This window comes from Lycium ferocissimum, chromosome 11 (genome assembly GCF_029784015.1).
Source record: "Lycium ferocissimum isolate CSIRO_LF1 chromosome 11, AGI_CSIRO_Lferr_CH_V1, whole genome shotgun sequence".
Lineage (NCBI taxonomy): Eukaryota > Viridiplantae > Streptophyta > Magnoliopsida > Solanales > Solanaceae > Lycium > Lycium ferocissimum.
Genome location: NC_081352.1, coordinates 39,223,454 through 39,367,632, shown reverse-complemented (window position 1 = coordinate 39,367,632; position 144,179 = coordinate 39,223,454). Strand labels below are relative to the sequence as shown.

The following is a 144,179-nucleotide window of genomic DNA, read 5'->3' as shown; positions in this document are numbered from 1 at the left end:
TCTTATCACATAGGAAAGATGCAGTTTACTGAGGAAACAAAAAGAAAGGTTCAGTTATAAAACGTGAAACAATGGACAGTTATAGACTTGAAAAGTCATAACAGCCAATGAAATGTTGTGATTAAATACATTAAACAGATTATGAATGTGATTTTTTCAAAATAAGATAAATGGGAAAAATGAAAGGAAAATATCAAAAAAAGGAGAAAAAAGATAAATAGGTTTCTTGGCCATAGAGAGGTGTCACATCACCTTATCTATGCCTTGCTTTATATTATATATAGATGTGTATTGAATTCATGTTTCAATCCCGTAAGGGACTTGGAAATTTATATTTGTATTTTATTGAGTCAAATAAGTAAGCTCCTTACTTTATAAGAATTCAAATCTTATTCGTGAATAGGTGATGTTCAGGGGAAAAAGAAATAAATCATTTTTTCGTGCTCATTGTTCTTATTTATCAATGCACTGCATATAGAAGTAACCTGTAGAAATTTAATGCCTCGCTTGACTTGCGGGAGGCTTGTTTATTACTTCTCGAGAAAAATAATATAATGCTTGTGTAGTGAAAAAATTTCTAAGGATTATGAACTCACAAGTATCTCTGGGTATTTGGTTTAGTGGATTGATGCAAAAGTCGGATGATGAATGTAATACTTGGGATAGCATGAAGGAAATCGAGATCAATGATTTTCCTTGAAAATGGAATTTTCATATTTTAACTGGAAGACAAAGATGACTCAAAAGTGCAAGGAAAAAAAAATGACAAAATCAGGTTCTTCTTCCTTTGAACTCTACTCCTATTTATTTATAAATCTACTCTTGTGTTTCTTATGAAATATTAGTGATATAAATGTTTGAGTAGATGATTCATTATTTGATGACCTTAAAATGTGTAACTATATGATATGCTTATGGTGATTTGCAATTTCATTATATTTTAGCCTGAATTGGTTGCATAAAAGATCATGTGGAGTTTAACTACAAGTTATAGACTGATATGAAAACATTCTATGAAACATTTAAATTGGAAGGATCATATCTATTCTTGATCATTGTTCTACAATTTGTGATCGTGTATGTGAATAAATAATGTTTACACTTAAACATTAGCTAAAGATTGGTGAACTATGATAATTTTAATGTCTCTTGTGAGAAGACTGAAATATTTGTGAGTGATGGGATGTCTTGCTACAGTTATGTTATCTGTTCCGAGGGGAGCAAATAGCTTCTAAAACATAGGTGTAACACCTCGTACCTTTAAACCAAGTTACGTTCATGATTCGAGACTTAGAACCTAAGACAGAAAGTGTTGGAATTTGAAATTTTGCCTGGAACGGTAAAAGTACGTTGTACGTCAAATGTACGGGCCGTACTTCGGGGATGTATCTCACAAAGGAAAATCAGAAGACACTAGAATTTAACATTCTAGGTACGGGTAAGTTATATGGCCATACTCTTAAGGTGTACAATTTATACGGGCCGTACTTTTCATCTCGTACATCACTAGCGAAAAATCATGATTTCTGGAATTTAAAACATGAGGTATGCCCAGATTGTACGGGACGTACAATATTGTACGGGCATACATGTAGCACGTACATTTGCCCTACTTAGCAAAAGTATAAATACGTGACTTGAGTTCTTTTTCTTATTTTTCTTATTACCAAGCCCTAGCACGGAGTTCTTCTCCTCCTACCGTTAGAATATATCAACGTAAGCCTTTTCCAACCATTCCAAGTGAATTCTAACAAGAATCCATGATTGCTAAATAAGAATTCATTATTCCTAACTTAGGGTTTTCAAGAAAACCCATCACAAGTATTCAAGATTAAGGCTTTTGGGATTCTTCTCAAGTTGAGACCTTTTTATAAGTTTTGGAGAGATAAGGTATGTAGGGTTTATATATATGTGTGGGAACATCATTGTTCTTCCCCACGCCACGTTCTTCCATGATTATATGAAAGTTTATCAAAACTAGGGTTCTAGACATGTTCATGATAACTGTTATACCCTATTTCAACCTAAGTCAAAATAGTTTACAACATCCGGGTAATTCCGGGGTTATTTAAAGTTAAGGAGTCGCCACCTAATTATTTACGGTGAATTAGGGCACCTAAGGTTAATTAAAGTAATTATCTAAAGTTAATTTTAAAGTCTACGAAACCAAAAAGATCTAGGTAAGGGCTCAACTAACCTAGAGGGAAGGTATTAGGCATCCTCTAAGATCCATTAACAATGGTTAACCGACCGAACTTAAAGTTAATTAGGCTAAGTGTAAATATAATACTCTAAGTGTTTGAAAGATAACTTATAAATATTGCTAAAGTTTTAAAGTAAAATATAATGATGTAATAATGTAAAAAATAAGACTTGCACAATATAATAATTTGGATGGAAAAGACTTTAAGTATCATTGAAAGCGTGTTTGAAAATGTAATGGTTTGCATATAGGCAATAGGTTTAACGAATTTGAAACTTAGATAAATTGTATAACCATGACAACGCCAACCAAAATCTAGTTTTATTATAAGTATGATATAAAGGACATAAGTCTCTTGTATTGACTTCATCTGATTATATTAGACTAAAAGTGTGCATAATTGAATAAATCTTAAAGTAATATTTATAAAATATACTTGGATTAGTATTTATATATTAGTGACGTCTTGAAAGTTTCTTAAGAGAATAAAAATGAATCATGACTCTTTTAACTCAAACATATATAGTCATGCTATTTTGGAAATTAATTGTTCTAATGAAAATACATATTGTAAATACCATAAGTAGTTTAAACATAAACAGAAGAAATGAAATTTGTGGTAATAGTTATTGGTTTCCTCTTAAATTAGCTACCCATCATTTTTAAAACTAATCACACTAAGTCCCTATGAATTCTCCTATGATTCATCTAAATTAAGAGGCAACATAAGATAAAGTAGTAGACAAAATAACACAAGTTGAATGCAATAAAATGAAATAGTGGCGCAAGAAATATAAATGAATGGATTCAGCCCATTTGGACTACTATGTCATGCACTTATTTGATGGTGGCCGTCTTAAATCGTCTTTTAATAGGCGCAGAATCGTTTTCGCCATTGGGCTTGGCTTGAGAATTTGTTTTCCTCTTTTCTTTCTTTGCGGACAGAGGAGGGCTGACACGGAGGAGGTCATGTTGGGCTTTTAGCCCAACGCCAAGTGCGGAAGGAGATGACGAGTCGCTTGGACTCGTATACGATAGTCATGCACAAAATGAGAGAAAAGGATTAGTATACGATCCATAAATAAGCATATACAATGTAAATTCGAAGAGGGAATAGATTTGTATTGTTACGACCAATTCCCTTAATGAAAGAGATCAAGTGAAAACACACCGCAATTTAGGAAACCGAACATACATACGGGCAGAATAGACGTTATGGCAAAGTCAAGACAAGATGATACTTTAATATTTGGTTGATACTAATTCCTACTAAAAATATCGAAAGGGTTGAGGGTGCTCTTATTCACACTAAAGAAGGCAATCAAGAACAGCACACTTGCATATATAACAACATGACAAGCGGGAATTATATCTTGACCAGCCTATTATGAGACTAGAAAAGGGGCAGCAACACACTTTCCAGAACCTCGCAACAAAGAAAGAAAACTGGTTGGATTCAACAAGTTCCTATTTGAACTAACCAATGACACTATTTAAAGAAATATAGGCAAATCAAAACCAAGTGACGGAAGGAAAAGTAAATAACCAACTCCTCATGTCCTTAATTGAAACTTAAATCAACCCTGAAAAGTGGAAGGAACTTACTATTAAGCTAGTGAAGACGACAAATTCAAACTAGGCTTTACTAGACAAAATAAGAACATAAACTGACTTCCAAGTTCAACTTATCTTCCAACCTTTACTAAATCAAAGAAGTATATGTTGTCGCTCTTCTAGGTGAACAAAATTAAACATGTGAGCAGCTAAGCGGATTCAGGTCATACTAACCACCGTTAATCAACAGATAAACAGAATACAGGCCGAACATATAACTAAACTAAAAATGAGCTATGCTAGCATTTCCACTACTTAACGACACCCCAGAATAGATAAGCCTGCCTACATGAACAGATGACTCAAATCAACTAATTTTAGACCAAGATGACAATCAATCAGGTACAAGCTGTTATAAACTAAACACAAACAGGCCCATGAACTGGATTAAGAAGCAGGAAAGAGAATTTGGATGTTATATGTTATTGATTAAAATAGGTTCAGTTTAGGCATCTATTCTAACACTCGATGGCCTTTACACAGAAACACACAAACAGCAACTGAACACACCAACATTCAAACTAATCTATGTCTTTGCCTTAATTCTACAACATGACAGTTAGGGGGAAAACCATAAAGTCGAAATATTCTTATTCCTTACTAAATAAACTGCCTTGACCTGTTTTATGCTAAAGTGATAAAAGAACCGATTAGTTTCTCAAACCAATAATCACAGACTCAGACCAAGATACCAACGTCTCATATTGAAACAAACCAAAATCCAAGAATGATGTGATTACAGGATCCTGAAAAAAGCAGCAAAGCCACATAGAGACTATCGAATGGGCAAGAGGTGAATGAATGCAGGGTTATTCTATGGCTCCTCAAACTAACCACATAATTATCTAAACTGATTTATACTACACCAGATTAACTAACTAAACTATGATAGATTAAGCTAAACTAAATTTAACACGAATACAGATATTAACTAACACTTGAGCATACATTAAACTGAATACAAACATCAATAACTCATTAAAAATAAGAGGGGGGGAAGAAGGTTTACCTTTCTCGTGTACAGTGAACTGGGGTCGTCGGCGTCGAATCCACACTCGATCTTAAAGTAACAGCCGAGTAGAATTGCTTAGTAAAAATGGGTATCCGGATATAGTGATTGAAAGTATAAGTATTTCAAATGGGTTTTAGGCGACTGGCTGAACTCTAGCAGAACAGAGTCCGAACAAATCTAGATTTAGAACAATAACAGAAAAATAAAAAATGTTCCATGCCCCAAATGGGTAATGAAAATGAATATTTATAGTTGACGTCTAGGGTTTCTCTCGGGTTTAAAATGGGCGGGATTTTTGGGTTTAAAAGTTTCAAAATCTGGCTAAAATTGTTGGAAATCGATCGTTGAAGGAATTTTGGAAGGAATTTTGGACGAACTTGTAACCCATCCACGTGAATCGGTCAGATTTATAATGGTGAGATTTTGTTTGAATACAGGTCTTCTCTATTTCGCTTTACTGGGTTCTGATGCGTACGGGCTAAATGTGGGCAAACTTGCACGAAAATGGGGTGTCACGGGTCTGCCATGGCTGAAAGAGCACTGGGGTTTGGTTTTAAAAAAAAGGAAGGGATGATGACGAGGAGAGAGCAGAGAGAGTGATATTGTTTCTTGCACAGAAATAGCAAGGCAGGATCTGCCATCGCTAAGGAGGAGCGTAGGGTTTGTTAAAGTGGGGATGAGAGGAGAGAGCGTAGGGAGAGAGAGAGAAAGAAGAGAGGAGGCGGCTGAAGGCTTAGGGAAAGGGAGAGAGATAGGTTTAATACAGTGAGCCGGGTCGGGTAGAGAGGTGTGGGCTGGAGCGGGTGAGTTGTGAGATGTGGGCTGGTCCGTTTGGGCCATTCATTTACATCTGGGCTTCAAATGTTGGTCCGAAAATATGGCCCTTTTCTTCCTTCAATTAATTATTCTTGGGCTTTTAACTTAATAACTAGTACAATATATACTAGGTGAATACGATTAATAATTAGTATGTAGAAAATAAAGGATTTAATAAAGTAAAATTAATTTAACGAGTACGAATCTTAAAAAAATGAAACGATGACGAATCATTTAAAATTTGTGATAAAGTAACGAAAGTAATATTGATAGAAAATAGTGAAGAATGAAAGTAATGATATTAATAGCAGTAAAATAGTAGCGAAAATAAAATATTTAGGTTTAATTAATTTAAAAGCCCAAGGAAATAAATTGGAATAAAGGAGGGACAAAATTGGGTGTCAACAATAACCCTAAGTACATGTACCATGATATACCATGTTTGTATGATAAATTCGTTATTGTGTTCTTAATATTCCATTCTAATTATTGAGAATCTGTTCGTAATCCATGAAAACTCATACTTTACATTCCATGTGTTCTTATATGCAAGATATGAACTTTTATGTATATTTCATGAAATTCTACATGCATCCATGTTTTCGTACAAGTTATACTATATACTAGTATCTATGCTATACTATACTCATGAATCATGTTTGCAAGCCATGTTTATGAATCAAGTTTACAAGTCATGCTTACAAGCCATGTTATACAGACCATTAGTCCAGATGCCAAATATATCCATGTTCATGTTTTTGGGAGTAGCATAGATTTACCGAGAATGCTCAGATAGCCTGAAACTACGTATGTCAATATAGGGAAGGGTCGATCCGCACGGATTAGGATGACACCTTCAGACAATTGAATTGGATCCATTTTCATGTCATGATTATGTCTCATACCCTGGCAGGGTGTGGGGTTGCTCTACTGGTTGTGCCAAGTATCAGACTCCACGTACTCACGTGGTGATTCCATGTTGTCGGTTATACTCACGTGGTTATACTCCCGATATATATATATATATAATATATATATATATATATATATATATATATATATATATATATATATATATATATACAAACACACACACACACACACACACACACACTTAAAATGTTTTACTCATGTTGCACGTATATATTCATATCAGATGATATTCATATTCATGTTCAGTTTCAGTTCTATTACTTCATGTGCCATGTTTATTTCATTCAGTTTCTTTACATACCAGTACAATCCGAATGTCGACGTCCCCTTTTATTTGGCTGGGGGCCTGCACTTCACGATGCAGATTTACAGGATGACGGATCAATTCGTTAGGACTTTGCACATATTAGCTATTGGTGAGCCCCGTCTCATTCGGGGTTTTATCTTTATTTATTTCATGTCATTTATGCAGTTAAGGTATGCCGGGGGCCTTGTCCAGGTAAATAGTTTAGCAGTCAGACTCATGTATCGAGATTTCATAGACTAGACTAGTTCAATTATGCCATGTCAGACGCTCAGAGTCGTGTGATATTGGCTCAGCATTTATTATATATATATATATATATATTCAGACTTATAATTATTTAATCTCATGTTTTACTCTCGCCGCTCATGTTTATATTATATTCTGCATCAGTACATGCTCCATGTTGATTCAGCAAGCCATGTGGTTCGCTTGGTCACATGCAGTAAGGCACCGAGTGTCGTGTTATGCCCAGGCCATGGTTCGGGGCATGGCAATATGATTATATGTTTATTGGATATATTGAAAATAGTGATGCATAGAAATATCTTGTTGGTAGTAGTGATGTAATTGAGCACACCACTATAGTTGAAATAAAGGATTAATGCTAGGTTATCAAAAATATTTATCCTTTAAAGAGTGATAGTTTTTTCAATGTCTCTTGTGAAGGGTGTGTAATAACTGAAAATATGAATTTCTCTACACTTTAAGAGATCATTAATGACAAAGGTAGTCTCAAATCTGCTTATATTGCTGAGCCTATTGATTTGTGACAGATTAGACAAGGTTATGTTAATATTGCTTGTTAAAAGACTTAGAATTATGTGCTTAATCCCCGCGATGAATGTTGATGAATTTTCTAAGTGCCCAATTTGTGTAAAAGCAAAACATAGCAATAGGTCTTTTGAGACTGTCACTAGTAGAAAAGCAGAATTGGTTGAACTAGTGCATCGGCCTTAGTTGGTTTCAAGAACACAATTAGTAGAGGTGAAAAGATATACAATTAGTAGAGGTGAAAAGATATACTCCCTCTATTTCAATTTATGTGAACCCATTTGACTGAGCACGGAGTTTTAGAAAGAAGAACTTGTGGTGCTAAATGATTCACTTATATTTTGTGTGAGTATAAATCATTGCATAAAAGTAAATTATTTCCAAATATGGAAAGGGGTCATTCTTTTTAGATTCACATAAATAGAAACGAAGGGAGTATTACATCTCTTTTGTGGATGTCAAGGTGATGAAAAGTTGAAACATCAACGAATATTAAGGTAGAAGTTCTCTACAAGCTCTGTTGTGAGTTGAAAAGGTAAAACACAATGTTTCTACCTATCAAACTCAAGAAATGAATATTGCCAGAAAACACAAGAAATAAAAAGGTAAAATTATATTTTTACCTAAAATCTCTTCATTAATGTCCTCTATTTTCATGAGTATAACATTTTATAAATTCTCAAAATAGTGGGGATTAATCAAATGGGGAAAAAAATCATTATGAAAATGTGGTTTGCATATTTGAGAATGCTTTAAGAAGAGTGTTGCAAGTACATATATTAATCTTGAAAGAACTCACATGTTATTATTTGTATGTGATGATTTTTATCTCCAATATTGGCATATGTCCCATTGTGGGCGAACAAGCTACACTAGTTTCTTTACATTGTGACTCACAAGAAGCAATTGAAATTGCTAAGAGAGTGTGTAAAATGTGTGTGTGTGTGTGTGGGGGGGGGGGGGGGGGCCCGGAAACATATGCGTTAGACATGATGTTTTCAAGAAATTTTTGAAGCTTAGAATTTGTAAGGCCCGAGAGAAATTAAAATAGGGCGAATACTTTAACCAAAAGTTTGGCAAAGAGAATAATTCTTGAAACATCGAGGGGGATAGGGCTAAAGCTCATGGATTGAGGTAATATGGTGGATACCCGTTTGTGGCCAAACGAAGTCATATGTTTCATCAATATGCACTACATATCTTATCCCTATGACGTATGGCAGTGTTTTGTAAGGTTGAGCTTTACTCTGAATCCATAGCCCGTTGTGGGGGTGCATTTGAGACACACTTGATGGATTTACTTGAGTTTTACTCTTAATGTTTTCATTACCCATTGTGGTGGTGCTATCGAGAAGCACTTAATGGATTCACCACTTGATATGAGAAAGGTTGAGCTTATATTTGCTCTTAATGGTTCCATAGCTTTATGGTAGTCTATGTTGAAGATAGACTTGATGGAATCACCTACATGAATGTAAAGATTTGGCCGCCTTTTATGAAAAACTTGGGCTATTTTTCTAGAGCATTCATGAGTCCCGAGGTTTGGTGCATAGCCGTAAAAGCACTTTGTTAGTATCGCGGAGGTTGCACGAAATTACGGATATGATATGTGTTGTGGGGGTCTCAACTTATGTCCATTCAGTTCAAGATTACTTCACTTTGTGAATACTAGTTATTGCCTCATTCACTACGTGTTAATTCAAATCGAAAGATATTAACACTTAAGTACATGTTCCTCCTTTTGCCCAGAATTTGTTCTTACTCTTTATCTTTGCATTAGTGGGGGATTGTATGAATTAATCTTACATTTTGTCCATTTATGTAATGCAAAGAATATAGATACATCACAAGGATATGAACTTACTAATTCTTCCAAATCAATTATGTAACATATGGAGTACTGGTCCTTCAATTCTCTTTAATGGTGATTCTTGGCTGATTAAATGGCGAGGTTAAGGGCAATTAAGGTCTCTTTATGGTTGAGTTAATGGCTAATAAATCTTCTTTGAATCCTTCAGATTTTCAGCCTGTATAAATCTGCCTTTTTGGTGAATTACTTGCACATAGAAAAATCATCTCTTCTTTTTCTTAAAAGTTATATTTTTTTTTCCCTTCCAATTACTGGGCAATTCAGTTTGTGCAGACTCCAAACTTTTAGTCATTAGTGCAAGTGTTTGGAAGTACTATTGAACCTTGGGGAGCAACCGGGCTAAACGATTTGCATCGTACCCGATCCGGAATCGCTTTTAAGACAGTGGCTTGCCACGACGCAGCGTTTATCCGATAAGTTGATTCTATTGTTTTGTTCATTTTTCTGATTAATATTATTAATATTTCCAACAACTTTAATAACAATAGGAATAAGATCGAGACACTTTCTAAACCAAGAGCAAAATTATTTAAATCCACATGTCAAAGCGTATTTTTTACCCGTAACTCTTTGCAAAGACAAATAGGTTCTTCTTTGATATATAAATATTTTCGAAATATTCTAGGATTTTAGCTATCGAATTTATGTCGTATTTCACATGTTGTATACTTTTTTAAATAAGTAAACGTCATTTTTCATTATCCAAAGTTGCACTAGACGTTAATACTTTAGCGTTATTGATATTTTTCTTGAACAAAAGTACGAAACACATATTGTAGAGAGATCAAGCTAGGTATTCATAATCCAACTAGGTTTTTTTTTTTTTTTTTAAAAAAAAAAATTAAATAGCGTACCAAGGTCAAGGGCGCATCCACCCTTCAGGGTGGGGGTGGCATCGCACCCGCTAGATTGATAAATTTTTTATATATCTATGTTGCAATTTGCTTAAACTAGGTTAAATATTTGATCCTGCCACCCCCCAGTCGCAAATTAGAAAAAGTGTCATGGCTGGTAGACACAAGTTTGAATCTATCTTAGACATTTCCAACTCCCATTTTTCTTGTACTTTTTAGTACCTTTGTACCAATAATTCCCTTTTCGGCTCTCCCAATTTTCTATTTATCTTTTTATTATTTATATTGTCTTTCCTCGATTCTATTATTTTATCTGTGATCACTAGCGAGAACACACAAATAGAAACTTCAAAATCCCTTAAATTAAGCATTTTTCTTAATCTCAAATATGTGAGTATTAAATCGAAAAACTTGGGTCTCAATGGAAATTTTGGATTGAGATCAAATTTAAATTTATTTATTTTTTTATAATTTTTTTTGTTTATTACTCCCTCTGTCCATGTTTACTTGTCTATATTTGACTTGTGACACTCCTCATAAGCAATAAATAAAACGAGAAATGAATTGGAGTACTTAATAATAAGGGTAAAATAGGTATAAAATGGTAAATTATGTCTTGGTTTTTCAAACTATACAACTTACAAGTAAAAGTGGACATATATTTTTAGTATAATGGACAAATAAAAATAGACGGAGGGAGTGTATTATAAAAAATTGTGCAATTCTATAATTGTTAAATTCAATATAAATCACTTTACTACTTAAATTGTGATGGAAATTTCACAAGCATTGCTTAGAAAAAACATGAAATTTATGATTTATTTTTGAGAACTTATAGTTTATCTAATTCTACATTTATTTATGGGGTGTAATTACCTATTGAAGAGTTTTTCTATTATTTTCTTATTTTGATTGGTGTAATTCCCTTATTGAAGTTGTTATTTTACTTGTGCTAATTCATTTTTTAATATACATAAAAGATGCAAGTCCCTTGGTGAAAATGTTGATTTTACCTTGTCGTTAATGGGTCTGATTTCCTTGTTTAAGATGTTAATTATGTTCGTTTCTTGATTTTTGAGATGTATTTTACATATTTACAAGTAAAAAAAGGTTTATTAAGTTGTAAAATAATAAAAAGAAGCCCGACGCGACCAACACATTCCTAACAAGATGTACGTTGAAAAAAAAATTATGGCATCCCGCACCTTCAAATCCTAGATCCACCTCTGACCAAGGTGTATAAATCAAGTGAAATGATAGGACCCACCTAATAGTTTCCGTAAATGGACCACCAAAGAATATCGTCTAGTGGATAAAACTGCTTCTCCATTTAATAAGATGTCTCGATTCGAATTTTGTGTATGGACAAAATTCTTAATAGGAAGCGCTTCTTCAAAAATAGATTCTACCCGAAGGAATCCGAATATAGTGGGACACCGAGTGGGAAACAAAAGAAGAAAAAGTTTAGTAAATTGGAAAAAAATAAATTAAAGGAAAGACACAACGATAAGCTGAGATGAATGCCAACGTTGAAGTGTTGGTCAAACTCAAACGCCTCCGAAATTACGGCGTGTTTGGTAGGAAAGTAATCAATCAATTTCATCACACGTGTCAAGAAACGGGCACCGCCATGTGACTGTAGAAGACCACACACTTGGCACGTGGTAGAACTTTTAGTTTTGCACGTTTTATGTCCAAAAATATTACTTACTGCCTATAAAACTGATTTCACAACCAAATAGCATCAGATTATTTCATTACTACATGTAACTACTGTAATTGAGAAAAAATTATTTAGTAAGTTATTATGATTAAATGGTAAATTATATGTACAAATACATAATCTTGTTTAGTGTGCAGTACACACTGCCTAAAAAATCCCGTTGATAATCTTCACAAGTGATCCATCCATCCCCCTATAGTCGAAACTCCCGAACTTTGCGGCGTGCTTACAATGATGTTAATACAAAGTATCTTATTCTTTATTTATTTTTTTGAAAAAATGAAGTACAACATCTATTTCTTAATTCTCCTATATTAGCAGAAAATGACAAAAAGTAAAAAATGGTCCCTTATTTTTTTATAGTAGATTAAGGAGCCGTTTGGCCATGTGAAATCATGATATGAAATTAGTGATTTGAAGTTGAAGTTTTATTTGGACATACAATTTGAATTTCTTAAGTTGTATTTTTTTCTCGTAGAGATAAAAATCCCACAAATTATGAAAACCATCAAACTTTCCCAAAATTGGTATAAAATCTTACAAAATGAGCAAATCATAGTTCATAACGAAATTATACACTACTAGAACGCTTTTTTGAAAAATACAACATCTATTGATCGAACTTTAGTTCAATAAAAAAGAAAATTGAACATGAGTTATAGTGTTACTACTCTTTCATATAATCCCCCACCCCACCCCCACCACATGGTATGGACAGTTAGTAAGAATAAATTTGTAATAAATATATTATCAGCTTGCAGATCTTTTAATATTTGATATAAATGGATGGTAAATAGATCTACCAACTAGGATCTTTTTTTACAAAATATAAACTTATGGGTCCAGTTTTACATTTAAAAAAATTAGAATCCCAAGTCATGTCTTTTTGGAGAATTTGGGATTTGGAATCATGATATAAGTTGAAGTTGAAATTTTGTGCAAATTGCATAAACAAACGCTAATTTGAAATTAAAATATGATATCATAATTTCATATCGCATGGCCAAACATCTACTTAAATTAGTTTTTCAATTATTACTTGAGCAGTTTTGATGTTTAAATATATAAAAAATTATTTAAATCCACAGGTCAAAGCGTATTTTTTACCCGTAACTCTTTGCAAAGACAAATAGGTTCTTCTTTAATATATAAATATTTTCAAAATATTCTAGGATTTTAATTATCCAATTTATGTCGTATTTCACATGTTGTATACTTTTTAAATAAGTAAACGTCATTTTTAATCATCCAAAGTTGCACTAGACATTAATACTTTAGCGTTATTGATATTTTTCTTGAACAAAAGCACGAAATATATACTGTAGAGAGATCAAGCTAGGTATTCATAATCCAACTAGTTTTTTTAAAAAAAAAAAAAAAAATTAAATAGCGTACCAAGGTGTATAAATCAAGTGAAATGATAGGACCCACCTAAGAGTTTCCGTAAATGGACCACCAAAGAATATCGTCTAGTGGATAAAACTACTTCTCCATTTAATAAGATGTCTCGATTCGAGTTTTGTGTATGGACAAAATTCTTAATAGGAAGCGCTTCTTCAAAAATAAATTCTACCCGAATGAATCCGAATATAATCGGACATCGAATGGGAAACAAAAGAAGAAAAAGTTTAGTAAATTGGAAAAAGATAAATTAAAGGAAAGACACAACGATAAGCGGAGATGAATGCCGACGTTGAAGTGTCGGTCAAACTCAAACGCCTCCGAAATTACGGCGTGTTTGGTAGGAAAGTAATCAATCAATTTCATCACACGTGTCAAGAAACGGGCACCGCCATTTGACTGTAGAAGACCACACACTTGGCACGTGGTAGAACTTTTAGTTTTGCACGTTTTATGTCCAAAAATATTACTTACTGCCTATAAAACTGATTTCACAACCAAATAGCATTAGATTATTTCATTACTACATGTAACTACTGTAATTGAGAAAAAATTATTTAGTAAGTCATTATGATTAAATGGTAAATTATATGTACAAATACATAAGTCATCCATCCATCCATCCATCCCCCTATTGTCGAAACTCCCGAACTTTGCCGCGTGCTTACAATGATGTTAATACAAAGTATCTTATTCTTTATCTATTTTTTTGAAAATGAGGTACAACATCTATTTCTTAATTCTCCTATATTAGCAGAAAATGACAAAAAGTAAAAAATGGTCCCTTATTTTTTTATAGTAGATTAAGGAGCCGTTTGGCCATGTGAAATCATGATATGAAATTAGTGATTTGAAGTTGAAGTTTTATTTGGACATGCAATTTGGATTTCTTAAGTTATATTTTTTTCTCGTAGAGATAAAAACCCCACAAGTTGTGAAAACCATCAAAACTTTCCCAAAATCCTTATACAATCTTACAAAATGAGCAAATCATAGTTCATAACAAAATTAATTTACTACTACAACGCCTTTTTGAAAAATACAACATCTATTGATAGAATTTTAGTTCAATAAAAAGGAAAATTGAACATGAGTTGTAGTTTTACTACTCCTTAATATAATCCTCCCCACCCCACCGCATCACATGGTATAGACAGTTGGTAAGAATAAATTTTTTATAAATATATCACCGACTGCAAATCTTTTAATAGTTGATATAAATAGTTGGTAAATATATCTACCAACTAGGATCTTTTTTTACAAAATATAAACTTATGAGTTTAGTTTTACATTTAAAAAAATTGAAATCCCAAATCATGCCTTTTGGAGAATTTGGGATTTGGAATCATGATATGAAGTTGAAGTTGAAATTTTGTGCAAATTGCATAAACAAATGCTGATTTGAAATTAAAATATGATATCATCATTTCATATCGCATCGCCAAACGTCTACTTAAATTAGTTTTTTAATTATTACTTGAGCAGTTTTGATGTTTAAATTTATCAAAAATGAGCACTTTTAATCTCGGTTAAATATTTATCAAACTCTAACCGTTAAATCTAATAGGAAAATGGATTTAATACCCATTTGTTCACAATCCATCATAGCTTCGCAATCGAAGGAAAAGGGGACTAAGGAAGGACAGTCAATTGGATCTAAGATGTCAATTTTTATTCTTTTAGCTGCATTCTGTTCGACCAAAGTTTTATTACTTTATATATATAAAGCGGGAATCTTCCGGCCGTAATACTAGATCTACTTATTTTTCAAACACTTGCATTACATTATTGCCTACATATGCGGAGAAAAAGCATATTATAGCAGTATTTAATGATAGCTTTATTCCTTAGAGAATGGAAAAGATGCACACGTTGTCCCTGAGATTCATGACTTTTCGTGAAGATCATGATTCATGCTCTCTCCATGCAAAGCCATGTTCATATATATAATCACAGTTGTTCTAGCTGATATTTCTGAATGAAAAACAGTGCCGGATTTATAATTTTGAATTCAATAGGTTTAAAAGGAGTACATACGATTTATTATACATATAAGTAATTTATTTTTGTGTGTGTGTGAGAGAGAGAGAGAGAGTCTAGCTAATCTAGAAAATGAAATTATATATACAAGAAAATTTAACTTGAACAACTTGCTTGAATATTCAACTCCCTTAACTAGCTTTCTTTCTTTTTCTGGCCGTTAATTCTTGTCAACTTTCATTAATTTATTTATACGCACAGTTGAACTTCATTTTAATAGTATCTATTATTAGTGGTACAAAGCTAAAGTTCATATGGAACTTACAAGTTGCAAACAGGTGCGGAACCAGAACATTTGATAAGGGGGTTCAAGAAAAAGGGACCGGATGAAAAAGGATTAAAAAGTGTTGTTACAAAGAATCAAACCCACAACCATGAGATCAATAATAGACACTTCAGCCGCTGGGCTGAGTTCTCCAATATGTTAAGGGGATGCAACATTAATATTTATACATAAATCAAAAAATTAACCCCATATATATAGTGCAATTTTCCGACGAAGGGGGTTCGATTGACACCCCTTGCACCCCTATAATTCCGCCCCTGGTTGCAAAGGATGGTATATAACTAACGCGATATTTAATTAACCTATTAAAAGAACATATGTTGGGGGGGAAAGGAAAAGAAAAGAAAAACAAGTACTGCTGCAAGAAAAAGAAATATTATGTAGTATAAACGTTTAAGGCCGCAATATAAAAAGAATAATTAAGAGACGTCGACAAAAAAGAAACGAACACGATCAAGATCAAGAAACACGCAGCTGGGATTGAACTGGTGAAATATAGTTGTAAACTGTACTCGTAATGAGTGGTCTCCGTGGTATTCAAACAAGCAATGATCATGAGGAAAATGATTGGGCTAAAACAGTTCAAAAATAATCTTAACAGAGTGTGATATTATCCGACTTAGGTCAACCCCGTGTGGTTTTCTCCAAAAAAATCTCACTTCATTAAGATCATTCTACACCTTATATATAGCTTTTTAATCTTTTCAACTATTAATGTAAGGCTTTGTTTGCACAATAGAAAATAGTTTTTTCTTTGTAAGTTTTCATCAAGTATTACCAACTAAGCAAACATACCAGGCCCTTGTCCCATGTTACTATTGATTTTGGGTGGTGGAATCGCAAGTCTTCCGCAAGAACAATCTCCAAAATCTCTAACAAATACCGGCGTTTACACCAAGAGGGAGGATGAAACCTTTTGACGCTAAGTCAAACACTATCATATTTAAAACAGATTTAAGTCATATAAACTGACAGCGTAAAGATATTTTAAAATTAATATAGTTTAACCTCTTATAGTAAGTAAGTTACCACGTTTACTGATAAATGTTTATCATAAGGAAAATTATTTATAATTACCTCACTTAAACGACCTTATTGTTACAGTACATAAAACTTAAAGTCTCAAACTCATATATAAAAATTAAATCGCGAGGATGTAACTCTTGTTGTGGTTATAAGAATTCCTTATTACGTATCATTAACCGGAACATTATTAGTTGTGAAAGAAATAAAGTAGCAGTAACTCTTTAATACGTCTTACGGAAGTTACGGTAATTAAAGTAGCATATATGGAGAAATTGTCACACCATCGTATATTTGTGAAATTAATGCAGCAATTTGGGAAAATTGTATACATTTAATTTCGACTCTGAATCGAGTACAACAATAAGCACTACACAAGTGCAACACTAGATAACAGGCCAGGGCATTGAAGAGAAGATAAAGTGCTTACAACTTACAAGAAGTCAATCTCAATTTTTCTATATACTCTTCTTTAATTTTATGTCTATATGTCTTCGGAAGTGCAAATTCCCCTCACCAGATAACATTAAATTCTTCCAATTTTCATCTGAGGCATCACCACCATGGAAAGCAGGAATTGTTATAATAGTAAGGATCTCTAATTTCAAACATCTCAACCATAGGAAGTACTTGATTATTATTATTATTATTATAACCATTGATAACAGGAGGCTGTGGCTGTGGCTGTGGCTGTGTTGTTTCTTCTGTGTTTTCATTCTGTGTCACAATAGTAGCAAATCCAACTTTCTTCCTAAGTATGTTCACCAGCTCCACTGTATCTATTCCCTCTCCTATTATTGTCAACAAGTCTGCTTCTATACTTACTCTCTCCACCCTTGCAATGTTTAAACATGAATAAATAGATAAATATGTCTTATCAACCATCAGGTAAATTATTTCGCCCTAGGGTCACTGAGTTTTAATTACTATAATAGTAAGATCACAAAATTATTTGTTACGTTTAAGAAACCTGATTCTTTACTCACTATAATAGTAAAGTCACTAATAAAACTTTACCCTAGCTATTAATTATAAATCACAAGGCGATTTTCCTTGTCATGTTAAAACAGTTGAATTTTGCCAACTATAACAATAAAGTCACTAAGCTTTATTCACGCTAACAAGAAACCTACTTATCAAGGTGAATTTATCGTTATAGAGGATAAAGCTTTACGATTTTACTGCTATGTAATATGCATATATAAGGTCGTTAATTCAATGTGACCGAAAAAAAAAAAAAAAAACAAAGGAGTTCTAGTTCTTTAACTTTACTGTAACAGTAGATGGATAAAGTTAAATGACACGTTAATATTGATCCATCTTTTTTTTTTTGGTTGAAATTATTAATCCATCTAAATCTAAGAACTTATTAGATGATCAGGTGGGTTACACCTTCAACAATACAAAGCCAATATATAGTACATTAGGCGTACTTATTAGCTAACTAAATGTTCAACATATCTATGTGAAGGTTTCCCTTTGCTTTTGATACTAAAGATGTCGATAGTGTAATTAATGTTGCTACCTGGTAAAGTTGCTGCAATTTTCATGACTTTATATTTGCAAGTAGTGTCTTGAACCAGGCAACCGAAAATCCGCTTCTTCAAACTTGGACGAAGTTGTCCATTCACTGATACATTAACAACCACCTTTGTCTGCATTTGAGGACACCACCCAAGAAAAATAACAATAACCTTTTTATTAGTAATTGTAGTAATTAAATATGCTACGATTTTGTTGTGCCTTTTAGCCTATTTGCCAAGTTTTTAACAAGTCAAACGTGTTTATTTATTTTTTCAAAAATGATTATTTTAGAAAATGGAGATGTTTGGTCAAGTTTTGTACGTGCCAGAAGTTATTTTTCAGAAGCTAAAAAAAAATAACTTTACCTCGAAAATAAGTTTGAAACCTTGGCCAAACGCAAATTGCTATTCTAATATTGGTAAAATATTTTGCAAATTGATGAACCAAACACAAATTACTACTCTCCAAAAGTATTTTCCGAAACACTTTTCAAAATAAACATATTTTGAAAGCTGACCACCCAAATTCGTCGTTGGATGCTAAAAAAATAAAAATAAAAGATTATAAATGTATAGTACCTTAGGCATTATATTGTTCCTCTCTTCTTAAAACTTCTCCTTTGGACTGTCTTCGACACTTACAAGGTTGTGACTTGTGAGGTTACAATTTTGATTATTTCTTGTCCTTGTATTTATACTTAAATCATTTGGAGAAATATCACACTAACTGTTTCTAAGAGTATTCAGACAGCCGACACGGCATTACATCGTACATGATCGAAATCAACTCTTGTATTTTTCTCTCTCGACTTTTTCTAAGTTTTCTCATGTCCACGACTTTTTCCCTTGGTGATTGGCTAAGTGTAGAAGATATAATCAGTTTCTAACCATTAATTATTGCGTCTGGACATGTAAATTGGTTGAGTGTTTTTACATTTAATTTTTGCACAAGAAAAGCTGTGCACTGACCCTACAAATTGATCATCGTTAATTAGCCACTTACTTTTAAAGAGCTGCATAGATCACCCTTGCAACCCAAGGGGACTGGACATAGGATTCACATTGGATTCGAACCAGTATAAACATTGGGTGTCAATTACTTTCTGCAATTTTAGTTTCTACAGTTATTCTGTCTAACGGTCGACTACTGAGTCTGAGCAGTCGACTAATAAATCAAAAAATTATAATTCACCCCCCCCCCCCCCCCACAACCCTCCCCTCTTGCACTTTCAATTGGTGTCAGAGCAAGGCCTCACTTTCAAGTTGCTTAACATCACATGAGGAAAAATCTAATGGCTGGATATCATATTCCTGGAGCAATCGTGTAAGGTGGGCATTCCTCTGCTAGGCCACCTTATTTTAGCGGTGATCATTACACTCACTAGAAGGAAAGGTTCAAGATCTTTGTCATGTCAACTGATTATCAAGCTTGGCTGGTGATCAAAAAGGGACCAAAATTTATCCCCCTTTGATAAGGATGCTAATGCCAAAGTAGACATGAAATCCTTTGATATTACTAAGGAACAACAAGAAGTTATTGAAACTAATGCTAGAGCCATTGCTCTACTCTACTATGCAATGAGTGGAGAAGAATATGGCAAAATATCAACTTGTGAAACAACTAAGGAAATGTAGGACAAGCTAGAAGTAACTTATGAAGGAACTTCCACAGTGAGAGAAAACAAGATTGATGTGCTATGACATGATTATGAAACTTCCATGATGAAGGACGATGAGAACATTGAGTCAATGTTTACCAAATTCAGCAAAATTATTTGTGAACTCAAATCTCTTGGAGTTGTGTACTCAAATTCTCAACAGGTGAGAAAACTTGTCAGGTGTTTACCAAAAACTTGGGAAACCAAAGCTATTGTACTAGAGGATGAAAATCTGGACAAAATGACCTATGATGAACTCAGAGGAAACTTAATGACTTTTGAAAAGAATCATATCAACAGGCATCAAAGAGAAGAAAAGTAAAAGGTTGTAGCATTTAAAACTCAAGTTAAAGAAATTAATGATGATTTTATAGAAGAGGAAGTTGCAATGATATCTAGATCCGTGGTTGAACCAACGAGAAGATCAAGAAACAACAGGAGAGGAAACTCAAATTTTTGAAAAGGAAAAACTTCCACTGATCAACCAAGGAATGATGGTAAGTGCTACGAATGTGGAAAGTATGGACACATTGCATCTGAATGTTCTGAGACAAAAAGAAGACCATTCAGAAATTATCAGAAGCAACGGGCATTCAACAGCTGGAGTGAAGATGAACTATTAGAGACGAAGATGAAGGAATGGAAAATGTCTGTTTCATGGCCTTGGGTGAATCAAGTGAGGAACACCACAAGGAGAAACCAAAGGGAAAATGGTATTTAGATAGTATGTGTTCTAGTAACATGACAAGCAACAAAAGCTTGTTTAAATCAGTCGCAGATTTTGATGGAGGATTAGTAACCTTTGGAGACAACTCCAAAGGAACAGTAACTGATATAGGAACTATTTCCTTCAATAATTCTTGTGATATTACTAATGTTTATCTAGTAAAGGGACTCAGTTATAATCTCTTGAGCATCAGTCAACTATGTGACTCTGATCTTGAGGTAAGATTTAGAAAGATAGGTTGTGTTATAGAGGACTATACTGGTAAGGAAATTCTTTCCGGAAGCAGAAAAAAAAAAACGTGTATGTGCTAGACTCTGTTAAAAATCTTGTTGGTCACATCTGTTTAGCTTCAATGGGAGAAAATCCTTGGATATGGCATAAGAAGCTTGGTCATGCTAGTATGCGACTAATTGAGAAACTCGCCAAACATGATTTAGCCCGAGGGCTGCCAAAATTGAATTACTCAAAGGATCATATCTGTGATGCATGTTAAAAAGGTAAACAAACTAGAAATTCTTGCAATTCCAAGGATATTGTATCTACTGTTAAACCCTTGCAGCTATTACACATGGACCTTATGGGCCCTACTAGAACTGCTAGTATTAGAGGTAAAAGGTACATTTTTGTTATCATTGATGACTTCTCTCATTTTACATAGGTTATATTCATTGCTCATAAGGATGATAATATAAAGAATTTCAAGTTTTTTTTGTGAGAAAGTACAGCGTGAGAAAGGATACTACATCACCTTACAAGAAGTGATCATAGAGGAGAATTCGAAAATAAAGTTTTTAAAGACTTTTGCAGGATTTACTCACAACTTCTCCACACCACGATATCCTCAACAAAATGGAGTTGTTGAAAGGAAAAATAGAACACTACACGATATGGCAAGAATCATGATGGTAGAACAGGACCTGCCACATCATTTCTAGGCAGAAGCAGTAAGTTCAGCATGCTATGTTTTAAACAAGTGTTTAATTAGGCCCATTTTGAAAAAGACTCCTTATGAATTGTAGAAAGGAAAGAAACCTCACATCAGTTATTTCCATCCATTTGGATGTAAATGCTTTGTCCACAATAATGGTAAAGACAACCTTGATAAATTTGATCCTCGAAGCGATGAAGGTATTTTTCTTGGATACTCTAACAATAATGGATCTTATAGAGTTTTTAACAAGCGTACTCTATCAATTGAATAATCAATTCATGTTATATTTGATGATACTAATCGCTTGGTCGAGAAAGGTAAACTTGCAGATGAAGAAGAAAATCACTCATCAATCACCAAAGTCACCCACTCTTCAGACTCAATAAGTCCCTCAACAGCTGATATATCAAAAGAAGAATCGACTAATTTAACTGTGGGACCAGTGCCAAATGAATGGAGAAGTGAAACTTGTTGATACCCAATTTTGTCCCTCCTTTATTTCAATTTATTTCTTGGAGTTTCTAAATTTATTAACGAGCTAAGTACTTTATTCCTGCTGCTATTAATATCCTTACTTTCATTTTTTATTAGTTTTACTATCAATGTTACGAGTATTACTTTATCACGGTTTTAAACGGCTCATCATCATTTCGTTTTTTAGGATTCGTACCCGTTAAATTAATTTTACCTATATGCACTAATTACTATTTGTCCTCGCATAATATATATTGTACTAGTTATTGAGTTAAAAGCCCAGGGATAATTAAATAGAGGAGGGAGGACCAATATTTTTCAGCTAAATTAATGGCCCAAAATACTAGCACAATATTCATTAATTCAACCGGCCCATACTTTAATTAACAAGACCAGCCCAATTTTCGGCCAGCCCACTATCAATACCCGACCCGATCCGGCCCAACCTCTCCTCTTCACCCCTAAAACCTAATGAACCAAAAGAAAAAAAAAGCAGTCGCACTCTTCTCTTTCGTCTCTCTCTACTCTCTCTCCTCACATCATCTTCTTCACTTTCCTTTTCCCTTCATCTCTCTCTCTCTCTCTCATCCATTTTTAGGCGAAAATCAGTCCCCTTTCAACTATGGCAGATTTGCCACTCCATTTACGTACAAGTTTTTCCTCTCTCCTACCTTGAACGATCGAGTCAACACAAGACGACGAAGATTTTTTTTCTTTATCTGAAAAGCTGTGGATACGAAACAGAGGGTTTCAGATTCAACGGCTCGTTCGTGATTCGTTTTCAAAATTCAACTCAAGATCCCATTTCAAATCCCGCCCAAAACGAGAGAAAAAACCTTAATTTTCTACTCCTATAAATGCCTCTTGAAACATTCAGCTGGAAAAAAAAAAGTTTTTGGGGTCAGCCGCCTGAGCATTTTCCTGAAAATATTTACGTTCTTACTCAGTTTGAAAGAGTAAATCGATTATCCCTTCTGTTATTACTTTAAAATCGAGGGTAGATCGGACTTGAAGCCCTGTTCACTGCACCTACAAAAGGTCAGTGTGTTCTTTTTTTTTATTTTCGAATCAAAGTTTCTGATGTGTTCGTGTATGTTGTTGTTTCAGTCAGTTTGATTTCAGTTTAGCAGCTTAGTGGTATTATGCATGTTCATGTTTAATGAATCTAGTTTTCGATTTAGTAATTAATGATGTTTATATGTCAGTGTCTTAATTCAGTTTAGTTTCAGATCAGTAGTTCACATCATCTGTATGTTTATGTCCTACTTTAGTTTAATTCTCAGTTTTACTTAGTTATGGTACTTTGGTTTAGAATAAATGTCGGTTGATAGTTATGCCTCTTCGATCCGATCTCAGGGTTAGCTTTAGCTTAGTTTCTTAGTACAAGTTGGTTTAGTCGATCTGCGTGTGTGCAAACATTGCTGGTTATAACAGATATATACGAGCCCTGTCCCTTTGTTCAAACATGAATGATCACATGCCTAATTTGAAAATGGAGGATTGTTTTGATTCAGTCTGTTTAGCATATGTCTGTTCTAGAATTGTGTGTGCACATTGAATTGAATATGAATACTGTTTTACTTGTTTAGTTGAAACCATAAGTTTGTGCTTGTTGAATGTGTACATGGTGCTTTTTTTTTATTTCAAAAGGGTAACTGTATGCCTGAAAATCTGAATTTTCGATCTTTGAAGCCATAATGGCTTTATGTTTATAAGGATAATTAGTGAACTAGCAGTGAGGCTTGATTAATTTCTTTTGAAGTCCTCTTCTCTTTTCTTCCAACTGATTCGGCTCAAACTAATGCATGGTTCAGTTACATAATTTCCTGATATTTAATCAGTAGTTAGACAACTTTGCTCGATTGTTTTGCCTTGGAAAGTAGGCACCTATAAGCACCTTTGATGTCGTTGCATTAGCTAATCCCTTTTATTTTAAAGTGAACAATTTGAATTAACCTCAAAGTCTCGAATACATCATGCCATCCCTTAGGATCTGTTTTACCCAGAAATAATGGTATGGTTAAGCTTCATTTTTTAAACGATCACAATTTAGTTCAACTAATCATTATGTTTGTTGGCTGTCGATCTTTTATGATGTTGTCTCAAACCCATTTTTAAGCCTCAGATATCTCTTTTGAATAAAAGAAAAGTGGTGAGTTGGCGGGATAAAGATCTGACCTGAGTTAGGAAATTATTTCTGTATCACTAATGCTTAGCATGATGTATGAACCTGTGATTGGTGTAAGGTTAAAGGATGTCATTTATAGTTTTAGTTGAGTAGAATTACAAGCTATTGCCATTTGTGATCTTTTGCTATAGTCATTATTGTTTTTCCTTGTTGATATAAAAAATGTTGAACTGAAAATGTACTTGATGTGTTTTTTTTTTTGGGAGCTAGCTAAAAACTTCAGACATCAAATGCTACTTGTTTTCCTTTCTTTGTGGCTGTAAAATCCACTGGATGTTGCTTGAGTCTCAAAAATCCAAAAGGGTTTACTACAATGTTACCTTCGTTACTTAATAAACATGTATAAAATCAGTGGCTTGTCCTCTGTTCCCATAATCCTCATCTTCCTTTTGGGTTCTTCTTGTTTTACTATTTCCTCACGTATGTTTCAACTCTGGTTTGTTTGTTTCTTGTTTAGTACAGAGGTTAGTATGATCTTACGTTAGCTGTTAGTGGTTTGCCTTTATGTTGGGTCATGTTTAAGGTAGTTTGAAGTGTTAGTTTCATGTATGTTTGGGTGCTGTCCGTAAAAAAAAATACAGTCTATTGACAACCGAGCATTAAAGGTGATTTAGCTAAAAATGTTGACTTATCTACACTTAAGGCAGTTCTATTTATGATGACTGTATTCCAAACGAAAATCAGAATATGTTCTTTGGCATATAAGGTCCGATAATGCATATGTGAGCACCATATGCTATTCGGTTTACGAAATATATATATGTATACACGAGATATACCTAGATATACATAATGTATACATGATCTATTGGTTTGTCTCGAACTTATATTATATATGTTTAACCTTATTTATTGATATTCGCATACTAATCTTTTTCTTTCATTTTTATGCATGACTATCGTATACGAGTCCCTGGGACTTGTCTCTTCCCGCATTTCGGCGTTGGGCCAAAAGCCCAACATGATCTCCTACATACCAGCCCTGTCCGCAGCCACATAAGAAAGCAAAATCTGGGTCGAAGCCCAACAAACAAAGCAGTCACAGCAGCCCAAAATGGGCTGGGTCTATCTCATTACATTTTACACCTCCATTTTTACTTTATTGCCTTTAACTTGTATTGCTTTTGACTAACATTTCATCTTACTCTTGTTTCTACTTAGCTTAGACGGATTATAGAAGAATTAGCATAGATAGTGTTAGAAATAACAAATAGTTAATTTAAGAGGAAACTAATAATTAATGCTACAAGTTTCATTCTCTTCTATTTATGTTTAAACTATTTATAGTATTTACAATATGTATCTTCATTAGAATAATTAATTTCCAAAACAGCATGACTATATATTTTGAGTAAAAGAATCAAGATTCACTCTTACTATTTTATATATTCAAAACGTTACATATTTTACATTAACGTCAACTTATCTGAGAAATAAAAAAAGCAAACTAATTCTGTGGATAACTTCTCCATTTTAGCTCTTTTCGACATTTGAAACATATTTCTTGTTAAAACAATCTTTACATAATCTATATTAAACTAGTAGCTTTTTTTTATAAAAACTTTAAACTTTGCCGGCGTTAATCTTATGATCACGCTTTTTAAATTGGTTAGTCAGCATAATCTACCACACGTAAACGTGATAGATCTCACTTCTTTCAGTTTATTTATAACTAAGCTTTACGCACACCATTTTTACAAGTTTTATTTAAAATAGCATGTTTATATTATAACCTTAGCGATACTTATAAAATATTTCCTTAAATATTATAAAAACGTTACCCTTACACTTAGCCTAATTAGATTTAAGTCCGGTCGGTCAACCGTTGTTAATGGAAATTAGAGGATGCCTAATACCTTCCCTCTAGATTAGTTTGAACCCGTACCTAGAATTTTGGTTTCGTAGACTTTAATAAAATCAACTTTAGATAATAACTTTAATGAACTTTAGGTGTCCTAATTCACCATAAATAATTAGGTGGCGACTCTTTAACTTTAAATAACCCCGGAATTACCGGGATGTTGTAAACTATTTTGACTTAGGTTAAAATGGGGTATGACAAAACTGATTATCCAAAGAAATTCGTAATTGGACATTTGAATGAAGGAATGAAAACAAGGGCCTCTAGCAAGAACAGTGATAACTTGGCTCTTATATCACAACTTGAGCCAAAGAAGGTTGATAAAGCTCTCAAGGACGATCACTGGATTAAAGCTATGAAAGAAGAACTTGATCAATTTGAGAAAAATAAAGTGTAGAATCTTGTTCTCAGACCTGAGAATGCCTCAGTCATTGGGACTAAATGGGTGTTTAGAAACAAACTAAATAAATCAGGTGAAGTGGTAAGAAACAAAGCTCGACTAGTTGCTCAAGGATATTCTCAACAAGAAGGAGTCGACTATGATGAAACCTTCACACCTGTTGCTCGGTTAGAATCTATTCAAATTTTACTTGCATATGCCACTTTTAAAGGATTTAAATTGTTTCAAATGGATGTAAAAGTGCTTTTCTAAATGGATTCATTGATGAAGAAGTTTTTGCAAAACAGCCACCTGGTTTTGAGAACCCTAAATACCCCTTTCATGTCTTTAAATTATCTAAGGCCTTATATGGTCTTAAACAAGCTCCTAGAGCCTGGTACGACCATTTAAGCTCTTTTTTAATTGAAAATGAATTTATCAGAGGAAAAACTGATACTACTTTCTTTATTAAAAGAAAATCCTCTGGTAATCTGATTATTCAGATTTATGTAGATGATATTATTTTTGGAAGTTCTAACACATCGTTGTGTAAGGAATTCTCTGATCTTATGCAAAGGGAATTTGAAATGAGTATGATGGACGAACTAACATTTTTCTTGGGACTAAAAATTCGTCAATCCGTCAAAAGAATTTTCATATGTCAAAGCAAGTATACAAAGAAATTCATCCACAAGTTTGGAATGAATGATGCTAGAGTTATGGGAACACCAATGAGTCCTACTTGCTCAATTGACAAGGATCTTTGAAGGTAAGTCAGTTGATGAGACCAAATAGAGAGGAATGATTGGGTCTCTACTATATCTTATAGCTAGTCGACATATATCATGTTTTGTGTGTGCGCAGTGTGCACGCTTTCAAGCTGCTTCTAAAGAATCTCATCTTAGTGCTATTAAACGAATTATTCAATATTTTCTTTGGTACTATCTCACATGGTTTATGGTATCCCAAAACTAACTTCTTCAGATTAGAAGGTTTTTCTAATGCTGATTTTGCAGGCGATAAGGGTGATCGTAAAAGCACCAGTGGCACATGTCAACTTCTTAGAAGTCCTTAATTTCTTGGAATAACAAAAAAACAAAGAAGTGTATCTCTTTCCACTACTGAAGCTGAATACATTGCTATCGGACAATGTTGTGCTCAATTACTATGGATGGTTCACCTACTCAGTGATTATGATCTGCTATTTAAACCTGTTAAAATTTTCTGTGATAACTCTAGTGCTATTCGCTTATCTAAAAATCATGTGCATCATTCTAGGGCAAAGCATATAGATATTAAGCATCATTTTATTAGAGATCATGTTCTTAAGGGAGCCATAGAATTACAATTTGTGTGCACAAAGAATCAACTTGCTGATATTTTTACTAAGCCCTTACTAGAAGAAAGATTTTGCATGCTTAGACATTCACTAAGAATGGTTCCGTATCCCATATAATGTCTTATATTTTTTTAATCATATATTTGTTAAAAATATTCTGCATAAGGAACGTTTGTGTACAACTTTGGGTTAATTGATTTGATTTGCACACTTGACATAATTACTTTTTCCACTATGTATTTATTACCCTCTCTTGGGTCATGTCTTTCCATCCTTCACTTCCTTTCATCTGACACTTCGGCCGTTCTATTTTCCCATGCGACTCTTCATCTAACTCTTCATGCTACTTATTCTCCTTTCACCTTTCACTTTCCCAAATATTCATCCCTCTTCCTTCATCACCATGGCCAAAAACCACAAAACCTCTCCAATCTCCACTCGCAAAAGCACCAGAACCAAAAGTAAAGGAAAACCCTTATCTCCTGTTAGGATAGATTCTGATGGGTCTGTTGATTCTTCCCCTAAACACTCTTAAAATTCTTCTTCCCTTAAAAGAGGTACTATTGATGGCAACTGTGTAAAATCCTCCAAATGGTTCAAATTCGACTATGAGAATGCCTTCATTGAGCGTCGTAACTTTTGGACCACTCCAAACCAGGATTTCTTTCATTCTCGCAAAGGAAAACCTCACGCACATGGTAGAATTGTTGATTTTGATGTTCTTTCATCCTAGCATTGTCTCATCCAGCGGTTCTTCGACCATCAAGAATGGATAAATATCTTTTCTTACCCTCCTACTAGAATCTATGAGCACCATATTCGCATGTTTTACGCCAATCTTAGACCTACTAAGGATGATAAAGTTGAAACTCTTGTGTTTGGCACTCGCATTCTCTTTGACTGTAAAGGCTTTGACAAAATGTTCAATATCAAAAGCTCTGATTTTTCTACTATACCCAAAACTCTTGGCCCTCTGATTTTGAAGTGACTTATGAACAAGCAAAACAAGCTATCTATCTTGAAAACTCTGGTCTTCTCCCATCACAGTTAGGCCCCAATCTGTCTTTTGAAACTCTTATCTTGGCCCATATCATTGCTATCACCATCATGCCTCGTATAGGATCTCTCTCCACTGTGACTCAGTATGACACCTTACTCACTTATTGTTTAGTCAAGAAACGCAAACTCCATTTGTCCTCTCTGGTTATTAATCGCATGCTTGAATCTACCTCTGATCCTACCACTCTTCCCTATGGCATGCTAATTACTCGTATCATAGAGGCCCACAATGTGAATCTTGATGACCATCCACCTACTCTTGTTAAGCAGTGTTGCGATTCTCGTGATTTTTTCAATATGGGGTCTGTTTGCATAGATGATGTGTGGGTTCTTAAAAAAGACAAAGATCCTGAAATTCCTGTCCTCCAGTCTCTGATCAGTTCAGACCCTCCACTTCTTCAAACCCTCCTTCAGTCGACCATTCTGGTGATGTTCTTGCTAAGTTGACTGCCATTGATGTAAAACTCGAAACCTTCAAAGATCTCCTAGTGTCCAACTAGTTTCAATTCGAAAAGTACGAGACATCATAAAGGAAGCTGGAGCAGACGTAGCTCGATAGATCAAGGTTTAAAAGAGGCAGGCAAGTTTCCTACCAAACTGCAAGCAAGTGTGAATGCTCTTCCCACAAAGATGACAGGACATTGGACGCTATGAAGGATGCTATGGTCAACACTCTAGCATACTTTTTTCGTCTATTTGCCCAACAATAGCAGGAGGAGCAGGCGCGGAAGGAAGACCAAGACTCTTAAGTTGACTTCATATGTTTTTCATGTGTTTGTGCACCACCTGTGTTGGGTGTCTTTTTTAGATGTTTGGTCAATCTGTTTTGTGGGATCTAGTCCACTTTGTTTGTTTTTGTGGCTGGCTATCCAGCATAACTGTGTTTTCGACTCTATTATGTTTTAATTATGCTATGTTACTACATGTTAAGTGTTTTTTTCACTGATGCCAAAAGGGGGAGAAAGGTTTATAGTCAACTATACAAGAGGAGTTAACTACTCAGGGGATCCACTACTCAGGGGGAGCTCCCTGATCAACTGCAAAAATGAAACACTAAGTCAATAGAAGCACATTATACAGGGAAGTTGGCTACATTTATTTTGAGTATTGTTTGTCATCATCAAAAAGGGGGAGATTGTTAGTGTTAAGATTTTAATGATGACATGTTTGCTATGTAGGTACAATACTCAAAGATGCGGATAGGCCCAATGAAATGGTCTAAAACTATGGTGAAGCCCAGCTTGCTGCATAAGGGAAGATACAATACTCAAAGATGCGGATAGGCCCAATGAAATGGTCCAAAACTATGGTGAAGCCCAGCTTGCTGCACAAGGGAAGGTCAATAAAATGATCGAGATAGACGATAATGTCTATTTATGGAAGAAAGTTAATAATGGAAGTTCCAGGTCAAGCGAAATCTGCATCAAGTACCACACAAGATATTCACTTGTATCAAAAGAAAGATGATCACTCAACGATGGAAGATATCAATCAAGACATAATCAAGATCAATCAAATCTGCATCAACAAGGAAAGCAAGTACCAAGACAAGCCATCTCAAGCAAGTAGAAGATTGACAGTGTGGAAACTAAGGAAGGAAATTATCTTTGCACGAAAAGCTCTGCCCTTATTCTTGTAAAATAGGATCTTATATTCCTTTTTTCAAGGATCAACACTCTTAGGTTGCCATCTCTGTCAAAGAGCCTATACTGACTTCAGCAAGTATTTAAAGGCTCCATTGTAGACGAAGAAAAATATACTTTCGTCTCAACTTCTCAAAGCTCTCTGCTTTACTTTTCATAAGCATTGTAATACTGAGTGTTTTATAGTGTAAACAAAAAAGAGAGAAGAGATATAGTATAGTTGGTGAGGCATTGTATCAAAAGAAGAAGAGAGTTTGAGTGTAGACGTAGGAGCTCCATTGAAACAAAACATTGTAGCAAACTTACTTTTAAAGAGCTGCGTAGATCACCCTTGCAACCCAAGGGGACTGGACGTAGGATTCACATTGGATCCGAACCAGTATAAACATTGTGCGTCAGTTACTTTCTGCAATTTTAGTTTCTACATTTATTCTGTCTAACGGTCGACTACTGAGTCTAAGCAGTCGACTAATAAATCGAAAAATTACAATTCAAACCAAACCCTCCCCCCCCCCCCCCCCCCCCCCCCGGCCCCTCCCCTTCTCCCTCTCTCGCACTTTCAAAGTTGCGAAGTTGGACTTTCTGATTTGAAGTCTTAGCGCATGAATCATATGATTGTAAAGAGTGAAAATATATGTAGCTTGCATTTAAAACACACCAATTCGGAATTAGCCAGAAGAATTGCCAATTTTCTAATAATTTTGTACTATCGTAGTAGTAGATTATTTCCTAGCAACTCTTTTTTTATATTTTAAAATTCGAAAGAATCTAGTGACAGCTCAAAATATAATAATCTTGCAACATCATGTCCTTTCTTGCCCCTAAAGATGTTCGAAATTGATTTTGCCCATTGGACCCGTTTCTTTCCAATTCTTGGACTTTTGAAGCGCAAAATTACATTCGGGGCGGCTCAAAACTGTTGGGGACCTAAAGTCAAACCTCAATGAGGGGCCTTAACTTTTTTATCACAAAAACGAGAATAGAAAAAAGAATTCATTATTATTTTTCATTGAAGTGTACTTTTTGAGGATCTATGTCAGATGTCTCACTTACTTCCTCAAGAGCTCCTTTTTTAGATTGTATCAAAAATTCAATTCTTCTTTCTTGAGTTTTGAACAACCGGATTCAAATTTTCTAGTTGACATATTTTATATTCTAATAAATAATTAAAGAGACAATATATATTACATAGTAAGATATCAAAACAAGCAAGTTGTAGATGAAAAAAATACTAAAAATTTGAAATAATAAAACCTGATTCAAGAAGTTGATAACTTGATTTGAGAACACTTATTTGATGCTTCAATATGCCTCTTGCAATATTTGGTGCCCGAGAAAAAACAAAAATAGAAAATTCATACACTGTATCTTTCATAGCAATATAAGTCAAAGACTCTCTTGGAGAAACAAAGAAGAACATAAAAGCGTAGAAGTATATTAAAATTTAGAGAAAGGTTAAAAGTAGATTGAGCATTGTAGAGAAACCAATCAGGGGCCTTCTTTTTTGTCAATATACTCCTAGAGATTGTAGTATTTATATACTATATATTACTTACTGATTTAGGGGCCTTATTTTCTATTTCCTTTTAATGACAAAATGTACTTAGAATACTTTATAATTTTTCAAAAATAAACTATATTGATGAAAAATGGAGCCCCCAAAATTGAGAGGAGAAAGCGCAGGGCATGCTCACCCAGCTTTGGGAGAACTTACCCAAAACCACCCCTGATTACATTCAGGTCAGGGATTCCTGGCCTGGAATTAATAGCTAACAAATGAACTTGCTAACCAGTCAAAAGATGGCTTTTCATATTTGACCCCAGATTTTGTATAAAATGAGAATGAGCCTCGTGATAGACGTATCAAAGTGAAGTCCTATTGCATACAGTCCTGATCAAGGCCAGAGGGGGCCAGCTCAATACTTTAAGATTGTGGAAATAGCGCTCACTGGTTATTTTTCAGCCTGTCTTTAAAAAATAATCATTGGAATGGGAGTTTCGAATGTCGAAATTGAAACTCCATGACAATATCCTGAAATTTCACCTGTAAATTTTGAAACTTCATAACAATAGTTAATTTTTAATTAGATGGCTGAATGAAAAGTGACTACTTTGAATTTTACCTAATTCCACACTGCCTATTTGGGTGATGGAAAACTATTTGGCATACACCAGAATAGTACTACTATAGTATGCTTAAAGATTTGGCATTTGCTCTATCCTTAGAGAAGTGTCCCACAACCACAAGGACAAATGCTGCAAGGCATGCTAAAGAATACAATCAGCTACATGTGCCAACTCTCTCTCTCTCTCTCAATCATTGTGAATCAAAGATATTTGTGGATACAAGTTAAAGAAATTTTTCTGCCAGCGACTTGATGGACTTTCCCAAAGAGGGGACCGCAATTGTGAAAAACAAACTCCAGCTTCACTTGTACAAAAGACCATCTCTCTTTAATGTATTACAACAGGGATATGATGATAATAGCAATTAAAGTTGGTTTCCTCAGTACAATGAGAATAATTAACCATATGTAATGATGTGGTCAATATGGCAGAAAATGTCCTTGATGAAATCATTTTAGATTACCTTGAATTGTTACCAAAAAAGATCATAACTTCCACTAATCGGGGACAAACAACCTTTTTATTTTATTTTTTATAATGATGGTGTTTGAGCCAACTTGCACGCACCTTAACTAACTAATTCTAGTGGGTACTTACTACCTTCTACCAAGGGTACTTGGACAGATGGAAAGAAATCGTCTAGTGATTTTTGCCTTGTTGGGACTTGAGCTTGACACTTCAAATCTTGGAGAAAGACTAACAGGCTTCTGCAGCAATCAAGCTCCTGAAGAAGAGGTGCACGTGATACTTTAGTCGAATCCTAAATCAAAAAGGAAGAAGAAAGTGAAAAATTTTATAAGACATAGCATAATTCACATGGTACACACACTTTTGGACTTGATGGCGCATAGCCTCTAGGGACTAAAACGCAAGGCCCATTAGACCAAAGCGGACAATACGTGTTATTGGCTTAGACCGTGAGAGTTACCCTCCACTTCATTGACCACAATGTTATACCCATGGACGCTAGTTGCATATATTTCAACTTTTATTAAACATTATGTAGCACTCAAACGAACCGGAAAATTAAGCAGTAAAACATTTTTTCACAACAGCATTTTCCAAGAACACCACATAGTAGATTTTTTTTGTCAAAGAAAGTGTACTCAAATGTAAGAGGCATGCCCTTTTAAATACCTACTCGAGTAGAACCACACAGAAGAGACAAGAATGATGATCAAAATGTATTTAGAAAGAACAATAACACATAATACTCAAAACATATCTGTACATAAATAATCTCTCTCTACTCTCTCTCTCTCTCTCTCTCTCTCTCTCTCTCTCTCTACTAGTATGACATGGCAAGAGTCCTCATTTTCATGCAGCTAGCTGCCAACAGAAGCAGCACTGAAAGAAGAGCCAATGCTTCAAATACCAAGTGGGGGCCGACCTGTCATAAATTCAATTACTACCATTCTGTCATTCAGAGGAATCTTTCCAGAAAACCAACTTGGAAAATCCTTCATTGGGTTACTGAAAGCTTTTAAATCTCAATGGGGATGGTTTTTGTTGGGGGGGTAATAAAATGCAATTATACATTCCACTTAGAAGAGTCATGTGCATGTGTGTCAGAGTCCCTATCCATGAATTGTATCAGATGTACTGCTATCTGCTCTCCCCACCTTGCTTTCCACATCAGCTGAACTGCTGCAACTCTCCTTTACTGATTCTATTTCCATGCTGGCTGTTCTACTTCTTCTGTTTCGTCGGTCCTGTTCAAACATCAAACAACCGTTTCATATTAAATAGGCGACGGGATATTGTAACTAGCCACCATCCACTGAGACTCTGTCACTCCGATTAGTAAAAAAAAGGGAAGAAAAAGAGCTATTTCTTTAATCTTGATCAAGAACCCCTTTCTAAGACTACCCCATGGAGAAATTAATCATATAGTCACCTGACCCCATTAAAAATGAGCTTAAAAGAGTGGCATAGACATGCGAATTCATATATCGGATCTCAACTTGCTTGTGTTGAGGTATAGTTGTTTTTGGATATGAAAGTACTAGAACATCTGCTCTACCCTAAACAAAAATGTTCCTATGCCTAGTGATTCTAACCAAAAGATAAAATTTGGACATAGTGCAGAGTGAGAGAGGTAATATGCAACTTTATTGAGGTTATGTCAGCAGTTCACATGGACCAAATACAAGAGCAGTACTATTCACCATAAAAAACCACAACTTCCACGTTACCCAATATTCCTTTATGCAGGCTTAAAGCTCTTTCCTATGAACAAATGTTTGGAATGCTAAATGTTAACTTGAAAACATAGAAGGGGTTTGGTTGATATCTCAGGTTGTTTCAAAGGAAGCTTTATTTGTAGCCAAAATGAAGAAGGACGAAAACAAGAAATCATATGGAGTGGAGCTATGAATGTCAGGAATGGACTGTACCTCGCGATACGGAACTTCTTCAGTTTCAAGCATTCGAACTACTTGGCTCATTCTGGGTCGTTTTTCTGAGTCAGGATCAACACATCTAAGTGCAACCAGTAGCGCCCGTTTCAAAGCACGAGTACTAGGCCTAACTTCAAGGTTAGGATCCACAACTTCCTCAGCCCTCCGATTTCCAACCATCATTTTGAGCCATTCAACAAGATTAACCTGCCCAACATGAACCATAAAAATGCTTGTTTCTAAATGCAAGAAGTGAACACAATTTTACATTTATATGCATCATATCACTAACTCTCGGTACCTCATTAGCAGGACGGCTGTAGTCCACAGGATCTCTACCGGTCACTGCTTCTAGCAGTAGAACACCAAAACTGTAAATATCGCTCTTCTCATTTAACAATCCAGTATTAGCATATTCTGGAGCCACATATCTGGAATTCAAATGAGAAAGAAATTTGAGTATTTCATTATGGAAACACCTCAACAAGAGCCAAGGTGGACAGAGTAGGAATAAAACATCTTCAGATAGAGAAGTTTCGTACCCAAATGTGCCCATGACTCTGGTGGTGATGTGGCTCTCTCCTGAGTCCAAGAGTTTTGCCAATCCAAAATCAGAGACCTTGGCATTGAATTCGTCATCAATCAAGATATTACTAGACTTTATGTCTCGGTGGATAACTTTAGGTTCTATGGCTTCATGCAAGTACGCAAGCCTGCAAATAAAACAAGTTTCATATTACTGTATAATAATAGAAAGCGCATTAAGGAATAGTGAGAAATGCAAAGGCTTATAGCACTAAGTGACTACTACTTAGGAATTAAAATGTTTCTAACTTTCTATAAGGTCATGGCTTAACCTTAAATGAGTTAAAAGAGTGCGCACAGCAGAAATAAGTTATCAAGGAAAATGGAATGTCAAGGGAAATAACAAAAATGAAGCTGTCAATCGGTTTTTAACAGGGAAACTTACGCTTTTGCAGTACCAAGGAGAACCTTAACGCGGGCTTCCCATGTAAGTGTGCCATGGTGTCTCATAGCTCCATGCAGCCACTGCTCCAAATTTCCGTTATTGACATACTCATAAACCAGCATCCTTTGTAGCCAAAACAAAGTAAATGTTAATGAAAGTACAACTAAATTGAAATCAGATGGACTTTACCGAGGCTGAGAATGGACCAAGTATTAAATATTTGGCGAAAATTTATTTACATATTTCTCTAGGTAATATATTATTGACAACTTCGTATGGTGGTTGACATTGCGATATAAAGAGTCATAGCACAGAAAACTTAACATGCACAGAAAACTTAACATACTTAAAGAAGGGCATGATTTGATCTGAAAAAAGAGAATACCTGTGAACACCTTCAATGCAATAACCAAGAAGACGCACTAGATTCTTGTGTCTAACATGACCAATTGCCTCTACTTCAACCCGAAATTCTTTCTCCGCTTGGCCACTGTGGAGCAATTCATTGTTAGATCATAAATAATAGTCACTGTACAGAACCTGTAGAAGTACTTCAAAGTCATACTCACAGATTATTTAGGAGCTTCTTCACTGCGACTTCTGTCCCATTGATCAACCTGCCTTTATAAACTACACCATATCCACCTTCACCAAGCACATTCTCTGCAGAGAAACGGCTTGTTGCAAGTTCAAGATCTCTAAGCGTGAACCAGTGGCCCCACCCGAGCTGTGAGATTTCTGGCAAGCCAATCAAAGGAGAAGGCATTGCAATTCCATACGACGGTTGTTTCCTCACTGTCCCTGAACTACCCTCTTCCCCTGACTGTGAACTAAACCCCCTTTCGTGATGATATATCGAACTGCATTGACTAATGTTATCAGCATCGCTCGATTTGCTCCTATTTAAGTGGACAAACATCTTCTCTGATGTCATTTCATTTGATTTATCATTATTAATGGTCAGAACTAAGCTTTGAGGATGATCGTGGACATTCTCAGCGCCAACTCTGTCAACCTTGATATCCTTGGAAATATTGGGTATTTGGCAATGTGAATACCCGTCAAGCGTTCTTCTAGATTTTCTCCTACATGTTACCCATAGTGACAGCATACAGAGTATCCCGACGATAAATACAACAACACATAAGCCCATTACAACCCATAGTTTGAGACCCAAAAATGATGTCTTCTTAGACAATTCACTATGTAATTCCCCAGAAGACATTTGAGAAACAAATTGCTTTTTCCTCCAAATTCAAGACTCAGATTTACTCCATTGCCTCCTGTTATCCCACAAACAATTTAAGTCACAACACACATATCTACAATTGTGGCTAGTAATTGCACTAGCTTCATTTATGATTTTACTAAAACAAAGTAGTTGGTCAAGTCAAAATTATTAAATTTTCAAGTACAATTAGTAAAAGTTTAGACATTGACAAAGTAACTAAATTGGAGGCAGCTGACATCACAATACAACTATTCCAAGTAAAACACATGGCAGTTAGATTTACAACAGTGACCATAAAAAATAAAAATAAAAACACTTTCCCTTCCTGATGAAGCAAATCAAGAATTCACAAAAAATAAAAATCACAACTTTACAAGAAAAACTAGTTTAAATCTGTTCAAAATGGGAACAAAATCAAGAAAAGAATGACTTCATACCAAAGTTAAGATGTGAATCCAAGAGAAAAAAGTTGTTACCTTTGAACCAGTGATCTATAGAACAAGACTTAACCCCCTTGATCTTCTTCTTTGAGAACCCAAAGAAGCAAAAAAAGTCTCTTTTTTTGCACCAAAAGAGACACAAAAAGCATAGATAAGCCAATGCAGAAGTGAAAACCAAAGAAACACACAAAAGCCAACAGTTGCAAAAAAACCACTAGTTTTGAAGGGTGTAGTGAGCTAAAAGGAACTGTTCCAAGTTAAGGCCAGACAAAAAATCTAATCTTTGTAAGACTTAATGCAACTTTATTTTAATGGTGTTGGTAAAAAAATGGTTGGTAGGTAATGTGAATGTGGAGGGAATAGAGACCTTAGATTAGAAAGCTGTAAAGGTGGAAGCTTGGTTTGCAATGGAGGAAATCTATTGCTAAAAAAGAGAGAAAGAGAAAGATAAAGAGGTGAGGTTCTTGATTTGGGGTGGATGGTGTTGAGAGAGAAGGGAAAAAGAGAAACAGTAAAGGAAAAGCAAAAATGAGAGGAATACAACACAAATGCATTTATGGGATGGATGGGAAAGAATTTTATGAAAAAAAGTTAAAAACCCCAACAAAAAACAAAAAAAGTTATATAGCAACAGCATACACAGTGTAATCTCACGGTGAGATCTGGAGATGGTAGGGTGTGAGGAGGGTAGAGTGTAAGCAGACCTTATTCCTATGTTAAAAGATAGGGACGTTGTTTTCGAAAGACTCTCGGCTCATATTTATAATCATCGTCAGTATAAATAAATTTTTACTATCATGTCATCCAAATAACATTTAGAGTTAATGGTCAAAAATACATACTATATAAACTATCACTTTTTCATAAGTTTCATAACTCAACTATCCATTATTACATTTAGCTATTTAAACTATCACTTTCTTTGTATTAAAATACACCTCGATAATGAGTTGTCCTCCACGCGCTTATGTAACTGAAAAAATATTTGTGTTTTAATACAAAAAGAGTGATAGATTAGATAGATAAAAGGACGAATGAGGTATGAAACTCGCATAAAAATAATGGTGTAGGAGTGCTTTTTGCCATTAACTATAGTATTTACGGGTAATTCTCTAGAAGTACAAAACTTAAAATCTTAAAAGTAAAATATGTTATCTATAACAATAAATATATAAAAATAATATGATAGTGTAGTTATATTAATTAAACTCACAAAGAAAAGAGGAAAACAGATGAATGTGAAGGAGAGAAGATGAGGAGGCTTTTTCTTTTGGGGAAGCGAGTCAACTCTACAGAAAGAAGTGGCAACTGGCAAGTCCAAATCTAATATTAAGCCTTAACGTAATGATCAAGATTGATTTTACTCTATTGCCCTTGGCCTAAAATAACAATTCTCTTTTCTGTCATTAATGATACATACACATAAAATTTGACCTTTTCACAGCTGATGGTGCTATGGAAAAACTGGATTTTTTTTAGGCAGCAAATGAGATGATGACCCTATAAACACCTCACTGAAATTGACTAACTTTACAAGGTGTCACACGGCTGGCAATCACTGACTGTACTTAAGCAACCTACATAAGCTACTATACTGCTGCCTACTGTTATGCCTGGCAGCTCCATTTTTTATTTTTCTTCAAGAAAATTTTTGCTCCCAGAGGTCACTTTAAAGGTTATGAAGTCATCTTAATTAAATTTTTACAGCAAATATGCCAACAAATAAAAAATAATTGAACATGATTCATGAGATTGAACATGATTCATGAGATAAATTGACTAACCATTTTTGTTTCTTTTAGGTTACCGTTACGGTTAGTAGAGTCATATTAACATTTAATTACGTGTTCTGATATTTTAAAGTCTTTTGTAATAATTAAGACACGTGTACTCGTGCATGCTTATCTCGAGAAAAAAACAATGACCGAATAGATTACGTAAACTTAATTTTTTACGTCATCTCAACATTAAAACCGTGACTCATAAAAAAAAATTCAAAAGAAAAAAATATATCGTGTCTTTTAGTTTTTGGTCAAGAGATAATGTTCAAGACAACATATTCTAAACTAGCTCATTTTTACAATCATGGTAATAAAATTACAAGTTGCAAATACAATAATGTAAACAAAACAGCTTGTTCTATTTTTATTGTGGTTTTTAGAATATTTCTCTGCCATTTTACTGGATTTGATATTTTCATGTGATCGTCTTTCCCAAAGAAAAACCACTCCTATTTTTGCCACTGATATTCCGTTGTCAATTTCAAAATCTTTCTAGATCTTTTTCCTTTCTTTTCGAGTATAATATACTATGGTGACTGTATTTTGTAAGAATGAGAACGATTTGTCAAACTTATTATTTGTGCCATGAGTATTCCTTTTGACCAAAACCTACCATATTTATAATATTTGTTGCAACGGCTCACAAGGGGTAAGTTAGTAAATGCAAGTCATTAAATCACATTAGATTAACCTCCCTCTCCCCTAAAAGAATAAACCCCAGGAGTCAGAAATATAAAACAACCCCACCCCCATATCCCCACCCCCCTGCCCCTCAAAAAAAAAAAAAAAAAAAAAAAAAAAAAAACAAACCTCAAGACGGTAGAAACATAAAGAACACCCACCCATATGCAAACGTATGCTCCCTCAATCTACGAGGTTATTCTTTGACCATATTTTTTTCACCTTTTTTCTAAATTACTTGAATTATAAATTATCACGATTTAAAGTATTTTTTATGTAGTTTCTAAATATATAAATTTTATTTTTACAAACTTAAAAAATGCCTGCCAAAACTTAGGTCAAAGTTATAGAGTTTGACCCTCGTACTCCGAAAAGGTTCACATAAATTGAAACGGATGGAGTATATTGCTATTTGGTATTTGTGCTAAATTATATTAATTTGTCACATTTAATATTTAATATATTAAATAAAGTGAGAATATATATATTTTTTTTATTAATTAATTAATTATATTTGACTGATAAAAGGATAGTTTCTTAATTCGTACCCTCCAAGTGTTAATGCAGGGTGTGGAGAAGAGCTGCACCTCAAATGGGGTATAATGCAGGCCAATTTTATGTAGATTTTACAATTAGATTCATAACTTATACGGCGCTCTAAGGATCCCTCCGATTATATTCAAGTAATAAAAGATATATATAAAAGAACATGTCATGCATCCGGTGAATTACATAGTTGGCCTCTCGTCCAAAAATATTATAACCTCTAATTTTTACAAAATATAATGTATATATATATATATATATATATATTAATTTCTCTTTTAAAAAATTATCTAAGACCCTCTTGGGCAGCCCCAATCCCTGGCGGGGAGAGAGGGGGATATGGGGAGAAAAAAAGGCTATGCTTAGTGAATAATTGTGACTTTCTTAAATATGATTATTATGGCATTGGACTTGGGAGGAGAGATAAAAAGAAAATGCCACTATTAGAGGAGGAACAAAAGCTTTGATTTGAAGCATATACTTTTTCTGTCTGCGACAAATCCTTTCTAATCTATCTCTTCATACTTTAACCTAAGATTAATTAAGTGAACGGGGTATGTGTTTATACCCCTGTGTCGCAATTTATGAGGCACTATTTTTTTTTTAGTTTGTTCCCAAAAAAAGGTCATATTTCTATATTTATAAATAATTCAATTTTATGAGATGATTTATAGCCACACATTTATATAAAGCTTATTTTAGACCACACATTTCAAAAGTATTCCTTTCTTTCTTAAACTCCGTGCTAAGTCAAATGGCGTCACATAAATTGGACGGAGGGGTTACTAATTAAACTGGCACAGGTGGGCCCACTTGTTCATTGGCCCACTTTGGTCCTATAGTTTCTAGGTTTCTAACTAATGTAGCTATTGTTTTGTAATTACAATTCCTGGCTATGTTTTACCTGTTTCACGTGTATTCAAATACACAGTTTTAAAAATACAGCCAACCAATACATATGTATATAGATCAATCAAACAACACATAAAATCAAATACTCCACTTTGTCAAACAGTCAGTCAAATAAATTTAGTTTGCCCAAAAATATAATCAGTCAAATACATACAGCCAAATTTTGAAACTGTACATTTGAATACACGCTATACAGGTAAAACATAACTACGAATTGTAATTACAAATACCTTCTAACTATGATTTGTAATAAAATTAAAGTGTAGTTATTGTGCTTAAATAATTCTTATATTTTAGTTACATCTCGTAAAAATTCATATATTCTTAAGCCTGAATTTGACCCGAATGGATGATCCTCACTCCTTAGCCGTCCAATCTAGGGGTGGGCATGGTACGGTATATACCGAATACCATACCGAAATCGAATTTTTTAATACTGCAGTTTCGATATTACGGTATTTAGTATGCATTTTAATATTATTTGGTATTCGGTATTTATAAAAAGAATATAGAGATACCGTATACCGTACCGAAGTTTATACTAAATATACAATCCATATATATTATACTTAATACTATTAAATATATACACTAGTTTTTGTACAAAAAAATACATCTCATTCAAGTTAGATTTTGGATGTCATTAAATGAAATTTTTGGTGTAAAATTGTACAGGACTAAGGATTATGCTTAATTTTCGTTAATCTTTGTCTAGACTTTGTAACTTCGACTACTCTATCATGATTCAAATGTCATTTTTGTATAATTGAATAATGAAGAAAATTGCTTGTACTTTCTTTTGAATATGTATACATGTGTAAGGTGCTAGTTTAAAATAATTGAGACGTTCCTTGAAAAGTCAAAGTCATAATCCTTTATTAAATGAGTAGATACGCAAGTTAAAGTCAAACAAACTATGGTTACCGAATTACCGTATTGAAAAATATAAAACCAAACTTAAAAGTACCAAATTATTTTGTTATGGTAATGGTATAGTATTTTTAAAAATCGAAAACTGAAATTATCGAACTGAAATTTCAAATATCGTACCATACCATACCACGCCTAACCGTAGTCCAATCTATTGCATCTCACATGGGAAAGTAGGATACCCTCGTAAGCTTGTTTCACATTAACAAAACCTTGCACGTGCACCACATATATGGCACGCGGAAGTATCTTAACTTTTTAAATCTTTTCCATTTTATTTTTGGGGTGTATTGGCTTATGAAAAAAAATTAAGTAACAATATTAACGGAAAGGCCTTTGTGCCACACTAATTTTGGCTAAAATGACTCAAATGAGGATAGTTCAATAAATTCACATGAATATCTAGGTTAAATTGAATAACTTATGCTTGGTCTATGTCATTTTTACTTCTATTTATTTCTCCTTGAAATTTTCAAATTGAAATCCACAAAATATTTAGACTTGAATAAGCATAAGTTAGTGTATTTAATAGTGTGTTTTGGAGGGAAAATTATTGGTGGGAAATTACTGGTAGCAAAAATTCTACAAGTAAAGGTTATGGTGGTTTTTTTATAGATATGGCCAAATTTGGGCCAAATTAGTGTGGTAGTTTAGCAGTTATCAAAAATTAAGTCTTATTATCTCAATTAAGTTAATTTATGAAGACGTCTAGAATTTTGGGCTTTTAAATGTTCCGTTGTTCTTCCAAATTGTGTTTAATTGTTGTAAGTAGACATTCTTTTACAACTAATTACTTATTTGTTCATATATGTATATGTATATATATATATATATATAGTGAAGTTTTCGATAAATCAATATGGTATATATAACTACTTCTATAGCAAAGTCTTTGCACTACTAATGCGAGATAAAGAAGAAGAAACATGGAGCGAGTCTCCCTCTAATAAGTTTACGCGACATGAGATAATATTAATCGGGGTCTTAAAACTGGTACCGGACACCACGTATGAAATCAAAGGAGGAAAAAAAATACTTTGGTTGATATCAAAATCGATTTTTATGAGTTGGCATTCCATTTAACCAGTACTAATTCCACAAAGGAGCAATTAGCATTACTGATATCGTGTATCACTGGCTTTAAAGTTCTAGACAATTTTTTCCTTTTCTCTGGTTTTCTTTTTACAGATCTAAACTTAGTTTAACGAAATCTGTGGACTAGTTTAATTTTAGTAATAAAATAATTGACAAGTAATGGTTCTTTACTTCTTTATCAGATAGTCAGTTTAAAAATATTAGTCAGTTGCATCTGACTCTGTGATTTGCAATTGGATAAAGAAGCATCAGAGGAAAAGGCAATTTCAGTGACATACTCTTTGTTTAATTAAATTAATAACAACTTCAACTCAAATTATTCTGAATACTGAGAGCTAATCTAACGCAGAAACGCTATGCAAATTGCATAAATGTAACAAGTTACGAGTAATATTCTCACAAATGGCAGCCCACGATATACTAATAAATAGAACTATCATTGAGATTTTAAACTTTATTGCACATCAATTTTCTTTTTATGTGGTCAATTAACTATTGATTAGAAAAAGTCAAATAAGTTTGAGCAGAGAAAATAAATAAAAACATTAATAGTAGAAGAGTACTACGGCAGGAAATTTATTTAATTTAAATACATAAAGAGCACTTAGCAAAATAGGACGTGTGTAACGGTTATGTTGACAAATTGAGACGCTTCAATAAAGTTTAGGCACTTTTTCCACTAGAGCTCCCATTAATAACATTTAATTTATTAACACCACAGAATATATATTCAGAAATTTTCTGTTGTGCCAAAAGAGTTGGTTGGAGTTTTGCTACTGTCTTTTTGGGTTATTCATGAATATTCCTATTAGATTACATAATGTTAAAACCACAAGTCCACAACAACCATTACGGTATTTATTTCAAAACTTCAATCACAAGTCTTACTTTAAATTAAACTCTATCTATTTTCCTTTTTATTGAAAAGCTACACGTTGACCGCTCCACCAAAAATATTTACAATTTGTAGCCAATATATATAATATATACATAGTAATATATTCGGCGAAACATAATGGAGCACAAATCAAACTATCCTGAAGCAGAAAATATACCCACTACAGAGTTTCCCTGTACAAGCATGGAGTGCATGATTCACCATTAGAATAATATCCACACCTGTGCTTAAATATGCTAAATTTAAGAGAAAACAATAAGAAATGGTCTCCTATGTTTGGGTAGATTCAAAGTAATCTTTAAATTGTTTTTCTTTAAGTTTGTTAAAAATTGAACACGTTTGGTCTTTGACAAACATTTTTCAAACTTTGTTTGTTAGATTTGGCAGGAACTCACTATTTAGCGATGCATTTCTTCATTTTCTAATTTTCTTGATCTGTTTCTATAGTCTAGTGCAACTCCGACTATACTTAGTGTATCTTTGTGTCTAGTGTTATTTTTGTATGACAAATTTTAGAATTATAGCGGACTTTCCTAATGTTTCTGGTTAGTTTTTCTCTCTTGACAATTCATCTCAAATCAATCTAACAAGTAATTTGTTAAAATATTAACGGAAATCAAAACTCAAAAGTGTCATTTTCAACAAATTTAAAGAATCAAAACTGCTTGGGAATATATTTAAGGGGTTACTTTGAACTATGCAACTCTACTTTTCTATATCTTCTAGCTCTAGAAAAATCTTGTCTTGTTTAAAAGAGTAAACTTTAGCTACAAGTGTTTTGGTGCAAATTATATAGTGAGAAGATTATTTTCAATTGAATGGGTTCAAGCTTTTAAATTTGTATTGAACTTACTATCTATTATTAATATACGCGTTTCCAATTTAATATTTATTAAAATTTAATAATTTTTCACGTATATATCTACGTCCCTGTAAAAAATGTAAGATTGGATTGATCCGTCATATACTAATGCTACATCCGACATTGTTTATTGGGAATGAGAGAGGCCTTGTGTGAAATAGAATATTATACTTCTATCATCAGTAAATAATGTCAATAAACTAAGGTTGGTTGAATATTATCATTATCCATTGATACCGATACATGAATAAGAAATTCTTCAATGCCGGAAGCAGGTAAATATTTAATGGAGTTGCCTAGAATTCAGATGTGTTTCACATAAATTACAATTCATGACAAACAGTAAATAGTACTCACATGGACATCAACTCCCCTTTCCGACTTCACCAACTTTTTCAATAATCTTCCAAGCAATAATTCGATTTTTTTCATTTTACTTTTGAGCTTCATACAATTTTTAACTTTTAAGTTCTTTGAATTATCTTAATTTCAAAGCAGAGAAGTCCACTTAAATTAACTTATAGGAATATATATTACGTCATATTATTACGATATATTAGTCCTCCGGTTTATAATTAGTGTTTTACTCTATTTATTTTGGTTCAAAATAAATGTCCATGTATATAATAAAAAAGAAACTAACTTTTTTTTTTTTTTTTCAAATTTGTCCTTATTAAGTGCTAAGTGACCAAAGCACAATGTGGCAAGTAATAATATTCCCTCCGGTTAAAAAAGAGCATCTACTTAGTTATTTCAGACACCCCTTAAGAAAATATTAACTCCTAGAAAAAATAGGTAATTTGACTAAGCTACATATAATTAAATATGTATTGAGATTTGGTAACTTATCACTTAATAAGCGTAAATCCAGAAAAATAAGGTCATTTCTTTCTTGATTACGTAAGTGAACACTTTTTTAACAGAAAAAAAAGCTAAGTGAACACTCTTTTTGAACGGAGGGAGTAATATGTAAATTTTATCAAAGGAAAGATTAGCCAAAATACATATTTTTCCTAGGAGTTAGTATTTTCTCACTGGGTGTACTGAAGACTAAGTAGACACTTAGTTCCATTTATTAATTTTGGTTGTTTAAAATATGTAGTGAAAAGATAATCTTTTAATGTGAAAATAAAGCTTTGATAAAAATAAATCTACTTAAAACACAAAAAAACTGTATAAATAATTACTGGAGTTTGAACATTTCTCAGAACACATTTTGAAATTGTGCACTGAAAAAGATTTATAGAAAGAAATATGGTAGGTCCGATGTCGTAATAAATAATATCCACGAATAAAAATTAAAGCTACCCCAATGTTGTTAAATATGTTTAATCTAGTTAGCCATGACGCCCGGTCTCAGAATTTCCTAATTTGTTGTCTGCTCATATCTCTTTATGATAAATATGGTCCTAAGTACTATTTAAGGTATATATTCCTCATGGGTCCACTGGGCCTCAGTTTCCAATTTCTCCATATTTCAATCAGAACTTTTTAAAGTAATAAAATGGAGGAACACAAAAAAGGAATAAAAGAATCCGAAACATAGAATCTAAGGCACTCTCTTCATTAATTGTACACAAGTTTTCGTTCACAGTACAAGAAATCTATAGGCGCTATACAAGAAATCTATAGGCGCTAGTACTATTTTTTCATGCATAGATTATTTCATCAGACATGGGTCGTATATGTACTCTTTGATCGAATTGCTGGTTTGAATTTGGATCATAATATATAAGTAAAACAAATCTAAAAATGTAAATGCATAGTATTAAATAGCAACTTTTCCTATTTCTCTAACTTCAAATTCTTTTTTGAGGACATTCATTACATATTAGTTTCCATGCATGACATAACAGTTACAAACAAGCAAGATTAATAAGATTAGCATTGACCTTTTTTACCTACTGTATACAATTACGGCTTTTCTTCATGACATTGCAGCCAGGGGCCGATCTTTCAAGGAGGGAGGGAGTGTCACGCCACCCTCACACCTCCATCGAAATCTTGTGTATATATATATGTGTATATATATACAAATTAGTATCAATACACAAAGTGGCACTTGTACTACAAACGGCTGTTTTGGTGCCACTGGCATAGGCCTGCATGGGTTCGAATCCGCCGGGCCTAATTTCGGTCTCATTTTTCCTATTTTGCTTCTTCTTTTCTTTCTTTCTTTTTCTTTATTTGCCGCTAACTCTTTTTTCCTTACGAGCTCTTTCTTATGAGTTACTCCTACTATTGACTTATTATATTTTATTAATTCTTACTTCTGTTTTATAGTCCATATTTCTTCTATCTTAATTTATGTGACATTTTTCACTTCTCAAAATTCCAATTTCTAAAAAAATTTGAAATAAAATTTACATATTTGAAAATTACGCAAAACATACTATAAGTCACAATAATTCATAAATTTTAAAATATTAAAAAAGCATATGAAAAAATTACGGTAAAACAACTCGTTTGGCTCTTGAAATCCCAACATAATCTACAATGAGTTTTAGTTCCAGTTCTATTTTTAGTTGTCTATCCTTGAGTCAGACGATAGCTCAAGAATATTAAAATTCGTCGAGGACAATTATAATAAATAATACATTTTTGTTGATATAGTAATACTATTAAAGTTATATGCTTTGTTCAAAGTTATTTTAATTATTAATTATTTTGTTTAGTGGATTTGTTTATCTAAATTGAAGAGACGAATAACCCGAAGCGTAGCTAAAACAAAATCAAGTCGAAGCCCAAAATAATGAGGCAGTCAGTTTGTCTGTATAACCCGAAAAGATGAATAACCCGAACGAAGTTCAAAATAGTTCAAGTCGTTCTCCAAAATAGTATGGCACCCGGAACCTCAAAATCTTAGATCCGCCTCTGATTGCAGCTACAATTTTTTTGTTTGTTTGTTAATTGATTGATGATGAATTTGAGTTATGTAGCAAAAAGAAAAATAAATGAGAGGAGTTGACGAATGATCCAAAATTGTGAAGAAAATAGAGAAATTTAACCAATTTTTGTATGTATATGTGTCGGTTTGATTTTTTTTTTTTTGTTTGTTTAATACTGAATCAAATCAAATATTATGAGAAATTTATTACCAAATCAAGCCCGAGTAAAATTTTCTCGGTTGACTCGATTTATGAATTTAATTCGGTCTCACGAATTCATGATAAGATGAAGGTGAAATTTAGCTAGCTAGTCTAGCATTCTTGATCTTCTTCACTCGAGCCCTCTAGGAAGAACTAAACATTCGTGGGCAAGTTGAAAATTTAGGTAATTGAACGTATCTTAACAAGTTTTTATACCAATAACACCATATGTAACGACCGGTATGGCCCAAATTGACGAGAGTCAACTTAAATGACCTAAAAGGTGGGGTTGTGGATCAAAATAACGGTAAAAAAAAAAGTGACGAAAGTCTTTTTATTTAAATTAGTGTAATTAAATCATAAACCGTAACTTTCACGATTAAGTCACATTGCGCGGTAATTTAGTGCGCTAAATGTTTAACAAAAGGCACCATCTTCGTCCCCCCCCCCCCCCAACCTTTTTTTTTTAAAAAAAAAAAGCCGCCATTAACAACAAAAAACTGAGGTCCCACATTCAAAAAATATCGTTTTCGTGTTATTTTTTAACCCGAAACTCGAAAGTCAATATTCTTGGTATACTCAAGTGAAGGAACAAGTTTCAAAGCTTGAATTTTGGAATAAAGCGGCGTAAAACTCGATTTCAAAAACTCATAAACAACCTTTAATCTAGGTATTTTACTATGAATTTTCTATAACAATGTTAAATATATTATTATCCTAAGCATGATTAATGTTTAATTGTCGCGGATTTCGAAAAAAAAAATTACGCCAAAAAAAAAACCCACAATAGGGGCTGTCCAGTGCGATCAGCCCCCTTTTTTGTTTTGTTTTTTTTATTTGTTAATGATATGTTAATCTTTAATTATTTGTTAATTGTTTGATTAGCTAATTGTTAATTATTTGATAATGATATGTTAATCTTTAATTTTTTGTTAAAGATTTGTTAATTGTTTGATTATAGGAAAATATACTAATCTCCTAATAATATCTTTATTTGTTAATTTATTTATTTATAACATTGTTTAATCCATGTTAATTATTAATGTGCTAATTAGTTATCTAATTTTATGTGTTAATATAATTTTATTTGCTAATTAGTTATCTAATTTATGTGTTAATGTGCTAATTAGTGGTCTAATTAATTATCAATTGTTAGAAATAGTTAAACCTTAATATCCTTAATATTATATTTGTTAGTTAATTGTAGTTAATCCTTAGAGTAGGACTGAACATCCTTAGTTTAAGATTAAAAATATCATTAATATAATATTAGTTAGTTAATTGTAGTTAGTATAATAATTAATTAACAATTATTAAGTCATAAATTTAGATAGTTAATATAATTTCCCGTTAAAGGATTAGTTCGTTAGTATAATTTTTCGATAAAGGATTACATAGTTAATATTACATGTTAATGATTAATTAAAAATTATTAATACAGATACGACACCTCCATGGATCCCAACCCTCTTCATCAGGGGCCCTTCGATGCATCTGTACTTTATCTACTGGCTCTTCATAGGTCCTAGCTATAATGGGATGGGGAGATACATTCTAGTACGTTGTTTCGTACCCGTAGGATAGAACATGCGTGGGATCTTCTATATAAAATATTGATATTCCGACATTTTGAAACATGATTAATCTTTGGTCAAAGTATGAAAGAGACGTAAAAATTAATACTTTGAAATTACACAAGTGTTGTGAAAATAAAAATAATACCTATTGCGCACTAAATTCTTTTAAAAGGTACTTTGTCACTTTTTTTTTTTTTTGGTTATTTTAGTCCACAAACCCACTTTTCAGGTTATTTAAGTTGCGGACTCAAATTGACGATGTGCTATGTACATTAAGCAAAAAAGTGATTTAGGCGAACGTCTGCATCAACACATCAATTTGGACCTAAAATTAAGATAATAGCGCAGATGTTCAACAATTCAAAGGTCCACCACGGAATCACAAAAGGAGAGGTCTCTTGACAATTGACATACAATGATTATAAGATATAACATGCAACCTGACAACTTTAATTTCCTTCCCAACTAAGCTTCATACATCGCCACTCAACAGGTCTCCCCCAAAAAAGTTTTGCTCTAGATAAAATCACACGTTCCCTAGCCTAAGAAACTATACAAGTACTAATTAAGGTTTAAGACGGTCAGATTCCCCGAAACGCTCATGCTTCAAGTAGGAGTGGACATGGTACGATATTGAAAACTTGTATGATATTTTCGATTTTCGATTTTTAAAAATACTATACCAAATTAATTCGGTATGGTTCGGTATTTTTAAGTTCGGTTTCTGTATTTTGCGGTACGGTAAATCGGTACGATAGTTTGTTCGACTTCGACTTACATATACTCGCATAATAGAGAATTACGACTTCGGCTATTCAAGAAACGTCTCAATTATATCGTATTAACACCTTATACATGCAAATATATTAAAAAAAAAAAAAAAGCATAACCAATCCCATTCGTAAATTAATTACACAAAAAGGGCATTTCAATTAAAGATAGATTAGTCAAAATTCTAATGTCTGAACAATTAATCTTGTACTAATATTTGTTTATATATTTGTTAGTATTATAATACTAATATATATGAGTTGTATATGTAACTATATACTTCGGTATGGTATTCGGTATTTATATATTTTATAAATACCGAAAACCAAACTTTTTAAAAATGTATACCAAATATCGTACCAAATACCCAAACCACAGTATGAAAAATTTTGATTTTAGTATGGTAATCGGTTTATACCGTATCATGCCCGCCCCTAGACTATAACCAAGGGGTTAAGTTAGAAATTTCACGAACAAGCTAGTATATATTTTATTTGACTTTTTTTTAATATATACTTGCATCATTTTAGTTTTATGTTAAAATATTTTCTAGAGGCTAGGTATGACTCGGGAGAGATGTGAATTGAAAAGGATATATAATTTGACGACGAATAATATTCATGGCTGGGCATCCTCGTCTTTAATCTACGTTTTTGTGATGTGAGTTCGTCACGACCGCTAGTTTCAAGGACTATAATTCCATAGGTGAGGCATCATACTTTTCTACTGAAAATCTTGAACATCATAAATGTATCTATCTATATATATATATTAGAAAATCCGACACCAGGTATCTATATATATATATATATATATATATATATATATATATATTATTCCTTACTTGCATCATTTTAGTTTCCTCTATGGCGATGTTAAAATATTTTCTCGGGAGACTAGGTGACACAAGTTGCGTATGGAGTAGAGTGGGAATATTAAGACGGGCGGGGGTAAAAAGGTAAATATACTATGGAGAAATCTAGGGGCAAATTTGGAACAAAGGAAATATTTTTCATGAAATTGAAGAAATCTCCTAGAATTTTGGGCCAATTGGCCATTACGAAAATGTGGCCAAATTAAATTAGGCCAAACAAGGGACCATATGGTTGATTTTAATTGGAAGAGACTACATATATATATAGTTGGGAAGATGAATTGAGTTATTTTCCACTAGATTTTCAAGAAGACCCAGAGGAGAGAGAGCCTTGGCCATTCGGCATAGCAAAAGAAAAAAAAACCGAGAAAAAAAAAAAAAAAAAAAAAGAGAGAATTCTCGACTTGCTCTTGTAGCCAAACCCTTGAAGAGTTCTTAGTAAAAGTGGAGTGACTTGTGGAGCAAGAAGAACCTTATTCATACAGTTGTTAAATTGAGTCAAGTGAAGAAGTAAGGAATAAGGTAAGGTTTTAATCCTTTTCTTATGTGTTATGGATGTTTAAGTATGTTGGTTGCATCAAAATGGATAATCATGTGTTGTGGAAGTACACAGTGTGTGTATGTGTGTATGAGTTGTGTTGTGTTGTGTTGTGTTTTGGTTGTTGTTGTAATGTATGGAAAACATGGAAGTCCATGAAAAACATGCATGAAATATGGATTGTAGTGTTGGCCGAATAGGTGCATAGGTGTAAGGTGAAGACATAATTTTGTTTACATGTTTTGGTTGTTGTTGTTGTGATTTTTATGTGACGGAAATGAAGGAAATTGAATGATTTAAGTGAAGTTGTGGGTGTTGTGACATATATGTGGCCTTGTATACAAAGGATTAATTCTACTTACTATGTTTGAAATGTTGTGTTGCGGATTTTATGATAAAGATGAATGTTTGAAGACTTACGTGGATGTTGCAATTGTTGTCATTTTTGGAGAAAAATGTTGTTGTTGTTTCATAAATTGGAAGATATAGGTAAGTAGTATATTGATGGTATTGTTGGAATATCATGTGAATTAAATTATATTGAGTTATATTGAATTGTATGGAATCGTATTGGATTGCATTGAAAAGAATTGAATTGAGTTGAATTAAATATAAGTGGTTTGTTGGTATTGTTGGTTGATAGTTTGGCGGGTTTGAATTCCGGATTGTTGTTGAGTAAAAATTGGAGTTGAACTTGGAGGAATGGAATATTTACGGGGGAGGTCTAGAAATTTCGGTAGCCAAGTATTATTTTAAGAATTGGATTCAAGGTAATCATGTTTGGTAAACATGACCAATTTGTAGATTTTGGCGAACTTGGAGCTTGAGTTTGGAGACGTGACAAAGCGGAAAAGGTATGTGAAGCCTACCTCCTTCGTTGTGCGTTAGTATAAGTTGAAATCGACCCTCGGGAAAAATAACACAATAAAGCATAATAAATAACATAAGAAAGAGATGGAAACCATGAAATGAGATCGAAATGTCTTGAATTCTTCGTGGCTAAGGATATAATGGCCGTGTTTTTATGTTTGTCACAGTCTCGATATACGTGTATATCGGTTCCCTTTTATATATAGAAACTTTATAATCTGTCTTATGTTTTCTTGTGGTTTATTCATTGATAGTCTCGCCTTACGGGATTGTTCCATTTCATAGTGGTTATTCCATAAGGTAATCGGGGGCTACCGACCTTACGTCACCCGATAGACAGAGGTTCGATGTCTTACATATATGATATGTATATGACATGTATATGATATGTATATGAAAAGGAATTTTTGGGGAATGGATACATACTTGCGCCGCTACCACGAGGCTCGGTGCGTAATTTCCATCCGGACGCGGGACACGTGGGCGGCCGACGTATTTCGGCGACATAAATATCATTTTACATGTATATGACACGAAATGTTGTTACAAAAGTATATAATAGCATGACATTCATTCATACTTATACACGTATATCTTTATCTCGTTACATACTAATCCATAAGTATCATCTTTTCACGACATCATTTTCGTTACATCTTTCCTTATTGAAAAGGCGCTCCAGGTTGTTCGGATGCTCTTTTGTTTTGGGTACTACTCTTATGTATATATTTGAACTAAAGTCGGGCTTGTAATTACATGTATTTTGTTTAGAGGCTCGTGAAAATGTACGGGTAGATGTTTCACGACCTAGTTGTCTTTGTCGTGTGATATGTACTGATCCTCGTGTATATGTATCTTTGTTATGCGATGTTGTTAAGGAAAAAAAAATGCCGGAGTCATAATAAGAATAAGACGTATGAAAATATTTTGGAACCTAAAACAAAAGGAAGTCGGTACGAATAATGTGCGAGTATGGTAATATAACATAATGAAAGCGTAAGAAATAACATAAGATAGACGGGTCATGAAATGAAGAGGCACGCCTAGACATTCGTCGTATTTACACTTTCGAAACTTCCGTTTCGTACATTCGAAGTATCGTACCAAGGTTCGATGTCTTCTTCTTAACTATTTAACGTTCACCGCAAATATCATCGCATATAAGCTTGAGAAATCTATTCGTACTTATACACGTATACATACTAGTCCATAAGTGATATAGTTTTCGTTACATCTTTCCGGATATAAAGGCAAACGTGAAAATATTGAGAATTCATGATCTAACGAAGTCATTTGGAAAACATTTTGGAATGAGAAGGGATATAGCAAAGGAAGCATGCCTTTGAAAGAAGGGTTCTTACGTCCTCGACGTATATTACAATGAGAAAACTGAAGGATTCGTACCATAGTTAACATCCACAATAACGTTCACAATATCATATTCAAGTAATCACATACATTAAGCCAATATAATCAAGTAATCTCATAAGCATTCAATATTCACTCTCATATTCAACTCATACTAGCAACTTCATACCAATTTTTGCACATTTTCACACAACGCTTCCTCATCACCATTATTATCTTTTATAACAAGAACATATCTACTTCATACTAAGAATCACAACTTAAGTTAGCTTACTACTCAAAACATCATAAAAGCTACATTTAGACTTCATTTTCTACTTTCTTCTTCTACCCAAGTTTGCTACAACCAAGCATTCTTAAAAACATGAAATAAGCATGAAGACTAACCTTTTTATCCCATAAGAACAAGCTTTTGAGCAACTATCAACTTGTGCAAAAACCCTAGCTATAATACCTAAGAAAATCTTGAAATCTACCAAACCTAGGAAGCCTTCTAACACATGAACACTTTGATTCTTGCTATTTGATCTTTGTAATCTCTTGGGTTTGAGTGTAAGATGCTTAGAGAAGGGTTTTAGAGCTTTGAAGAGTCTATAGAAAAAGTGGGAAATGAAAAATAAAGTGAGGGTCGTCCATGTTTATAAAATAAAAAATCTACCCGGCCGATTATACGACAATTATACGGGCGTATAATTTATACGTATAATTTATACGTATAATTGGACCGTATAATCCCACCGAGGGATCACACTTCTCGGAAGCAATCTACGGACCATTATATGGGCCGTATAATTTATACGGTCCGTACAAATGGCCGTACTAAGCGGGAAATTTTGAATTTCATTCTCGTCGACTCGTTTGACTTCTAATTCTCGTGGAACCTTCTTGGCACTTATATAACACTTCATTAACCATACAATAAGCCCTATAGCATCCCCTCAAGATATTTCTAAGTAAACATTAGCTCAATTATAGTGGAAACCTTTCCGAACACGACTTACATTTCACTTCCTTCTACAACTAAACTTCACATATTCGTATGACTTTGAAATCTTATAGTATGCACCTTAAGCTATCTACTACTTCCCTTAATCTCGTAGGGGTTTCATAATCACCTTAAGCTCACGTTAGCCTACTCACAAGGCAACAAATCCGAAATTTCCGAGATGTAACATAAACCTAAGACTTAATTTGACACGGTATAAGAGCCAGATCCAAACCCGATCTAATGTGGGTCCCCGAAAAAAAAAGGGGCGCATAATGCCCCAGACAAATTGACTGGTCCCAGATCGATGGGGGGTGAAAATGTCCCCGATCCAATGAATGTGCACGTTCCAGATCGGACAGTGGACCCCGGATAAAAAAAGAATGTCTGGATCTGGTGTGGGGGATGTAGAGAACATATCACATCGGTGATGGATGAGAACCCTAGGCTCCTTATAAGGTTTGAGCAATCGTTTCCCTTTGAACTAGCTTTTGCGGTGTAAGTTAGGCCCAAGGCCTAATTTGACATGGTATCAGAGCCACGCCCAGGCCGATCCGATGTAGGTCCCCAGAAAAAGAAAGGGGCAGCCCCTGACTAATTGACCAATCCCGTATCAGGGGGTGAAAATGTCCCTGGTTTATAAATGTGCACGCTCTAGATCGGACAGTAGACCCCGGATAAAAATTATGTTCAGATCTGGATGTGAGGGGGAAGGGATGAAGAGAATATACTCGATGATAGATGAGAACTTCGAGCTCCCTTATAAGGTTTGAACAATCCTCCTCTCTTTCAACTTTATGGGTGGAGAAGCATTATACATTTGAGTCAAATTATATAATACATAATTTTTTTTTTTTTTTTTTGTGTGTGTGTTTTTTCTTTTTTCTTTTCTAGACCAGTTGTCACAAAGACTAAAGAGGTAAACTAATCATGATACTCGCATTGCACAAATATAAAATCTTGAATTGCGTTCGTTGATCAACTGCATAACTCAGGAGTTGTTTGGTTTGAAGACACGTTATGCTTAGAATAGTTATTCTGGTATTATTTGTTATTGACTATTTGATTTATTGTCAAAATTAACATGGATTGCATAATTTCTAAGAAAAAATTGTTTGGTTACAAAAATACTCTCCACTTTGTTTAGTAGAAAAATGGTGTGAGGGACTTAGGGATATTTTTGTCATTTTCCATTATATTATCCAGGAATAACTACTTATCCTGGTAATATTTCCACCATCTGCTATAGATAACTTATCTCGATACTATTTTCAATCTAGGTATAACTTATCCAGGATTAGTAACCAAACAAGGAATAAAGCAGTACTATTTTTTACCGAAAAAGGTTCAAATATAACCCCGCACTATCAACAATAGTTTAAATATACGACTCGTTATACTTTTGGTCCAAATATACCCCTTCCGTTATATTTTAGGTCCAAATATACTCTTCCCATTATACTTTGGCACAAATTTGCCCTTAATTTTAACGGAAGAACATGTGTCAAGCTCAGAACCAAATGACCCACCCCAATTTTAAATATCTGATTCCTTTGAAACTCACCCGTGTAGCCTGACCCATTACATTTGCTGAGTCTGACTTCAATGTTTAATGCTCTCCTGTTCGTGTTCATCGATGTCCCTCTATGTTTGAATAGTGTCTATTTCAATAAATTGGGTGACAGCATTGTCGCCCTTGTTTTCATTTGTTTCATTGCTTGAAATAGGGACACGAAATAATCCTATTAATTTGTGCTATAAGCCATCAAGATGGACCTACAATATCAGTTAATGGAGCAGATATTCAACATTTCAAAGGTCTATCACTAAAGGTCCCCTAACGTACCATGATTTGAACATAAAACAACCTGACCACTTTCCTTCCCAACTAAGCTTCTAATTTCCACTCACCACGTTTCCCAAAAAAAAAAGCTTGGCTCTAGATATATCACACGTTCCCCAGTCTAAAAACATAATATAAGCTTTAAGGAGGTCAGATTTCCCGAAATGCTCATGGTTAAAACACTGGCGAAATAAAAAATTATGCAAAAAGTGTTCAAGATTTAATCCGTATGTATAAGAAAATGTAATTAATCTATATACACAATATAATATTTCGATAAAAGATATTCAACTGATTACCCTTCAATCGGAATATAACGGTGGGAGCGCAATACATGCGTCGAGGACTATAACTACGGGAGCGTCACGCTTTCATGCCGAAAATTCTAGATTTTGAACATCAGTTGTGTAGTTGGATATCTATATAAATTTGATTTACCAGTAAACACAAAACAGATCATCACGAAAATCAGTAAAAAATGTTTTGCTACTTAAGGGTCATTTGGTGGATGTATTAGAGAAAATATATGTATTAGCTTTGATATTACTAATCTCTTATTTGATATACTTTTTCAACCTTTGTATAACTAATAGAATTATTAATTACACACCCTATTTGGTATTGTCCTACGTAATCATTAAAAAGCCGTAGTATTAGCTGTAAAAATGACTTTCTCATCTATTATTTTACTTTCATTTTGAGAAACTTTTTAGAGTTTAGTTTACCGGAAGAGACGTACTATGCTTATGGAGGCAATGATTATACATTTGAGTCTAATTCAATATATACATGGAGTATTTTAATCTGTTTTTGTATTAGTTAAGTCTGGACCAATTGTACTAATCTGAATAAAGAGTTAAACTTAACCCTACCACTAAAGATGGGATGCAGCAGATGAGACTACTTCTTTCTTAATTAAAGATTTCGGGTTTGAGCTTTAAGTATGAAAAAATTCTTAGTAGGGAGCGCTTTACCCCAAATGAGACCTTACGCGGCGCGAATCCAAATATAGTCGGGCTCCTATGAGTGTATCGGACATCAGGAGAGAAACAAAAATAAAGAGTTTAACTAATTTAAATTTGCGTTCGTTTCTCAGCTGTTACAGAGTCTTTAATATGGGCCTGCCCTGTGAGAATTCCAATTTAGTTGGGCTCTAATGCCGGTAGCAGACACCAAATTGAAAAAAAAAAAAAACACAACGGAGTCTTTAATAAAGCGCGCGAATGATTAACATACGAACACCATTCAACTTTCTTTTTTGGTTCTTCTGTATCAAAGCCCTTTGGTCGAAGCAAAGCAAAGTGCGCCATTTCTTTACAATATGTCTCTCTCCACTCACACCATTAAAGCTAATAAAGCTAACCCAAAAACCCGCAAACAAACAAAATTTCCCAACAAAAAAGAAAGAAAAAAGAAGCTGAATTCTCTCAACTACTATATCACATCACATTCTTTTCTTCCTGATAGAGAAACCAAAAGCTAAAGCTAAAGCTAAACCTCACTTTCCATCCAAAGTATCTTCAGAATACAAACAGACTAAGTAATTACTTATATACACAGAATTATGTCTTTATTTCCTAGAACTCTTGTGAAACAACCTGCATTATGGCGAGTACTAGTGGAACGAAGCCCCAAGGGGGCTCACTGCCTAGAACAGCGTCTAGGCGGATTTCTAAGGCCCCCACAATGGTAGACCCTGCCGCCGGTGAAGATCAGAATTCATTAGACAGTGAACTTGTGCCATCAACGTTAGCAGAGATTGCTCCTATTCTTCGTGTTGCTAATGAAATTGAAAAAGAAAATCCTAGAGTTGCTTATCTCTGTAAGAACATCTACAATGTTTTCATCTTTGTTTTAATTTTATGTTCTGATATCTGTTTTATGAAGAGTTGTCTGTATGTGAACTTAGGCTGTCTACATCGCGGATGCGGCCTGCTAACGTGGGATGCTTTGTGCACCGGGACTACCCTTTTAATAGTCTTGCATGTTATGATTAACATGAAAATTCACTCTTGACTTAACTTAGATTTGGAATCAATAGGTACAAACTAAAATAAGATCCTAGCCTAGGTTTAATTTCAAGTTCTTCTTCTTCTTTTTTTTTTTTTTTTAAATTTTGAATTTTAGATAAAGATTTCATTTTTTATTTGTTTAGTGATGGTGGTGTCTGGCCTAGCTTGTGTGCACCTAGACTATTCCACTGCTACCTCCTATCAGCACTGGTACGGAGTAAATCTTTCCACTTAGGCGTAGGTAGATGGGAAGAAATCACGTAGTGCTTATTTTGAAATAAAGATTTCAAGACCTTGGTTTTTGTAGTTATATAACCAACAACAGGCTAGTTTGATTCTTTCGTGTTGCCAATGAACTCGAGAAAGAGAATCCTAGAGTTGCTTATCTCTGTAAGAAAAGCTACTAAATTTGATCTTTTTATAATTGTATGTTCTGATATATCTGGTTTCTTCAATTTGATATTTTGATTCTACTACTCCCTCCATTTCAATTTGTTTGTCTGGTTTTGACCTGGCACGAAGATTTAGAAAGTAAAGAAGACTTTTGAATCTTGTGATCTTGATATAAAATATGTAGAATGTACCAAAATGACCTTTAATCACCTAGTGTTTAATTTTAAATAAAGATTTCAAGACCTTGGTTTTTGTAGTTATATGACCAAGAATAGGCTAGTTTGATTCTTTCGTGTGGCCAATGACGCCGAGAAAGAGAATCAGTTGCTTATCTCTGTAAGAACATCTACAAAGATTTAATCTTTTTTAAATTTTATGTTCTGATGTCTGATTTCTTCAATTAATAACTTAATTCTACTGTTTAAAGATCTTATACCTTATGGTTAACATGAAAATTTATTCCGGACTTAACTTGGAGTTGGAATCAATAGGTATAAACTAAAATAAGATTCTATTAGTCTAGGTTTAATTTCAAGTTCTTAGGGCTCATTTGGCCGTGAAAATTGTGAGTATTTGAAAAAAAAAAGTAGTTCTTGTTTTTAAAGTGAAAAATGATATTTGGAAATTGGAGTTGTGTTTTGCCACGAATACAAACAGGAGTTATATTTGGACTTTAGTGAGTGATTTGGAGTAAAAAAAGTGAACAACTTTTTGGCGTTTTTCAAATTCCGGGATTTTCCAAAATTTTATGGCCAAACATGATTTCCAGAATTCAACTCCGAAAAAAAAGTAAAGAGTATTCATTGTCAAATGGCCTCTTAGTTTTATGTTAAACTTTAGATAAAGATTTCAATTTTTTATGACGGTGGTGTTTGGCCCAGCTTGTGCATACCTCGACTATTGGGAAGTTATCACCTAGTGTTTAATTTTTGATAAAGATTTCAAGTCCTTAATTTTGTAGTTTATCATATATGACCAATAAGAGGATATTTTGATTCTTTCTGGCAGTCAAGTTAAAAATATACAGAGAAAATCTTTCAGGTTATATCTGAAATCCACAAATGCATATGGGACCTCATAAAATTTATAGGATGAGTGAATGGTGATTCGAGGAACATTGATTGCGAAGAACTTCCTTGCAGTTATTGTCTCTATTAACTTATAAACACATGTAGTAGGTATAGCAAGTATTTTAAGCAACTTCACACGATGTGGAATTCTGAAAATGTACATCAGTGTTTTGACCTTTGGGCTGAACAGGCTTGGTTCAAATCGTTAAAATGTTAATTTTGTTGAATTGCAGTCATACCAAAGCTACTTTCACTTAGTTTAACTAACATGCATAACGCTGCCGAAACCAATTCTAACTTTTACGCATTGGAAGGAGTAGAAGAGAAGTTTAGCTGGTGTTTGAATTAGTAGTAAATATCATTAAGAACACCTAGTTTGTATTCCATCTACTTTGAGTCCAGTAGAACGAATAGGACCAGTTTCGACCAGATTGAGCATTGGCGACCTGGGAAACGTTCTTGTGCGTTTTTTCGATCAAGCCCAAAATGTAAACAATAATACCTCTTATGAATTACTTGGCCAAAGAAAAAATGAGGACTTCTTATGCTCCTATGTTTGGTAGCGCAAATTATTGTGTCCATTTAATCTTAAGGTTCCTGAAAAATGAGGACATATTTATCAACAAGTCTACGTCCTTTCATCCAGATGAGACACACGTCTCTTGTCCATTTGTAGATCTTTATTTCCCAAGTTAAACTAAGATGAGGTACCATAATGTTTTCCCAAGTTAAAATTCTTTATGAGGCACCCAAAATTGTGGCTTATGAGGGAGGGCAAAACAGTCAAACAATTTGGCATTGTGGCCTTGATCAAATCTCTAGCGCGCTTCTCTTGCAGTCTGTATGAAAATCACCTCAAAGTTGCTCAATAATGTGAGATACTTTAAGACTCATAAGATGATCTCTATATATTACTTGAGAGACTCTAACTAAATCAGTGTCCATGACTCCTCTACTTAACAACCAGTGTGTCTACTGTTTATGTTGGAAACTTTTTCTGGGGACCTGAATTCTTTCTTTGGTTTCATTTGACTGAAACTAGATGTGGGAAATCATATATGGATCATTAATACTGGAGATCTAGGTTATATTTAAAAAAGATGCAGTGTTATGATTAGTCATAGAGCAGATATAGACCTTAATTAAGCAATACATTGAGAAGAAGTCAATTTTCTTTTATGCTCTGTTGTCTTTACTTGGTGCTACTAATTGTCTTCAAAGATATCCGATTTACTCTTTCTCTTGTTTCTTTTCCTGTTTTTATATTTTAAATTAGGTCGCTTCCATGCTTTCGAAAAGGCTCATAGGACGGATCCAAAATCAGAGGGGCGTGGCGTTCGTCAATTCAAGACATACCTGTTACATAGACTTGAAATGGTAGGACAATCATATGCAAGTTAAAGCTTTGTGGTTTCATCTTTCTTATAGAAGCTCTTTCTTAAGTGTACTCTCCCACATGTTGTTTGGTATTGCCATAGATGGAAGGACTTTCCACAAGTTGACATGGGGGAGTGACTTAAGCAGATTCTTTGTAGAGGACTACATGTCTGGGTTTTACAGTAGGCTCCCCCTAAAACCTATTTATGGAATTATTTCACATTTTAGCCAGTATCTGCACTATTCAACTGATTTCCCAGTATGTTGGGATATGGCCTCAATGTGTACCAAAATAATAAGTTCTTTCCTTTTAGTGGTGTTCACTGTTGGGAGAGCATGCTACTTCAACCTCGGGGTCAAAACATGTTTCTTCTGTTTCTTGTTTAGATGTCAAAACTTTGTCGTTGTGACAAATAACTTCCATTTGATATGTTCGTTTGACATTACCCGTCACCGTTATTTCTGTTAATAAGTAGTTCATTTTCATCTTTTAGTGGTTGTATGTCTTTAGTGTAAAAGTTTCAAGATCAATCTCTCAATGATTAGCATGACGTATTGATTGTAGGAAGAAGTAGAAACTGAACCTCAACTTGCAAGCAGTGATCCTAAAGAAATTCAGAGATTTTACCGGAACTTCTATGAGAAAAATATCAGAGATGGCCATCAAACAAAGAAACCGTGAGATTTCGGATGGCCTTCTTGTATTTCTTTGGTAATGGCCTACCATTGTTCATTTAATTACTGGGTTGACTTTGCATTTTTAGAGAGGAGATGGCTAAGATCTATCAAATTGCAACTGTATTATATGATGTGCTGAAGACCGTGGTACCCTCTGCAAGAGTGGATGTTGAGGTTTGATCTGTGTTCTTTTGTAGTCCTTGGAATATTCCAGTACTTATTCCTCTTATGGGAACTTCAAGCTCTTGCGTCTTTGTTTCACAGACACACGAATATGCCAAAGATGTCGAGGAGAAAAGAAAATACTATGAGCACTACAACATTCTTCCTATTTATGCTGCTGGGGTCAAACCGGCGATAATGGAACTTCCTGAGGTTATAGGAACATTCGCTTTAATCTCAGTTCATTTGCTGGCATGCTCCTTTTGTGTGATTAAATAGTACTCTGTATCTCCTTTTTTATTACAAAAAGGATTGATATAATTGTCTTTCTTGATCAGATTAAGGCTGCTCTTCGAGCTATAAGAAATATGGATAATCTTCCCAGAATGCCTGATGACAAGGATAAGTCAGTCAATGATATACTTGAATGGCTTGCTTCAGCCTTTGGCTTCCAGGTAAAATATAATGATCATGACTCTCAATGCAGATGTTCCAGAACTTTTTGTCTTATGTAAGTCAACGTGCTTAAGTGTCCATAAACTGTTGCAGTGTTTTGTATTACACAAATTTTTATTCACACCAACTAAATCTCAAGTTCTGAGAGGGTACAATGTGCTGTACAAAAACTGACACTGGGTGAATACTTAGGGTGTGTTCGGTAAGAAGGAAATATTTTCCAGGAAAATAAGTGGATTTCTTACTTATTTTTTGTGTTTGGTACGTAAGCAAAAAATATTATCCTAAAAGCATTTGTATAAAATCTAGACAAAAACTATGGGAGGTGGAGGTAGGGTGTGTGTGGTGTGGGGTGGTGGGGATGGGGGCTAATGGGGTGGGGGTGAAGATGAGGAGTGTTTGAGGGTGGGGAGGACACAATCAATGTGGAATGCCATTTGTGGAACTTATTTTCCCTAATTCCACTAGGAAATCATTTCCCCATTTTTAAAGATACTTATTTTCCTAGAGAAAAATGTTTTCCATAAATTTTGACCAATCGAACATGGGGAAATAGTCCTCCATAACGAACACACTCTTAATGTTCATTTCAGCTCTTCAGCAGTGTACATTTTCATTGTGAAAGTATATTGTCTTAGACAGCAGAGTCAGGTTAATGAGATGTTGGTGTCACCATTTACAGAGTTGAAGGATAAAGTTAAGCGGAAGGAGTACTAACTGAACTTCCTAGAATCTGAATTGGGCTGGCCCTGAAAGATCACTCCCTGCCGTTTGAACTCATTCCACTTAAAAATCCATGCATCTGAATTCTGTTTTATTGAACCAGGTTTTCATTTTACCACCTCCTTTCTGAAACCCACCACTTCCTGGTTTTTTATTGCGATTATGAGTACCACCTGTTTGGAACCCATTTCCCTTAAAATGCTGTGGAAGTATCTTCAGTTAATATGCATATCTTCCGGGATCTTCCCTTGGCTGTCTGATGATAATAATGTGTTCAAGGTCCAGGATAAATCTTTGGTCAAGAACACTCAGACATTAACTTTGCTTAGTAAAGTCATTTTCTTTCTTGTTATCAACAAATTCTGTGAAGCATGTGTGGCATCCAGTTTGAAATGAGCAGGACTTATGAACGAGGAAAAAAACTCAAACATGTAAAGCATAGCTGATTTCATTTAGTTATTTGTTTCCTGAAGTGTTTACCAAATAAATGTGAAACCAAGATGCTTACATAAATTCATGAGCTTCTTTATGAACTTCAGAGGTACTTTAAACACTTCCTCTATGAAATCCTACACTTTGCAAGTCTCATTGTTGAAAGCAAACCGCTTGCTACTGACTTGTGATTGTCTTTTAATTTCTATTGCATCACACTTTGGAGTTCTGTGAGAGATGTTACAGCATACCTTAGTACATCAGGATCGCATGTACCACCTTACGGGAAGCTACCTCCTTGAGTTTTCCTTGGTTCTTTTAATTGCATTCGATACTCTTTTCAATGCCTTCAAACAAAGATGTGGCATTTAGCATTTTTTTCAATTGCTTCTAGTACCATTTCCTTCAACATGCTGATAATTGAGATTCTTAACTTCATCTGACTGCATCTTGCTGCTGATTTATGTGGAATGAAGAAAGCAAATGTGGCAAATCAGAGGGAGCACTTAATATTGCTGCTTGCAAACATGGATATAAGAAACAAGAGTGTGGAGGATGATGCAAATTATAATGAGGTAACTGTATCTGCTCATTTGATAATTACACCAATTTGATCAAATATGCATATAGATCTCTATTTTGTTTTGTCTGCTTAGCAGATAATCCTTTTGGCACTTTTCTCTGGAAAATTGATTACAAGAGAACATTTTTGCAGTTGGACAGTTATACAGTTCAGCAGCTGAAGGATAAGATAGTCAAGAACTATGAATCATGGTGCAAATATTTGCACTGTCCATCAAACCTCAGGTGAGCCAAGTAGTGATCACAAAATTACAAGCACAACCTCCTAGAATAGGTTAGATATGATTAAATTTTTTTAAAATGAAAAAATATATTTCTCCGTCCAACCCAAAGAGAATGAAGCAGGTCAGCATACGGATTTCAAACTTGCTCATTGTCGGTGTAAATGTGAACCTCAGTTCTTTACTCCTTTTGCATTAAATTTACATACTTAGAAATTACATAGAAAGTACTATAATTCACAATTTTATAAATTAAAAGTGTTTAGAAGATGTTTGAATATTTTTACTCGAAGTAAAACGAATTTTGATTCCCAAAGAGCAATCGTGTCTTATAAAAATGGTACAGGAAGAGTTTTTTCTCTTGCTTGGCTTACATCTTGTGTTGCAGGTTTCCGCTGGGTTGTGACAAGCAACAGTTGGAGCTTCTATACATTGGCCTTTATCTTCTTATATGGGGTGAAGCCTCAAACATACGATTTATGCCAGAATGCCTTTGCTATATCTTTCATAATGTAGGTTTGCTTTCTTATCATATGTGATAATGCTTCTCAATCTATCTATATATTCAGTACATGCATTGGATTTGTCTAGAATCTGCTGGTCAGTTTACATCAGTCACTGCTTCTGTTGTCTCTTTTGGACTATTGCATGTGCACTATCTCAGACACTGAGGGAACTGACATGATACCAATACCAAGATAAATAAGTTTTAAGGGACTTCAGGTTTTTTTTCTGGAAGGGTGACATGGGCGTTGAGAAACAGTGTGAATACATGTGCAAATGTTAGCATGTGACCTCTTCATGAAATCTGATGAGTTTTGTAATGCTTGATTGATGCAATCATCTTCTCCATAGCGAACTGTCCAGTCATGTAACACACACACACGTAATACAAGAATTCTTCAGTATTTTGGATGGATTGTGGAGATTGTTCTCCATGTTTTCTCCCGGATAGCGCAACATTATTTATATAAAACGTAACCCTCCATGTGTCTGCGTGCCTTTTATACTTCAAAAATCAGATGGCACATGGGATGTATGGAATACTATTTGCCAATGTACGTCCTGTCAGTGGTGGTGCATATCAACCGGTGACCCATGGTGAGGAGTCTTTCCTGCAGGATGTTGTGACCCCTATTTATGAAGTCATTCGTAAGGTAAGCTCCTATATTGTGCTATTTGCTTCAGAGTATTGTGTTTATCACCTTATCTGAATTATCTTCGCCGGAAAAGGAAGCTAGGAGAAACCAGAATGGGTCAGCAAGCCATTCAGCATGGAGAAATTATGATGATCTGAATGAATACTTTTGGTAATCAATTGTATAGCCTGTTACGATTTTTGTTTTTGCAGTCTACGGAAGAAGAGATTTATACTCTTCCTTTGCAGGTCCGATAAATGTTTTAAGCTGGGTTGGCCAATGGACAAAAAAGCTGATTTCTTTGTGCACACAGAAAAAGTAAATAAAGCAAATGTGGTATGTGTCTCTTATCAGATATATTACCCTGTCTGTAGAGGTTGCATAAGAGACATTCAGTAGTTGTGACGACCTTCGGTAGCTATGTTGAAGTCCTATCAATTCCTGTATAATGGACTTTCACACTCACAAGCATGAAACTTCCATGGCATCAATTTTATTCACTAGATTATTCCATTGTATTGAATTATGCTTCCTTAAATAAGGTTTTGGGATTAGTTAGCAAGGTCCCATCATAAAATGTGGTCTTTGGATCAACTCTGCTGCCTTATTCAACATGAAAATAAATCGTACTTCAAGGATGTCATATTCTTTACTTATATATGAAAAACCAAAAATATTATCTCTGGCTAAATAGAAGAGTTTACAGATTACTTTATTGGCTGCTTCACATACTGCCAGTTGGTTTTCTATTGGGTGATTTGATTCTTTAACATGATGTTGCATCCTGAGGCTTGAATAAGAATTCAACCCCTTCACATGGGACGTTTAGGAATCACCCATTATGTTACATAGGGAGTTCTTCGACTAAGCAGTTTGTTAAAGCAAGTAAGTTTGAATAGGTTTATTTGCATCACTTTTGAATAGCGTTAAGAATAACAATAGTCATCGAACCTTTAGTTATATGAACGCCGTATACTGCACATTCTTTTTGAGTTCTTTGCCCGAGTAAGTTTGAGCACCAAGAGTGCTTAGCTTGAGTGAGTTCCAACTTGTCACATAGCAGGTGTAAGACTAAGGTAGAGAATGCTGTTGCTCTTTGAAGGTGACTAAAAACATAAGGTAATAACAGATGTTTTGAAGATAATAGTAGTTCCATACAAAAAGTAGATGAATTGCATTTTAAATTTCCATTTTTGGTTTAAAGAGAGTTGTACAGATGATGCAGATATGTTACAATTTTTGGAAGCCTTGTAAATGTCCAAGGACAGTAGCTTCTAGATTGTAATAATTGCAGCCAGCACAAACTTTTGGCTGATGAATAAGATGTTACCATTCTAAAAAAAAGTAATAAGATATTGTTGAAGAATGAAAAAAATCGGTGGTTAATAGACTTATATGGAGTTATATATATATATATACACACACACACTCTTTTTTAGCTGCTGAGGTGGGGTGTTGAAGAATGAAAAAAGTCCCTCATCGGTGGTTAATGAGATGGGTGGTCTCCTTATATGGAGTTGGGCAATCCTCCCCTCATAAGCTAGATATATATACACACACACTTTTTTAGCTGCTGAAAAAGAGAATGCACTTTTTCTACTGTACCAAAATGTCAATAGATAAAAACTAGAAAAGAAAAAATAAAAGAACCATCCTTGACTCTGGGAGAAAAGAAGGTACATAATTGCTCTTCTCTGAAAGTCTGGCAGGTCTGTATGTTGACTTCTGAAGTGAAGATTCTTACATTCCTTGGCAAGTTAACTGAGAAGTTCAAAATACCAGAAATTGTCAAACTTGTAGAATTTGGCTTAACTTTGTCCTGTTATTTGCTTTGTTTTAGACACAGTATTCCCTCGTGATTTTCTATAAATGGACTAACTTAGCTTGATTCTTAGGTACATAATAATGTTACTACTGGAGGGAGGAAGCCCAAGTCAAATTTTGTTGAAATTCGAACTTTTTGGCACCTTTATAGGAGTTTTGACCGCATGTGGATATTTTTTATATTGGCACTTCAGGTATCCCCGGACTCACGTAAACTGCTATGTTTTATTTTAGAATCTGCATGCTCTTCTTTCCTTGTCTCTATTAAGTATAAACTATGTGTGGAAAGTGGAAACATATCTACAAAGGGATGAAAGGAGATAACAAGGCCACACAACCATTATAAGTTAGTACAAGCACTTTCATATCCCAGAAGTGGAAAATGAGATCTTAGAGGATTATTTCTTACTGAATTTGTGAGTTCTTCTCTGCGATGTCTCTTTTTCTCCTAGGCGGCATATTGTGTTCCATCTGACAACATCAGGAAGGTAATTAGTCAATGGGCTGAGGATGATTGACATCTGCTGTATCACATGGAACACCTCTGATTATGGATTTGTTTCTATGTCAATGGGCTACCGATGATTGATATCTGCTTTATCACATGGAACACCTTTTCTGATTATGGATTTGTTTCCATATCTGCATCAACTATTTACTCCTGAATTTTCAGTTTCTTTACACACAAGTTCCTAAAGTAAGATTAGCATAATGTCAAACCTTCACTTTGGTGAGCCAATTCCAAGACAAATTCAGCATTTTAAATCACAGATGAAATTATCAGGTTCAGAAAGTTAGTTTTTGCGTCTTGATATGCTGCTGTGGAAGCATGTTTTGAAACCCTGGTGTACTGCTTTCATGGAAGTTGCTTGTGAAAATTGTGAGGAAAACATAAACAAAATGGAGAAAAAGGACTCGGTGCAAGATCAAGATGGTTGCCACTGTCGTGGGGGAGAGGGGGCAGTTCTCCCTCTTTCCAAATGCAATGCCTCCCTTTCATTACTCGCTAGTTGTTGATGGTTAAGAGTTGAAAAAGTCTCATTTTTGATTAAATAGAAGAGTCTAAGTTGTTCAATAGCTAAGGTCTGTTGGGTTTTAAGCACAAAGCACGGGCTTTAATGAAAGAGGCATCAATCAACTGAGCCCTCGATTTTGAACTAGTGGGAATTGGCTGGATGAATCATCTGAATTCATTTTGCTTTATTCAGACTCCTAAGATTTATCATATGCGGCCTCCTCCTTTAAGATCGTCTATGCTTAGCAAAGCTAACATAGGGAATGTTATAGCTTTCTGTAAATTTGCTTGATGTATTTTAGATGATTAGGGTCGAAATTATTGGTTTAGATTTTGCTGAATTCTAGGGGATTCTAGGGGTTTATTTTTCTGGCTTGGCATTGAATTTTATGGATACTGTACTGAAGAGAGTTCAGATTCTATAACTTAACACATGTTATGCCATATATTTACCTTGCATGTCCACAGTGAGTCCTCCAATTGACAGTTAGTTGATCGCTAGAGTGTTATAAGTTCTTGCTCAGGTATTGTTAAGAATGAGAATATTTTACGAGCAAGAACTCATAACACTTAGTTTTTTGATGTAAAGAAGAAAGAGTTGAGGCAGCTGTACAGTAGTAGATCTGTTAGGATCATGTAATAGGTTAGTCTTGTTGTATGATCCACAACTTTTTGGAGGTCTCCAGCATATCCTTAATGCTGATGAATACATTACCATTTTTTAAAAAAAGAATGAGAATATTTTACAGAAGATTATCAAGGTGGTTGATAACGATTAACTACGCATCCGTTGCCATTATTTTGAGTTAGGTGCTTGGGTTCTTGCAATACCAAAAAAATATCTTGCAAAAGTTTTGAAGTTTCCCTTGTAGCATCATGTCATCTTTATAAAATATTTGTAATGATCTCATTTTCCTCCCTCTTCAGGCAATGGTTATCATTGCGTGGAATCAGTCAGGATCTTTGTCTCTGATTTTTGATGCGGATGTGTTCAAAAGCGTCTTGAGCATTTTCATAACTGCTGCTATTCTTAACGCGTTGAGAGGTACTTGCAGTACCGTATTTGATTTCCTTTCTCTATCATTATTCAATCCACTAGAAACTCTTTTATTACAAGTGTAAGGAGTATGCCTAGATTTTTCCATTTTTGATATTGTTACTGTCTTTCATTTGAAAGCTGAGCGTTGTCCATCTATATGTGCTTTCTGCAGCTACTTTGGACATACTCCTTAGTTTGAGAGCTTGGAGGAGCTTAAAATTCACCCAGATTCTTCGCTACCTTCTGAAATTTGCATTTGCAGCATTCTGGGTTGTCGTCATGCCTGTTGCTTATTCAGAATCTATTCAAGATCCATCGGGAGTTTTGAAATTCTTCAGTAATTTGGGAGGGAATATTGAAAATGAGTCACTGTATTACTACTGTGTTGCTATTTATTTGATACCAGAGATATTGGCTGCCTTTCTATTTTTCTTCCCTTTCTTGCGGAAATCCATGGAGCGCTCAAACTGGCGAATCATCACCCTCCTTATGTGGTGGTCTCAGGTCAGCATATTTATGCTTTGATACTTACATGGACAGTTTTGTCACATTTGTCTAATAGCTGTAGTGTATCCAGCCTAAGCTTTATGTTGGAAGAGGCATGCACGAAGACATGTTCTCCCTTTTAAAGTAAGAACTCATTTGTCTTCTATCTTCTCACAGATAAACAAGTCTTGTTTGATAGCATTTCTATTCTTCTGTCCCTCTCATATTTGTTTTTGGTATGCTGTGCATGGATGTGGGGCAAGGTTATCTAATGGGTTGTAGTGAATGCTCATAATTATGTTTGGTGCAGCAAATTGATCTAACATTTCATTCCCTCATTTTATTTGCTCAGGTACACTCTCTTCTGGATCATGCTCATCATAAGCAAGCTCTCATTCAGCTACTATGTTGAGGTAATGTTTTCCCTTAAACTCTATTCCTTTTAATCCATTTTAGCATGTCTTAGGAGTGGTTATCTTCCTGTATGACTGTCCTTATTCCACATGTGTGAAAAAATAAATTTTCAAAATATATAACGATTAAAAATATATAACGACGACTTTTATAACCGTCATTTATTCCTACATAACATGACCTCCACTCGATTCCGACGTGACTGCTATGTCATCAAAAGGTTGTCTTAAGATACTGTCGACGTAGCCATGTCATCATGCTGTCTTGAATAGACTTTGCATTCTACTTCAGCATGACCGTCTTGTTATGTTCTTTCCACGTGGCTTTTCGGAAGGGCTAAAACACATTATTCAACTCTTATCTGTTGGTAACATGCCTGAAACCGCTATCAGAATGTGTTTCACTATCATGCAATGTAAAAAGTTCAACTTATGTAGGATACCTCTTGCTGTCTGAAGAATATTTTCAATTCATACTCTCCTTTTCTTGCTCAAATGCAATCTTCAGTTCTCGAATCCTTCTTAGCTTGAAATGGACCGTCACATCCCCAACTAAATGGAACTCCACTGGATGACCTCCATTTTGAATTTCATATATTAAACTCTAATTCATTACTAATGAGGTCATCAATGTTTTTCTATGTTGCAAGTTAATGTCGATTATAAATTATTTGTAAGACCAATTTCTATCTCCACAGACAAATATGTGCTACTTCAGAAGTATCACTTCAGACTAACGGCGTTATTTGCAACTTCAATTGGAAAAAAGTGTCCCCACTCCCTTTGCTTAATAAAGAAGATGAAAATGATTGAAAGTCAAGATGAAACATCAATTTTACTCAGATCTCTCTATGTCTTTTCAGTACGAGATGGCTCTTAAATGAATGTTCTTGTTTCCTCAGTCTCTCTTTTTGACTTCCCCCTTCCCCTGCAGATATTGCCACTAGTGCAGCCTACCAAGACAATTATGGATATAAGAATCACAAGTTGGGACTGGCATGAGTTCTTTCCACATAGTACGTCTTGGTTAAAATTTCTTTGACCTTGCTTTGTTGCGAACATTTAATTAATCATTTTGCATTTGAATGTTATTCAGTGCCACATAACATTGGAGTAGTGATTGTCATATGGGCGCCAGTTGTTCTGGTATGTTATGGAATAAAAATCACTTGTGAATGACAATCTGACGTTGAGTTCTAAGAGATGTGGATTGCATGTAGGTCTATTTCATGGACACACAAATTTGGTATGCTATATTCTCTACAATTGTCGGTGGGATCTATGGTGCATTCAGCCACCTTGGCGAGGTTGGTTAATAATATTGGAGCAACGCATGCGTTCTTGGACTGAATTATTCTGGATAATCTTCATGCCCTTATTCCCCTTGAAAAAATAGTCATACTGCTAACTATTTCTACCTTTTTGTTTTTTAGATAAGGACGCTAGGGATGCTACGATCACGATTTGAATCAATTCCTTCAGCTTTTAGTGAACGTCTTGTGCCATCTTCAAAAGTAGAAAAAAGACATGGATATGAGGTAGCTATTACTTATATATGCAAATAGATGCCCCCATATTCTTGCATTATCACAATTCCTAAGTCCTGCTTTAACTATTTTCTTCTGCTGAACTTTGTGTTACTGTGGTAGGATGATTCTTTGGAGAGGAAGAACATTGCGAAGTTCTCTCAGATGTGGAATGAGTTCATACTTTCCTTGCGGATGGAGGATCTGATCAACCATGAGTGAGGACCATGCCTGAAATTAATTATGCTACTTAATGAATAGATTTCTGCAGTTATGCACTTTAAAATTAAGTTGGTGATTCTTTTGTTGCTGTGAACTGCCAGTGAAAGAGATCTGCTTCTTGTACCGTATTCATCAAGTGATGTCTCTGTTATTCAGTGGCCTCCTTTCTTGCTCGCCAGTAAGGTGATACTTGATTCCTGTTTTTGATTTTAGATCATTGAAACATTCCCTTTTTTGGCTCAGTTTTTTCACCTGATTCTTATTAGATTCCAATAGCACTGGATATGGCAAAAGATTTCAGGGGAAAAGAAGATGCTGACCTGTTCCGGAAGATTAAAAATGATGATTTTATGCGCTCTGCAGTGATCGAATGCTATGAGACACTTAGATATTTGCTGGTTGGCATTCTGGAAGACAAAGATGACAAGATGTAAGGCATTTTCAAGTACTTTATTGGTCTTTTCTTTATTGTTGACTATCTAATGCTGAAGGTCCAGGTCCATATTTGTCATACAGTTTTTCTGTAATTTTTCACGAAGAATCCATATGACCACTTGGAATTGGGTCTCTTTTTATAGGGTTGTGGAGCAGATACGCAAAGAAGTAGATGAGAGCATAAAAGAAAAACGGTTCTTAAGGAAATTTCGGATGAGTGGGTTGCCCTTACTGAATGATAAATTGGAGAGATTCTTGAATCTTCTGGTTAGTGCAATACATGTATATGCACAAACACAACTAACATGATTTAAATGTTTCCTTCTGCATCTTGAATTCAACTTTTTGATGAAACTGTGGACGCTGAGTTTTCTACTAGTAGGTTCTATGTGTTTGATTGTGGTACTTACAGGTGACAGATTATGAAGTTGAAGATCATAAACGATCACCTATGATTAACCTTATCCAAGATATCATGGAAATTATCATTCAAGATGTTATGGTTGATGGTCATGAGTAAGTTCTTGACAGAAAATAGTTTTCTCAGAGGACACGAAATTTACATAATCACATCTGCATTGTGATGAGCATCTTCAATTTGATGTACAATTTATATTTTCTGTTTTTTCCCTAGAATTCTGGAGAGAGCTCACCAGATTGACAGAAAGGAGCAGAGATTTGAAAAGATAGATATCTATCTTACAAATAACGAATCTTGGAGGGAAAAGGTATTTTGAACCTGAGCTTTGTTTCTTCATTAATTCTTTAGATCACGGTCTTACATCTTACTAATGCTTTTTATCTGCCTCTTCTATACCACATTTATTCTATAGGTTATCAGGCTTAATTTATTATTGACTGTGAAAGAGTCTGCAATTAATGTGCCTACAAATTTGGATGCTCGCCGTCGAATTACTTTTTTCGCAAACTCCCTGTTTATGAAAATGCCAGATGCTCCAAGAGTTCGTAATATGCTTTCTTTCAGGTTAGTTCTGAGCTAGAACTAAAGGACCTTTATTCCTTTGCTGGTGAGTTTTATGCTTCACTTCTTTATGAAGCATTGCTGAAGCTATAGATCAGGAACTAAAGTTATGTTGGTCTGCCACATTGTTAAGTGGTTGTTTGACAAATGAATCTTGTAGCGACACAAAGCAAACCTTTATGCTTAATGATGGAATGAATGCTGTCTCTTTCAATTTGGAACATCTTCCCACTTGCGGTTTTAAAGCGAACAATAAACTAAAAGATGCTTGTCCACTATTATGCTCAATATACAACTTTTATGGATCTTTCATTGTAGAGGAAAGTGCTCACTTTATTTTTCAACTCACTGTCCCATTAAAAATGAGACCAAGAGTAAACTGTTTGTACAGATGATATTTTGGGTTTGTAGTACTTAAACTATAGTTTGAAGTATGATGAATTGGAGTAGTTAGTTGAAATTGTGGCATCAAGTATGGCGTGATATATAATATTGTTTGATTAACTAGTTTGAATATCGTAGGGAGATTTTTTTTCTATTTAATGATAACGCGAGTTTCTGAAGGACTAAAAAGGAAAGCAAATCAAGTTTTGGGGATACAGGGAGTGCACTCCTTTAATTACAGGTTTAGAAAAGCAGTTATTAACAGATGCTTGTCCTGTCTTATGGACACAGTACAGATACTCGACAGCTGTGGTACAAGGATTTTGGGATAAAACGACTATTGAAAAGAAATTTCTGTAGAAAATATGGGTACTCACTTTCATATATTAAATGAATGACAAGAGGCACTTGAGAAACTTCTTGCTTTCGTTTGTTCACTTGATTGGTTTTGAAAACACCAACTCTCTGCTTATCATTCATGTTACTTTTAAATTCTTCCTCCAAATATCTTAAAATGCGTGATATTCATGTTTCATACTATTTCTGGTGTTGCAACTATGCATCTGCTTGCCGTGCTGCACTTGCAGAACTGATTTCCATATTTATTTATTGTTCAGTGTCTTGACTCCTTACTATAATGAAGATGTTCTCTATTCTGATGAGGAACTTAACAAGGAAAATGAGGATGGTATTACCACTCTGTTTTACCTTCAGAAGATATATCCAGGTGAGTATGTAATCTGTGGCTTGTCAATTACTGTATCACATTGCTACACAGATAAATTACTAAACTCAATTGCCTTTATTTGACCATGAAATAGATCAGTGGAAAAATTTTGAGGACCGCATCAAAGATCCTAAGCTTAGATACCAAGATAAAAACAAGAATGAATTAATCCGTTACTGGGTATCGTACAGAGGACAAACACTTGCAAGGACAGGTCAAATCGCACTAAAATCTTTGATATTTCATTAAGCTTCTGACAGTATATTTTGTTGTCACTCAACTTACTCTCTGTTTGTATTATGCTCATGGAATTCCAGTGAGAGGAATGATGTACTACAGGGAGGCTCTTGAGCTTCAGTACTTTCTGGATTTTGCAGGGGACAAAGGTACTACTTGAATTTTCTTGTTTCATTGTGCAACAATATACCTGTGATACTTTGAGTTGGATGTGATTGGTGCTAACTATCTACCCTTTACTTGGCAGCAATATTTGGAGGTTATCGGATCATTGATATGAATAAAACAGATTACAGAGCTTTGAAGGAGCATGCACAGGCGTTGGCAGATCTGAAGTTCACATATGTTGTGTCCTGTCAGATCTATGGTAATCAGAAGAAGTCCACTGAACAGCGAGACCGTAGTTGTTATATCAATATTCTGAATCTCATGTTGACGTAAGTTGGAAATTCTGACTACTCTACTAGTTGAAAGAAGTGGTTATCTTTAATTCTATTCTGAACCTTTCAGGTATCCATCTTTACGTGTTGCTTACATAGATGAGCGGGATGAAACTGTTAATGGGAAGTCCGAGAAGGTTTACTACTCTGTACTGGTGAAGGGAGGTGATACATTGGATGAGGTATGAGTGTGAGAAACAAGGAGACTTTGTTAACAAATGTTTTTGCTCAAGCGATTAATTGGCGCAAAATATTTCTTTACTAAAATGTGATCTTTCTGTTTTCATATCACTGGAATAAGTAGTAAGTGTCTTCTTTTGCTGCCATGCTAGGAAATATACCGTATCAAGCTTCCTGGCCCTCCTATAATTGGGGAAGGGAAACCTGAAAATCAAAATCATGCCATCATTTTTACTCGTGGAGAAGCATTACAAACCATAGATATGAATCAAGTAAGTTTTTAAATTTTCTGCTTCTTCATTAAATATGTACTATGAGTCTTACTTCTTTTTCTTCTAGGATAATTATTTTGAAGAAGCTTTCAAGATGAGGAACGTATTGGAGGAATTCTTGAAACCTCATAGGCAGCGAAAACCGACAATACTAGGTTTAAGGGAGCATATTTTCACTGGAAGGTTCGCAATATTTGATGTTATAAGCCCTTGATAGCTCACATGGTTATTGAATTGCTCACGTTATCCTTTGTGTTGTAGTGTCTCTTCGCTTGCTTGGTTCATGTCCAATCAGGAGACCAGTTTTGTAACCATCGGACAAAGAATTTTGGCAAACCCCTTAAGGTGATTCATCTTACTGACCTCCAATGAAATCTGTTTTCCGCTGATGCATAATATGTTGAAGACCTGAAGCTGCTAATGTTCAGTTCCATTGTATACTGTATTACACATTGATTTTTTTAGTTTTTATTTTTGTACTGTTGGTGGTTAAAAAAATTGTTTACATCTTTTTGGCCATCACAATATAGTTTCAGGATTGCTGTTTGACTCTCTCTTTTAAGGAAAGAAAATTTAACTGATTTTTTCACTCGCTTTCTCCTAGCTCTTTGCCTTACATATCCACTTATTCTGCGTGAAATAAGTATTAACCAGCTCAACTTTGCAAACCTTTTTCTGCTTTGTTCCTGAGCATTAACTGACAAACACGTGGTACTCATCAGTTTAAGGACATCAACTTTCCAGGCACTTATAATCTAACCTAACTGTAATCGAAAAATATAGTAGAGTAAGTTCTTGTATTCTTCCAAGATTCGGAGGTATAAATATATGTAGACGAGATTCTAACTAAGGTAACTAAACCTACAATTTTTTACAAATCAGCTGCCTATAAATGTATCGCTATATGCATGAAAAACCTAGACATGTATATCTATGTTCTTAATGTTAATCACGTGGAAATTTTTGTTGATAATGGGTGACAGTGAGATTCGATCTTAGGACCTCTGCTCTGATACCATGTTGAAGCGTGTGACCATGTCATCTAAAAGCTTAAGCTGTCAGAGATAGCACACTTTTATTTTCTTAATTATATTCTCAATAGGGCCCAATATTGGGTTAGGTAAGAATTGAGACGAGTTTGACTCTGATACCATGTAATCAAAAGAGATAGTAAAGGAATTTCTTGTATTGTTATTTCAAGACCTAAATGTATAAATACACGTGTAGAATATTCTAAATAAGGTAACTAAGCCTGCAAATCCGTACAACCAACTTCCTATAAATGTATATAAAACCTAGATATGTACAACTATTCTTTCTTTAACACTAACTAATGCTGGAGATAGTTTCTTCAGCTCTTGCAGTGCAAGAGTCCTATTGCAGAAAATGTCATGCAGTCTTGACTGTTCTTGTGCAACTGTAAATGTTTTGAACTGATTCTTTAACTTTACTTCTCTTGTTGAGCTTTCTGGACTTGGGATGAACATTTATTTGGTTTAGTTTAGGCTATTGTTACCGTAACTGGATTGTTTGGTTCTAAAGTAGGAAAAATGAAGAGTCTTTTCCTGGTTTGGTGTTGGTTTTTGGGCCTAATGCTTCAGGCTATATATATTTATCGACATTTTGACACCTTAGTTACAACAACAACAACATACCCAGTGTAATCCCACAAAAGTGGGGTTTGGGGAGGGTAGAGTGTACGCATACCTTACCTCTACCTTGGGAAGGTAGAGAGAGGCTGTTTCCGAGAGACCCTCAGCTCAAAGAAAGAAGAAAAAGAGGCAGTAGCAAAAGTAAGAGAATAAGATAACAGAAGCTAGAAACAATAGCAAGAAGGCAATAAGCAAAACAATAGCAAGATAATAAGGCAGCCTTTACTATCTTAAAGAGCGAGGCTAAAGAAATTCAATGAATGTTCTTTCATATAGTAAAGAAACAAATCTAATAGATAAGAGAATTATTTTGACACCTTAGTTACAGCCTACAATATTAATAGGCTTGTCATTTTGTTTCGTTGTTTCTTTTTCAGTCTCAATTTTTTCAAGACTAGCTTGTAAGTCGCGCGAATTTATTGCCCTACTAATATATTGCATATGTCCATATACTTGACCAATTGGCAAGTCAGATCCTGTAATGATCACATGTAGATCATAAATTAGAAGCTTCCTTTGACGCTTCTTCCTGTGGTTTCTTGCCTTTTCAACTGTCTGCCAGCATACCTTCTAATCCAACTGTGCTGAAATGGTTACTATTTGATATGACTAGTTCTTACTTTTAATTGCCATTCCGTCGGGCTACTTTTCTTTTTTGCTGTTCTTTCTTTTTAAAGATTGACTCACAACTTGTTGTTTTTATTCCTTTTAATTTTCACAGGGTAAGATTTCATTATGGTCATCCTGATATTTTCGACAGAATCTTTCATGTAACAAGGGGTGGTGTTAGCAAAGCTTCTAAAACAGTTAACCTGAGTGAAGACATTTTTTCAGGTGGGATAGTGTTTCTTTAACGGTGAAACTGCTAAGGCATTTTTTGGTACTTACTGGGGTGCATCTTCAGGTTATAATTCAACTTTACGAGGAGGATTTGTAACACATCATGAATACATCCAAGTAGGGAAGGGTCGTGATGTGGGGATGAATCAGATCTCTCAATTTGAGGCAAAGGTGGCAAACGGAAATGGAGAACAAACACTGAGCCGTGATGTCTATAGGCTTGGGCGTCGGTTTGACTTCTACAGGATGCTGTCGTTCTACTTCACCACAGTTGGTTTCTACTTCAGCAGCATGGTATGCAAACTGCTCTTAGTGCCATGCATACACTTCATTGCATAAAATCTTTTGCTATGTGACTGATGAATGAAGCAAGTTTCTTGCTACCTGTTGTTGTAAAAACTAACATTTTCCCCCAGTAAACCATGCTATTGATCTAGCACAGTTATTGCATTACATTATTATACAGCTTTTGAGCTTTTACAGAGAAATATTACCAAAGAAAAGTACTGAGAAATAAAATATTAGAACACACACGATGAAAGAAGTTGATGAACAAAAAAAGGAATAGAAAAGCACATACTTAGAGATTCATACAACGTCTCTGTACTTTTTGGAGGCTTAATAAAGAGATGATGATTATGTAGAAGTGACCTCTGCTTAGGCATTTAAAAGGCAAGTTTTAAAGCACATTGTTTTCACTTTCATTTTGTTAATGTTGATAGAGGTGAATGTTGGGAACTGCTTCAACCAGTTTGTGTGTTTGTGCTTTGCAAACTGCCTCAGAGATTTGCTCCCTGTTTCAGACATATCATCCTTTTTTTGATAAGTTAAAGAGACATCATCTTACACGGGCTCTTAAGATAATTCATTCTCTTGTGGCATTCCTCGAACAGAAGGGGTAAAATTTGAAACTAGACCTCAGGAAAGACCATCAGACCAACAGGCTGTAACTCTCTGTACTGTGGCTTATGACATAGTATAGATGTGAGACCTCATGCTCATTAAATATTTGTGTTTCTGAACAATGTTTTGCATCTGTTCATTAGTATGAAACAAATTCAGTACCCAATTCTAAGCAACAAATTATTTAGACCACCAGCTCGTAATTGTAGTATTTGGAATACAAAATAGGATAAAGAAAATAAGTCCTGGGCTTTCCCTGCATTTATTGCTTGTCACTTGCAGCTCTTTAGAATTGTACTGTATGACTAAATTCTGGTATTGCCCGAAATATTTTTTCAATCTTTACCTCAAAATATGTAACGTTCTTCCAGTATTTATTGAATGAACTAGTACGGAGGTGCTAATTATTTGGCTAAACATGTATTTTACTTTCAATGGTTGCCATTTGGTGTAGATTGTCTAGCTTTTATCTTCATCTTTTCATCTTAAGGAATCGATAAACAAAAAGTCATCAAAACTTGATTAAATAGTGAAAACTGGACTCCATGTGTCAGGTATTTCTTTGATGTGAATGAATTGAGCTCTCTATGCAGACTATGACGTATACTTGCTCTGAGTGCTGATTTCTTCCTTACCTTTATTGATCTTCGAGGAAGTCCAGATACTTTTATTTTCTCTTGTTGCTACAGTAGCAGTAGTTATTCAGTCATTGGAGAAAAATTTGAGTTTCTGTCTCCTCCTTCCATTTCAAAGTTGTTGTTTCCATTTATATCTGCTGGCAACTGGAGTTTGATTCTGGAGTCTAATTTTCCAGATGACGGTGCTTACTGTCTATGTGTTTCTGTATGGACGGTTATATATGGTCTTGAGTGGGTTGGAAAGGCGAATTCTGGAGGATCCTACAGTTCGTCAGTCCAAAGCTCTTGAAGAGGCTATGGCTACCTCATCTGTATTTCAGCTGGGGTTGTTGCTTGTACTCCCTATGGTAATGGAAATTGGGCTGGAGAGAGGATTTCGCACGGCCCTGGGTGATTTTATAATAATGCAGCTGCAACTTGCTTCTGTATTTTTTACATTCCAACTCGGAACAAAAGCACATTATTACGGTAGAACGATCTTGCATGGAGGTTCTAAATATCGAGCTACTGGTCGTGGCTTTGTTGTTTATCATGCAAAGTATGCAGATAACTATAGGATGTATTCTCGCACTCACTTTGTCAAGGGGCTTGAGCTGTTTATGCTGTTAATTGTCTATGAAGTCTATGGGGAATCATATCGCGAATCAAAGTTGTACTGGTTTGTTACTATTTCAATGTGGTTCTTGGTAGGTTCCTGGTTGTTTGCTCCTTTTGTGTTCAATCCATCTGGTTTCGATTGGCAAAAGACAGTGGATGATTGGACAGATTGGAAGAGGTGGATGGGTAATCGTGGAGGCATTGGGATTTCGCCGGATAAAAGTTGGGAATCTTGGTGGAATGGGGAGCAGGAACATCTAACACACACAAATATAAGGGGTAGAGTGATTGACATAATCCTTTCCTTTCGATTTTTCATTTACCAATATGGAATTGTCTATCACCTTGATATAGCTCATGGCAGCAGAAGTTTACTGGTAACAACTTACTTGTCATTCTTTCCTTTTAACTTGTCTCTCCTTTTTTGGGGAAGTCTTACAGTTTCCATTAAATCATCTCATGCAGGTTTATGGACTTTCTTGGTTCGTTATGCTAACTGCTCTTATGGTCTTAAAGGTACTTACCTCGCATGCTTGACACATTACAACTTAACTAAACTGAATATATAGGAAGTGAGCGAAGTAATCACAGTTACCATAGACTTACTGTTGATGGAGTGAAATGCTGTTTAAACAGATTGCACAATTCTATCTTTCCTAGTTATGTCTATCCACAGAATATCTAGGTTCTTTCAATTGGAAAATATCAGCTTCATCGACAGTCATCTAGCTTCATAACTTGACCTATCAGAGTAAGCTTGAACTGGATGTGCGAAATATTATGAACAATTATGCATGCATATGTTGGCCTAACTGTGTTTCTCTGATCATGCTTCTTGTTATTTTTCTTGCTATAGATGGTATCAATGGGCAGACGAAGATTTGGGACTGATTTTCAGCTCATGTTCAGAATTCTGAAAGCACTTCTATTCCTTGGATTCGTATCTGTCATGACCGTGTTATTTGTTGTTTGTGGCCTCACCATAACTGATCTATTTGCTGCCATTCTTGCCTTTGTACCAACAGGCTGGGGCATTCTTCTTGTAAGTTCATTTCTTTGCATATCATATGGATCATCATTTTTGTTCTATTTCTTGCTAATGGGGTTCGTTTACCGACTCTGGTCAAATAGCAAACTTCAAAATTTACCATATCCATCTTACACAAAATTTACCATAGTCATCTTACATTCTTTCAATTTGGTTTACATAGAAACTTAAGCCGACTCCAACTCATCTATATGCAATGTCTCTCTTTTCAATTAATGATCCTATTCTTGTTAATATTGCATTAGCAAACTTTTGTTGCTGTTTCTCTGCTAAGCTACTAGAATGAAATGAAAATGTTTCCTGTTAATATCGCATTAGCAAACTTTTGTTGCTGTTTCTCCACTAAGCTACTAGAATGAAATGAAGATGTTTCCATTGTCAAGTCATACAGAGCTAATGGACTAACATGTTTTAAAGCTGAAACAAACATTTTTCAACGATAGTATGTTTTTTGAGCATGTTACCATGGTGATACTTTTGTGACTTATTTCTTCCTTTATGTTCAAAGATTGGTCAAGCATGCAGGCCCTGTTTTAAGGGGCTTGGAATTTGGGATTCAGTGATGGAGTTGGCACGAGCATACGAATGCATCATGGGACTGTTCATATTCACGCCAATTGTGGTCTTGTCATGGTTCCCATTTGTATCAGAGTTCCAAACGCGACTGCTCTTCAACCAGGCTTTCAGTAGAGGTCTCCAGATTGCAATGATCCTTGCAGGGAAGAAAGATGAATCATCAAAATCTTGAAGTTTATTATGTTTAGCACAGTTGACAGTAATTTTTTAAACTTAGGCATTACCACTGATGAATGCACAAAGAGATCTTCTTATTGAATATAGTTCAAATCATAGGTTTCAATAGGTTGTAAATGTTATTAAATCTGTATTGCAAAGAGTACTTTGAACCAGTAAGTTAGACTAATTCCTGAAACAGAAAACAGAATCTGTCCAGTTTCTGCAAAACTGTAGAAAACGAAATTAACAGAAACTGAAAAATAATATGAACAGTATATGGAAAACCAAATCGAGCCCACTGAATTCACAGTGTGTCCTTAAGGAAATTATTCCCCTCAATGTACCGGAGGTTTTGGAAACTTTCCTCCTAGGATAGAACGATTTACTCACCAAAATAGCAGTACAGCAAATTCAGGTGACTACGAACCACTCGAAGGTAGTATATCACACGAGAGTTTTTAAGAAGTGCAGAGAAAGAAGAAGATGAATATCAGAAAATTTCGTAAGGAAAAATTCTGAGGATCAACAGAAATATATAGCCTGTTTGGGAAAAGGTTTGCAACCTTTCAGAAAAATTCCGTTGAAAAAATGGAGGGAAATGTTTTAAATTAATCCGGGAAAGAAAGAAAACGGGTCGGGTCGCGGGTCAAGATCATTAATTAATTAATTAATTAATTGAATAATAACTAATTAAATAATTAAAATTAAAGGAAATTTGGTCCAAAAAGATTATCAATCAATCAGATCCAAATTCGAAGCCGAGCCGAGTGACGACGACGGCGCGAGGGGAGACCCTCTTCTTGACCCTTTAACAACATGAAGGAGTGTTTCTACTTTTAAGTAGGAGAACTTTTTTTTCCACCACCTATAAGGGACAATGCTTATTTCATAAAGCAAGAGGGAACAACTCATTTTTCCCTCCACTTCTTTTCCCTCCATTTCCCATTCAACCTATCAATTAAACCCAATAATCCCCCACATGAATGGGGAATGGCTATAAGATAAAGGAATGCACGGACAAGTGTGTGATATACAAGCGAAGATTAATTGCATCTGGATAAGTAGGTTTCCCTTTAAACTTTCCGTAGTGAACTTATATCGGATATACTCGATCAATCGGTAGATGTGATATCTTTTTGTCGAACTTTGTTGTATAACTAGACAACATAAGTCACACAATTAACCCTCAACCATCTATGGTTCTCACGGTTGTGTTCGTTTCAGCCATGAACACCGCCTGGTTTCGTGAATGCATAGAGAATGGGCCTTTACCATCATTCCCTTGAAGCGGCTTATACTTCACACTCACATAGGTTATTTCTAAATGTGTAGTCCTATAGACACACTATCTGGTCATGTTCTGCCAGAGTTAGATAATCATTAAAAAACTTTAATGCTTTATTAACTCATTAAAAAGCCTTAAGGTTTTATCTTTGTTTCTGAACATTGTCATCATCACGAGAATGGGTTGAGTTATTTGACAATGTTGAACCGTTATTCATAACTTTGTTTGATCTCTTTGAACCTAGTTCTTGGGACGCCTACTTGGTAGTTACCGCCATTGATACGACTCGTACTAGGCCTTAACCCCATTCCCCTCGATGATCTATCAACAACCTCTCTAGATAGGCCTTTTGTTAGTGGATCCGCTACGTTATCTCTTGACTTTACGTAGTCAATAGTGATAACACCACTAAAGAGTAGTTGTCTAACGATATTGTGTTGCCGTCAAATGTGACGCGATTTTCCGTTATACATAACGCTCCTTGCCCTACCTATTGCCGCTTGGCTATCACAATGTATACATATAGGCGCCAAAGGTTTGGGCCAAAATGGAATATCTTCCAAGAAATTTTATGACTTCTTCACCGGCCTTGTCTAAAGCTAATTTTGATGATTTCCAAGACACTCGCTCCTCCTCCATGGTGAAAACATATCCACTCGTGGATTTAACTTGAGATGATCGGTGAAAAAAATTCTTGGGATATTTATTATAATGCAAAGCATAGTTTTGGGTGTGTTTAAATACCCCAAGACTCGTTTCATTGCCATCAATGAGTTTGATTTGGATTACTCGTGAATCGACTCGGCTTGCTAATAGCAATGCTATATCCGGGTCGTGTACAATTCATAATATACATCAAACTTTAGTCCAATTGTGAGTCAACCTTCTTTTCAAGTGCAAAACTTACATCAATTGGAGTCTTTAACATTGAAATTTAAATACTTGAACTTGTTTTATTTGTGATAATGCTAGACCTTGTGGAGTTTTATGGATCCTAATTCCTAAGATCAAATCAAGAACCTCTAAGTCTTCATGTCAAATTTGCTAGCTCATACGCTTCGTTGCATTTACATCGGCAATATCTCTACTCATTATCAACATGTCATCAACATATAAACAAACAATGACTTCATGATTTGGAGTATTTTTAATGTAAACACATTTGTCACACTCATTAATCTTAAATTCATTTGCCAACATTGTTTGGTCAAATTTCGCATGCCATTGTTTGGGTGCTTGTTTAAGTCCATAAAGTGACTTAACAAGTTTGCACACTTTCCTTTCTTTACCAGGAACCACAAAACCCTCAGGTTGTTCCATGTAAATTTCTTCCTCCAATTTTCGATTTAAGAAAGCTGTCTTGACATCCATTTGACGGATTTAAGACCATAGCCGGTCTGTAACACCCGAATAGATGTTATCCTTGTTACCGCGAATGTGTCAAAGTAATCAAGGCTTTCTTTTTGTCTATAACCTTTGACCACAAGTCTTGCCTTATATTTGTCAATAGTGCCGTGACTTTCATTTTCCTTTTAAAAATCCATTTTGATCCTAAAGGTTTATTTCCGGATAAGATCAACCAATTCATGTATGGTTGTTCAAAATTGATTCAATCTCACGATCGCCTCTTTCCAAAAAATCGAATCGTAAGAAGACATTGCTTTAAATGTTTGAGGCTCATTTTTCTAGCAAAAACATCACAAAATCCAGTCCAAAGGAAGTAGATGTCTTTTGGCGTTTGCTACGCCTTGGATATTCTTTACTTGGTGTAATTTTCTTTGGTTCTGCGGCCGTTTAGATCTTTCATTGACGACTCACATTCGCTTATACGGATAAATGTTTTCAAAGAATGTGTACCGCATTAACATGAATTTGGATTGTTCGATTTGTGAGCCAAACCGACAAGCTTTGTTGTTTGTAGCATAGCCAATAAAAACACAATCCACGACGCTTTTGGTCCGATTTTTACCCTTTTGGGCAAAGGAATTTGTAAACACCCCACACTTTGAAATATTTCAAGTTGGGTTTTCTTCCTTTCCATAGTTCATATGGAATAGATTGTGTTTTTCTTGTGGGGCACCCGTTGAGATGTAAGGATAGCTTCCCCCCACAAGTTCTACGGTAAATCGGAACCTATTAATAAAGCATTCATCATTTCCTTTAATGTTCGGTTTTTCCTTTCCGCAATTCCATTTGATTGTGGTGTGTAGGGCAGAGTAGTTTGATGAATAATTCCATATTCTAAACATATCTCTGCAAAAGGAGATTCGTATTCTCCACCCTTATCACTTCTAATCATTTTTGTCTTTTTATTCAATTGATTTTTCACTTCGTTCTTGTATTGCTTAAATGCATCAATTGCTTCATCCTTACTATTAAGCAAATACACATAACAATATCGAGTGCAATCGTTAATAAAAGTTATAAAATACTTTTTCTCACTGCGTGATGGTATTGACTTCATATCACATATATCTGTGTGTATTAAGTCTAAAGGATTTGAACTCCTATCAATAGACTTATATGGATGTTTAACAAACTTAGATTCAACACAGATTTCACATTTTGATTTATTACACTTGAATTTAGGCAATACTTCTAAATTAATCAATTTTTGAAGCTTTTTTGTGTTGACATGTCCTAAACGAACATGCCATAAATCATTTGACTCCAATAAGTAAGAAAGAATTCTTATTAATACTATCAACAACCATCACATTGAGTTTGAAAAGGCCCTGTGAGGTAGCCCTTTTCTATGAACATATCATTCTTACTTATTATAATTTTTCATGTTAAACCCGTTTTTGTAGTACGTGTGTGTGTGTGTAACGTTATTGAGAGTCGAAGACTTTGAAGTCATCTTCTTGAAGTATCTTCCCATATCCTTCAACCTTGGATAGTATTTCCCATAAATAGGGTTGAGCATAGGTTGCAAATGCTTCTTTACCGCCGCAAACATGTCGAGTAAGAAATCAAGCCACCATGAGTTTCGAAACAAATTGCACTCCGATAGCATTGCACACATATCATCCATGTCATCATTCTTCTCCACCATATTGGCTTGTCCTTTTCCCTTGTCCTTTTTCGGGAGACGACAATCTGGGGCTTTGTGTTTTCCTTTCCCACAATATTGAATTTTTTCTTGTTCTCGCTCCTTACTCTTTCCAAAAGGTTTCTTCCTTTTCTTATTCTTTCGGGAGCAAATTTTTCTTCAATGATGTTGCTCCATAACCGCCCGAATTTCCACGCTACTTTTTCGGAACTTTATTATCTTCTCTCAATCTTCAAGCGAATCACAAGATCTTCCGAGCATTTTCTTATGCTTCGTGTTTCAGATAGTTTTTGAAGTCTCTCCATGAAAGAGTCAACTTCTCAATCACGAACACCACTTGAAATGCTCGTCGATTACCATACCTTCAAGAATTATGGATAAGGACTTGGAGTTCTTGAACTGGGTTCCAATAGGTTAATCAAGAAACTTGGCAACCATGAATTTTTCAAGCACGCATCTTCGCTTTATTCTTTCGAGTGCAATAATCTTTTGAATTACCGTAGACATTATATGTATCATCATCTAGTCTAAATGTAGAAAATCTCATGCTTCCAATGCAAAAAAAAAAGGATTTTCATTCGGGAAAAAGTAGTGGCTCGTAAGAACATTCTTCGTCGCCATCCTTTGAAGTTGATACCGTAAAAAGCTTGGACGCTTGACGATGCAACATTTGTCGCCCAATGCTGTCACGCCCGAACTCGGCCCGGACGTAACACGGCACCCGGTGCCTATCTGCATGTGACCGAGCAAACCAACTGGCCGGTCGAATTAAATACGTGTGTCGATTAACTAAAAGTCTCGAAATATCCTAACGGAAATACTTAGACAATCTCGAACATGTCTGAAAGTAGCCAACATGGCTAAACCAAACAACTGAACGACCGCCAACAAGGCTAACATAATAAATATTTTTTTTTTTTTTCGTATATGCCATCGCGAGCGCAGCCCCTGCAATAAAAGGTGACACGCACATTTGAAAATGGTATAAAAATAATAAATCGTAAAATTCCGTATCCGAATCATCCGTATTATCTGTGTTTGTATATGCGGGGCTCTCGCCCAATAATAAACGCACGCTATGGCCCTCGCCCTAGTAGTAAGGCACCAATGACTCCTCGGCCATGTATACGTATACACAGATCGCGCTGTGCCCCTCGGGCAAAATCACATATGTATAATTATGGTTAATTAATAAGGACCGAGACCATAACAACAATGAACAACGCCGAAGCGAAATAGTATACGAATTTTGTGGGGGGAGGGGGATACTCAAATTGTCAACCATGTGAATCGCAACCCTAAAAGATTTCTACAACATATTGAAACCAGGGCTAACCGTATGACCGACAAGTATGAAGAAGGCGTAGGGAGAATCATGAACATTCCCTAACGTAGATAGTTAGCCTCACATACCTTTAATTTGTTGAGCGAAATACAATGTTCGTCGCCCCTTTCAACTTTGATCTATATCAATACAAGCCAAAGGGATTCTATATTTTTTTGCTTTGGTTCTAAGCATTTTATCAAACACTTTGGGCATAAAGCTATCTCCATTAATGGTGTTTCTTCACCTAATTCCCATTCTATTACTTCTAGGTGATTCTCAATTAGATGTAATTAACATCATTCTCCATCACCCATATCATTATAACAATCTCAAGTCAACAATCCAAAACTCTAGCATAGTTTATATAATCCTCTTTATTTTACTATTCTCCCAAGAACTCATCAATTCACAACTATACATGATTAGAGAGTAGAAACATTACCTTTTTGAAGCTCTTGAATCACATCCAATAAAAATGTTCCAATCCTAACTCTATGGATTAGAAGAGTTTACTCGAGTTAGAAAGGGATTAGAGACTTAAATTCACCCTAGAATCATGATAAAACTTACCTTGGGAGATATTGAGGTTTGGGACTTGTTCTCTCTTGACTTTAGGTTAATTTTTCGTGAACTTGGGAAATAAACCCCAAACCTTAAATATAACTTAAAACGCGTAAACCCGACCTTTTGACCCAAAATGACCCGTTTTGCGATGGGTCCGCGATACGGGACCATCGCGCAATGTTCTGTAGCTCAATACTCAGACTTATCCCCGCGATCTATCGCACGCGCCCCCACGCGCCTGAAATAGCGACATGAGTCGATTCTGCACAGTGTTCGGTAAAATGGACATAACTTCTTGTACACAGATCCGTTAAAGGCCCATAATATACCGTTGGAAAGCTATTTGAAAGGGATACAACTTTCATCAAGGAAGTTTTCCCAAATTCATAACAGATTTTCACGAAAGTTATGATGAACGAAAACTTAGCCGATTCTCAAGTGCCTTACTATTAGCCATATTGAAACGATCATATCTCCTTGCTTCTTGTAATAGTATTTCCACATACCATTCATTGTAATTTTCCAAATTCCAAACCGATTAAGGAGTTACTAAATAGGCCTATCAACCATTTTCGCAAAACGTTCAAACCTTCAGTGTTTCCACTAGAACTCTAAAAGGAGCTTAAACTCAGTTCAAGATGCGGGGTGTTACAAACGGTACGCCAAAGTTAGACTTTAGATAGGGAGCATTAACATCACTTTCTGTTTCCATTCTTCACTGTCAATAATTGACAAACTGTTTAATAAATGGCAAATGAAACAGAACAGTTAACAGAGAAGATATATATATATATATATATATATATATATATTTTTTTTTTTTTCCTTTTTCCAGAATCTGTTTCACGATGAAGTTTTTATGTTCTTCAAATCGCGTCACTGTTATGAACTTTAATAATCCAACGAAGTTTTTATGTTCTTCAAGTTGGACTAGAAAAATTCCAACGGAGTAGAAAACTAGAAGGTTTTAGTCTCCAAAATAGAATACAAATTAAAATATATAAGCAATAATTTCTTTAAGATTGTTATTAAATCTGTATTGCAAAGAATACTTCGAACCAGTAAGTTAGACTAATTTACGTAGAAAACTCTGCAAATCACTGAATTGGTCTTAAGGAAATTATTTCCCTCAATGTACCCGAGGTTTTGGAATCTTTCCTCCCAGGATAGAACGATTTACTCACCCTAACCAACAGTGACTACGAACCACTCGAAGGTAGTATATCACACGAGAGTTTTTAAGATGCATGAAAGAAGAAGATGATTCTGAGGATCAACAGAAATATATAGCCTGTTTGGGAAAAGGTTTGCAACTTTTCAGAAAAGTTTGCAACCTTTCAGAAAAATTCCGTTGAAAAAACGGAGGGAAATGTTTTAAATTAATCCGGGAAAGAAAGAATCTGGGTCAGGATCTTTAATTAATTAATTAATTAATTAATTAAAATTAAAGGAAATTTGGTCCAAAAAGATTATCAATCAAATCATTTGACCGAAGCCGAAGCCGAGCCGAGCGACGACAACGGCGTGAGAGGAGACCCTATTCTTTCCACCACCTATGAGGGACAAATGCAAAATAAGATTCATTTTTCCACTTCTTTCCTCTATTTCCCAAGTTTTTTTTTTGTAGCAAGTTTTAAATTATTACATACTCGTGTAGAAGATACGGCTATGTACTTTATTCATATGATTACTAGTTAATTCATTACCCGTGGTTCTTGAAACTTACCGGGATTTTGTTGAAGTCCCTAGGGGTTTCATGCATTCTCTACTGCCATTGGGTTGTATACCAAATTAACTGGGTTAAGTTATATGAACACTCCTTTCTTTTTGGATCAGGTATTATTTCCGTCATTTTTTTTGTATTTCTTAGTTTAGTATTCGCTTATTTCTTGTTGGCCTTTCTTGTTCTTAGTTTCCTATTACTACTTCTTGTCTCTTTTACTTTAATTTTCTTGCTATCCCGTATCAAGTCTCTATCCCACAAAGGGAATTCTACGTACACTCCACCCTCTCCAAATCACACTTGTGAGATTACACTGGTATGTTGCTGTCTGTTATATGAACACTCTTTTTCCATTCTTACTTATTCTAGTCCAATGCTCCGATATTAAATCATTTAAGGCAAATAAAGGGTTCTCTAAAATTAGACTTTAGATAAGTCTCAGACTTATTCATGTGTAGACGTGCTGGACCTTAATGTAAGTCTAACAATAATTACATTTTATTCCCATCGGCGTCTAGTTGTTATCGCTTATGTTAATCCTTTAGCTCTGCTCTGGTCTAATAGATAGATCCTAAAAACAGCTAAAGAAGCATGAGTGTGTTAATTAGCCTCAACATTTAGTGAATTTAGCATCTGAATATCAGAGACCAAAATGATTGTTCATAAAATTTTTTTTTTTTAATAATAATAAATAATAAGTCAGGAGTTGGGGTGCAAAATCTGATATATACCAATTAGGCAATTATCATGGCTACATTTTGACACGTATTTGCCTAATGCTGTTCAAGTTTGGAACGATCGATTAGAAGATTAATGTTGACCCCTAGAGAGAACAGATATTCGTGGCTTCTTCTATTTCTATTTTTTGAGTTTAAGTTATAGATAGGTGTTAGGTTATTAAAAAGTCTCACTGATTTACATTATCAGGTCATTTTCATCTATTGTAACAGGTAGCTTTTTTATTTTTAAGATTATTAATCTCACATTTTGATTTTTTTTTTTATATTTTTTTTTTTTTACACAAACGTGCATATAACTTAAATTCTTATTCCTTTTTTATAAACATTTGATTGTCTGTCTTCTTTCTGGCATCGCAATCGTCCATGAAAGACAGCCACCAGCCAAAACTCCAGATTCTGATGTGATTTTAATATGAAGTCACTTCAAGCAGTGATATGGATGTTTATCATTTCATGCTAATGTCCCTTTGCATTCTAATTATAATATACTTACTGTCCCAATTAGAGGAGAAAAACTTGCAAATAATTACTCCATCTGTTGACATAATTGCATTAGTTCGTTCTCACTTGTACATAACTGAAATCTGATGATATTGCTCAAGGAGCATCAAACTCTAATTATTGTACAAGTAATCTTACACTTGCAAAATATGAATCATATTTTTTAAGGAGCTTCTCTAACAGTAAATAACATGGCTTGAGCTCAAAAAAAGTTAGAAAATACAGTTAAATTAATTATTACATTAATGAAAAGATAGAAGGTTTATCTTTGTAGGTGAAATGTATTTCATATATCAGAAACAAGATCGACTTCATTTATCTTATGTTGATTTCTTTTTACCCATTTTCTTATTTTATTTTCTCTAACCTTGGTGCAATTAGTAGAAGCATAATAAAACAAATTAGCTGAATAGTAGTTTGTTGCGTGCCTTCACTGTCCTTCTGCGTGATATATACATTTTATTTTATTCATCCATTTCGCCAATACAATTTCCTGTCAATCCTTCAGAACTGACTAACGTTTAAATTTAATTAACTGCCTAATAATACACAAAAACGCCAATCCATGTAACTACAATTCTTGGCATATTTTGTCTATAGATATGGGCCTACAACTTGATGAGGTGACACATGGATAGAGATTAGAGATCGACACATGGATAGAGATTAGAGATCGATATATAGTTAGGTGCCTCAAAGGGAGAAATGAAGGGGTGGGGGCCTAAGAGGGCATAAGAACTCAAAAAAAATTGTGAAGATATTCAAGATTTAATATATTTAAGTAGTATTTTTTTTTGTTCAATTTGTGTGATGCACTTTTATAAGCATAAAATTTACGAAAGAAAGATATTTTTAAAATATGTGATCTAAAACAAGTAATGGATCTTATGAGGTGTAAAATGCGAAGTTTAAGGATAAATCAGTTTCAAATACAAAAAGATACCATTCTTTTCAATACAGACTAAAAAGAAAAATTCATAACATAAATTGCATGCAGACAGAGTATAATTTATTGGTGTAGAATATTCAACTAATTAATCACTCTTTATTGGTCGTAGTTCCTAGGGCTGGGCGTTCGGTATTCGGTTCGGTATTTTTAAAGTTCGGGTTCGGTAATTCGGTATTCGGTAATTGAAAGTATATACCAAATACCGAACTTTCAAACTTCGGTTCGGTAATTCGGAATCGGTAAATCAAATTTCGGTTCGATGACGTATTCGGTAATACCATTTTTTTGAAAGAAAGCGCATTGGCAACCAAATAAGATCCGCTTAAATAAGACTGCGAAGTGAAGATTGGACATCAAATTGATTTAAGGCTTCAACAGTCCATAAACCAACAATAGCTTCAATATTATTTCTATGCTTTCTTTCCACAAGATTGGACATCAAATTGATTAAAGGCTGAAACAATTTGATCAATGATAAATATTTGACACATAGAAGGTATTGTAGAAGTGAAATGAAATGACAATATATTATGCGCTTTTATAAAGAATTCACGTAATATGAAAAGATTGTGAAACGAATGGACTTGAAATGTTTGAAATTGACTTGAAAATGTTTAATGACTCATGACTCGAAATGTTTTAAATTTTTATTCCTTTAGGTTGTACACGTATTGGTATTAATTTCGGTATTCGGTATTTACCGAATTACCGAATGGTATAATTGTAAATACCGAATACCAAAACCGAAATATTAAATTTTATATTTTAGTACCGAATACCGAACCGAATACCGAATTACCGAATACCGAAATACCCGGTTCGGTTCTCAGAATTCGATTTTCGGTATTTTATGCCCAGCCCTAGTAGTTCTAGTTCCACCCATGGGTATAATATGAGGTATAGCACCAACTGACATAAAGAATTAATGAAATGAGTGAAAATTATGAGAATTAGGGTACATATTACAACACACTACAACAACAATACTTCAATCTCAAACAAGTTAAGATTGGTTGTATAAATTCTCACTGGCCATATTTCTCCATTTAAGCTCAATTACACGGTCCAGCAAAAGAGAAGAAAAAACGATTGATGATTTCTTCTCATCCATTTAAGCTAGTTCTGATGAGCAGAGTTATCTGAAATCTATTATGATGATGGAAAGTATAGATACCTGAAAATAATTGAGGAATACACAAGTTAACTTGGACAGTCAGTAAAATAAAAACAAAAAGGATAGAATATTGGACTCCAATTTTCACACCTTAGTGCAGAAAAAACATCATTTTCAGCATCTTCGTAATTTCTTCCAAGTATATTGTGTGTAAATACCATATATTTTATTTTTTTCCTACTCCATGCCTAGACTTAAACCACGTCAACCCCCTCAACTCCATATAATCCTTTACATGTATTAATACCTCTAGCTCTTAGGATATCCCATCGATAGGAGCTAAGAAAGAAAGAGAAAAAGTTACGTTGAATCCTAAAGACTTTCTTGTAGTTCTAAGCAAGAAAAAATGGGGAAGAAAGTCAGAGATCAAGCCTCAAAATCACAGACGAAACAATTCAACAACTTGATAAAATTGTTGAAGCCCAAAGTTTATATTACACCATCTTCAAACTTCAAGAATCTTGTTCAACAACTCACTGGCAATAATGGATCATCATCATCAAGTCCTATGATCTCATCATCTCCACCACTTCCTGATCATCATGAACATGATCAACGGCTGCAATTCGTTCATCAATATCAAGAATATAGCCAGGAATTATCCGTAGATTCGTCAGAAGGAAGTATACCATCATCCATTAATATTAGTAATACGTTACGTGAACCGTGTTTCAGTTTGTTGGATAGTAGTAATAATAATTTGATGGCAAGCCAAGAAATGGATATTTCTGAAGAATATTATTATAGGAATATGGAGTCATGGTTATTGGAGATGGATTCATATACTACTAGCTATCATCATCATGATCAGTATGAGGGATATGGGGCGTTGATGAATATTCATGAACAGGTTTCTGTTGATGATTATGGTTATGATTTATCCACTCTTTTGTGAGACTTAGCTAATAAGTCTCGTGTGTATGATCATCTAGAAGACTAGATCAAGGGCGGAGCTAGGGTACTGTACCTATATATATACAAGGTTAAAATTATTTTTATCTATAAATAGTAGATGTTGAATTTCATGTTAAAATTAGTACTGGCTCCGCTACTGATCTGGGTTATATTATTGTTCATAAATATCTAGCTATGGGAAGTACTGTAAATGGTTGTGTATGTAAATGTTGTTTGATTATCTTTTTTTTTCTTCTTTCTTTCTAGATCTCGATGTAGAGAGGATATATATTGTTAATTAGTGTGGAGTGATTATTATCAGTTGATGTACATTTTTGTATGTAAAAAGAGACAATTTTTGTATTTATATTATCCGTGAATATTGTACGTACTAGGTTTTGGTCATATGAATATCTGTATAGTTTTCATAGCAAATCTTAATTAGAAGTTTCTAAAAAATTTGGTACATTCCAAAATTTGTATGGTAATAAGAAAACATTTATAAGGGTGACATTTTGACTATTTTACCCTCTTAATATATTTTATCATGTTCTCTTTCCTTAATAAATATTTACTCCATTTATGATGAAACCTCTTAAGTATTGGTATGTGAACTCGCAAAATCAGCTCATTGATGTAATTAATACAAGGGTAAAATAGGATAAAGCTACTTATTAATTTTGTCTTGGGTAAATAAAACGATAAATATTTTGAGACAAGTATTTTTAGTAAGGACAACAAATATTGTGAGACAGAGGGAGCAGTCTTTTATATATGGCATTCTTGTTGATTAGGTCTGAAAATTATTCTTGTAGTGTTTCAGGTAGAATCTTTTTCATATGTAATCAAAATTATATAGGCAAAAATCTCTTCTTATGAAGATCTTCATTTTCCTCACAATAGAGCAAATACCGTTGCATCATATGTTGCTGTTCACGTATTGGAAATAGGAAATGGTAATATTGCTGGGGTTTTCATAAAAACACTCGAGTAACAACAGATCTTAAAGTAATATTACTGGGGAGTAGCATCAAGACTCTGTGGCCCAATGGATAAGGCGCTGGTCTACGAAACCAGAGATTCTGGGTTCGATCCCCAGCAGAGTCGTATTATTTTTTTTTTTCCAATCTTTCAAATGTCCTTAAGATAATAAGCCAAAAACCAATTGCATCATACTTTTCTTTCTTTTTGCCTTAATATTGTCTTTCCATGACCATTTAACAGCAAGAGGGGTGAAACAATATGGATCCTCAGTGATCTATAATAGTGATAACAATAATAAAAGTTGTCTATTTTAAAGGCATAATAATCTACTATAGTGTCAAAATAGTTCTAGAAAAGCAAATATTCAAATCGAAGAACTAACGAGACTAAAACCTGATCTCACCTAGTAAATATCACTTATATGGTTCTTTTCCTTTTGTTGTGTAGTTGTGTTCTATCTTTAGCTAAGTCTGCCTTGGTTCCAAGAAATTGTAGCTCTTTCGAGACTTACTTCCATGTGATTTTAGGTTTACCGTGTCCCATTTCATCACTCATCGTAGTTCCACACATACATACTGGTGCATCTATAAGCCGATGTAGGACATGACCAGGCCATCTTAAGCGATCTTCTCTCATTTATTCTCAATGCGTACTACAACTTGCACCTTCTGTTAATGTGCTCATTCTTAATTTTATCTAATCTGGTATGACCGCACATACATATCCACTCAAATTGTTGGATTTCAGCAGCCCGGCATTCACTATCAATTTATCATATAACATTGCCAGTCTTGTAACTGTTCTGTAGAACTTACCTTTTACTTTGATAGGTTTGATAGGCGTTCTGCTATCACATATGACATAACACCCCAAATAACACTTCTCCATTTCAATCATCTGGTGAAAAAGATAAGGGTAGTAGGGTACCACTTTTTTCCCGTAACATTCAGCCTTCTTTCTTTTGTAATAACTGTGTTCAAGGGAAGGTCACTATTGTTATGTTTAGGCTGTATTTTGCGATAAATGTTTGGCAATACAAATACACAAATAAAAGAAACATGGGTTCCACATTTGAGATTATTTGGCTCCACCTTCAGAGCATCCTCACTGCATTGTTCATTAATACAAGAGAGGAAATAAAATTGTAAGAACCTTTTAAGTGCATACCACCAACATGGTGATATAGGAACAACTATTGTCATTGAAAATGAGTTATTTCACAAAGGGAGCGACGAAGCCACTTGTTCATCTGTTATCGCTTGACTGGTGTTACTTGAGAAGCTGGCAGAGTGTACAAGGATTTCAGCTGCTGGCTAATGAGTTTGCTGTTACTAACAGCCATTTGTAGTTCCAAGTTATCGGACCACCATTGTTCCAGTCCATGAGCCTCAAGAAACTTTTGTTTGCCTTTCGAAGACAAGAAAAGTTTTGCTGCAGCTTGGCAGTTTGTTGGTTTTGCGTTCTCCTTGTTGTTAGCAGCTTGGTCGTTTTGTGCTCCGTCTGCATCAGTATAAGAGCAGCATATGTAATCACTGTTGTTAATATACAAGTGAGGGACCCATTGCTTTGGGCCTACTCGAAATGATGTTGCACCGCTTTCCTCACAGCTGATCTGAGAATCAGACTTTGAAGGAAGCATTGCTTTTAACCTTTTCCATGCAAAGCCAGCTTTTTCTCCAATGTTTCTGAAACTTGAAGCAAGTGAAACCGAGGGTGGATTGAACAAATGTGCCTCTACATATATTCCTTCTTTGGCTAATGCTTTTCCCACTTGAAGCGCAAAGCCAGCTCCAAGGGAATGGCCAGCAATACAAATGTTATTGCTTCCATACTTGTCGGTGATTGCTTTCAAGGCCTTCAGGACTCCACTAAACCTCACAGATCCTTTCAAACTTTCCCAGGCTAGGAAGCGGAGATCATCCTCGATGTCTCTTCTCATTGTTGGGCTTTTCAGAAGTGTTCCCCTTAAGGCTAAAACAGCTCTAGGTGCACCACTGGGTCTGATCAGTACAAAATCAGCATAAGCTGCAGATCGATCCCACTCGAATATTGCACCAAATATGGATCCATCTCGTTCATCTTTTAGGGTCTCGACCAGCTTGTACTTGAAGGGTATCCACCATTTTGGAGCAAGTGCATTTTGTTCTGTCCTATTTTCTTGTCTGTCAAGCTCAAGAAGGTAAACTGCTTGGATAAAGCAGGCCATTACTGTTCTTTTATAGTTAGCATCCTTCCTCCTGTCCAAGTGAATTACTGATTGGTGTCAGTGTCAAATGATCCAGTAATTGTCTAGTATTTCCATAGAAAAAGGATCTCGCTTTATATTGAGTAATATGCAAAAAGAGAACCATTGTAATATCTAATAACTCATGGAAATTAGTTCATATCCAGGGATTAGACGAAAAGAGGCTCATGTCAGCTTCATCTAGGATTTAGGAAAGACTAGTTTTACACTTCCAGATTGTATACACTAGATAATGCAAATTTTAACTCCACTAATTAGCATATCTAACCACATAAAAGTTAAGTTAAATAATTGAAAGGAAAAGGCTACATTAAAAATTGAATTGTGCGCCTTACAGCCATCTTGCAATAAGCCCAAAACGAGCAGTAGAGTAACAAAGAAGAAAAACAGCGAGCTTATTGCATATTTGCATGAACAACTATAGATTTCCAAGAATCTTTACTAGCAAGTGGACATGTTATTCACATTGTAGGATTCAGTTTTTTTCTTTTCTTTAATCAAGTACATTGTAGGATTCAGTTTTACAAGTTAATTAGCAGAAGAAAAAATAAAAACTTAGCAAAAGATAATTAGCTGAAAGAAATTCATATTCATATTCAACTGTCACAGCCTTAGGGTGAAGAGAAAAGTTGTGAAGATACTTAACAATGTGCTTCCAGATGAGTTAAATCACTTCCGGTCTCTGATGATAATACTAGCATCAGAGCTTATGTGACTCTGGCCTTTATTTAAAAGAGAAGCTTCTCCTCCTTTTTATTAGAATGGCCAGTTAAACTGAAATTCAGTCTCATTACTTGCCTCTTTCAGATGGGTCATTTGCACGATTGCTCTTCAAAGGCACTGGTCTTCAATTTTTACCCTTCAAATCGGTGGCCTTTAATTTTTGCCCTTCGCTAAAAATTTCTTGATTTCTGGTTTGAATCCCCGCTCAGTCAAAAATTAAAAAAAAAAAATTGCAAGTTTGGATTCACAAGGCATGCAAAGCCTTCACCAGAAGGCAAGGCAGAGTTCAGGCAATTTTTTTATTTTTTACTTAGTTGAAATTTTACAAACCTCTGCCTTAAGGCCTAACTTTTGTTCGAATAGGCTAATTTTGGGTAAAAGTTTGCCTTAAGGCTTAACTTTGCTACAAACTTCTGCCTTGCGAAATTCTTTTTTTTTTTTTTTTTTACCGAGTTGGGGGTTCAAACCTTAACCCAGACAGGCGAAAAGCAAAAATTAAAGACCACTGATGTGAGAGGCAAAAATTAAAGACCACTGCTGTGAGGGGCAAAAATTAAAGACCAGTGCCTTTGAAGGGCAATCCGCACAAAAAAATGCTTTGAAATCATATAGGGCAATTTGCAGGATTGCCCTTCGCTACGGTTGGTCTTTAATTTTTGCCACTCAAATCAGTGGTCTTTAATTTTTGCCCTTCGCTAAAAGCCTCTTGGTTCCAGATTCGAACCCCCGCTTTGTCAAAAATTTTAAAAAAATTCGCAAGGCATAAGTTGGGTTTCAAATTCTGCCTTAAGGCCAAAAAAAAAAAAAAAAAAAAATATATATATATATATATATATATATATATATATATATATATATATATATTTTAATTTTGTAAATCTCCGCCTTACTAGCAACTTTAAGAACGATTGGGCCTTAAGGCCTAATTTTGGATAAAAGTTTGCCTTAAGGCATAAGTTGGAGCCCTGCAAATCCCAGCTTATGCCTTGCGATTTTTTTTTTTTTTTTTTTTTATTGAGCCTCGAACCCAACCTCTGGGTGTTAAGCAAAGGCCAAATATTAAAGACCACCAACTTGAGGGCCAAAAATTAAAGACCACCCCAAAAGAAGGACAATCCGCGCGAAAAAATGAATCATATACCCTTCCTTACCACCACCGTCCAAATAGGCTAGGCCCACAATTACTAATCCAAAGATGTGTTAAGAAACGCAAGGTAAAGGAAACAATAAATCAAGACAAGTTCTCCAAAGTTCCAAACTATAAAACACAGAATCAAACACACTCTGGAAGTCCTGATTAGCAATATGCATAGGCAGATCCAGGCTAATTTTAAGCCGTAGATACAAGTGCCTCTGCACCCTCTAAGGCGGATCCATAATTTTGAGTTTATGTGTTCTGGATTCTAAAATAGCAACTAACTAGATTTTGCGTAAATTATTTATACATATTAAGTGAATTTCTTAACACAAATATAGAATCTTGGCCAAAGTGATTGGGTTCTGCCGAACGCGTTAACTAGTTCGTCATCACCAGTGATCCCTCTAGAGGTGGCCAATTTTGAAAAGAGGAAATATAAGAGTATGAGTAGAAGAAACTAACCAACTGGAATTAATAAGGTCCTTCCAATTTGGAGAAGAAATATTACGAGGTCCTGAAACATGAAATGCATAAGGATGAGATTCAACAACACTTTCCTTCACTATTTCTCTATTAGTCCCCACTTCATTTTTCATCTCTTCTGCACTAATATTGGCCATTAATGAAAACCCACCTCTCTATATATGCCTTATTATTCTTGAAAAATTATTCAACTGAAGTACATCTGTGAGACTGTGACCCAACAGTAGTGGTGTGTGTGCTTTCTTGCCTTTTTTGGGGTATCAGATTCGAAGAAATTAATGAGGAATTCAAGTTGTTGGATTTATAGTAATCTAGGAATAAACATTTGTTTTGAAAATGTTGTCTCTAACGGTCATTTTTTTTTCCTACCTGGATTTACTGCCTTTCTCAACAACGCGGTACCCCTGAACCTGATTACTCTCCCTCCCTCGCTATAAGTTGTGTTACACCTTCCTTTTTTGATCGGTCCCAAAAAGAATGATACATTTTATATTTAGAAATAATTTAATTCGAAACTTTTCCTTTTATCGTTAATGAAATGATTTACAAACACACAAATAACTATGACTTATTTTAGCTAAAAGTTTCAAAATTCTTTTTTTTCGTAAATGTCATGCCTAGTCAAATTATGTCACATAAATTGAGATGGGGAGGAAGTAGTAAGTTGGCATGAAAGTCCTTTACTTTATCCAGATACATGCAACAAAAAGCTTCCTTGTAATGCAGGTTATTTTTGGCAATTTAACGTTTTTTATTGTTTTTCTTTTTATGTTTTTTTCATATGGTCGGCAAGTGAAGGAGAAACCGACTGGACAGCTAGGTGATGATTCTAATGAGATTGGAACTTGTAACAATGCAAATTAGAAAATTGTGATTTCTTAACATTGCATTAACCATTTATCATTATAATAGATTGGAACTTGTAACAATGCAAATTAGAAATTGTAATTTCTTAACAGTTGTGGTATCATTGCATTAATAGTTCGGTGCACAAAGTATTCCGTGTTAGTAGGGTTACAGCCTACGCTAATACAAGTATTAGTGGTTGTTTCCACGACTCGAACTCGTGATCTATAAGTCACACAGAGATAACTTTACCGCTGCTCCAAGCCTCCCTTTCCATATTTACTATTTGTTGTAATTTTCGTAAAAATATTTATATACAAAATTTAGCCACCGCGTCAAACATATAACTCAGGTAAATTCGATATAAGTACTCTGCATCCGCCTCTCCTTTATGCATACAACCATCATTCTCAAACTAGTAAGTTTCGACTAAATAAATCTTCTATAAAAATGATATTATCTTTTAATTTAAGGATAAATATTTTTTATATACCTTGATATGCATCCTTAGACGAACACAAGTCTCTAATAATTAATAATAAGAGCTCATGATAAACAAACTACTTAAAACATTACCTACATTTAACGCCAACAACTAAATTATAATCCCAACTAATTATATCATTAAATGGATTGTTTGATATGTATTCTATTCTTAGTTAAGGTTGAATTCAATTTACAGAAAGAAAAAAAATTAGACAATCTTCATATTTGTAATTTAAGTTTATCTTTTCCTATTTTATCATCTTATGATGCATAGCGCTAAATCAGCCGATGTATGCACCAAATTGATAAATGTGATGCATGTGTCTCTTTTTCATAAATTTTATCACTTAACATGGCTAAGTAATATGCTTCTTACCTCAAATTATCACTAATTATATACTAATGTTTAATCTTATACTGATATATAGAATTTAAGGAAAGAGAAAGAGAACACTAGGAAGGAACGTAACAGCAATTCTTTTATAGATGTTTTAGTAGATGAAAGAAAAAAATGGAAAGCATCTAGAAAACAAGAAAGGAGGGGTTTGATGCTTTTTTGAAAAAAAAAAAAAAATTCGGGAAAAAAATGAGCATCAACTGATACTAAAAGCTAATGCCCTGTGAAATAATTACTTTCATGCGTCTTTTAGCGTTACAAAGTTTCCCCGAACGCGTGGTCCAATATTCCTAATTCTGCTGACATATTAAACACTAGTGAAAAGGTCCGTGCAAATTGAAATATTTTCTCTTATAATTATAAAAATCGAATATAAAAAAAGTTGGCTATGTGAAGAGGAGAGACATTGATGTCTCAGTACGGAGGTGTGAGAGGTTGGGTATGGACGGTTTCGGGATATAGGATGGCTGCACAAGTATTGAGGACATGTGATTAGACGGGACAAGCGCGATTCCCGAACTGAGGGATATGACCTTAGATAGGAGGTTACGGAGGATGCGATTAGGGTAGAAGAAATTTAGTAGGTAGTGCATTTAACCACCAAGTAATCGTAGTTTTGCCCTATAGTTTCTTGTCATTTGTTTTATGTTACTATCAATTTCTCGTTGTACATTGATTATTTTAGTTATCTGCGGTAGCTACTGCTCCTTTTTCTCAAACTGTTTTATCATAATTTTTTGCTTTCGTTATTTCGTTTCCATACTGTTTTGAATTGCTTGTCCTTATCTAACTTTTTTTTTTAATAACTACGTTTTCTCTTGGTGAGGATTTTTTGAAATTTCTACCTTCCGAGGTAGGGGTAAGGTCTACGTACACTTTACCCTTGTTGTTGTTGATTATAAAAAAAAAGTTAGGTAAGTAAATAGAGGTATACGCATTATGTCTACATCTAGTTTAAAATATTTGTTTCTATCAAGGAAAGGAAATTTTACAATATAAATTCACAAAAATTAAAACTAACATGCTAATATAAATATAAAAGCAATAGATTTATTGAAAATAAAGAAAATACGGAGAAAAAGGAAAACAAAGGATACCAAAACGCACAAAATGAATCAATAACTTGCCATTAACAGTGAAAAGGAAAAAAAGAATAACATAATATAATTGCATAGGTAAATAATTGTTAATTTTCCTGTTTTTTCTTTTTTAATTTTGATAATAAGTATAAGATTTTGAAAGGTTGTTTTGTTGCAGTTGCTAATTATCAAGATCTTAAGCCTTTTCTGCAAATTCTAGAACCATATTTATCTATGTGAAAAAAATGACAATTAATGAGGACTTGAATCAGATTTTCTTTATGTGTCCTTTCCCTCACAAAAGGGATATGAATAGTCCTTATAGCTGCCGGTTATAGGTTGAATTTAAAGATATTATCACCTTGTAATTTCATCATTAGAATTGTTGCAACGCTTACACTCCTTCTTTTGAAAGGAAGAAATATTTAAACATATATTTAGTAGAAAAAATAAGAAGAAAAGGCAAAATGATTAAAAAAACATAAATTACTTTCTTGAGCTAATAGAGGTGCAACATCACATTTCTAATCTCTAAATTTATATATTGACTAGTATACTTGTCCACGCTTCGCGCGGTCCGAAAAGAATTCCCTTATAAATACAAAACCATAAATTTAATGGAAGAAAAATGAATACAAAAAAAAAAAAAAAAAAAAGATTGACGTAGATAAGTAAAATAAAGATATAGACTTTATTAATCCTCACATTTAATTTATTCAAATATTTGTTTCTTCCAAGGAATGAAAATTTTATAATATAAATGCACAAAAATTAAAAGCATGTATTCCAATAAACATAATAATCTTAAATTTACTGAAAAATAAGAAGGAAATATGAAGAAAAAAGGGGATAAGAGGATACTAACACATATTTGCTAGTCACTGAGGATATCGACTTGATACAAAAACGAAGAAAATCAAAATTTCAAAAAAATTACTACCAAAAGTACAAAGTAAAGAAATTTAAGAAATATAATAAAAATCACACGCCGATTGAAAAAAACAAAGGCACGCTATGAAAATAGTTTTTTTCTCACTAATGACTAAGGTAAAAAGTTTAAAGCCTGCCAATTTTTGAAGATTCTCATGTTGATTATAAACATAGAAAGACATTTGAGTAGAAGAGACGACTCATTGGTCTTTGAGCATCATGGTAAATTTCGTCTTCGCCATTCTTTGTTCTTTAGTCACAAGAAACTCCAATTTTTGTAGATGGATTGGAATTTCGTTTGCAATATCATAATGAATAATGGAGAAGAATAGTGGTCAATTCGTTTCCTCAATAACAATACCAACCGCCAAAAGTAAGGGAAAATCAGAAATAAAAATACTTATAGTTTTACCGAAGAAAAATTTGATATAGTACAAGACTACAAAACGTACCATTGGTAGTGGCAAAAAATCTCCTGCGAAAGCCTCTTCTTTCCTTGTCACTTCCTGTGCAAAACGAAGAAAATTGAGAATTAATAATTTATAAGATAAAATGGTTAAATTACAAAACACATTCTTTGCACCAATTATACACCAAAAACATTAATCTTTTACTCTCAAAAAAACCTTCGACGTAAACCAACTATTAAATTAGTAATAGCATAAAGGAACCCCAAAAAAGGAATAGATAGAGAGTACATTGTAAAAAACCTCCGGCCTTTCCGTTGTCTACGATCTTAACAAAATACTTTTATGTTTGTAAGAGAGAGTTACTCATTGATAAATTTAATTCTAGACAAAAGCCTACAACATGACGTCAAACCATTGAATTATCTAAAAGTAGAAAGGATCTTTGTGTATTTATCTTGTCAAAAAAAGCAAAGAAAAATAGACTTTTAGCCATCTCTTTTTCACTTCACAACCTTTGACACTAAGATAATGCAAACCAAAGTAAGCAGAATGATGTTGTTGTAAGAATAAGGCGCTTCAATGCCTTCTTAAGGTTTTCAAGAACTTCCTTAGATCTCACCTTCTACTCATGCCTTAAGCCCCCTAGATCAATTGCTCCATCAAGTCATTTGATTTAATCAGATAAATTTTGAGAACTATTCATGATAAATAATAACTTTGTACCGTTACAATTTTAGGAAAGAGGATGAAGAGGACTGAAGTTTTGTGATCTTTCATTTTCTAAATGTCTTTTGCATAAGGAAATACATTTGCAGCTTAATGTTTGCAACCGAAAAGGCACGCTTGCAGCGTAATGCCCATTATTTCAATTCAATCCTTGCAACTCTAATGGCCACATGTCAATTAAATGGCTGTAACCGTATGTTTAATTTCATTAGTTCAATTGTTACAACGGTTGTATTATTTATGTTGGAAAAGAGGAAATTAAATAGATATGTTAAATAGAATAAAAGTCAAAAAAATAAGACAAAAGATAAATAGGAATGGTAGCGGCCAAGAAAATGTCACTTTGCGCTTTTACACTTGCAAACTTTTATATCATATATAGATTAGTAAAACCGTCGTCGCAACACGAATTGATAGGAAAGAATGTGTTAATTCATTATTCACTGCAAAAGCTACAAATGTCTCAGTTTAGCTACCCATTATACATCAACCTCAGGGCATTCACATACTTTTTCACAAAATCTTGCTCATAAAAATATAAGAAGATCAAATTAATTATTGTAAAAAAATTCCAGTAGTCAACTCATTGTGCCAGCGACTATTATTTATTTTAGTACTTATTTGTCTCTACCGCTGTAGAAAAGAAGGTACAATTTTATAGTAATACTTACTTATATTTAGTTTTGTAGATTGTTGGATTATTTAATTTTAGTATAGTCATAATAAGCACCATTTTAACATAATTAATAGATAATAAAATTATAACCTTTAATTAGTGATCCCTTCAATTGGATAAAATTACTTACTATTTAAGAGAGTTAAAGAAGTGTCTTTTGAGCTTTTTTTAACATAGCACATAAATTGAAAAAAGTAAGAACAAATTCAAAAAAAGGAGAAAAAAATAAATAGCATTCTAGGCCTCATATCACCTTATCTATACTTATCTTTATATTATATATAGATATAGATTATCAACGTATATGATTCTTCAACTAGTGCAGCTACTTATGAATTTACGATCATTCCCAATTAGCCTGTTATTGAAGCCATACAATACGTCCCGCCTTTTGCTTTTCCTGTATTACACGATAATATGTCACGGGTGCATCAAAATATTACTACACTATATTTCAAGTTTCGTCTCTTATAATAATTATAAATTATTTTAGCATTAAGCTTAAAGTAAAAAAGGAGTTACACAATTTTATATAAATATTTTATAAAAATTGTAATCAAAGAAAGCTATCAATACTTTGTAGTGTCTCTCTCTCTCTCTTTTTTTTTTTTTAATGGGATGGGTGGGACATGGGACTAAAAGGAAATATTCCATGTCTCAAATTATCTGTCAGTTTTTTTTATTTTACACGTCATATATAGGATGGCTATTTGACTAACTTTATCCTTATTTATGTTTAAGTTGTAATCTCTCTTCTTTAAATGTTTCTTCTATTTATGTGTCATCTTCATTAATTACAGAATTTTACGGAGGATAAAATGTAAAAAATACTTAATTGTACCTTAAACTTTTAAAACGATAAATAATTTGATGACAACTATTTTTAATAACCACGAGAGATAATTCGATACGGAGGAAGTAAATATCAAAATTAGATTGGTGGGACAGGGACACTGGGGGAAATTAAATTGTGTGGTGGAGCAATTTTCAGCCACCTGTTTAAATTGAGGTGTCCATAATAATAAACGAATTTTAACAGGCAAAATTTGGAGCCTCATAAGTCAGACGTACCTGATGGCCTTGCACTTTCATGGCTTTGAACTTCAGCACTGTTCCTCTGCAACCAAAACATCTCGGTTTTCTTGTTCCTAACCAGAAACATGATTCCTTTAAGCTGTATTATTCTCAAGCTTCTTCCTTAAGAAGAGCTGCTATTTCTGAAGAAGGAGATGGAAGAGTCACTGAGGAGGAGCTTCCTACTTACTCTGGTGTGTGCTTAGACTTCCCTATTCATTATTTGTATCATTTCTTCATGTATTATATGATTATAAGATTATAGTTTAAAGCACCTCCTGTTCTTCTGCCCTGCAAAGATGCTCTCTTTGAGGAAATAAATTTTAGCTAATGTGTTTTGATTTTTAATATCACTTGGTGGTAAGTGGTAACTTTAGTTATTATAAATACGATTGACATTCTTTTCCCTTCATATCTTTTAACTGTAAAGATTTATTGCATGCCCTTCTTCCCTCTTAAGGATTATGATATGATATGATATGAGAGGATTGATTGTTGAAAAGGATTTTATCTGATGGCCTATGTGGAGAATATTATCAGTAGCAATTCAAGAGAGGTAACCCGAGATGTTAAATGTTTAGTAGTCTTTTTGAGACATTTATTTAGAAATCCAGTAAGACGAATCAATTCCTGAATGGATATCAATGTACTATTTTATGCTTTTAGTAGGAACCATTGAACCAAAAATAGCAGAGCAATTGATACTATTAGTTATCGGATAAGATTTGTTCCATGTGGAGGTGGTTGTTCACGAAAGACCTTGACTTAATTCATATGAAGTTACTAAAGTTCCTGCAATTTCCACCCCAACTTAGTGGTAGCTCCAAATGGTGCAGACTCATAATTCTTAATTTAATTTAATTTTTCCAACTCCAGCAACAAGGAAGGAATAAGTAATTTCATTTTAAAGGGAAGGACTGCATTATTTTTGGACAGAGAGAGTACCTGGTTTTGCCAGCATAAATTTCGTTGTTTGTTCCAAGTAGTCTTTTAACAATTGCGGCAATTTCCTCCTTGATAGATTGTGGATATGTCAATTCTTTTTGCAAAACTCTCATGTATTTTTCTTAGGGAAAAAGCTATCTTGCGACTTGCTGGTTATCGGTCTTTAGTGCATCCAATAGTTAAAGTCTTTAGGGCATGCTTGAGTTCTAAATTTGAGGTCTTAATTAATAAAATCTAGTAAATAACTTGATGTAAGGGTTCTAACTTTAAGGGTTCTAACTTTTTGTCACAATTTTGAAGATGAAGATGTGATCTCTCTGACAGAATGCTGAGTGTTACTGTAGTGGAGTATTAAGAAAGATTCAGCAATGTACCTCTGCCTGATATAAGATGAATTGATAGGCTAGAGTATATGGTGTCCCATGTCGTGTAATCCCATTTGATGTATGATAGCATGAGCTACATTAGTCTTGTTTGATTGTTGAACTTTTGCTGATTTTGTTTTGATTTAGGGTCATTATCTTCTGCTCGAACGCAGCTAGATCTCTTGGATCAGCTCACATCCAGCAGCTCAGGAGTTAATGGTATATCTTCTCCTCTTTTGATTCTTTGCTTTTTTCCTGATAAGTAGTATGATAATTTCATTAAACTGCTCTAAGAAAGTACATAAATATGTACAGCCAAATGACTTTGAGTTCCCTCCCATCATTATAGGGAATCTATGAAGTCAACGAAAGAATTTTCATCATCTACACAAGTCATCTTAGAACAGTAATTTGACATTAGTATACATCGAGCTTCTAAGCAAAATCATCTAGACTATGATCTCCAAATCATCCATTCATTATTCCTATTGTCCTCTTTGCTAAACAAATTTATAGCAAGATTTCACGTACGCTTGCCATCTTTGCCTCCTTCGGCTCATTAGTGAGAGCTGAACTATCCTTTAGTTATTTCTGAACATCATTCACTTGATCCTTGACCAGGTTATGAAAGTGATAATATCTCTGGTAAACCTACAATTCGCGATCAGCTCGCTAATTTGGTTGGTGATCGAGACGATGACTTCAGCATTCCTTTGGGTAAGAATCTGAAGAAGGTTAGTGCCAAGTTCTTAACTACTTCTCAGAAAAGAAACATCAGAAGACAAGCCTACCTGACTGAAGTATCTCGGAGGAACGACTCAACTTTCTTTGCTACAATTGGAGCATTTGTCATCCTTCCACCCATTGTCATTTTAGGAATTGCAATAGCCACAGGTTATGTGCAGTTATTTCCATGACTTGTATAAATATTTTATATAAAGATTCACTGTTTCTGTTACTAATATAGTGAAACTTTATAAGATTGTAAAAGTTCGTGTAACTCTCGAGATGAATGGTCACTTGGAGTTCTAAACTAACTGGTGTTCTTAGCAAAAGGTGATGCACTGGGGTCACTTTTCTCTTGCTCGAGGATTTATTTCCATTCTAGGTGTGACTAGGGCTGGCGAAATGGTCTAAAGTATAAGTAACTATCCAATCGAACCCATTAAAGATGGGTTGGATAACTGACCAAAATGGATCAAATATGGATATTGTCCATACTATCCACTAAAAAATGGATAATATGGATATCCATATTATCAATACCCATTTGTCTGCATGTTATTTTTCATGAGTTCTTGGTTTCTGGGAATCTAAACTTATTTTGGCTTTTAGCTTGTATTCTCACCTGACGATGGAAAATATGGATCCGTCTGTTAACCCATTTTTTATCCGTGTAATATTTGTTTAACCTGTTTTCGATCCACCCATATCCGATCCAATCCGACCCGCCTGTTTCCCACTCCTAGGTGTGACCAAAAGAACTAGAGCTGGTTAGAACATGCTGCATATGTTGCAATGGTGTTGGATATGCTTAACTCATGACTGAGCCTGTCGCGATAGTGAAGCCAGGTTTGTTTAGTGTATCTTCATATCAAGTGCAGATAAAACCAGTTAGCTTTCCACATATATCAGTGTATCACCAATGCAAAGGTGTTATCCTTTTTGCTAGTTATAAATGTTAAACCACAAACGTTAAAATGTTAATACATACTATAGTATTATTGTCTGTATATGATGGTCTACATTGATAGTTCTACACAAATCTCTAATATTTGTTTGTGAAATTGTAACAAACTAAGACCTTATTAAAAAATTATAACAAAATTGTAAAGAATTTAAAAGTTAGTAAAAGAAAAAAATGAAGAAAATTTATGTTAGTAAAAGGCAAAATTATTTGTTTGTCTGAAGTCTTAACATGGCTCTGATGAGGGTGAGAGTTCCTTTTTCTGAGTTGGAGATGATTCTTGATCCGTTGGTCGTACTGATTCATTGCCTAAAATCCATTCTGATTGCTTTATATAGTGCCATTTTTCTTGGAGCAGATAGATCAACACGATAACCCCGACCTCAGCACTGAAAAGCCAGTTCCAAATACTTGTGCTTTTCATTGTTTTTTTGTTATAGGCCTGTAAACCTATATATACGTTGACGATTCCCAGTAAAGTAACTGTGACTCCAATAAGCCAGTGAAAGGCATACCATTTACCCCGATTTTTGCTTCCCCTGTATAGGAAGAACGAAAGCTTCTATTCAATTGATTGAACAACAGAAAACTTCCATGGTGTTAAATTATGGTATCCTTACTTGTCAGGCCGAAAAATCCCAGCTACTAATGGCAGCCATATGGCAACATATAGAGCTAAGCCAACTCTTTGGTGAGTATTGTCAAAAAAGTTCTCAAAGTTTATTACTGACATGATTGTTGCTACTGCTACAAGGAGAACAGATACTATCTGTCAAATACCCAAAAAAAATTATGTGAGTTTTATGAACCACATAATGATGTAACTATTGGTACCTGGACTTTGTAAAGCAACAAATTCAGATATCAAAAGTATCTCATGATAAATTAAACGGTTATACCTAACATCATAATTAACTTTAATTGGGCTCTTTTTTAAATAAAGATAGAGTTAGTTGTAGTACTCAAATAAGGGACTTTACAATTCCTGCCTTTCCTTTCTCACTAAGCATTCATCACTGCTATCAACTTGAACATAAATGAGCTTAAGTTACAACTACCTAATAACAAATTGTGGGCTAGTTTAATTATTAGCAAATGTGTAATCATAGCTCTTACCCTCTTTTGGTAGCATTACAGTTGAAAGGTGTTGTATTTTAATCTAGTAAACTAGGGGTGTCAAATGGGCGGGTTGGTACTGAAATGCACGTCAATCAAAATTTGAAGTAATAAATGTATTTGAAATTATAACGTTCAAAAGCTATTTCAAAAATAAATGGGTTTAAATTTGAATTATTAAAAATGAGTTGTGTCATGACCCGCCCAACTTGACCCAGTTTTTTTGAAGGGTTTATATTCTAGAAAAACATTTTTCGCGAAAAATATTTTCGCCGATTTTTCGTGAAAAATATTTTTGAGGAAAACATTTTCCGTGGTAAATATTTTCGAGAAAAACATTTTTCGTGAAAAATATTTCCCTTCATATTAAACATAATTTCGTGAAAAATATTTCCCTTCATATTAAACATACCACAAACTTATAAGATACATGATACAAGAAAAGTGTATATATAAAAAAAAATAAAGTAAATCTCAAGCAATAAACCCAAATTTAAGTAAATCTTAAAAATGGGCTAGAATTAGGCTAGTATTGGGCTAAGTTGGAGATCACTTTAAAAAATATATATATTAGGTTAAAATCAAATCAACATAAATTATCTTTGTTTAACCTATAAAATTATGGGCGGGTTAGGTTACAAGATGATCACCTTTAGCCAAATTTGACACCTCTATAATAAACAAGGTTCAAATTTGTAATAATGACTTTCAGTAACTGTTGAGATACTGATTTTCATGCCAAAGAAGTGTACCCTTCATTGACTAAAAAAAGTTTATGACTCTCCACAAGTAAATAATTACTCGTATATGATGTTTGCACTAAACCAAGTAATTTAACCTTAAATCATAACTCTTGCTCTCTTTCAGATCATTAGAGGTGAAAGGTGGGGTACTTATCTAATAAACAAGGTTCAAATTGGTAATAATAACCTTCAACAATTGTTGAGATACTGATTTTCATGTCAAAGAAAAGAAGACCCCTTCATTGACTAGACCAAGTTTATGACCCTCTCACAGGTAAATAATTACTCATATTTGATGTTTGCACCAAATCAAGTAATTTAACCTAGATAATTATAAATTAAAGTGAGAATTCATATCACTTATCCATGATTTAGTGACAAATATATCTATGAAAGACACATGTCTTCTATTAATTAGTTTGACGCAAAACACCCGAGTGCGAGTCAGTGTTTTTGCTTCCCACATTCACAGTGAAACAAAAGTTAAAAATGATTTTATTTACCTGTAAAGCTGCATGAGTATACACAATCATCTTTAGCCTTCTTCCGTTTTCCTCTTTATTCGACATTCTTATTACAAGAATCGCCATAGGCATCAAGAAACCCATGGAAGCCCAGAGGAGAAATCCATGTAGAATAATTTGAAATGACAGCTTTGGACTTAACTGAAATTTTGAGACAGATAATCAGTAGCTGCCCTACAGATATATGAGTAAACTACAGAACTATAGCTAGAAATTGAATAGGAGATGCAAATGTGATTTACCTCAAGGACTTTGTGGTCGTTGCATTTGTGAACGATCTTTTTCGTGTGCTTTTGAGTTGCACTGACTAATGGTAGAAGAGCGAAAATGAAAATTGCCACGTGAACAATCAGCTTCTGCGTGGTTTGTACCATCTTGCTACTCATGATGTAAGTACTCCTATGTTGCTAATGCTACAAAATTGTGTTGATGAAGAGACGAAGGAACTGAGCTGAAAGAGAAACAGCACAGCAAAACTTCTTGTCCTTAACTTGTTAAGCTCTGAAAGTACATTGTTTTCTCTTCATCTGCAATAGCCAACTGAACTTTATCATAAATTAAACAGCACACTTTTTCTAAAATGTTCAAGACATCGTAGAAAAACAAATATTTCCTTTTCTAAGCATTTTTATCCTCAATTCTGAAAAGAGCCAAAGTGAAATGCTAGCTTTAGACAAATTTACAATGTTTGGCATAATGTTCAGATTATTGTACTTAATATATTTATAGTGCATATTTTTATAGTGGAGAATAGGCTGGGATTTCAACCCGGTAGGGACCCTATGACAGGCTTTTTCTTTTTAATGGGGGAGAATGTGGTATTCCAGAGCACAACGTAGTCAGAGTGGGAGAAATTTTTTCAAAAATAATATCAAGTATATTTGACAATATGTATGTACATTTTAGTCTCTACTTACCCACTATTGAGCAAGCGCATGGTCACTAGTATTGAGAAGTATTTCTTGTCTATGTTATGGGTGGTTGCTTTTAGAAATGAACAGAATTTCAACTCATTAAACCATCAGACAGTTAACAGTTTGCGTTAAGTTGGCAAATCACATCTATTCTGTTCTGAAACAAACTGATGAACTTGCTAATTCAGCAATACACGGAATAAGTAATTAGCTTATACCAATTATAGACACTTTTTGCTGGACCGAGTCTTTGAGAATTTAAAGAACAATATAAGTATATAGTACTAAAAGACAGGTGGACCATGACATGCAACTTTATGCAGTAGATTTTGCAAATGTGATTGATGAATAGCTTTTTCTTTAATGGACCCTCCATTATCATATACTTGAAATTAATTTCTGCATCTCATCATGACAATTTTGGCCTACTTACGTGCTTCATATCTCTTGTATGTATCATTGGACCGCAGGCAAGAACCTATATCTGCTAAATCCTTTTGAGGAAACTCACTGGTCTGTAGAAAATAAGAATCCTTTCTAACTAACAATGTACTGTAGTTTATAGTAAGCAAATGTTTAAGCCTGCAATCTTGGAAATTTTGTAGAGAAGTCCAGTGTTGTCAAAGGCGAAAGCTTTAACAAGCGCTCCAGGTATATTAAGGACTTTAAGTGCAAGGCACAATGAAATTGTGGACTTTACTAAAAGAAGGCGCAATAAAGAAAAAATGTAAGAATATATATGTAATGCAAGAAAAATGTAACAAATTAATTAATTCATAATATTTTCTGTAACGATACATATATCTCTTTGGACGATTGTATTTATTGTTTAGTGCCATATTTATTCAAGATTAAACTCATGGGCAATGAGGCACATGCCTTGGTGCCTTGCTTACATTGAAGGGTAGCTTAAGCGAGGCAAAACGCTCTCCTTGAGTTTTTCTAAGCTTCGAGATGTAAACGCACCTTAAATGATCCTTTAACAACACAATAGAAAAGATACTCTAGTAAATTATTACCACTGGAACAGGGAGTGGTCAGCAAGGGTAGAATATGAAGTGACTAGGAGGTCCCTATACAGCAGGAGTTGGCACATGGGAGGAAATGATGCCAATTTACCCAAAGTTGTTAACATGTCTCACATGTAATCCAAGCACAATCGTCCACATTAGTATGATGACTTTAGAAACAAATTGCATCAAAAGCTTAGGTAGTTTCTCACCTAAATAAGATTCGATAGTTAAAAAGTATCTAAAGCTGCGGCTTCGTCGTCACTGAAGTTAGAATGGACTATAGAACGTGAAGTTACTCGATACTTGTGTTGTTGGAAGGTGACAAGTATTCAATAGATTAGTAGAGTGGTGTGCAAGTTGTTCCAAACACCACCATCAGAATTTTTTTTTTTAAAAAATCAAGTAATTCAAAAAGCAAAATTACTTTAAATATGGTGAATTTACAATTAGGTAAACCTTGGAAAGGAAGAAAGCAGTGCTGATTGAAAGGACAAAAGGTAGACTCACGGATTAAAGTTTCTTTAACAAAAGTTCCATAAGTAAAAATAATATTTGCTTTAACCACCATGTCTTTTCCTTTCCAATAGTCATCACTCTTTAAAAAAACACATTGTCATTAAAGCTAAAATTTATTGACTATGTTCATGCGATCAATATGTCAAATCAAGAAATATCAACTTCGATGAAATGAGGAGGAAAGAGAAGTTCATTATACTTGACCTTAACCAAAAGACATGCAACTCAGAAAGCTTCAACCAGAGTTAGATTTAAATGATTCACGATTAAATTTGATGGGTTCAATCTTTGTGTTAAGCCACACATTTTCTATTATGGCTTCAGACCTTTAACATTTTGAAATTTTAATGATTTTTCATTTGTATATTTATGCTTTGTATAAGAAATGTTAAATTTGATTGAACTAGTCATTGACTATATGTTACATCCACCTAATCAACCACCTTGTAGCCCCGTTGATTTCCAGTTAAACTTAAATTAAAAATATTCAGATAAAAAACAGTGACAAAACCTATGGATGCCTAATTCAATTTTTTTGGACTTAATTTTTCATATCTTTATGCAATTAATTAGATGTTAGAAAATTAAGGCTAAAATAGCTACTTCGAGTAACAGATGGCCGAAATGCGAATTACCTTGAATCATTGGGGACATGATGGCAAAATTGATGCAAAAATATATATCACGTCCAATTCGTCCAAAATTTAACGACTTGGGCAATATGTATTTTGTTGATGGGTTGATTTGGGCGATGCCCAAAACAACCCGTTAAAAATGTTCAGATTAAATTGACTTGTGTAAATGCAGCAAACTCTAGTTGTATGCCGGTAAATGCCATTTTCATACTATCAATGTTTTTTATAGTATGAGAATTACAGTTGGTCTCTTGCTTAGTTTTCGGTTAAATTTGTTATTGTATTTTAAAGGTTTCCTAATTACTAATGTTTGGTCTTGCAAAAATTTAGGATCCATCAACCATCAGTCTTTGTTCAGACTTACTGTCATTTTTTCAGAGAAAATTTTGATTATTGACTGACATTTTGCTATATCTTTTAATAAATATTTTCGGAGAAAAATTCTTGGTTCACCATTTTTTTTTTTTTTTTAACAACAAAGAAAACCAGAGGAAAGAATAACATGTGAAAGATTGACCATCAATTATCTGCATAGTTTTAGTAGGCGTTTAGACATAGATTTAGTTGACATTTGGAAAAAAGAGTTTTTAAAATTGAAGTGGTAAAATAGTACTACTAGTATATGAAAGTTGAAGTTGTATTTGGACATGATTTCATTTTCACTTAAAAAAAAAAAAAAATTAAAGTTTTATGAGTTAATTTTTTCCCCCCACTTTGCACCACTTCTTCAAACCTAAAAAATTATCATTCAAAACTAACAAAAGAATTAGTTCAAACGTATAAACAAGCAATGTTTTGGAAAAAGGGAAAAAATAGGGCCCGTTTGGACAAACAATTAACATTTCTTTCTTCAAAATACCACTATTCGGTTATATGTTATTATCAATTTTCACTTAACGTGAAATTGAGTTTTCAAATTTAAAAAACTCGATTTTCAAATAAATAATTTTTTTTTGCCTCACAAAACTTCAACATTTTCTCAAGTGAAATATATGTCCAAACGCAACTTCAATTTCCCAATACCTTTTATCAATTCAACTTCACAAACTACATTTCTTTCAAATATAACTAAAATTCATGTCTAAAGGTCTAATATTTAATTCCACAGAAGGCTCTTCCATTATCTCTCTTCCTCTCTCAAAACCATTCATTGGAAACTTCCACCCAAAAGAATTTAAAATACAGAAAGGACCAATAAGATATCTAAAAAACGACAAAAACAAAGAATACACGGGGGCAGTTGACACGCACACACAAAAGAACTTCTTTTTGCGCGGATTGTCCTTCATTTGGGGTGGGTGGTCTTTAATTTTTGTCCTTCAAATTAGCTATTTTTAAATTTTGCCCTTCGTCTAATATTTCGAGATTGTGAATTTGAACTTCAGCTCAATAAAAAAAAAAATTCACAAGATAGAATTTCATAAGGCAAAATTTTGCAGAAGCAAAAATAAATTTTGATTCAGGCAGAATTTTACAAATTTATCCACATAAATTTGCCTTATAAAATTACTGAACAAAATTGCGTGCAGAAATTTTACCTCTACCATGCAAATGCAAATAAGGTAGAAATAGAGGCGAAATTTAAAGGACAAAATTTAAAGACCACCATTATGAGGACTAAAACTTAAAGACCACCCCAAGCGAAGGACAATCCTGCAATTGGCCCAAAAAAAGGAGCTGCCCCGATCCGACCCGACCCGACCCGGCTAATAATCCCAACGATCCAATTTCGCCTTTCCCAAATGGTACATTTCTCCATCTTTTTTTAAAATTCACGATCCATTGATACCTTCGATCACAAGTTAAGCTCCAACAAATCCATCAATGGCGGCAGTAACAGTAGCCGCAGAATGGCAACTTCTCTACAATCGCTACTACCGTAAACCCGAACTTTACCAAATGCAATGGAAGCACGTTGACCTCACGCGCAACAAAGTCGCGTGCGCTCCATTCTCCGGTCCAATCGCCGTTATCCGTGACGATGCTAAAATCGTTCAACTCTACGCCGAATCAGCTCTCCGTAAACTCCGTATCTTCAATTGCGCTGGAATTCAGATTTCTGAAACAGTTTGGAAGAATCCAGGTGGTAGATTAATTGGTATGCATTGGACTGATGATCAAATGCTAATTTGTATAACTCAAGATGGTACTGTTTATCGGTATAATGTTCATGCTGAAGCGATTGAGCCCAATTCTCAGCTTACCTTGGGAGTGGATTGTTTTACTCATAGTGTTGTTGAATGTGTTTTTTGGGGAAATGGTGTTGTTTGTATCAATGAGGCGTTTCAGGTAAGGGAGAATTACAAGTTTTATGTCTATTTTTTTTTTTTTTTGAAGATATTTACGCTACGTAGCCTGTAGTTTGAGTTTGTTACCTGATTTAGCTCATATTTGTGTATAAATACCTTTTATACACTATTATACAAGGTTGATACTTTATGTATAATGCTTTCCCCCCTAGTATAATGTATAATAGTGTATAATGTTGTATAATAATATTGTATGTTGGGCTATGTGGCGTAATACGGGTTTGTTACCTGATTTAGAGCCTGTTTGAATTGACTTATTTTAGGTGCTTTTAAGCCAGAATAGTAATTAAGCACTTTTTGTAGTGTTTGGGTAGATAAAAAGGTGCTTAAAGCACTCGTTTTAAAGCCAAAGATAACAAAAATACTTTATACAAGGTTGATACATTATGTTTAATGCTGCCCCCCCCCCCCCCCACACACACACACACACACACACAACAGGTATAATATTGTATATTGGGCTACGTGGCATAATAATTTATGTTGGGGTGTATGTTTTTGAAAGTTTCCCATTTCAGGTTTATTGTATACCTGATTTCAACAATCCGAAACCGATCAAACTAGCGGATACTGGTCTGGAGGATTTTCCTTTATGTATGGCTGTGATTGAGCCACAGTATACTATGTCTGGCAATGTGGAAGTATTAATGGGTGTTGCTGATCACGTGTTGTTGGTGGAAGAGGATGGTGTTCAGGAGGTTGGACTTGGAATTGGGCCTCTACAGAAAATGGTGGTTTCCCAAAATGGAAAGCTTTTGGCATCTTTTACACATGATGGGAGGCTTCTTGTTATGTCCACGGATTTCTCCAGCATCATTTTCGAGTATCCTTGTGAGGTTATCTCATTCCAATGCTCTTAACTACTGTTTCTGTATTTCTCTAAGTAAATTCTACTTGCTCTATATTATGAACTTCCTCCGTCTCAAGCTTCTTGAGTGTCAATTTGACTGATCCTCGGAGCTTACTGAGTATAACTCCATATTTTAAAATTAAAATTTAGATATTTGAAAACTATATGGAAAGTACTATAAGGTAGGAATTCTTCTCATATCAGTAATAACAACAACAACATACCCAGTGTCCCACAAGTAGGTTCTGGGGAGGGTAGGATGTACACATACCTTACCCCTACCTTTTGAGGGGTAGGCTGTTTCCGATAGACGCTCGGCTCAAAAGATCAGTTTCCGAAGCTCATTTAGTTTTGACTCTTGAGAAGCAAAACAAGATAAAAGTATTTTAGGGCGGAGGGAGTAAGTGCTAACTGGAGCAATTTTTGTTAAGTCTTACCACATTATTGCCTATACAGTTTTTCAAATAATATGCTGCAGTTCAATCTGATTTGTTTCTTGTCACACGTAACTAATGATTTCTGGTTACTTAGTTGGAAATATCACATATGTATGCCACATTGTTTATTTTCATCATTCGGAATCTTTAGATCATGTGCATCGCTGGATCTGTCTTTACCAACTTATCCAAAAAAACACAGTGAAGCTTTCCTTACCATGTTATTGCTTGTGTGCTTCTAGTCAGCCCTACCTCCTGAGCAGCTAGCTTGGTGTGGAATGGACAGTGTACTACTCTACTGGGATGATATGCTTCTAATGGTGGGTCCTTATGGAGATCCTGTCCGCTATTTTTATGATGAACCAATTCTCCTTATCCCTGAATGCGATGGGGTTAGAATACTCTCCAACATGAGTATGGAATTTCTTCATCGAGTTCCAGATTCAACAGTCTCCATATTTCAGATTGGTAGCACATTACCTGCAGCTCTGCTTTATGATGCCTTAGATCATTTTGACAGGCGGAGTGCCAAGGTAGGCTATATCTTCTGGTATTTGCTCTATGAAATGACAAAGAGCCAAGTTGCCTAATTCGATCTCCAAATATTACACTTAAATGAGGATAGTTAGACTTGTTCGTTTGTGCATATGTGCATATATTTACATCTTTTAACAAATATATATCTACTTCTGCATCCAGACTTGTTCCATCTGCATACTTACCCTGGGATATGTATACTTAGGAAATTATAATTGATAATCCTGTTTGACAAGGATAGCAGAAAGAACGAAAAATGCTTAGCTATTGTCTTTTGGATAAAGTCAATTTTGTCTACAAGTATATCAATTCCCACTATAAGTACACTACTATAATACATCATTTCCCACGTTCTCTACTGCCATTACCTCCATCTTTATGCCTAACCAATGATGTATATTACATAAAATAATTTTGTTGTTGCGGTTAAAGAAGTTGAGATTTAGATTTCTTGAGTAGTTGCAACAATTGTAATGATAAGGTGTCTTTATCTTTGCTGAAATCCAATAATGAGGTGCTGTCATTTGTTTTTATACCTGATATTGGCGGGTACTTGCTTCTCCATCTCTGCTCTTTCTTATAGTGCAAGGATGTTGTCTGAATGCTATTTTTTCTATTAACTAATCAAATTCTAAAACTGGGTATTTTCAGCCGCAGTGTTTGTAACCATCCAAAGGCAGTGGTATGATAATGAGCTCTGGTTTATAATAGGCATTCAGATACGAATTATTAAAGACAAGATATCAACTTTTTTTGATAAGTGACTAGATGTCACATTACTCAAAACCTTTGATCTTCATTACATCTTGCTTACATTCCTTTTAGTGTAGTAGAAAGGAAAAGTCGACTAGGACGATGAGATGTAATGAGGGTATCTACCTTTTTATTGGGTCATCTTTGGTGTTCTAAATTGGGAAATCATCCATCTAATGCTGGATGAAGATATATCTTTTCATCTATAATTGATTGCTGTACACATTCTTTGTGTCATTGATGTTTAGAAAAACTTAAGTTTCTATTCTCAGTCCCTTTTCCTGAAAAAGGGATACAGTGTGTAAATGTTAGTTTCTGTTGTTTACCTTTTATGCAAAGGTGTATATATATAAGCCAGTGGATTTGAATTTAAACCTCAAGTTTCTCATTTTTTTTTTTTTTTGTTTTGTTTTTTTTGGGATAAGTTTCTCATCATCAGAACGTTTTCCCTCTGTTCTAGAATGCTTTAGCTAGTGAAGTGTTTTTTGGAATTTGGATTTCGAAGACTGAGAGAAATAAATATTTAAACTTAAAAGGATCGGTAAACATAACCTTTGGCATGTCCTCTTTCTTTTGAATCAGCTCCTAAGGTTCTTCCTTTTAGTCTTTTTTTCCCTAGGAACACAAAAATTTGTAACTTCTTATGTCAGATGTGCATGCTTGTGTATACATAGTAGAGAAGAATTGTTTGAAGTTCAACTTTTGGGTGAATTCTAATCACCTAATCATTAACCAGGCCGATGAGAATCTGAGACTGATACGGTCTTCGCTGCCCGAGGCGGTTGAAGCATGTATTGATGCAGCAGGTCATGAATTTGATGTTTCACAACAACGTACGCTTTTAAGAGCAGCAAGCTACGGCCAAGCCTTTTGCAGGTTGGTCTATTGGCTTAATTGTAAAGATGATATTCTAAAAGTTTCTATATTACTGTTTCCTGAGCAAACGAGAATTTCCATTTTACCTTTTGCTTCTGGTGTGCGTACATGTTCAAATACTAATGCTGTATATGTTGACAATAGCTGTCTAATGCTAGTTTCGTGTGATCAGGGAAGGGGCAAAAAGATCTGCCTCTTGGCTTATGTAGATATTTAGGTTCTTTCTGTGCCTGCTTTGCCACAACCCCAGCTGCGGCATTCAGTTAATGTCATTGTACTCATAATTCCTCGCTCATAAGAGGAATCCAAGAATAAGGCATTTCTTTGCCATGGCGATTTACTTGCTTGCTGTTCTTCGTAAAACAAGTTAAGCAGTGATGGGAAAGTTGTTATAAACAAGCGATATGGGAACTTTCTAAATTGTATTAAACTGGTAATGTTGCTTTTCCTGTAATCTACACCCAGAGAGATACTAGTGAATGGGAAGTTTCTACATAAACTACTTTGTCTTTATTTACTGATCCTTCCTTCTTAAAAAAAAAGACATATGCATCTGGGCTAGAGTTTGTTGATGTCTCTTGAACATTAATGAATATTTGGCAGTTAAAAAGAGGCTTTCTTCCAAACCGAGCCCGGGCCCAGCCCACCGGCGGCCTTGAAAAAAAAAATTCACTCTCTCTCCCGGTCCAGTATGTTGGAACTACTTTGTTCGGCAGATCACAAATCTATGTGAACTGGGTTTGTTTTATATTTTATATAACATATCATGAATATATGCTGCTCAACACCTTCTTTTGGCCTTCGAAGCGGAGAGAAGTACCACCTAGGACCATTTTCTCATTAATGCTAGTTGAACCATCTCTCTATTATCCGGGATTTTGGATCATGGGCTAGATAAGGGGGAGCCATCTATACCAGCAATCTATATTGTGGAGCAGTGAATGCGATGACAGTGAGGGGATTGTATTCCATCTGTGAGGTGTGGGACTGTTGAAAAATCCACACGTTTCTGTTTTGGGTTCATGCGAGAACAACAATGCCATCATAAGGTCTGTGTTTGACGCTTCGTCAGCCAAAATTCCTCAATGAAGCTTAAGGACTAAAGTTTGAACCAAAGTGTGGAGACGACGCAACTAAGGAAAGGGATTTGTTTGTTTGTGCTTTGTTTTTTTAATTCCTTTTTGGGATTACCATCTTTTTCTTCCTTTGGGTACAAGAGATGAAGGGTCAAGGGTCTGGAGGGGAAGGGGAATATAAGCTTGGAGTGTCAATTATGCGCTTGCCTACTTTAGGACCAATCACTAAACCTAAGCTCAGTTCTCAAGGGATTTGTTATCATGAGGAAGTTGCCAGAACTTTACTCTGTATGCAACTTGAATGCTAGTATACGTTACGTTAAAATGGATCAAACTAATGGAACAACGGGCCTTTTATTTGTTTTCTATAGATCTTCTCCGAACTTATGGAGCTGTTGGAAAATCGATCTTATCTAGAGATCATTCTATTCTGATTTCTTCTCTTGTTAATGATATCCAGTTGGCTTTGGCAGCCATTTTCAACGGGATCGCATTCAAGAGATGTGTAAAACCTTACGAGTCCTAAATGCTGTACGTCGCCCAGATATTGGCATTCCTCTCAGTATTCAGCAGTATAAGGTACTCCATACTTCCTTGTTTTAAGTGAAGTTGTGCCCTAAATTCATTCTGAACTCTCTGTATGTTTTTTTTTTCCTGACATTTCCTCCTGGCAGTTGCTTACACCTGCTGTTCTGATTGCTCGTCTTATTAATGCTCATCGCCACCTTCTTGCACTTCAAATATCAGAATATCTTAGTATGAATCAGGTATGCTTTCTTGCAAAAGTTCATATATCTATTAAACTTCTTTCTTTTAGATGTGGTCCAATTAAGAAGATACTTCCGCACCTTATTACTAATTCTATGATGAGTATAGACATGAGTTGCTCATATTCATAGCATGTCACTTTATGTGCTTATCGAAATAACATGTCAGTTTATGTGACATGTTGGTTGTTCTCCAGAGACCATATAAGATGTCAATCTGTCATTAAATTGTATGTTGTGTGTGTAATGTCCTGTCTTCTCTCAAATATATTGGATTTTTATGAGGCATTTCCCTCGACTTGTATCTTTGCATCAAATAAAACAGACTCGAAGTGTACTGCTACCATTCTCAAAAAAAAAAAAAAAAAAAAAAAAAAAAAAAAAAAAAAAGAGACTCAAAGTGAACTTCCTAAAGTTAAAGGGGAAGAGATGATGGATCCGGATGGATTCTGAAGTTTTACATGTTAGCTTATATTGTTTTCCTTATAAAAATGTTAGCTTATAGTTTTTTATTTGCACTTTTGTAGGAAGTTGTAGTCATGCACTGGGCATCTACAAAGATAACAGCATCAGCGGCAATCCCTGATGCTACTCTTCTAGAGATGTTACTTGATAAGGTTTGTGTTTGGAACAAGATGTTCAACATCAGTTATTGTATTGCAAAATCTCATGTAAATTTTTGGTATGCCAGCTGAAAATATGCAAGGGGATATCTTATGCTGCAGTTGCTGCTCATGCGGATAAGAATGGTCGTCGGAAGTTAGCTGCCATGCTTGTTGAACATGAACCACGTTCATCTAAGCAGGTTGGTTAATTCTTTTGAATGCCCTGTGTCTTTCCATTAATATCTATTTATTTAAACTCTCTTTCATGTCTTCTAATGGAGTCTAGAACTTCTTATCTCTCAATGACACAAGTTGTCATCTAAGGGAACTTCTTTGTTCTTGGATGGCTTTTATCTGTCAATTCGATTTCTGTGACCAAAATTGGTTAGCTTTAGTTAGCTTATGGTGTACTAACTATGTTATTCCTTTAGGTTCCTCTCTTGCTAAGCATTGGAGAAGAGGATACTGCTCTAACGAAGGCAACTGAAAGTGGTGATACTGATCTGGTTTATCTTGTCCTCTTCCATATCTGGCAGAAGGTACATATAAAGACCGGTCTGGAGTGTATTTTCTTCTAAAATATATATATCCTAAACCTTTTTTTCTAAATGCCTAGTTAGTTCAGTTGTTATTAATAACCTCATCCTCTCTCTTTTTTAAAAAAAATTCCAGAGACCAGCTTTGGAGTTCTTTGGGACAATACAGGCCAGACCTCTAGCTCGTGACTTGTTTGTTAATTATGCACGGTATGAAAACTTTTAGTTTGTTCATCACTCCAAAAGCAGTTTGTTTAGCCTTCTGAACCCTGTTCTTTCTTCACAACCTTAAGGCATTACAAGCACGAATTTTTGAAGGACTTTTTCCTATCTACTGGGCAACTTCAGGTTGGTTTCTGCGAAACTACAACTTATTTTTCTTCCTTTCTTTTTTTTTTTTTTTTTTTTTTTTTGAGAAGGAAAAAAAAATTAAAAAAAGTTAGAACTTAGTTTTAGAAATTTTTGTCCTTAATTTTAGAAATTTAGAACTGTTTATGCCATATTGAATCTCATCCTAGCGATATTGAACTCTGTTTCTGTAACGGTTTTGTTGTTCTGTTGGGGGTTTTGTGTATATGAAGGGATTAGTGTTTTTTTATTTATTTATTTTTTATTTTTTATAATCTGTTGACCTTTTTCCGGGTTCTCCCTTACATTGATTTTATCGGGTACCATTTCACTCTTTTGTTCTCTGGAAATAAACAGAAGCGAATGATTTCGATATCAAGCATGTTTTATCATATTTATGTTCTTCAGCTCACATTGTTACTCTTACCCCTCTGTTTATATATTTTAATAGATGGAATTTGGTAAAAGAATATTCCTGGACCTATTTACCAATAAAAATAATATGTTCGAAGAACTCTTTATCTATTTTCGATTTTGCATATTGTTGCTCGTATCCCTCCGTATATATTTCATAGTAGATGAAATTTGGTAAAAGAATATTCTAGGAACTATTTACCAATAATAATATTTGTAGGAATTCTTTATGAATTTTTCAATTTGCCTTCTAGTGTAGTGTCAATCTGAATCTGATCCTACTTCTGGAAGCTCGTTGTAATTGCTCTGTAATCCTGTCTGTACTATCTTATTTTGGCTTAAATTGTCAAGACATGTAAAATTTGCTGCTAAATGCTAGTATTATACCGTTCATGATGATTTTCTCTGCTTTTCCCTCTATTCAGCTTTCTCTATCTGACGAAGTTTCAATCTTGTAGGATGTAGCTTTCCTGTTATGGAAAGAGTCATGGGAATTGTCTAAAAATCCAATGGCTAGCAAAGGATCTCCACTTCATGGTCCAAGAATAAAACTCATTGAGAAGGCCCAGCACCTTTTTGCAGAAACAAGGGAATATGTTTTTGAATCAAAAGCTGCTGAAGAGCATGCAAAATTGCTAAGGTGCCATTGCCTTCAGCCTTAGTTATTAAGTCATTGATTTGAAAATTTCAGCGGGACTCTTTCATTTTTCTTTTGCTTGCATACTTTTTCATTTTTTCTTCCTGCTTGTTGTCTTGAAGTGATGGTCCAATTGCTTCTGCAGAGTGATGCTGAATGTGCATTAGGCTTATATGTAGGCACCTGATAACATTTTTAACCAGCTAGAGAGGCCTTTCTCTCATATTAGTGTAGTGCGCTAGCTGCAGTAAAAAATGCGAAGCTAAACTTAGATGAGAGTTTCAGAATGGTTACTGCAACAAGTCAGAAAACAATCTTATCTTTAATATTATCCACTGTATGTGTACGTCATCTATGTGGTTCAGTTGATCCCTACTTTTCTTTGATATGAGGTGTAGTATGACTTCCCAAGTTTATATGTAGTGATTTCTTTCCATAATTTCTATTTAAGGGATAATTTTTGCATATATTCGTAGAACTTAAGTCTACTTTATGTCAAGGTGCTAGAATGGTCTTTCTGGAATTCTACATAAACACCATAGTTTAGAGGTGACTTGCAATCGATCAGGAGATGATTTACATCCTCCCAAGTCTCATTAGGTGAGAAGCACCGACTAAAGTCTGTCTTTTCTTCCCACTTCATCCGAAAAAAAGTCTGTCTTTTCTTCCCAAGTTTTAGCAGCCAAGGATAGTACCCCCAGCTGTTATAGGATAATCATGTCATAGTCTTGTCCTTCTGCAACCTTTCTAGTTTATTCGATTTTTTTTTCCTTTCCTTTTCATAGTTCATGTGACATTTATGGTTTTTCTTCTTGTATTTTTTTTTTAGCAAGTGCATAAAAATCTAACTGCTCACTTTCTCAAAAATGTAAACTCAGAATGCATCTCCCTCCCTCTGCTATCTTCTGCCAGCCTGTCTCTCTTTCTGCTGCTTTTGATACCATTCTATTCTGCTTAACTTCTATTTAAATGTTGTTATCTTGTCTTATCATTTATTGATATAGGATGCAACATGAGTTGGAGGTGACTACAAAACAGGCCATCTTTGTGGATTCAAGTATAAGTGATACAATTCGTACATGCATTGTGCTGGGGAACCATCGTGCTGCCGTGAAAGTCAAAACAGAATTTAAGGTCTGTACCATCTCTTTTGGCTCACAGTGATGATAAACTTCTATTTTCTCTGTTTTATTAGTGATTTCTGCATCCTTTTTAGGTATATGTGGGTTCAAAAAAGTAAATGTCGGTTCAACTTCCGGATTTATCCAATTTAGAGTCCCCTTAATTTTAATTTTCTTGGATCATTCAGGTATCCGAAAAGCGATGGTATTGGCTTAAAGTTTTTGCTCTGGCAACTAAAAGGGATTGGGATGCCTTGGAAAAGTTTTCAAAGGAGAAAAAGCCACCAATTGGTAAGTTCCGTTAGTTGTCTAACAGGAGGAAATCTGTGACTTTCCCTATTATTTCAATGAAATATCTCTAAATGCATTTTCCCCGTGATATTTGTATTATAAATTTATAATCGGGATATATTAATTTTCTCTTGATTGTTATGCTGGATTGTATTTAGGATACCAATGTTAGTTTAAGTCAAGTAGGTTTACTTTTGTTTTGCATTCCAAGGAGCAGGAAATTTGATTGAAAAGTTAGAACTTGAGTTAGAAAGTGTTGTATGTGATTCATTATGGGTATGACACCTGATATAGGGTTTCTGCAAGTGTGTCCTACACATTAATAGAGGTTTACTATAAACCTTAAGGTGTCTGCAGAAGTGGCTTTTATCCCTGCACAACTGCTGTATGTAATGCTCCCCCTTTTGATATCGTTAAATTATTTTCTTCTTTTAACCCCTACTTCACTAGATTAGTTCTTGAGGCTGAAGAAGTTAATTAATCTCTGTTGAAGTTCATTAATTTCTGTAATCGGCTTCATTTAGAGTGACATTTAGTTAGTTTCAGCTACTCTTCCTCCTGAATTGCTTGATATGTTTTATCATGTATTTTGGTCAAACTAGATTTTGTTGTAGCCATGTTGAGCTAGCTTTCTTTTTTTGTCGACAATTACAATGTGAAATGTAGTTCTTCTTCTTGTGACTGCGACTGAAAGGAGCACCTTGGACATGTTCGTATACATTCCAAGCAAGTTCTTTTGTGACCATATACTATATGCTAATGAAGGGTAATGGATATCTTATAGTCTTCCCTTTTTCTCCTGTTTTTTTTTTTTTTTCTAGGTTACCGCCCATTTGTCGAGGCATGTGTTGATGCAGATGAGAAAGGTGAAGCACTAAAGTATATACCAAAGCTGACTGATCCTCGGGAAAGAGCAGAGGTAAGTGTTGTATATGTTCTGATATTTCCACATTTGGTCCACAGACATGTTTTGACATGGCACATAGTCCCACATAGTTTTAAGTTTTGAACTTTACCCACATGTGGTCACTATCCCAACTGAGATGATTTTGTTAACAAATGAATCTATTATAGAAAAGTAGTTACTCCCTTTTCGTCTGAAATGTTGTGTTTACCTTTAGCCAGAAATACGCTAACAGCCTCGCCTATGCTTGTGAAATCTTGGGTACTTTTGCTAAAAAAAGTATTTTAGCCTTTTGCCTCAAATGCTCTGCGAAAGTCCAAAATGATTGTGCAAGAATACATTTATCGCTTTCTACAGAAACCCATAAAGACATACATATCTATAGGAAAGTAGCAAATGAAAATAAAAAGAATGGAAAAAGGGGAATCACTTTCTTCAATGTAGTACTTTTGTCCCCCAGCAACAACAAAGTTACAGTGGGGTTTCTAGCAGGCACATGTCACTAGTTCGAATCCTGACTTGTGAACTAAGCCTGGTATTTAAGTAGGGAAGAGTAGAGGGACTCACCCATTACCGCCTTAATTTTAGAGTTGGAAACAACAGATTTCTTGGTTAAAAATAAAGAGAAGCTACTTTTTGTCTGTTTATTGCAAGAAGCAAGTAGGCGACAGACTTTGGATATCAGAATAGGTTTAACGATAATGAAGAAGGAATGATTTCCCATTCACTCTTTAACATAATATTCCAGATCACGGCATGGTTAATTTGAGTCCATGTAGTATCATAAATGCATTTCCCCTAAAGGAAAAGAAGAAGAATGAACTGACGCTGAAGGATCATAAGGCGTTGGATGGCATAATGAACAGTAAATGTGTATTTGTTGCTTCAATAAAAGTGATATCTTGCTTATGAGGTCGGTGAACCATTTACAGGCTTATGCTCGAATTGGAATGGCTAAGGAGGCTGCTGATGCTGCTACTCAGGCTAAAGATAACGAATTACTTGGGAGGTTGAAGCAGACTTTTTCTCAAAATTCAGCTGCTTCATCCATTTTTGACACACTGCGAGACCGGTTATCCTTCCCAAGTGTTTCTTGATGCCGGTCGTCTCTTTGCTTCCTTTGGTGTGAATCCTCCTGTTGTTAAGAGTCTTCTAAATTAGTATTGGCTAAGGATTGATAGCGTTGGGGTCATGCTGTACCACAGCAGGATAAAAGAAGCCTTTGGAACACATCTGCTGCATCTCCTCTCTACTTACCTGTTTTTTTCTATGTGTCCGTGGCATTTGAGGTTGTGGAAGCATTTGAAACCAGCAATGATTCCTCATGTTGATCTACATCCTGTAAATAGCTTGGCTGGAAACGATATATGAAAGCATGTGCTGATGTTTCTCCCTGAATTGGTAATAGAATTCATGTGAGCTCTAACATTTCCATGGTTTACGTTTTCCATTTCTATGTGAATGAGTGATGAATTATCCACGGCGACTGTTTGAAAATAAACTGTCTCTACAAGCTCGCAGGTAATGTTGCTTGTTTTTCCAGCTTGTTTGGATTGTTTCTCTTCTGTGTGCATTGTTTCTCTCCTGTGTACATCACGGGATACTTTGCTGGTTCGTATAACTGGTGGGAGATCTTGGGAATTCTGGACACTTAATAGTGACGTGCTATTTAAATCTAATATTTTCATGTGATTGATACTGGGGGTACAATATATTGTGCTTGTGTACCTGTATAGAACGATTTAATGAGCATCTAATGTCTGTTTTACTTGGTGTATTTTGACACTTCGTTTCATGTAAATTTAGTTCCTGGTCCAACTTAATACGAGTTCTTTTAAGTTCTTTGCATGTTAGGTTGCATCGCGTATGCGAAGCACTTGAAATATGTATGCTGAAAGTACCAGAGCAAGACCAAGGTTGATGATAAATTGAACTTTGGCCTTTGCCATAGGAAAAACACGTGTTAATTATTATACAAAAACAAGATTTTACCCGCAAGGGTGACTAAGTTGGTTGAGCATGGGGCTTTCACAATGGAGGTTTCAGGTTCAAAATCCCTTGCCTACGACGGCAGGAGATTTGCCTGGTCGGCCAGGCTGCCGCACGGCCTTGCCTAGCGCGATTCCCTCTCTCCGTGTGATTTGCGAACTATCGCACAAGAAATTTGGTTTTACCGTGCGCACCTAAAAGCCGAGCAATGTACGGGTTACTCGTACGTCATTAAAAAAAAAAAAAAAAAGATTTTATAGCTGCTAACACTTCTATTCAATTCTGTAGTAACCATCTTAAATTATCAGAAATAACTTAGATAATTTGCTTTTCAAATCTAGGCAGCAAACTGCTACTCTAGAAAATACGAAATATTGTGGTTGGGGTGTAGGGGTGGGGGGAAGCGTACAAGTCCGGAGCCAAAATGGCGTATTTTTGCAGCCATTAGCCCAAAATAGTATGCCTTTTTTTTTTAGACCAAAATGGGTATTTCGTTGGATAACCAACGAAATACCCACACACACTGTTCCGGTGCCGGTGCTGAATAAATTGTTGCATTTCGCTACACATGTAGCGAAATGCAACAAATTTTTTTTTTTTTTTTTTTTGGCATTTCGTTGTGCAATTCACGAAATAGGTTTTTTTTTTTTTGGCAATTTGTGAAAGAAACTGTGTGTGCATGCAATTTTTTAGTGAATTGCATTTCGTTGTGCAATTCACGAAATATGCTCTTTTTTTTTTTTTTTTTTGCAATTCGTGAAACTAATGAAATTTTTATTTTTTATTTTTTTGCATTTCGTGAATTGGTCAACGAAATAAACTTTTTTTTTTTTTTGGCATTTCGTGAATTGATAAACGAAATAGGCTTTTTTTTTTTTTTGCATTTCGTGAATCAGTGAAAGAAATAGTTTTTTTATTTTATTTCGTTCATCTAAAAACGAAATTGGAAAATATATATATATATATATATATATATATATATATATATATATATATATATTGATATACCAACGAAATAGGATAATATATATATATATATATATTGATATACCAACGAAATAGGAAATAATAATTTTTTTTTTTTGCATTTCGTGTATTAAAAAACGAAATAGGATAAAAAATTCTTTCGTTCATATATATATATATATATATATATATATATATATATATATATATTTCGGTTATATTCCAACGAAATAGGAAATTATAATTTTTTTTTTTGCATTTCGTTTATATTCCAATGAAATAGGATAAACATTTTATTTTATTTTTGTATTTCGTTTATATAAAAACGAAATAGAAAATAATTGGAATATTTTTTTTATATATATTTCATTCATATATCAATGAAATAGGATAATTTCCTATTTCGTTGGAATATAACCGAAATGCAAATATATATATATATATATATATATTTATTTTTTTTGTATTTCATTTATATAAATAACATACCTATTTGCATGTACAAGAAAAAATATCAACTCCTAAGTACACCAATTAAAATCACAAAATTCAAAAATAATATATTTTTTCCTTTTTTTTTTAAATCCACTTTTTCGTGTTTTTTTTTTTTTTAAGTTTCCTAAAATAAAATTATGAAAATATAATTTTTTTAACTTTATAAAAAGTTATGATAATTTATAAAGTGGATTTTTTTAAAACAAGCGTGTTTAAATTTTTTTTTCTAAAATAAAGTTATGTTTTGATTAAAAAATAACACGTTTGTTTTGTTTGGAAACTTTAGATTTAAGTGTTTGATTTTTTAATCAAAACATAACTTTATTTTGAATATAAATCTAATTCAATTAGATAAAAACATATTTAAAAAATATAGGAGAAAGAGTAGTTGTAAAATGGTGAAAGAGTAGTTGTAAATTTAAACTTTAAAAATATAACTTTACTTTCTCGGATATCCGATTTATGCAATTTTTTTTTGATTTTGCATATTTTTTCGAGATCTAGCAGCGCAAACCGCCAAAAGGCAGTTTGGCCAGGCCGATTTTCTAGAAAACCTCTTTTTTCCCTTCCAATTTTAATTTTCCCCCAAATTGGCGGGAAATTTTCAGTTTTCTTTACTTATAATATGATGATGCGCAATAGACTTCAACATAAAAAATTTGGAGTAATGTAGCCGTGAATGTCAATTTCACTTATGTGGTTTCAATTTTTGAAAATAAAGTTCGACTAATTTTCTCGACATATAGATAAAACTAATTTTTTTGTATCCTATTTCGTTTTTTAATACACGAAATGCAAAAAAAAAATATATATATAATTTCCTATATATATATATTTATTTTATCCTATTTCGTTGATCTACCAATGAAATGCAAAAAAGAAAATATATAAATATATATATATATATATATATATATATATATATATATATATATATATATATATTTTATATTTATATTTTTAGATGAACGAAATAAAATTAAAAAAAAACTATTATATATAAAACTATTTATATTCATTAATATTATATACGAAATGCAAAAAAAAAAAAAAAAAAAAAAAAAATAATATATATATATATATATATCGTTTATCAATTCACGAAATGCCAAAAAAAAAAAAAACAAATTTTTTCATTAGTTTCATGAATTGCATTTTTTTTCAAAAAAAAAAAAAAAAAAAAAAAAAAGCATATTTCGTTAATTGCACAACGAAATGCAATTCACTAAAAAATGAGGTCAATTGCATGCACACACAGTTTCTTTCATGAATTGCAAAAAAAAAAAAAAAAAAAAAAAAAAAAAAAAATCTATTTCGTGAATTGCACAACGAAATGCAAAATAATAATAATAATAATAATAATAATAATAATAATAATTTGTTGCATTTCGCTACATGTGTAGCGAAATGCAACAAATTATTCCGCACCGGAACAGTGTGTGTGTGGGTATTTCGTTGGTTATCCAACGAAATACCCATTTTGGTCTAAAAAAAAAAAACATACTATTTTGGGCTAATGGCTGCAAAAATACGCCATTTTGGCTCCGAAATCGGAAGCGTACTATATCTTTGTTCAATCTATCTCCATATCTGACTTTTACTATTTCAAAATTAGAGATAATTTTGCTTTTCATAGTCCAGATTTATTCTTGTCCTTAACATTCATTAAAAATGTGTGTACCATTTGTAGGTTCAACATTCCACTAATTTTTTCTTCTCCACTCAGCAGAACCAATTAAAATCGAACTTCGAGTTTTACTGGTTTGACCTCAAGCTTTTACTAGTGAATAAGTTTTGGTTTATCTTTTGAAGAAGTCAAATATGTTAGCTGTCAATTTTACGTATGATCCCTAGAGCCGTTAAAACGAGCCAGCCCAGCCCAAGCCTCGCGGGCCAAGAAATTTGATGGGCCGGGCCGGCCCTTCATTTGAATGGGCCTTGAAATGGCTAGCCCAACCCAACCCTACAAGGGCCGTGGGCCGAGGCGGGCCAACCCTTCATTTTTTTTCTATATTTTTTTATAAGAATTTTTTTTTTATCAATTTAAATTCTAACGTATGAGTGTGCCAATGTGTTAACATTTCTAACATATGATTATATGACAGTACATAATTCTACGACAACTTATAGCATATTCAACACCTTTACATCGTCAAGCACATTTTAACCCGTTTGTGATAAAATTGTCTTAATTAACATGTCCATCTTCGTCTACAGTCATATGCAAATTTATTTATTTAAACATTATCAAATAACTACATTTCAAAAATTAATTAGTACTATTTAAATTCGCTTAAAATATTACCGCTTTGAATTTGGTGTTCAACAACTAATGCGAGTAACAAATTTTGAGAATTTGATGATGGATGCAATTTTTATACGTGGTGAGTGAAAATTTTAGTATTAGAGTATACTTGATGATTAGGAATTTAGTATTAGGGTATACTAAGGCAAACAAAGAAAATCACCACTTCAAAGGAAATTGATAAGCAAGAATATATTGATATCTAATTTGTGGCTCTCTTTACCTATTAGTCGGTTCAAAAGAAACAACAATAACATATCCGGAGAAATTTCATAAATGGGGTCTGGAATCCAATGTACGCGAACCTTACTTCTACCTTATGTGAGGTCGAGAGACTGCTACCGAGAGACCCTTGACTTTAGAAAAGCGATTTTAAAAATAGATTTTGACAAATACAAGAGTAAAAGCTAATGTGAAAATACTGACAACAAAAATAGTAAAGATAACCCAAGTAAATGAAACAACAGTAGTAATACGTACGATTGGAGAATAAGATAATAATAAAATAATAATAATGATTACTGATAAGTAGAAGAGGGAACAAACAAGGTATTCTAAGCTAGAACCATGCTTTCCCGTAGGAAGAGAAAATCACTCGACAATCCACTAACCCTCTACTCTGATCCTCAGCCATTATGCTTTCCTATCTAGGGTCATGTCCTCGCCTCTCTCCAATTCCTCATCGGTGTAATATCTACCTCTCCTTAGAGCTATCACTGCCAACCTTTCGCACTTCCTCACGGGGACATCTATGCTCCTCCTATTTACATATCCGAACCATCTCAGCCTCGCTGCCCTCTTCTTCTCCGCCGTGGAGGCCACTTCCACCTTGCCCCGTATATCCTCGTTTCTAATCTTGTCTCTTCTAGTATGCCTGCACATCCATCTAAGCATCCTTTATGTGAATTCTTGAAGCCAACAGGTTCCAGATAGAATTATATTACTCCTTATTTAAAAAATAATTAACCTTAAACTTTTCATTTTGTTCTTAACAACATACTTTTATTGTTGCAAAATTTTATGTCATACTTAAGATCACAAGTTGCAATATACTTTTTCTAATTTCATCCCCAATTTTTCGAGAACCCAAGCCCATGCACATATTGTCCGATCCGTTTTGAGTTTAATCCCACACGAATTTGTCTTTCGAGCTACATTACATCAAGTTCCAAAAGCATGACTTACAAAGTTATTTACTTTTCTCTTCCATTTCGTGTGAGATTCATTTAAGGTGTCACGTGCATATCATCTTCAGAAGCTTGCCAGTCCCGCTTGTCCCATCATCGTCAATCCCCAGTCTGTCAGGAGTATCACACAGTTAAACATCACCGCATAACCTCAAAGACTTACAAAGGAAGCAAAGAGTTTCCTCAAAGACTTCCAAAGGAAGCAAAGAGTTTCCTCAAAGACTTCCAAAGGAAGCAAAGAGTTTCCTCAAAGACTTCTAAAGGAAGCAAAGAGTTTACTGAGTCGAAGTATGAACAAGATGAGTTAGGGGGAGCCAACAAACTAGGCCCTTGAGTCAACCTACTAGAAAGTTCCTACTCTAACTCATAACTAAAGTTCATTTTTGACTTGCTTGCCTTTTTATTGGGGCTAATAAACGATGATCAATTTGTAGGGTCAGTGCACAGCTCTTCTTGTGCAAAAATTAAATGTAAAACACTCAAGCAATTTACATGTCCAGACGCAATAATTAATGGTTAGAAACTGATTATATCTTCTACACTTAGCCAATCACCAAGGAAAAAAGTCGTGGACATGAGAAAACTTAGAAAAAGTCGAGAGAAAAAGTACAAGAGTTGATTTCGATCATGTACGATGTAATGCCATGTCGGCTGTCTGAATACTCTTAGAAACAGTTAGTGTGATATTTCCCCAAATGATTTAAGTATAAAACAAGGACAAGAAATAATCAAAATTGTAACCTCACAAGTCACAACTTTGTAAGTGTCGAAGACAGTCCAAAGGAGAAGTTTTAAGAAGAGAGGAACAATATAATGCCTAAGGTACTATACATTTATAATCTTTTTTTTTTTTGTTTTTAGCATCCAACGACGAATTTGGGTGGTCAGCTTTCAAAATATGTTTATTTTGAAAAGTGTTTCGGAAAATACTTTTGGAGAGTAGTAATTTCTGTTTGGTTCATCAATTTGCAAAACATTTTACCAATATTAGAATAGCAATTTGCGTTTGGCCAAGGTTTCAAACTTATTTTCGAGGTAAAGTTATTTTTTTTTAGCTTCTGAAAAATAACTTCTGGCACGTACAAAACTTGACCAAACATCTCCATTTTCTAAAATAATCATTTTTGAAAAAATAAATAAACATGTTTGACTTGTTAAAAACTTGGCCAAATAGGCTAAAAGGCACAACAAAATCGTAGCTTAATTAATTACTACAATTACTAATAAAAAGGTTATTGTTATTTTTCTTGGGTGGTGTCCTCAAATGCAGACAAAGGTGGTTGTTAATGTATCAGTGAATGGACAACTTCGTCCAAGTTTGAAGAAGCGGATTTTCGGTTCAGTTCAAGACACTACTTGCAAATATAAAGTCATGAAAATTGAAAAGAACTTTACCTGTGTAGCAACATTAATTACACTATCGACATCTTTAGTATCAAAAGCAAAGGGAAACCTTCACATAGATATGTTGAACATTTAGTTAGCTAATAAGTACGCCTAATGTACTATATATTGGCTTTGTATTGTTGAAGGTGTAACCCACCTGATCATCTAATAAGTTCTTCGATTAAGATGGATTAATAATTTCAACCAAAAAAAAAAAAAAAAAAAGATGGATCAATATTAACGTGTCATTCAACTTTATCCATCTACTGTTACAGTAAAGTTGAAGAACTAGAACTCCTTTTTTTCTTTTTCTTTTTGGTCACATTGAATTAACGGCCTTATATATGCATATTACATAGCAGTAAAATCGTAAAGCTTTATCCTCTATAACGATAAATTCACCTTGATAAGTAGGTTTCTTGTTAGCGTGACTAAAGCTTAGTGACTTTATTGTTATAGTTGGCAAAATTCAACTGTTTTAACATGACAAGGAAAATCGCCTTGTGAGTTATAATTAATAGCTAGGGTAAAGTTTTATTAGTGACTTTACTATTATAGTGAGTAAAGAATCAGGTTTCTTAAACGTAACAAATAATTTTGTAATCTTACTATTATAGTAATTAAAACTCAGTGACCGTAGGGCGAAATAATTTACCTGATGGTTGATAAGACATATTTATCTATTTATTCATGTTTAAACATTGCAGGGGTGGAGAGAGTAAGTATAGAAGCAGACTTGTTGACAGTAATAGGAGAGGGAATAGATACAGTGGAGCTGGTGAACATACTTAGGAAGAAAGTTGGATTTGCTACTATTGTGACACAGAATGAAAACACAAAAGAAACAACACATTTCTACGTATGACCTCACGTTATCAATGGTTATAATAATAATAATAATAATAATAATAATAATAATAATAATAATAATAATAATAATAATAATAATAATAATAATAATAATAATAATAATCAAGTGCTTCCTATGGTTGAGATGTTTGAAATTAGAGATCCTTACTATTATAACAATCCCTGCTTTCCAAGGTGGTGATGCCTCGGATGAAAATTGGAAGAAATTTAACGTGATCTGATGAGGGGAGTTTGCACTTCTGAAGACATATGGACATAAAATTAAAGAAGAGTATATAGAAAAATTGAGATTGATTTCTTGTAAGTTGTAAGCACATTATCTTCTCTTCAATGCCTTGGCCTGTCATCTAGTGTTGCACTTGTGTAGTGCTTATTGTTGTACTCGATCTGTAGAGTCGAAATTAAATGTATACAATTTTCCCAAATTGCTGCATTAATTTCACAAATATACGATGGTGTTAATGGTGTGACAATTTCTCCATATATGCTACTTTAATTACCGTAACTTCCGTAAGACGTATTAAAAAGTTACTGCTACTTTATTTCTTTCACAACTAATAATGTTCAGGTTAATGATACGTAATAAGGAATTCTTATAACAACAACAAGAGTTACATCCTCGCGATTTAATTTTTATATATGAGTTTGAGACTTTAAGTTTTATGTACTGCAACAATTAGGTCGTTTGAGTGAGGTAATTATAAATAATCTTCCTTATGATAAACATTTGTCAGTAAATGTGGTAACTTACTTACTATAAGAGGTTAAACTATATTGATTTTAAAATATCTTTACACTGTCAGTTTATATGACTTAAATCTGTTTTAAATATGGTAGTGTTTGACTTACCATTGAGTTTAAGAAAGAAAATAAATATTTTTGGCACATACGTAAAAACTTACCCGCATCGATTTGTTTACACTAAACCAATGGATGCATCACATGAGTTTGAACACAACTATCACTTAACCATGATTAATTAATGTATATTTCTACTTCATTAATTCACTTAGCCATGGTAACTTCAATTGGTTTTCTGTAAACTGCGGCGGATCTAAGATTTAAGCTTTATGAGTTTAACTTTAAGGTTCTTAGCATTTAACCCGTTATATATTTAGGGCCTGTTTGGAAAGCCACCCAGGTAATTGGAATTGGGTGTAATTACACAGTTTGACCTGTTTGTTTGACCAAGTAATTACACAGTTAGGTGAGAATTTGGTGTAATTGACAGGGTGTAATTACACTCTCCAATTCTCAAGGGGGTAATTACACCCTGTAATTACAAGGTTACTTTTTAGTTTGTTTATTTTTTTACTTTAATTTATTTTTATTTTTAATTTATTTTATTTCTATTATTTTAATTTTTTTGGTTTTTAATATTTTTTTATTTCTATTATTTTAATTTCTTTTTTATTTTTACTTTTTTATTATTTTTATTTTTTAAAATGTATTTTTCTTTTTATATTATTTATTTTTCATTTTCTTTCTTTTCATCCCCAACCTTTACTTCTTGTGATTCTATGTAATTGCTCGTATTTTTTTATTTTTTTTATTTTATTCATTTAGCATAACCGTGTTATTATTCTAATATTTGAAACTATACCTCTTAATATTGGAAAGAATGAGTTATTAACAAACTTGACATATAACGGGTGACGTTATTAACGTAGAATTTCATTGTGAATGAGGTTATAGACTTATATTTTTTTCTTTTGAATTATTTACTTAAGTTACATTGGAACTTACTTATGTAATGTTGGAATTTGACATAAGAGTATTATGTTGAACTTTTTCTTTTGGATTTTGAATTTAGGTTATATTTTCAATTTTAAGTTATTTGCTTTCACATTGCATGTTGTTTATTTTTCACTTACATTTGATGGATTTTTTGTGTCAAACATTTGAATAATGTTATGGCATTATATTTATTAATATTATTTTTTTTGTCAAATATTCAATCCATGACGTTCTCACAAAAAAAGTCTTCTTTTAAGTTTTATAATTAATTAAAATTAAATATTAATTTGAAAAATATATATCAATTATTTTTGTTACAATATTAGTTACAAATATATGATTATTAATTAATATATTTCAAGAAACAATGTGTTATTAAATAACTAATTTAATATCATTTATAAAGGCAATATTTTTTAAATATTAATTTTAAATTTTTTATAATTAAATTTTATTTTTAAATTAAACTGATCGTGTAATTACACTTGTGCAACCAAACAAAGACGCTTGTAATTACATCGTAATTATGTTATGACAAATAAACAGTCATTGTAATTACACTACCGTGTAATTACTAGGCCGTGTAATTACTAGGGTAGTAATTACACCAATTCCAATTACGTGTGGCTTTCCAAACAGGCCCTTAAAGTTGTCCATTCATATCTAGCTTTTATTTGTTGCTATTAGTTGATTTTACACATAAATTTATGTTCCGCATTAAAAGTACCGAGTTCAAATGAACCCGATATCAGAAGGGTTCATCCGCCCTCTTGGTGTGACTTTCTTCTTAAAATATACCGTGACATTATTATGGCTATAGGAGCAAGTAGTGCATCAAATGGGTAAAGATAGAAAGTTTAAAAAGAGTTTTTAGATATTGAAAAGGTATTAGTGCTACTTTTTTAATAACATATTAAGAAAGAAACAATGACATATATATAAAATAGAAAACTAAAATGAAAATGAGAAAGTATTACCATCAGATTTCTCTATATAATTCTTCTTGATCTACAATAACATTTCACCGTAACAATTAATTGTCTCTGGAACCGATTTTAATATTATGTTATCTTATATGTTTTTTTATCACGACATTTCATTAGATCAGTTGTAAAATATCCGAACAAATAAACGACGTTGTTATAAAGAATTTTAAATGTAATCTTCGCTAAGAGAGTCTGTCAATTCAGTGTTAATATACATATGACAAAGCAGCTCATGCTTATCAAAGGGAGCGGCTATATTTATTACAAGGTCAAGCTATTTAATTCCAACGTTTATTTTCTCCAAGTACACATGTCATCTTTGCTTTACTCAAACGGGGTCTTAATTCTAGGACTATTACACATAGTGGAGTACTTAGGAAGTCTCAATAAATGGATAGACAATAAACATTTAATAAGGAAAAAAAGAAGAAAACATAGTAGTTGTTATAAATATTATTATAATATTGTGATGTCTATCTTTAGGAGAAATTTTAGGGTTTGCTAGGGTTTGTGACTTTGCGCAAGTCAATTCTCTCCTATAAATAGAGAGGTTCTATCATTGTATTTCATCCCTCATAAGAGAAATAAAGAATTCCTCTCTTCTCTCTTTTCCTATAATATTCTTCTTGCTTGCTTTATTATTTTATAACAGTAGTAAATAAATTTCTGTTTGAAAATTTTCGTTTTGCTTACTTTTCAGATCTAAATCATGACCGCTAGTCTTCAAGTAAATTTCCTCGAGATACTTCACAGCAGCATTGTTATAGCTACCGGACAGAATTATTAGTGCTACCACAAAGTTTAAGTTTCCGAGTAATTCAAGTCCAAATTCTGAAGTTACAAAACACGGTATTTGTTTCATTAAAATTACCACGGAGTTATGACTTCACTTGCAATAAATATATGTGAGAAAGCAGCAAGTAGCTTTACCATCTTAATTGATTCGACCCAATATGGTTTGGTCTAAACAAGTTTGCCCAAAAATAGTGCAAAGCCTCTTGCTTTTTTTAGCAATGGTTGACAAAGAACTACAACGTCAGTTCCCAGAAAAAGAGATCATGAGTCATCAGGTATGTATAACATCTTTCAAAGGAACAAGGCTAAATGAGAGGTTTACTGTTTCTTGTGAAAACTTAGTCCCACAGCCACCTTACCCATAGATCATAGTGTAAAAAAAAAAGTTATCAGTATATAAGTTAAATCCTAAAAAATATACGAAGAGTTCATGTCCATACCATCTGCACTGCGTATTATTTCTTATAAGTTTGAGATAATGGTAAAAACACACCTGAACAATCACTTTTTCGCGAGTTTCACACCCAAGTATCAATTGTTTTCTTTTGTACCTAAACTATCACCATCTATGTATTATAGCACACCTCGAAGCTGACTAGACCAACTATCAGTTGTTCCCTTTTCCCACCTGAAAAAGTGACATATAGGTGCGTTTAATTGTTTTAATACATAGATAGTGATTCAGGTAGAAAAATAAAACAACTAAAATTGAGTGTAAAACTCGCAAAAAAATAATAGTTCAGGTGTGTTTTTGACGATTAATACATAAAATGGTGATTCAGGTAGAAAAATAGAACAACTGAAGTTGGGTGTAAAACTTGCGAAAAAAATAATAGCTCGTTTTTTGGCTGTAAAACTATGTCCATCATTGAAAAGAGAAAAAATTAAGGGTTATGGAGTTGATGGATGTCAAATAATCAAAAGGCCATGCAATTATTTAATCATGAAAAGGTAACCTGGCCAACACGTGTGAGAGACTGAGAGATATGTTAGAAAATTAAACATTCTAAATTTTCAATATTTTTTAACTAGATAATAATGTTTTTGTAACGACCCGTTTGGTCGTTTAGCACTTTTGAACCCGTTTTTGCTAAAATACCCTTTTCGTAGTTTTAAGGGGTATTCTTGACTTGCGGGAATTGATGGCACGGTGATTTAATTGTGGTACTTTTTGAAATATATTTATTTAATATATGTGGATAATTTATTTATAGGAATATGAGTTTTGTTCATATAAGATACAAGTTGGTAAATAAAGTATTTGACCGGATGACTTTATTTTGTATAAATGGTTAAGTGAATAATTAAATTGTAAAAAACTATTAGAATAAGTTATTGGGCTTAGCCCATTACTCATTACCCATATAGCATAGTGGCATAGGGTATCAACTATCAAATAATACAGTTAACTTTTAGCAAGAAAAAGAAAAGAAAGGAAGGGGAACACTTTGACACTACACGGAGGCAAACAACTGAAAGAAAATTTCTTCTCTTGAAAGTAAATTTTAGGGACATCAGGTATGAAGTTGTGTTTCTTTGACTAAAATTATATCTGTTGACCGCACAAGAATGGCTATCAATTATTAGATGATACTATCAACTCATCCGGTTATTATCTCATGTGAAAGTACAAAAAGGATTTTAAATAGTTCTGTATACTATTACAAGAAAGTGACAATTTAGTCAACAAAGTACAAAGACTTTTAATAGTTCTGTATACTATTACAAGAAAGTGGCAATTTAGTCAACAAAATTAAATGGGAACGGACAAGTTAGAGGCAGAGACAATTGGGACTAATTTTGTGAGTTTTCAAATTGAGTAACATATTGATTATGAGCTAATCATTGAGAGATAGTATAGAATGGATGAATAGGGCATAGGTTAATGTTCTGCATATTTTTAATTCGGGGTTGAATTTACTGGTTTGGTAACTTAGTTTCGAGTTTCATATGTTCTTTTTATATATAATGGGTGTAGAAATTGAATATTGGGGTAAATTAAAGGTTTCGAGTCCTAGTCCTAAGAAAGGAGAATTAATGATTTGAGGGTTCATTTATGGATGAAATTGACCAATTTTAAAAATATATGATCCTTAGATAATGGGTGAAATTATTTTTCAATAAAATTTCAATCTTGCGCTTGTGGGCCCAAGGCCACTTTTTGGGGTGTGTTTTGGGTTTCGAATATAAATATAGCAATATGGGTGTCCTTAGATTCGTATTCTAACGTAGATCGCATATTTTTATAGATTTTGATCGTTCGTAGAGGCTACGCAAAGGGAAGGCATTAGTTTGATTGTTCGTGGCATCCGCTCGGCATTGAGGTAGGTTACGGTCTACTTTAGTTAGACTCTGATTAGAGAATCGTATGTAGTTGTAGAAAGTGACGGGGATAGCATGATAGGCCTTCGGGCATGAAGTGGAGGTGAATTCCAATTAGGTTGGTTTTGTCAGCTGTTATGTGGGCTTGTCGCCAAATGTGTTATTTTCTGTGATTATCACCTGTTTGTATCTCCGTCACATACTAGCTCACTCATCACATGAAAAGGAATGGTAATATTGGTAATTGAATGCGGACAATAATATGACTTGTATTTGTTGATTTATATTGGTGATATTGTTAAATCGATATCATGCATGGCATACTTTCCATATTATTGTTGTGATGATTGGTGAGGCGAGTGATTGAGAGACTCGAGGTCTTTGCCGGAGATGGAGAGTGACAGAGAGACTCCGAGGTCATTGCGGAGATTGAGAGTGATTAATAGCCTCGAGGTTTTCGCCGGAGAGCACGAGTGGTACATGGACTTCGCGGGTCCCCCATGGGTCATGGCTTTGAGGCAACGCCCTTAGCATGTGTGTACGAGAGTGGGAGT

General features: G+C 34.2%; 7 protein-coding genes and 1 non-coding gene across 12 annotated transcripts; 5 read left to right on the top strand and 3 right to left on the bottom strand.

The window, feature by feature from the left end:
• Nucleotides 1–33,933: 33,933 nt before the first annotated feature.
• LOC132035981 (probable receptor-like protein kinase At2g42960) lies at nucleotides 33,934–38,027 on the bottom strand. 3 transcript variants are annotated; one of them, XM_059426179.1, is made up of 8 exons: nucleotides 37,800–38,027; nucleotides 36,701–37,414; nucleotides 36,517–36,621; nucleotides 36,132–36,254; nucleotides 35,704–35,874; nucleotides 35,454–35,592; nucleotides 35,159–35,368; nucleotides 33,934–34,474 (listed from the first exon to the last, which is right to left on the bottom strand). In XM_059426179.1, the coding sequence occupies exons 2-8, from the start codon at nucleotides 37,354–37,356 to the stop codon at nucleotides 34,340–34,342; spliced, it is 1,539 nt and encodes a 512-aa protein (XP_059282162.1). In that variant the 5' UTR covers nucleotides 37,357–37,414; nucleotides 37,800–38,027; the 3' UTR covers nucleotides 33,934–34,339. The 3 variants fall into 3 exon arrangements, with proteins under 3 accessions (XP_059282162.1, XP_059282161.1, XP_059282163.1); XM_059426178.1 differs by having other exon boundaries at nucleotides 37,839–38,027; XM_059426180.1 differs by having other exon boundaries at nucleotides 35,463–35,592; nucleotides 37,839–38,027.
• Nucleotides 38,028–58,735: 20,708 nt separating this feature from the next.
• LOC132035851 (callose synthase 7-like) lies at nucleotides 58,736–83,315 on the top strand. Its single transcript, XM_059425992.1, has 42 exons — nucleotides 58,736–59,244; nucleotides 62,174–62,274; nucleotides 62,840–62,952; nucleotides 63,039–63,126; nucleotides 63,217–63,327; nucleotides 63,453–63,569; nucleotides 65,202–65,300; nucleotides 65,441–65,532; nucleotides 65,917–66,040; nucleotides 66,551–66,685; nucleotides 66,762–66,838; nucleotides 66,916–67,003; nucleotides 68,563–68,685; nucleotides 70,434–70,551; nucleotides 70,718–71,049; nucleotides 71,123–71,175; nucleotides 71,384–71,444; nucleotides 72,379–72,460; nucleotides 72,541–72,590; nucleotides 72,665–72,751; nucleotides 72,878–72,982; nucleotides 73,094–73,188; nucleotides 73,294–73,375; nucleotides 73,459–73,622; nucleotides 73,771–73,894; nucleotides 74,040–74,143; nucleotides 74,262–74,355; nucleotides 74,461–74,612; nucleotides 75,611–75,720; nucleotides 75,815–75,934; nucleotides 76,038–76,106; nucleotides 76,205–76,394; nucleotides 76,468–76,579; nucleotides 76,730–76,849; nucleotides 76,917–77,032; nucleotides 77,111–77,194; nucleotides 79,223–79,335; nucleotides 79,406–79,635; nucleotides 81,059–81,856; nucleotides 81,945–81,995; nucleotides 82,336–82,521; nucleotides 83,036–83,315. Exons 1-42 carry the CDS (start codon nucleotides 59,028–59,030, stop codon nucleotides 83,273–83,275), a joined length of 5,727 nt encoding a protein of 1,908 aa, XP_059281975.1. The 5' UTR covers nucleotides 58,736–59,027; the 3' UTR covers nucleotides 83,276–83,315.
• A 13,190-nt stretch (nucleotides 83,316–96,505) lies between these two features.
• Nucleotides 96,506–96,578, top strand: TRNAR-ACG (transfer RNA arginine (anticodon ACG)). Its single transcript has one exon. It is a non-coding gene; the product is annotated as a tRNA-Arg (tRNA).
• Nucleotides 96,579–97,503: 925 nt separating this feature from the next.
• On the bottom strand, nucleotides 97,504–101,189 carry LOC132036525 (GDSL esterase/lipase At4g10955-like). The gene is made up of 2 exons (XM_059426879.1): nucleotides 101,024–101,189; nucleotides 97,504–98,692 (listed from the first exon to the last, which is right to left on the bottom strand). The coding sequence occupies exons 1-2, from the start codon at nucleotides 101,179–101,181 to the stop codon at nucleotides 97,708–97,710; spliced, it is 1,143 nt and encodes a 380-aa protein (XP_059282862.1). The 5' UTR covers nucleotides 101,182–101,189; the 3' UTR covers nucleotides 97,504–97,707.
• A 6,436-nt stretch (nucleotides 101,190–107,625) lies between these two features.
• Nucleotides 107,626–110,015, top strand: LOC132036865 (uncharacterized). Its single transcript, XM_059427263.1, has 3 exons — nucleotides 107,626–107,862; nucleotides 109,126–109,197; nucleotides 109,600–110,015. The coding sequence occupies exons 1-3, from the start codon at nucleotides 107,685–107,687 to the stop codon at nucleotides 109,893–109,895; spliced, it is 546 nt and encodes a 181-aa protein (XP_059283246.1). The 5' UTR covers nucleotides 107,626–107,684; the 3' UTR covers nucleotides 109,896–110,015.
• Nucleotides 110,016–110,689: 674 nt separating this feature from the next.
• LOC132036864 (cytochrome b561 domain-containing protein At2g30890-like) lies at nucleotides 110,690–116,337 on the bottom strand. 3 transcript variants are annotated; one of them, XM_059427262.1, is made up of 5 exons: nucleotides 116,127–116,337; nucleotides 113,291–113,588; nucleotides 113,028–113,189; nucleotides 111,286–111,434; nucleotides 110,690–111,204 (listed from the first exon to the last, which is right to left on the bottom strand). In XM_059427262.1, the coding sequence occupies exons 2-5, from the start codon at nucleotides 113,432–113,434 to the stop codon at nucleotides 110,892–110,894; spliced, it is 768 nt and encodes a 255-aa protein (XP_059283245.1). In that variant the 5' UTR covers nucleotides 113,435–113,588; nucleotides 116,127–116,337; the 3' UTR covers nucleotides 110,690–110,891. The 3 variants fall into 3 exon arrangements, with proteins under 3 accessions (XP_059283245.1, XP_059283243.1, XP_059283242.1); XM_059427260.1 differs by having other exon boundaries at nucleotides 113,291–113,575; XM_059427259.1 differs by lacking the exon at nucleotides 116,127–116,337 and having other exon boundaries at nucleotides 113,291–113,744.
• Nucleotides 116,338–117,807: 1,470 nt separating this feature from the next.
• Nucleotides 117,808–130,382, top strand: LOC132037980 (protein VACUOLELESS1). The gene is made up of 16 exons (XM_059428692.1): nucleotides 117,808–118,415; nucleotides 118,954–119,271; nucleotides 119,965–120,255; nucleotides 121,749–121,888; nucleotides 123,438–123,543; nucleotides 123,639–123,731; nucleotides 124,259–124,348; nucleotides 124,423–124,536; nucleotides 124,768–124,875; nucleotides 125,009–125,082; nucleotides 125,166–125,220; nucleotides 126,093–126,274; nucleotides 127,276–127,405; nucleotides 127,581–127,683; nucleotides 128,505–128,602; nucleotides 129,520–130,382. The coding sequence occupies exons 1-16, from the start codon at nucleotides 117,951–117,953 to the stop codon at nucleotides 129,682–129,684; spliced, it is 2,532 nt and encodes an 843-aa protein (XP_059284675.1). The 5' UTR covers nucleotides 117,808–117,950; the 3' UTR covers nucleotides 129,685–130,382.
• Nucleotides 130,383–136,265: 5,883 nt separating this feature from the next.
• LOC132038315 (disease resistance protein Pik-1-like) lies at nucleotides 136,266–137,780 on the top strand. The gene is made up of 2 exons (XM_059428996.1): nucleotides 136,266–136,866; nucleotides 137,623–137,780. Exons 1-2 carry the CDS (start codon nucleotides 136,794–136,796, stop codon nucleotides 137,778–137,780), a joined length of 231 nt encoding a protein of 76 aa, XP_059284979.1. The 5' UTR covers nucleotides 136,266–136,793.
• The last annotated feature ends 6,399 nt before the right edge of the window (nucleotides 137,781–144,179 follow it).

Bases quoted from the DNA above. Each gene is read 5' to 3' on its own strand.
- LOC132038315 (XM_059428996.1), top strand. From the start codon at position 136,794: ATGCAGACAAAGGTGGTTGTTAATGTATCAGTGAATGGACAACTTCGT. The intron at 136,867-137,622 runs GTTCAGTTCAAG...TAAACATTGCAG, and splicing joins TTTGAAGAAGCGGATTTTCG to GGGTGGAGAGAGTAAGTATA.
- LOC132035981 (XM_059426179.1), bottom strand. From the start codon at position 37,356: ATGTCTTCTGGGGAATTACATAGTGAATTGTCTAAGAAGACATCATTT. The intron at 35,369-35,453 runs GTTAGTGATATG...CATGTTGGGCAG, and splicing joins CTGCTAATGAGGTACCGAGA to GTTAATCTTGTTGAATGGCT. The intron at 34,475-35,158 runs GTACAGTCCATT...ATGTTTGAACAG, and splicing joins AAGAAGTTCCGTATCGCGAG to GACCGACGAAACAGAAGAAG.
- LOC132036865 (XM_059427263.1), top strand. From the start codon at position 107,685: ATGGCTTTGAACTTCAGCACTGTTCCTCTGCAACCAAAACATCTCGGT. The intron at 107,863-109,125 runs GTGTGTGCTTAG...GTTTTGATTTAG, and splicing joins GGAGCTTCCTACTTACTCTG to GGTCATTATCTTCTGCTCGA. The intron at 109,198-109,599 runs GTATATCTTCTC...ATCCTTGACCAG, and splicing joins CAGCAGCTCAGGAGTTAATG to GTTATGAAAGTGATAATATC.
- LOC132036525 (XM_059426879.1), bottom strand. From the start codon at position 101,181: ATGGCCAATATTAGTGCAGAAGAGATGAAAAATGAAGTGGGGACTAAT. The intron at 98,693-101,023 runs GTTAGTTTCTTC...TCACTTGGACAG, and splicing joins GACCTTATTAATTCCAGTTG to GAGGAAGGATGCTAACTATA.
- LOC132036864 (XM_059427262.1), bottom strand. From the start codon at position 113,434: ATGAGTAGCAAGATGGTACAAACCACGCAGAAGCTGATTGTTCACGTG. The intron at 113,190-113,290 runs GTAAATCACATT...TCAAAATTTCAG, and splicing joins ACGACCACAAAGTCCTTGAG to TTAAGTCCAAAGCTGTCATT. The intron at 111,205-111,285 runs GTAAGGATACCA...CTTCCTATACAG, and splicing joins GGGATTTTTCGGCCTGACAA to GGGAAGCAAAAATCGGGGTA.
- LOC132037980 (XM_059428692.1), top strand. From the start codon at position 117,951: ATGGCGGCAGTAACAGTAGCCGCAGAATGGCAACTTCTCTACAATCGC. The intron at 127,406-127,580 runs GTCTGTACCATC...TGGATCATTCAG, and splicing joins AAGTCAAAACAGAATTTAAG to GTATCCGAAAAGCGATGGTA. The intron at 128,603-129,519 runs GTAAGTGTTGTA...AACCATTTACAG, and splicing joins ATCCTCGGGAAAGAGCAGAG to GCTTATGCTCGAATTGGAAT.
- LOC132035851 (XM_059425992.1), top strand. From the start codon at position 59,028: ATGGCGAGTACTAGTGGAACGAAGCCCCAAGGGGGCTCACTGCCTAGA. The intron at 66,041-66,550 runs GTAGGTTTGCTT...TTCAAAAATCAG, and splicing joins TTTGCTATATCTTTCATAAT to ATGGCACATGGGATGTATGG. The intron at 71,050-71,122 runs GTCAGCATATTT...TAGTGTATCCAG, and splicing joins TCCTTATGTGGTGGTCTCAG to CCTAAGCTTTATGTTGGAAG.